We start from the raw sequence: 124,922 nt of genomic DNA on the forward strand, positions 1-124,922 counted from the left end.
GGAACCCCATTGTCAAGATGGAGACTGTTCCTGCCCGATAGTCTGCTTAGCATGTGACGAATTACGGGGGCTATTCAACACCATTTGTGGGTTTTCTGGCGCTTACAAGCTGCGAAGTGTTGCAGATGGGCAGGACATTCACACCTCAAACAGCAGCTATCGGGGTTCTATTCCTCCCTCAACTGCTGGAACCAGCATTCAAAATTCTCTCAAACAAAAAGTACAACATGAGAATCAACAACCTGTCTTTTTATGTCATATAGGTTAAAAAATACTTATGTTTATTCAGGCCTTTTTAATTCTACTAATGAATATCTGCTGAGATAATGAAACACAACTGTCGTGAATCAACTGATTGTGTCAGACACAGAAACTGAAGCTTTGCCGAGTTTTGAAACTGCACTGCTCCTGTGACCGAATTTAAACTCAGCTATCATGTTGCTAAGTGCATTGTACGTACACATCGTGCGTGGAATTACCTGAAAAGCTATATTATTCTTCAGTTTCAGGTGCCATCCGGCGTTTTCTTCAGGTGACGCCAAATAACACGTGACCTCTCCAAACATTCAGCATTAATTTTCCCTTCAACATTGCACCTGTTGGATTCTGTCTATCCGGCGATTGCAAAAATAAAGTAGTACATGTTGAATTTGAATTCCCTTGAATCATTCATGTCGTTTTCATAAACTCACCACGCGGATTTCCAACTTTTGAGGTCGTGCGTAAAAATGTTTGTGCGTGTTTGCGAGTCAGATGACGGCTTTCCAAACATGGTGGGCAGCAAACACCCGTCACCTGCTGAAAATTGGCCAGACTGGGGTTATTCTCTGGTTGTCTCACTGCAAGGTCATACAATTTGTCTCCATCTAGTGGTTTCACTGGAAATCAAATGAGAAGCTTCAATTAAACAGTTTTTTAGAGATCTGTTTTTCTATCTGCAAAAATAAAAGCTCTTAGTCCACCTGATGCAGTGTGTTGTCTATGAGAGTTTCTTTTTAAACAAGTACAGACAAAACCCCCTCACCCACCCTGCACAGAATTTAGATCCTAATTTAAATGACCTCTCACCAGACACGCTGATTTAAATACAAACTGTCAATCTATCTCTTCCTGTCAGCTGGATTGCCAGTTAATAGGTTTTTGCCTGGATTAGTGAGCTATCCCTGAGAAGAATAGAAACACAAATGAATAGGACGGTATCCAGAACAAGGCCGTCCACTCAGGCTGATTGTGTCTGGACAAATCCCCCCTCTCCAAGCTGCCCTGGAATGTTTCCCGATACCAAGATGGATGAATGAAGTCGAGCTTTACTTAGACGGAGAAAGTGAGAGGAAGTAATCATTGTGCTGTCACTGCTTGATCACCACGAGGGTGTCATACATACTATGACTTATTCCTCTCTATTTTACAAACACTTGGGTTTATTTTATTGATTATTTAACAAGAACTATGTACTGTTGTTGCAGAGCACACCTTAAAAGTTCATAAGTCCCTGATGTGCAGCTTCAGGCACCCCACATCAGAAGTTATCGAACTTAGGTCAGACACATCTACGATTTCAGCTCACTAGGCATTGAAAAGTGTCATTAAAAATCTACATCAACATCGGTTGCAACAATCCCAAACAATTCCTACAGGTATAGTTTATTTAGATAGTAGTTTCAATAGAAATTGCTCCCAGCAATGTCTGTGGATAATAGAACAGGCTTCTGGGAAGTTGCATTGCTCTGTATTTTTTTTCATTACCTTTCTGAAAGCTTTGAGCTACAAAAAGAAAAATACATTTACCTCCAATCTCTTCTCAAAGATGGACAAACACTTTGAGCACAAATTGCAATGTAGTTGCTTGATACCGCGCGAAGAATGCGAGGACTTTCTTATTTTGTGTCAACTTACCTTTTAACAAAGTTGACTCTCATAAAAAATTATACTAATACTACCACCACCATTCTGTGGCAAATGCAAACCTTAAAAGAACTGTTATATAGATACAACTGAGGGTTAGATGCAATGGAATAAAGAAACTTACAGTAAAAAAAACAGGGTACAGATGAAGTAAAAGCTAGTTTTGTAAAGTGGGTTTTCAGATGCCTACAAAAGTTGCATTTAATAAAAAGTTTTTATAAATTTGAAAATAGTACTGATAGTATTGGTTTTTCATCCTGAGGACCAGATATGGTGTCAGTAGCTCATGCACCAAAACATGTGTTGTCCCTGCAGATTTGTCTGTTTCCTGCAGAGGTCAGCAGATTCTAAATCATTACGGTTTATCAGTTTAATCTACTCAAAACAGGTTGTGATGCTGGTTTTCTGGGAAAGTGCCATTTGGATTTAGAAAAAGAAGTCAGACACTGAAGGTTGGAAACAGTCAAACTATACAGTTGAATAAAGGGCTATTTAATAATGGGGGTGTGAAAGGAGCATGTGTTCAGGCATGTGTCAACCCTAATGTCAAGGGAGAAAAACACACCCTAACTTCTTATTGTGACGAGACAGCAGTGCAATTATTTTTGTCAGACCAGATATACAGCTCAGATTAACTCTGACACACACATGCACGGAAATCGTCATCTGTAAAAGATCACATAGCAGTGACTACAAACTGAGACTATGAAAGATACCTGTAGCTTTTGTCCATTCTATGTGCAGGGCATAGCAAGAGGACACAGCTTGCAATACAGTTTAGTCATGCACACACATACAATTACACAATAAACACACCCAGGTGTACAAATGTGTGAACTCATAAACCAGAAGTGTTTTCACATGTGCCTGTGAGGAAAAGCAATGAGCAAAATAGTGTAGCAGTAACACATGTTTAAAGTTTAACTATTAGTCACTTCTATTGTATTGGTTTTGGCTGCAACACTGTTTAACCCCTGAAGCCCCAAAAGTGTTTTATGAACTCAAACACTTTCACCCACTCCTCCATCGGCACAGTGGTGATCAGATAATGAGTGAATTATGTTTTATTTTTGAGTGAACTTTCCCTTTAACTATGCAGGTATCACTTTCCATACATGCAATTTCAATTTCATACACGTGCAATACTGTTTATATTTCTGTTTACATTGCACATTTTTTAATTTTTACACTTCCTTGAGCTGAAATAGTATTTTTTTACTTCTTTATTTCTATAGTTTCCTCTTTGCTGCTGTAACAGTACCTCTCCCCACAGTGGAGCTAATGAGGGGTTGTTGTGTGTTACTGTTGCACCACAGCCCGGAGACTCTGCCGCCCTCTGCTGGGGGCGTGCACCCGGGAGGAGAGGGCGCAGGTCCGGTTGTTATGGTGAAGCATTCCCCCTGAGGGCTGGAGCACAGGACAGCTGCCGACTTCAGCGTCACAGCCGCGGAGCAGCACAGGAGCCCCCCCGCTGACCGGTCCCCCTCCTCAGGTAGGACGTCTCCCCTCTGTCTTTACACAGACACTTTCCTCTCTTCTCTCTTTACTTCCCTTCATTATCCGTCACTTTGAGGCGACTTCACGTTTAATTCACCCCCCGAGCGACGCGGTGAACGAAGCTAACCTGAGGCTAAGGTAACGCTAGCGTGACCTGATATCAATGGCAGCCGAACGCGCCGCAGCTCCACAGGTGTTCTTGTCATTTTCTCCCGGCTCGGACTCGCCGGGTGGAGGATAAACAGGCCGGTGGTAACTCTCCCCTGCTCCCCGGCGAGATGACTGGAGGCAGGCGGCTTAAATGAGCATGCTCGCGGGTACCTGTCAGACCAGCCCGCCCGTGGAGCCCCGTCTGTGGACCTCTAGGCGAGTTAGCTAATCTGGTAATCCTCCGTGTGTGGGGAGCAGCTCGTGGCGCTTCCTGTTGCTGCTGCTCAAACTTTTTTTAAAGAACATTTCAACTTTTACTGCTGCAAACTGTGAATGTGAATAGATGCAGGGGAAAGAGTGTAAACTGTAAAAACACCTGTTCACGACATTATATTCCAGGCTGCAGCTCAAAGTTCATTGTCAAGGCAATTGTGTGTGCTCCAATATATAAACCTAATATTTAGCTCGATCCTGAAAGGTTGATGCACAAATTTACATAAACACCAAAATATAGAGTAAACCATGATCCCATATTCTGCCGACTTCTAAAGTTTCCACCATCAACTTCTCTGTGACAAGCTCTCAGTGAAATTTAAGTTATTCACCAGCACACATGCAGCTATTATTACAATACATTGGACAGCTTCTTATGTTTGTAATAAACTTGTTTGTTTATTCAAAAAATAATGAGACATTTTTCATTGACATGGTGCTGTCAACACGGGTCTCAACACCTCCATACGTATAATCAAACCTACCCCTGTTTTTTTGCCATGTATGACCACATGCGTCAATAACACATGTTGCAAAACCCACTCATGACAATGTTCTCCTGTCCACCTCCAGTTGGTTTCTTCCACAGGGCTGAAGCCAGCAATCAAACAGTAAATCAGGCCTCTGTCGTCCACAAGCAATTCAAAAAGTCACCTTTAGACCTCTCTCTGCTCACCATGTTACACCAGTACTTAGATCAAAATTCTCACGCTTGCAGGTAGAACACTGCACCATCAAGTGCTGACAGATCTGACCTATTTAATGGACTCTTTATTTTAGTTTTATCAACCTGAACCAGTGTCTTGGTGGCTTTATGTTAAAGTAGCAGTTGAGTGGGTGAGTGATGTCTTGTGAATTGAGTTCAGAGATGTGGATGTGGTTAGACACGTGCTGCATGCCCCAGTTTTCTAGGGGGGCGTTTGTTAGTTCAGGGAAAGAACAATTATTGTAGATTTGGTCTGTTTTGGTGTCTGATAATATCCACAGAGGATATATAGTGAATATTCTTATTCCACCAACTATCTCACACCAACGCTGTCTACATTGTGGACTTATTTATGTATTTGTCATTTATACTTGTCAAGCCAGACTTGCTGGTTTCGCTCACCCATATTGACTCATGTGGTCAAAATACATCTTCAAAAGAATTTCCAAAGTATGTTCCTGTTTCACAATATAGACTAAGATTAGCTTGTAGGCTCCTTGATACTTGACATGACACTGACACACACAATCACACGCAAACACACTCAACAGGAAAGATTTTAACTGAGCACTTTACCAAGTTCTTTAGAAAGACAAAAACTTAAACCCATTGTGTCACTTTGGGTACTCAATCTGAACAAATTTCTCAATTGTCCCAATATAGTTTTTCATGATAGTTATTCAAAGGTTCCTTGTTGCATAGATTTGCTTTCTGTTATATTCCTTCCCCATGTGCCTACACCCCCACTTGTTCCTGTCTTTTCTAACCAAGGCACCATGACTGTATGTGTAAATGTGAGAGATTCTGCAGGTGGATGTCACATACACCATCTTCTCCTGCGAGCACCATTTAAAGATTATTTATCCCCGTCTTCTTTCTCGCCGCGTCCGAGCCTGCCTGTATGACATGGCCCTACATCCTGCTCGGGCGCATTTAGAGACGTTAAACTAGGCTGGTCTGTCTGTCTGTCTCCTCCCCATCCTTCCTCCTTCTCATATTCTCTTCTATCGCCTTCGCATTCCTTCCTCTACATTTCTTGTCCTCTCATTCCACATCCTGTCCTCCAGAAAAAGCTGCAAAATGAATATTTCTAGCCTCCATTACGCGCACACACACACACACACACACACACACACTCTGTTTTCTCATGGCCTCTTGCTCTCTCTACCCTGTGGCATTACTGAGATTTCTGAGTGATTACATGGAGCAGCTGAAACCTTTACACATGACAGGACTTAATGTGCCCACCCCCTCTCAACTAGATCCCCCTCCCTCTCTCTTATGTAGGAGACCTTCTTGTTCTGTCCTTCACTCAAGGCCTGTGTAAAATTTGTCAATTAAAAGTTAAATTCACATGACGTAAAACACGCCCATTGCATTACCCCTGAAGTACAGTTCGATGTCTTATTTTGTCCCACCAACAAATAATAAACCCATATCTGAACTCGTTCACCTCTGCTTCCCTCATTGGTTAAAGAGGGGCAGAAAAAAATGAGCATTCCAAATATTTGGCAGACAGTTTAGATGATCTGCCGTTGTTTCATATTGCAGGCGGGATCATTCTGGAATCATCGAGCTGTATTGACTCAGCATTGTTTGTGTCAGTGAACCAGCAGGTCCTGCAGGTCACATCACACGGTGCAATGGGCCAGTTCACGCACATTACAGCTGAGCACTGTCGTCCTATGATGGCGAACCAATTACTGCAGGCTGTGGGTTTTCTCGTGTCCTTCATTTTTACACTAAGGTACCACCTGCCCGATGTGTTTGTGAGTGTGTGTGTGTGTGTATGTGAGTCTATAAAATCATAGTAGTCCATTCATTCCAACTGTTGAATGAAAGTTAATGTTCTTGAGCAGCTGTAGACAGCCCTTCCTGTTAGGTCAGTAGGTGGAAAAAGTATATAAATGTCATATTGATGCAGGGACACTTTTCCAAACACAAAATAGTTTGTCTTATTTCTTGTCTTAATGTGCCGTGACCTCACCTCATCTGGTCTGGAGTGCCTGTTTCCAGTTTATCAACCAGCAAATTCCCCATTTGTGCACGGTTTTAATTTTCATGAGCAAAAGTTGAGAGTAATGAATTGTGATGTTAAGTGAATCCTCCACTGATGGCAACATGGAATAAACATCTAAGTTTACGTGATGTAGTAAACAAGCCAAGTGTTCCCTCTGAGCCTATGCATGCTTACTACACTAAAGATGTTTTAAGTTGATGTGAGCTGTAAATTCACTACTTCTAAGCAGAAGGCATTCTTGGTCAGTGTCTGCATCTGTACTCCCCGTAGAAGTTTTACCCAAACAGTTAGGATGACTTGATGCCTCAATATACCTCAAGTTATAAGTTCTGCAGCTACTTCTGGGAAACAATATGTCCAGGAAGGTACACTTCACATTTACTGAAAAGATGCAGATGCTCGACTGAGTTCTTTCAGTTGACTGAGGGATCTCTGATCGCTAATTCAAATTCAAGTTTAAGTGGGCAGCGCTGCAGTTTGCATATGATTATTAGGGTAAGCTGAAACTCAGTGAGCTGCCAGCCTGTCAGACCCTTACTTGACATACATGCCTGTTCATGTGTCAAGACTTTGTCTTATCCAAATCATGGCCTTTAATTACACTGTCCAGGAGGCAACTTTCAGATTGTCACAACACTCGAGGCTCTACACCAAATATACTAAACTCAAAGGCTACAAGTTAAGAGAGAATAAAATCAAAATCAAAAAAGAACGTTGGTAATATTGGTGTAGTCTAATGGAGACGATTCTGGGTTGCAGACCATCACATCAGAATCAGTTTGGAACTAAGAAGTGTGAGGTTAATGTAAAAGTAGTATAGGCATGTTTCAGGCATGTGAAGGACGAACTAACTTTACCCGCTACTATAGTGTCTAAAAGCAGTGCATTGTTCTCTCAGTGTGGCTTTTCATCCATATGTATGCAAAGACTGCTCTGTAGGACTGTGTGGCCCTGAATGCAAATAAGGGTTTCGGTTTGGGCCTGTGATCTCGATGGGACAACATGTGTCGTTCATGTTGACTTAGAACAATCAGACACGGGAGCCGACATCACCGTGTCTCAGCCTGTGCCTCACCTTCATTCCCCCGGTACCCTGCACTGATTGGCTTGGGCGGAGATTTCAGTTGTCTGGCTTGCCTAGACCGCTGATGAGTAAACAATATCCTGTGGTCTGTGTGTGTGTCAAGTAGGCTTGGAAATCCGAGTAACTCTTGATACAATACAATGACTAAATGTTGGACAGGATAAACACGATACCTAATCTGCGATACTTAGTGTGTTGCAAGACATGCATTTTATTTATAATTAGTTATTAAATCATATTAAAACAAGGTAAAACATCTTGATTCACAGCTGAGATGGACACACAGTAAGTTGTGTGCCTGTTTGCGGGGTCCTCCCGACCATCGAGCAGACTCTGGCTCTAAATGTTCAAGATGGCGGCATATTTTAGCTTGATTTCTGGATAGTGGGAGCAAGTGGAGACGTGTCTATCTTTAGTCTATGTGCAAGATAAATCATGTGTGATGCATCACAATATCTGCGTAACTTAAGGAAAGGAAAATCAGGAAGTAGGAAGTGTATATAACAACTCTGTGCTGTTTTTCTGGAGAGGACTAACACAGTTGCATTGACAGAGAAGATTGATGTTGCATAATGTTCTTCTTTTATGTGGCTTTCGATGCTGGTTCGTGATGAAGTTACATGTAAATAAAAGAACTCCCTGTTCTTGTTTGCAAAATTGCAAACATATCAAAGACCTTATGTGCAGAAACAAAGAACAGAGCAACTGACAGTTAAGCGGCTGTATTGTAAAATGCATGGCCCAGCTGGTCTTTGTGTTGCATATGTTTGGACCCCCTTTTCATCCCTGCATTTAGCAAGAACCCTAATCTGATCTCAACCTTAACACAGCCAAATACTTTCATTCAAGAATAAATTCTTCATTTATTTAATTTGTGAACCACACAGAACTAAAGTTTATTCCACTGATCTCTCAGATTGTGCCTCGAATTATCCCGCTAATACAATAGTTAAGTCCTGCACGGATTTTCCTAGTTCTGTCAATCTTTTGACCCTTTAAAGCCCCTTCAAATACCAAGAAACACATTCGTTAACTGTGGTTACCAACTCTGTCCGAGCCTTACTTGTACCCAGAGGGTTTCAGATAGAACAAGTGATCCTGTCAACACAGACTTTGGATGACATGAACTTGTTCTTGTAGGAGGACGACAGGTTAAAGAAAGCCTCCTCATGGATCACTGGTATGTTAGACATGAAGCTAACATTCATCTTCCATTGCGTCTCAATCCTTTGCCTGTTCCCGTTTGTTATTTTTGTATGAATGATCCGTGTGGTAGCTAGTCCTTGAGGGAGTGTTGGGTTATTACCTCAATCTAAGGAAATCCTCACATTGTCGCTTGTGACAAAGGGTGAGAGGTTAGGTATCCTAAAAATATCACAGTGACATAAAGGAACGAACTGAGCGTTGCGTGACTTCTCCAAGATTTTAGTGTGTCAAGTAAGAGGCCTCATGCTGTGTGTGCCTGGTAGGTCATGCTGTTTACATATAGCCTTCTTCTCTTGATATTTAGAACACAGTTCATCATTATTATTAATCCTTATCTACCCACCTACCAGAACTGTTATTCTACTGTTATGTCACATTTTTGAAAAATATTTGGTCTAAAAATGTACCTAATCTCTTTTGTATATACAGTGAGATTATTGTGATTGCCTCTTTTGGACTGCCCTTTTTTGAAATAAACAAAATAAAGTTGAAACTTTGCAATGATTCTTGGAAGAACTCATGAAATATTACGCCTAAAACATATTAAAAAACCTGTTACTTTACTTCTTGGAGATGAAAACTCAAGAGGAAGCCCATAACTGCTCCCTGGTTAGCATGATCCACTCTACATCCGTGAAGCATCTAATCAGCTGATTTATGCTGAGCTGTGAACCCATCGAGTTGCCGTGGCCCTGTGGCCCAGGACTACCGTCTTGTCAGTCACTCTCTCTATCTCACTGAGTGCCTCTAGTTGACCTTCCTCTCAGCGCTCACAGGCCCAGACCTAAATAATAAATGAGTTGCCTAGAAAGAGCCGAGTGTGTGTGTGTGAGCCACATAACTTGGCTGGGAAGTTAACGAAAGCTAATGAGAGTGATCTTTGTGACAAAGGTCGCTACCTGCTTTGAAACATGCCACATGGTCACAATTTAAGGGCTTTCTCCACAACATTGTCAATATCTGCTTTTCCTCGCGTTTGTACCAATTGCAGCTAGTGTGCGTCGTGCTGCAAGGTGTGTCAATCATTAATGAAAAGCCTCCTACCATCTCAAGTTTCCTTTGGGAGAGGAGTGGGAGAGGAGGGAGCTGGGGGAAGGAGCTCAAGGGTTAAAGATAAGATTAGGAGAGCACCGTGAGGAGCGCCTACATTATACTGTAACACAGCACTCGCATTTCCCCCTCCTGATGTTTCTTCTTCTTCTCTTTCACAGTCGCAGAAAGAAACAGTTTCATCGAGCAACGAGTCACTGAAGCAACCACACCCAACTTTCATATTTTGAAGGCCTTCCAAAAAGCCAGCGGCAAGTCTCCACTCGGCACCAGGAGATATTTAAATGCAGCTACCCACAATCCCCTGAAGTAACAACCTTGTTCGAATCTCATTATGTCCCTTTTCATTGTCTATACTTAAACTCGCAGCCCTGGATCTTCCTACCTTGTTGAGTTATCGTTTAAAGCGACCGTATTTTCACTATGGATTGTTATAGACCTGCTGCTCATCTGGACACAAGTGTTGGACGCAATTGGGACCACGATGAATGTGAAGCTAAATTGCATCATCCAACCTGGAGAGTAGTTTGACCCTTTGCCTTTCGAGCACCACTTGTCATCCTCTGTTTCTCTTGTCCCCAGTGGATCGTTGGCCAAGTTACCCACAGTTGACATGGATGGGAGGACTGACAGTTCGTCACAGACCACAGCTCGGATGCTTGTGTTTTGGACGCCTCTCTCTCACGTTTTTTCTTCAGCAATATAAAAATCATTTGGAGAAGATGGGAAAGAGACACTTGTAAAGTCATGGAGATATCTGTGACCTGATGATGCAAAATAAGTTGATTTGATCCTTCATTTGTCAGACTGGGCTTCCTTGTATTTCTTTTTTTAATGAAAGGATATTTTCACAGCATCCTTTTTTGCTGTCTCACAGACGAAGGCCTGTGTGGCCTGACAGTCGGGCCTCTTTAAGGGCCCCAAAGGAGGCATATGAGAAATTTTGGAACCTGAAAACTTTGATCTGATATCCTTGTGGATTAAGACAAACAAACAGGAGTAGGCACCGTGACCGTTTGTCGTGTTGTGGTGGCATGGCAACAGATCACGGCGAGCTGCTCGCTGAAATGGCCACGGTTGGGCGTCTGAGTGCCACCGAACGCCTGAAACACGCCCAGAAGCGGCGCACTCAGCAGCTGAAGACTTGGATGCAGATGGAGAAGGATTCAGTGCGAGGGTCGAGGGCCAAGGCAGATAAGAAGAAGGCACGCACCATCAAAGTGACGTTCCCCAACACCGTCACCCTTCTAGATGCAGCTGCACGCAATGACGTGGAGGAAGGTGGGTAGAAAAACTCAACCTGACAAGCATGAACATTTTATGGAAGTCAAGACAGGATAATGAGTGAATTCAGACTATTCCATATTTATCCAACCCAGGGCCCTCTCATCTGGATATCTCATTTTATTGTTTTATTGACTTGCCGATGTCCTTTTTCTGAGATATGAGCATGTATCACATGGTGACCTTGTGTTCTGTACAACCCACAATTAAAAGGAAGGGATTCATGTATTATTCACTTTTGACACGTCATACTTAAATTCTAAAAGGCCAGGAATTTCCTTTTCAGTGGTTTTATTCAGCCACTGGATTAAGGCTTATTACAGTGGAAAACCTTATAGTTATTCTCCACAGACAGACCACAAGCTCATTAACTTGGTGTCATCTGTTATAACTACTAGAGCAGACAGATATGTGCCAAGTGTTGCAACATTTATATGTAAAGGACTCTGCCCAGGTGGTCTGTCATAAATTTGTGTGATTGTGGTTGTGCTTCTTCTAGTGAGGGAGCTGCTCAACAGTGGCATCAGCCCAGATCTGGTCAACGAGGATGGACTGACAGCCCTTCATCAGGTACAAGCACACAGAGCGCACACACACACACACACACACACACACACACACACACACACACACACACACACACTCAAATTCCAGCTTTGGTAATGCCTCAGATACTGCCTAGAATGTGGGGTCGGCCATCGCCGAGCACACAAATCTATGTACTGATCCGATACTTTACATCTTTCAAGTATATTATTTTCCCTCGGATAAAACTGCAATTTTCTTTTCCCTGACATCTCTTCTTTGCCACTCTGAAAGAGCAATTGCACTTTACTGCCACTGGCAAGTACTGTTGCTGGAGCAGCGAAGAAGAAGTGGCTTCTGGGGAAAGAAATTCATTCATTTCATGGAAATTGTTTCAGTAGTTTTTGAACAATCCTGCTGGAGGATGTAATTCATGATATAAAAAGTATTCTCAAACTCATCTGTTAATAATCTCACTTCAGATCTAGAAGCAGATTTGGTTATTATAATCAAATGACTTCCTTCCTCCCTCCTACATCTTCAAAACAAACTCCTCTCTTAAACCACAAACTGAACATACACCACTTCAGTCATTTTTCCCTTTTAAGTCGCTTCATGCTCAGGTACCCACTCCCATGTGTTCATCGCCTTATACCAACATAGCCTTGCAATCTCCATTATGATGTTTCCTGCACATTTTTACACTTTGTGACTCCTTTTAACATGTCAGGTCACCTTTTGTGCAGCATGTGTGTTTATGTTGTATGCGGTCACTGCTTTGTGCTCAATAAATACTGTTTGCCATTATATTGTTAGAACCATAACTTTTTCTTCAGCCAGTTTACATTAACTCACTGATTCACTCCCTCCATTTTAGATTGAGGGCCAGAGGTTGCAAGAGCGACGGTTACAGTCACATTTAGAGGGAAACCAAAACATTCATGCATTTGGGACTTTGAAACACACAAACTAAAAATACACTGCAACCTTTGTTGCTTAGATCGCTACTTTCTCTATGTTTCTCTTTCTAAGTTGACACGTACACATGCACCTACAGACTCATGAAAGCACAGAGAAGTCTTTATGGAAGCAGTTGGCTCTACTCTTCCCTTGGAAAGCCTGGTGTTTACACAGCAAAGAGCTAGACCATGTATGCTAATGTTTTCACTGTATTAGCTGGTGTAAATAATGATGCATAGATTTCCATACTCATTGCGTTTCTTTGCTTACAGTACATGTTCTCCATGTTTTTCATTTCTTGTTTTGTCTTCTGTCTGTGCTGCCGTTTGCGTCTAGTGTAGATACATTTTCATCTGCCCTTTCTCCTCAGTGCTGCATTGATGACTTTGTGGAGATAGTGCAATGCCTGCTGGATGCTGGTGGCTGTGTGAATGCCTGCGACAGTGAGTTGTGGACACCGCTGCACGCTGCTGCCACCTGTGGACACACTGGTCTGGTGCAGCTCCTGATCCAGGCGTGAGTTCGGCCCTGAATGTCATAACTCTGTGTTAAAAGTAGCATGACAAAATTCATAAGCGGATACAACTGTGTTTCGACAAGCATTGTATACTCCTTCCCTTCATGGATGTTGTTTTCTAGACCCTTTCCTCCTAAGTGAGCCGACTGCTGGGCTGGTGCTAGAGCTGTTCAACTTTTAAACCTTTTAAAAAACACTTTGCTTTTCAATGGGCTAGAACCACATCATAATGACACTATATATGTTACAGACACACAGCGACACACACACTCTCACACACACACACACACCTTGTCAATGGATACACATAAAAACAGAACGGAGAAGTCAGACCCGGTTACAAGTGGTTGTGGTTAGTCTTGTTGGTAATGATCCCGCCCCCAGCCTCTCAAGTAGGCGGTTCCTACCATCAATGACTCAGTGCCACTCTGGAACCAGTTTTTCTTGCCAAGACCCAGTTCTTAAGCTGTCATAACACAAAGAACTGGTTTCAGATTAAGCATTAGCTCCAAACTGGCCCTGGAACTGCCTTGGTGGAAAGGCCCTTCTTGACCAGAGTATCTTGTTTACATAAACAATGCAAATGTGGCTGCAGCTTCAATTTCAGAACACTTTGCAAGTGAATGAATCATCATGAGTGGCTTTGTACACAAGGCCATGTCCCTGTGTGGTTATTAATACCAATCTTTTTGGATGTTTGTGTATGCATACTTCTAGTGGGGCTGACCTGCTGGCTGTCAATGCAGACGGCAACATGCCCTATGACCTCTGTGAGGACGAGGCCACCCTCGAGCTGCTGGAGACGGTTATGGCTGAACAGGGTCAGTAAGCTGATGGTGGGATTATGATTGTCAGAAGATGCATGTGAACATCTTTGCAGACTGTGCAAGAAAAGGTGTTATGTGAAACTGTAGGTAGAAATGTGCTACTATTTCCACCAAAAAAAAACAGGACATAAGCAGCAGCTTTCTTAAGAAAGTGTGAAACCCCTTTGAATACGCAGACGTAACAGACGATAACCCTGCAATCGACCACTACCAAACATATCCCCCAAAAAAGAGAAGTTTGAGTGGTTCTTTCTCCAGCATAGACAGTTTCCTGCACAATAAGGTGCTGATGTGCCAAAAGATTATGTATTTCGTTCCAAAACCTAAACCAAAGTTTGACTTAACAAGATGCTCTACATTTCTCATTTTTACACAGGCGACAGACTGATCCTTTGATATTCACCCTTTAAAATGACACAGCCTCAAATTATGACTTTACTCTCAATATATGATTTTTTTTACATTTAAATCACATAATTGATCCAAATTGAAACAAATATTTTCACTGTCTAAATGTTAGCTATTTGCTCACTTGTACTCTCTGTGTGTGTGCATAGGAATAACTCAGGACCGTATAGATGAATGCAGAGGAGCTAAGGAGGCGGCCATGCTAGCCGACATTCGGGCTCTGCTTCAGAGCAAAGCAGACTTAAACGCTCAGGACAATAATGGAGCTGGACTGGTGAGACACAGGAGCACGTGCAGATGAAGAAATTTAAGCTGCCTACACAGAGTGGTGCAAAGCAGATTTACCAGCTCAGGGATTTTAACTTTGTGTGGTTTCAGCATGTATTCACTGTTGTAGAGAAATGTTGAATAATGCTGATAATTACGCAATGACAGGCAACAGAACCGTTGTAATGCTCCGATAATACCAGATAACATTCAGTTACATTCAGCCAAGAAAACTCAACTCTGGATATTCAAATTAGAAGTTTGCAGATAACTTGTATTTTGTTTAGCTTTTTCATTTGGCTAGAGTTGGTCAACATACCATTTGAATATTGTGCATGTCTCCCAGCTTCATATAGCTTCTGCTAATGGCTACGCATCAGTGGCAGAGCTGTTGCTGGACAACAGGGCTGAGGTGGAGTTGAAGGACGCTGATGGCTGGACACCGCTACATGCTGCCTCCTGCTGGGGACAAGTAAGTGCTGCAGACAAAGCAAAACAAGACTACCACTTTTCCTAACTGACCTATTTATATTATACTGTCTTTATTTATTCCATAGATCCAGATGGTGGAACTGCTGGTAGCACATGGAGCTAATCTGAACAGCAAGTCTGTCCTGGAGGAGACGCCTATGGGTAAAACCAAATAGCCTCTTTGGTTCTCATAGCAAAATAATGCAGATGATATACAATTTTTTTATGTCACAGCTAATCTAGTTAATCGCTTTTGAAAAGGAACAAATCATTCCGAGCCATTTCTTTCAATATAGGTTTACATCAGCCTCTTTCCTATAAAACTTCAATGTATGATCCTAACTGCTTCTGTTTTTCCAGATGTGTGCGTGGATGAGGAGGTGAGAGCCAGACTAATGGACCTGAAGCACAAACATGATGCCATTATGAAGAGCCAAGACCGGCAGAAGGGCACACTGCAAAGACGGGCCTCCAGTACCGGCAGCAGAGGGTGAGAGTTCACTTTAAAGAGACCTCCAAAGAACTGCAGGGGCCCAAATGCCATAAGATAAAGTTTGAGAAATGTTGTGCTTTACTTTTCCCTTCTCTTTGTTTGTCTCCATAGTAAGGTGGTGCGTCGTGTCAGTGTGAACGAGCGTTCAAGTCTGTACCGACGAGAGCATCACAAAGAGGCCATGGTGTGGCAGGAGCGCGGTCGACAGCCTGATCCACAGGATGACGATGAGGACAGACAGACGAACAATGAGCTGCACCAACACGCCAACACCGTGAGGGAGCTCAGTCCTTTATAAGAAAATGCATCTACGTATTAGTGGATTTTTTCCATCACATTTTCAAATAGTTTAATCTGATTTAACAACGGTTTTGTTGAATGTTCTTGTGTTTCAGGCTGCTGGTTCTACAGCGACATCCCGATTAGAGGAACTGGAAGCTGCAGACATGAAAATAGTGTCCAGCCTTGGTAATGGAGGGACATCTGTTTCCCTGGCTGCCTCTGTGCCTGGAGAGCTGTGGAGCGGTGGAGGTCGCATGGAGCGCAGCGCCTCCTACCAACTCAGCCCTGTATCTGCATCTGGAGCGGGGTCCGGGCCTGTAGAGGGCGAGGGGGCAGACAATATGAATCGAGAGAAGTCGCACCAAACTCTGGCTGACCTCAAACGCCAGCGGGCAGCCGCCAAGCTCAATAAATACCCTGCACCTCAGCCACCACTGCCTCCTTCCTTAGAGGAGGAGCCTTCATTGGAAGCGGGCGAGGTTACAACCGCTGAGGCCGATCCCGAGCTCCAAGAGACGCCCAGTCCAGAGCAGCCGGCTTCCCCAAGCCAGGTGTATTTCACCCCAGCCAGTGGAGATCCTCCATTACTGAAACTTCGAGCCCCCGAGGAGGACCAGTCTAACAACAAGGAGCCCTGCTGTGGACTCATGTAGACTCACTCAGACATTAACGCACACTGCCTGCAGAAGAGCTCGGGCTGTCGCACAAAGTGGCAAAAACATTTCGAAACAACACGTTTGTAAATGAATCACTTAAGACTGAAAGTTAAGGCCACGTGCCAGTGAGGGCTCCGTTCATTTCAGATTACTCAAGTGCAATCCACAGAATGTGCTCTCTTTGCTTATATTTTTCAATCATTATGATTCATCTACACTTTATGCTCAAGATCCCTGATGCTCCCTCTTGATTATAGGCACCACATAGACTGTTTATAGAGATGGAGTCTGCGAGGTAGCAATCGTGGTGTGAAGCCGCGATTGCTACCAATACATCCAATACATGTGCTCGCTATCTTAACTGTCAATCAAGACATTTGACCAATCTATAACATCAAATAACAAATTAATACCAAACTTACTGAATTATGAGCACTTGGACATACATCAGTGTGATTATAACTACCTGAAAACATTTGGAGAAAACTTTTTTGACATTTACTAGTTTGATCCATGCCCCATCCAATTAAATGGAGGAGGCGGGGTTTATGAGCTATACTGCCGCCAGCCACTGGCAATCAAGTGGAGCTGTCATGTCGTCCATCTTCATTACACAGTCTGAGTGATCTGATGGACTCGCTTGGACGACAAAGGTTTCTTGTTGCAGTCACAAAGCAAAGCAAAGAATCACACAAGGAGACTCTATGTTTTTTATGAGAAAAACTATTCACACATATTTAATATTCTGTTAGATTGACCTCATCAGATATAAAATACTTTTGTTCTGTCCTTTCTGCTTTGGATATAAAAAACAGTCCGACATAACTGTTATTCATAAAAGCCTGTTAATCAGCAGAGCAAAGCAAAACTACTCTCAGTGAGAAACTGAAGAATAATTCCTCTACTTATTTACTATATATCTTTTGCCTTATTTTGATAATCAGATAATAATTATTTCCAGTGGCCCTTTTCTATTCTCGTGTTATAATTTTGTTTACATTTCACCTTGTTGAATTTCACTTATAAATGTTGCTATAACTAGATATACCTGCAGGTGGCAGTGGTTCTCATGGTTTGTGCTATATCTATGGTTCTGATGTTGTCAATTGTTGGCTCCATCTATTTCTCATGAACACGCGCATAGCAAAAACCCAGAGTTCACTGAGGTGGTTGATGACCAGCGTCATGTTAGACGTCTGATGTTCGGCTCAGTGAAGCAAGATAACTGAGATATCCTGGGTATGTTGAACGTGCTTTGTGGTACAGGCCTCGGATGTTCTTACCTGTAAAACTCTTACAACATCATAACATTAATACAACACGTGAATCCACACAGTCCAGGTCGAGATGACCCACCAAGGAAATGTCCCATCATTCCCTGCCAAAAATGAGAGTCACAAAGCTTCACATAATCAAAACAGGAAGTGTACAACATTTACCCACATGGTTGGGGGATTGTTTTCTCACTATGGTTTCATTAACTTCTCTTAAGCTCCATTTACGCAACTGTTCTCTTGCTTGATTATTTTCTGGGACTGAAAATGTTCTGAATACTTTTATCATCTTTCCAATGCACAAAAAAGCCCAAATTTCAATATGTGTTCTTGTGCAATTTATAAATGATATGCTCTCTCTTTATATTTCTATTTTTCTAGCCTCTGAATGGAATCACATTATTTATTCTATCTGATACTGAATGTTGCTCACAGTGTACAGTTATTGTACCATTTTATAAAAGATGAATATATAAAGATTTAGACTGAGGGCAAGATATTTTTGTGCTAACAGACGTATTGAAGAGATGGAAAATATGAGAATTTTTCGAAAGTTGATGTCTTAAATTTTGATAACACTGTAGGTTTGCAGTTCTTGCACAAAGTCGCACGTGTAAATTTGGTGATTGGTGAAATTAAGACAATCTGATGAACTGTCAGTGCAATTTCTGTATTGCATTTCAATTTTGTTTGTGATTTATAAAAACAAATGTTTTCACATGTGATTCTTGTAGAATTCTTTTTTTTCTAAACCCAAGCAGTATCATATCATGCATCTGAACATTATGTCTAGTTTTTGTTTAAAGGGAGGAAATCATGAGGAACATGTTCACAAAAGATACGTTTTTATAGATTGTGTCTCATAAATGTAGATTTACTGGATGATGGAAGAGTAGACTGTACATTTTATACACAGTCTTGGTGATCTGATGGATTCACTGTATTTAAGACATAAGGGTCAATCTAGGGACTTGTTGGACGCAACCTCCGCCCCATCAGATCACTGGAAAAGCAGTTGTTATTCCTACAAGATCCTGACAGGGACAGAAGAGTTCCAAGTTAATAAAGTGACAAATAATTTCCCCAGCTATGGAAAATAGATTAATGTGAAAATAACTACTTCAATTTATAATTATTCCCATCCAGGGTTTATGACCAATACCTCAGCTAGCCACCAGGGGATGACTAAGATGATTTGGCTTCACTTTTGGGGAAACTTTTTAAACACAGTCCATGGTTGAATACCAAGACAGGATAAGATAACGACATCATGGTGAGAGAAGACGTTTGCCTGAGTGGTTGAGAAATGTCTCCTCCCTGTGGTCCAAAGAGCTGTTGCACATGTTAACCCTCCAGTCCTTTTCCTGTTGTGTCACGCACTCACTCACTGTCAGCACATCTCAAGTGTCACAGTCCGACTTGATCTGTCTGCCAGGGCAGCACATGATCCACATACAAAACAGTTGAGTAAGTTCCAAATGTGTTACACTTGTGAAACTGCCTGTACACGTCTCTCTGGTTTTTATAACCCAAATGCAGGTTTTAAAAACATTTTAGTTTTCCGCATACGCACCCAAAAAAACATGCTCCGGCTTGCAGAGACAGAGATTAACACTGCACAGGACATTTTGTTTGTAACCTTTGCAACAGTTGTGCTGGGACTATGTTAAAAATGGAATCTGCTTATGTTCAGACATGTTTGTGAGTGGGCAGTGTGGCCTAGGGGGTAGAGTGCTCGTTATCCAACAAGAAGGTTGCCGGTTCAAACCCCACTCTGCATGCCGAAGTGTCTCTTTGGCAAGATACTGAAACCCTAAATGGCCCCTCATAAATGTTGAGTGTACTAATTATGACATGTGAGACTATTTTCCGACCAAATAAGACAGGTCCTGTTAATCTTCACTGTCTCATATCTTTCTCCTATGACTGGAGGGGGGTTTGTCTGTTAACTTTCCCCCATAAGGTTCAGGAGATTAGAATTTGCACATATTCATGTTTTTCTTATGTTGAATGTTTTCTCTGCCATTTTACTTTTTTACTTTCCAAACCTCTATTTTGAAATCAAATCTTTTACTTTGAAATTTGAAACTGGCATGTACAACTGGAGATGTGACAGCAGAAGAAGAGGATATTCTTATATTATATTATATGCTTCAAAATGGCTTATGCAGTATTGTATATTTAGAGCATTGAGTCTGGCATATGCATCACTTTATATGCTCTATATGTCATACGCCACATTGTAATGTCTTTAAGTTACATCAGCTGTACCGTATATGGATGATGGAGTCTGACATGTTCTTGGACAAGGTTAATCATGTGACAGCTTTGAGTTATTTGACCTTTGCTCTTTTCACTACACTGAGGTGAGCAAAATTTTAATATATTGACCTTACATATTTACCGGCAGTAGATTTAGGAACTAGGGGCCTGTTTTACAGTCATATTTAATATATGATGTTGATCTATACTTTCAAATTAGTCACAGGCTAAATTTAACAGGCTGTGTTCTGTGACGTTGCCATAACATGCCCATCGTGACACACTGAAGTCACTGGGGCATCACATGCTTGTAAGTTTGGGATATCGAATGTCTTCGCAACTGTCAAGAGGGAGGGGTTCTCTCAGTTTCTCACTCTGTCCTCCTCACACAGTTAATTGCCCAAAGAAAGTGCAAACAAATAAGCGGCTTAGTCTTCTCATATTTCCATTTTCATACTCGATAACTGACTTTTCTGGACTAACATCATTCCATTGGTGTGATATATTTCTTACACTGATACAAAGTCGTGTTTAGTGTAATACCATGTTTAATCAGAGGAGTGCGAATGAAGCTGAATTCACAAACATTGAGGATTAAAATGGCTTGCATGGAGTCCGAAATTTAAGGGCTGATTTAGGTATGAATTTACAATTAAATCAATAGGACACATTACAGAATTAAGTTTATATTATTACATGGTGTAACTATGAATAACATATTTTATTTAATGAATGAATAGTAAGCCATGATTTAAAAGTCTGAGAGGGACGTATTAGAAACAATACCTCAGAAAATGTTCTCATTATTTCTTCTCTGTACAAGGAAGCGTGATGAATTTGGCCTCAGATGCAGTGTTATGCAGGGACAGAAGTGACAAACTGGTTATCTCTATCTGCACCACAAACTGTCTCTCAGGCTTTTTTTTTCATAGTCTGTTTCCCCTAAAACAGAATTTGAAAGGGTTACTTGGCTCATGAGTGTGAACTACAGGTTTTGTCAATGTATAACTTTATTTTAGATTTCTCATGTTCATAGAAGGGAGCACGTGAACAGTGCAACATGCCCGAGCTGTGCAGAGGTCTGTTATAAGATTCACATCCTTATCTCACAGTGGTAATCACAGAGCAAAGTATCTCATTGATATTCTTTCATTTTTGTCCATCTTGACCACATCATTTAAATGTTGCTCATTTAAAATGTATCAGTAGTTAAAAACTCAGCAGAGTCATATAAAGTATATGATAGGATACTTCTTGCCAAAATTATAAATGATTAAAATTTAAAGAAAAAAATTCTCAATAGTAACATTTGCTTTTTTCATTGAAAGCATGTGGACATGTCACAGTTAAGACGTTTTATAAAGACATGACCTCTGGAGGATGTCCACAGAATTGTTTTTGATCATTTTTAATATCTGGTAAATTGGATGTGTGAGTTTTTTTTTGTTTGCTCAGATTATTCATCACCAACTGACACAAAGTTCTGCCCGGTGATCTGAGCCAGTTTAACACAGACTGTATTGTTGAACTCAGTGACAGCAGGTCCCACCCACTTTTCCAGCCTGTCGAGCAGTAACTTCTGGACGAATTATAAACCACTGATAAGGACAAGTCTTGGCTTGTGAGGCTTTGGAATTATACATTACACTTTGGTATTTTTAGCTATCTATTTATATGACACGACATTAACTCGACAATTTCATCCAAGGTGACTTACAACCAGGTGATAATATTAAAGCTTCAGCTAACAGACTAAGCATTAAGTTCTAAGTCTGGTCAATAAGACAAAGTGCAGGAAAGCATCACAGTAATTTTTAATTAGGCACCATAGACTTGATATCAGAAGAGATAAGAGCTTCTCATAGATAGAGAGGGACGCTCCTGCTGTGATAGCATTTTGATACAAAAATTAGTGACTTAAATTTGATTCAGGCCAATGACCAAATGTGCAGCCGAGATTTCCACAGGGACCACGGGTCCTCTTGGAGGAAGGACAGTTACAGTTGTATGTTGTCTGCATAGCAGTGTTACGAGAGGCCATTTGATAGACTCAAAGAAGAAGTGTTCCATAAAGAAGGAGCTCCAGAATTGAGTCTGCGGGGACCCCTGTGGGGAGGGGATGGGATAAGAATGATTGTCATCGTCATGACACAATGAAATAATGCCCAGTGAGATTGCATTCAAACCAAGAAAGCACTTTGCCCTAGATGCCCATATCAGAATGATTAGAGATTAATGCAATCAAAAGCTACTGAAAAGTTCAGCAAGATAAGAACTGAGGCCTGAGTGGCAGCTCTGCATCTGCCTGCAGGTCTTCAGTCACAGAGAAGAGAGCTGTATCAGTGTAATGGCTGCTCTTCAAGCCCAACTGATTTGGATCAAGGATGGAGTTCTGTGAAAGGAATTCTGAGACCGGTTTGAAAACATGCCATTTAAATTTGAAGAGACACCTGGATTCCTCAATAAATTACTTACCTTCTTTTGCAAAAGAGAAGCTTCCCAGCTAAACTTTTTCACTGAAATATACGGACATATTCCTGAATTTCTTTTGAGGGACTGTACGTGAAGTCCGAGTCAGTTGCCTCCGACATTTAAATGTATACATCATGTCCTGCCTCCAGCATTCTCTACCCATATGTATACTTACGTATTTGTTCTGTATGTCACTTTTCTATACTTACTCTTCTTTACATGTGCCAGTGACATTATGCCTAAATTATCTGTATTTATGTTTTCTTTTTAAAAACAATGATCAACCAAAACACCAAAACACCATCCCCTCAACTGAGTGTTCCGAACATTGTCCTGTTGTTGTGAGCATGTCTGACCCAAACAATCTCCTGCTGCGTTCTTCATGTGTGAAAGACAAACTCTGAACAACAGCCATGTTCATCAGCTATTTGCAGCGCGTTTCTGTATTTGCACATGTTTTCTTAATTTGCAGTGCGTTGAGCTCTCTCCTCCACCGTAGTTATCCCCAAAAGTTGCCTTTGAAGCTTCAAAGCAAAACGGTTTCTTGACCTTGCACTAAAGTTGTGTGTTCTCCTACAGCACCTGAAGGCGTCTCTTGGCACGCTGCTGTGGCCAGAGGCGAAGTTGAAGTTGAAGAGGAAAGAAAAAAGAAATGAGCTCCAACCAACCAGGAGCAGGAGCGAGCGAGGCGTGGCGTGGAGTGGGAATATGAACAGAGGGAGTCCACTGACACGGAGCTGAGGAGCTGCCGGAGGGGAAGTCAACACACGAGCGGAGCCGATTCCTGCTTCAACCACCGGCACCAGCTCAGAAATCCTCCCACAACCACCGCTGTCAATTCTCCGGCTGCGATTCAGATCCACTGCGGGAGACCGAGATGTCCCAGGAGGCAGCGAACGGGGTGTCGCCCCGGGGCCGGGTGCTCACTCTGGAGAACATGAACCCCAACGTGAAGCGGGTGGAGTACGCGGTCCGGGGGCCCATCGTCCAGAGAGCGGTGCAGATAGAGAAGGAGCTGAAAGAGGTAAACACAGGAGTTTAATAAGGCATTTCATATTTCATATCTATATTATTTTTCTTTAAAGCACTGAAACATATATATACATATTATAGGACATCATGTATAATAATGGAAATATGTAGAAAAAGTGTTTCAGTGGATTTGGCACTGAGCAGCACAACAAGTAAAGCTCCTCAGTGTTTGTGCTTTAAGTCTCACATCTGTGCTGGAGAGAAACTAAAGAAATGTACTCAATTACTTTACTTAAGTACCACTTTTCAGTACTTGTACCTCACTGAAGTAGTTCCCAACTGCAGCTCCACAACAGGATGAAATAATAGACTTTGAACTCCACTGGAGTATATTTAAAGTATTTGCAGTGCATGTTAGAGTACGTAATGTACAGTACAGTCTTATAGAGTTCATGATAGGGTAACACTTAATCCCAAGCATGACTTAATTTAATTAAAAAACTAACAGTAGGCCTTTTTTCTTTGAGGAGTTCTAAACCTGTCACAGTGAAAAAAGCAGATATGTGATTGCTAACATTTAAATTGGCTGAATCCCATTTATCTGCTGGGGTTTCAGGGTCCTGGTATTTGGCACCTGTCTTAAAGCTGGAAATAGAAATAAATATGTCAGAGATGAAAGAAGTATTAAGAGCAGTTGTTGTTGATTTTTTTGCTGACTGGCTGAGGGAGTGAAAGGGCCGTGGACAGAGGGTCCGCTTTTAAATGTCCTTGCATACCAGAGTCCCTCGTGTTCCTCAGCCTCGGCTCTCCCGTGCATTACAACTCATGTTACATTCTGCTGTGGTCATATTGATCCGCTGTTCCCTCCCGAGGAAGCACACGCAGCTTGAAGTGTAAGCCCCTTTTTAAAAAGCGGTGATGCAACTCTCGGCGGTTATGTTCTCTTTACAGGACACGTAACAGAGCCGTTGGAGGACGGGGCCTCTCTGAGCAAACTCCTCTCTATAGCCCCGAGGTGGCTCTGTACATTGAGGATGGTTATTGCATAAGAGGAGAGGATTCATTCTCTGCCCTGTTTTGTCTCTGTCCATTTGCCCACCTCCCTCCTCCTGCAGACACTTCCTTGGAAGAGCTTGGTGCAACTGTGAGGTCCCAGCAGCGTTCTGCAGGGCCTCTCTCTCTCTCTCTGGTAGTCCACAAGTTTTTCCCCTGTTCGAGAACGGGAATGCCAAAAACAAAATGTTATGATTGACTGGAATCTTTGCTGCTGTGCCATAAGGGTTTATTATTCATGAATTTTAAAGGTTTAAATGAGATTATCGAATCTAAAGTCCAGAAAAGTAAGAGCGAAAAATATTTGTTTCAGGAAACCTGCTTCGTGCATGATATTCTGATAGTGTGTGAGCTACTTTTAATTGTGATTTTTCTAGAGAAAACCCAAACACTGCTTGTGCTGAAAAGAAAAAAGAAAGTTTCCTCTTTAATTTTCACTGTCACCTGTTAAACATCAGCTGATGCAAATGTGTCCAGATAAAGGAAACTCCAGGAGGTCAGGAGGGTTCATACAGCCGCAGCTCAGTCTACTCCTCTGGAGGTGGCTTCCTGTCACATCTGCGACTAGAACACTTTTGGCTGATGGCTCAGCAGATTTTATGGAATTGTGTGTATGTGTGTGTGTGTGTATGTGTGTGTGTGCGTCGGTGCAGTGATGACACTTAAAATCCTCACCCAGACATTTGACAGTGATCTAATTCAGTCCTGAATCTCATTCAGTCTGCAAGTGTCTGTGACAATAAACGAGGCAACAATAGAGCCAGAGATCATAAAAAGAATCCACCTGAATTCTCTCTCCTCCCAGTTTCCTCTCAGTTGGAATCGTATCAGTGCTGTTGATTCAAATCACATGAGCCGAGCAGCAGTGGCTCCTTTTCCATTTGCGTCAGTCAGAGATTGAATAAGCACACTTCCAGTGATCTTACCCTGAACGCTCTCACTAGGATGATAGCTTTAAGGTTGCGTCACAAGACTGAGTGAAATGTGAATTCCTCACGGTTGTCAGGCTAGGCTTCATTCATCCCGCTGACCCCTCTTAGCTTTGCAAGGTTCACTGGTCCAGCCTGCATGATCGGTGCCTGGTGGTGCTGGAGAACTCGGTGCTGAACTGGGGGGAAGCAAGTGGCTTCTCCCCCCCCTCCCTCCCCCACAGAACAGCAGCGTCTTTGTTGCTGGAGAGCAGGCAGGGACAGGGACTAAAAAGGAAACGTGCGGCATCCAGTTACTAAGATTTCAAACACATTCACGTTTTACTTATCACTCTACCCAGAGGTCATTGCGGGTCTCACTCCCGCTGTCATGCAAGGACACAGAAATGAAAATATTGACAAGAGGAAAGTTCGGCCTGTGCCCCCGGAGGCCCGTTTCCTGGTAACTTTCTGTCGTAAAACATGCTGAATCATGACAAAGATAATGTAAACATGTTTTTAAAGAGAGCAGAACTGTCCTGTGCTCTGAGTACTTAGGTTATGTCAAGGTTATTGAGAAACAAGTACTTTACATACAGGCCAATTGTGCTTTGTTTATTTTTTGGCCTTGCCAATGTCTGCGGGGGAGAAATGAAAGACTTGTGATAACGGCTTAGCTATTAACATATGAATATCGTGATTAAATCAACTTAAAGTTATGATGAGAAAGTTACACAAGTTCAGGTGACTGCAGTTGGGTCTTAGTAAGAGCAGGTCTGTCTGCAGCTTTAAAGTGATGACAGGACATTCCTGCGCTTAAACTCAAACAGCCACGTGGAACTTTGTTTGAATGTGTGTTGAGAGGTTGAGAAGAAAAGAAATCTAGCTTAATTTTCAATCACATGGGTGAGGCCCTGGCACTGATCTGCTGATTTGCCTGTTGTGTGATTTGTGCAGCTTTCACAAGACTGGGAAAGGGATTATTAAACTGATATACCTGCTAAGGAAAGGTCAGAGTTGGACGTGTGTGGCTGAATCAGGCACAACACTTCTTCAGCTGACTGGTGATAAGGGCAGAGGGTGTCGATTTTGTTGTTGACCGGACGGTAGGGACATGATGTTGCTTCCTGCGTTAAGGTTTTGCTCAAGTGTTCCATCCGATCTTATGTATTTACAGGGCTTCAGCAGGGTCTTAAAGTCTTTTAAAAGTCTAAAATGCAATCATCTGAATTTTAGGCCCTTAAAAAGTCTTAAATATGTTAAGGTGTTACTTATGTAAGCAGAACAGTCCAGCAGGCACCAAACCAGAGCCTGCAGCATCCAATTTGGGACATGCTGATTCAATAGAGAGGAAGAGTGAGTGGATTGAAGCAGCAAAATGGTTTAGATTAGGAATAAAATGAAACAATCCAAGCTCATCATGCAATTTCTAACTAAGCCAGTGATTCTTGAGCATTACAACTCCAAACAGTGAGGGGTTTGTGTTTCTGTGAGCAGCAGCAGCAGTGTCGTCCAGCTCCTCCTGCACGGGGCCAAAATCAACTTCAGCCGGGGTCTGTGTGAAACAAAAGGCCGCTAATGAGAGAAGATGCTTGTGTGGGTGTTTCAGGGGCTCCCGGGGGTGGGGGACGTGTTTGTTGGCTGCAATATAAAAGGGTGGGATATGTGACTCATTTCATTTGCTCACCACAGAGGGAGGGCGTGGGACAGTATGTGTTCCTAGTGGTGATGACCTCTGAGAACCAATATCACTAAATCGGTCATTAATCCACTGTGGTGTCATTAACCTGCCGCTCTACATGTTGACTCATGTTGACTCATGTCTCACGTCTCACGTAACTGTTCTACGACTTTACACCACACATTGTCTTTCACCATATCCAAGTTCCAGCTTTTTCCACAGTCTCTCTGTTTGCACGTCTTTTTCAGGGAGTCAAGAAACCGTTCACAGAAGTCATCAAGGCAAACATAGGCGACGCCCACGCCATGGGTCAGAAACCAATCACATTCTTCCGACAGGTTAGTGCCCCTCAGCAAAGTTTGCCTCAGGTCAAGGTGCTTATGTATTAATTATATGTATGGAGCACATATTATAAGTGTATGCTGTTAAACTGGATTTGCAACCTGTGTGTGTGTAGCTGGGCTTGGCTCCAGCTCCCCCCCAACCCTCACTGGATAAGCAGTATAGAGATTGGATGGATTTATTTATATGTGTGTGTGCGTGTGGTTGTTTGTGTGTATCATATAAAACTGATTTAAGGATTAGATACGTAGTGATGTAATTTTTTCTTTTTGGTCTCCACCTCAGGTCTTGGCGTTGTGTTCTTACCCCGAACTCCTGGAAGACGACAAGTTTCCGTCAGACGCCAAGAAGAGAGCGCGGCGTATTCTCGAGGCCTGCGGCGGCCACAGTATAGGTCAGTCAACTCCCCCCCCACATTCTACCAACCGCATTGGCCAAACCTCTCCTTACAGCAACGCACGTCTCCCTCCATTTGTTAATTCATTAATCATTCATTCAGACCCTCCGAGCCATTTCACTGTTTAAACAGGACATGGACCGATCAATGTCGAGTGTTCTGTTTGAATCGGAGTTCACCGTCCTGTGTTCTAGGGGCGTACAGTGCCAGCCAGGGGATTGAGTGCATCCGTCAGGATGTGGCCCGCTTCATCGAGAGGAGAGACGGTGGAATCCCCTCCAACCCTGACCACATCTACCTCTCCACCGGGGCCAGTGATGCCATCGTGGTACGAGTGACACTTCTCATCGTCTCACTGACGTACTTTGGTCTCAAAACTGTTTTTCACCAGTCAGTGTGTTGCGTTAATCCACTTGGATGACGTATTTTGGTACAAGGCCAACGGGTCATTCCACCTGTAGACCTTTGTCCCTATCAGACCATCATTCTCTGGTTTTACGCAATCTAATCAGGCTACTACTGAATGACCTACAGACCTAAGATACACCCAGCTACTGCACTGCCAGATACCTGCTGTGTGGGGTTGTTGGTGTCACAGTGTGTTTAAATATCCAGTAGGTGTGTTTGTTTCACTCCACACACGCCGGATTGGTTATGCCCATGAACATCCTGCCAATCTATATTTCTTCAAAATAAAGGTTTCTGCTCTCTTTCTTTTCCTCTGATTCTAGACCATGCTGAAGTTGCTGGTGTGTGGTGAGGGTCGGGACCGTACGGGGGTGATGATCTCCATCCCTCAGTACCCTCTGTACTCGGCCGCCCTCGCCGACCTGGCTGCCGTGCAGATCAATTACTACCTGGATGAGGAAAAGTGTTGGGGTTTGGACGTTGCAGAACTCAGGAGGTCACTGACCGAAGCCAGAAAGCACTGCAACCCCCGGGTCCTGTGCATCATCAACCCTGGAAACCCCACCGGTATGTGTGGCACTCACCACGTGCAATGGAACAGTGGCTGGAGGTTTTAAATCCGATATTGAAAAGTGGGCCTTTTCTAATGCCTCATGTCAAATGGCAGCAAGTGTCATTTCCAGTTTCAGACACATCCAGCTTGTGAATGTGGTGTGGTCGGACTCATTGTTGGCTAATTGCTATGAGCTGGCAGCAGGGAGATTGCTAAAAAAAAAACTGATCTCACGTCAGTGCTGAGCTATGTCACTTTAATTATGAGGGTACATTATGAAGATAGAAATCTGCACACTGTACTTGTTATACACAGCAATGTGCAGCAGGTAGGATGAGATAATTTCTTGAATATCAAATCACGTGATCATGTTTTGTGATTTGTTTTTGTTGTCGCTGTGTCTGTGCACGTCTCTTCTCATACTCCTTACACTTGTGTCCTTGTGCGGTTTGACAGGTCAGGTCCAGAGCAGGCAGTGCATCGAAGACGTGATCCGATTCGCTAAAGAGGAGCATCTCTTCCTCATGGCTGATGAAGTAATTCACACAAGTCATTTCCTCTTTTTTTGTCCCACTCCCTGTTTCTTCTTGTCTTTAAATAACGAATTAACGATAAATCACATGGGTTTCTCTAGAGCGTGCTGCGTTCAGGCTCCACCTGATGATCCTGAACCCCAGTGTTTTGTTTGTTTAATGTATATGAAGGACGAAAAATGCAAACAATCACATACACAATTGATTTGGTTACTTATTTATGTATTTCTATATTTATTTATTCATGTATTTGTTGTTCATATAGAAATTCAGTAGAAATAAATGTAAAAATACATAAATATCCTTTACATCATACATTTTTGTCTTTCATTTATTTATACATATTTCTCTTCCTACATATACATAAATTGTTAAGTGCAATTTTTTTTTTAATCAACATTTGTTGATATTCTGCACGTATATTCTGATGAATTATTTTTGGATCGTATGTTCATCTACATTTGTTTTTCTGATTTCAGGTCTACCAGGATAATGTGTATGCAGAGGGCTGTAAATTTCACTCTTTCAAGAAGGTGCTGTTTGAGATGGGACCAGAATACTCGAGCACAGTGGAGATGGCCTCTTTCCACTCCACCTCCAAATGCTACATGGGAGAGTAAGTAACGAGGGGCACGCACGTACGCACGCACACACACACACACACACACACACACTTGGCGACTGTGGCTCAGGGGTAAGTGCAGGTCGTCTACTGATCTGATGGTCAATGTTTTTTTATCTCTGGCTCCTCCAGTCTGCATACCAAAGTGTCTTCTGGCAAACCGCTGAACTCCTAGTTGCCCATGATGTGTGAATGGATGTATGAATGATAAACTGTTGGCTGACAGATAAATGATGACTGTATTCCCCTGCGGAAATAAAAAAATGTTTTGTTTATAACACATCGACACCCGCTTCAGACTTAATAATCAAGAGCTCTCGAATCTCTTCGTCTTTCTAAGTCAAAATCGTTGTGGGCATCTTCTCCCTTTATCGCACCTCTTTTTCATCCTGAGATATTGGTATTCTTCTTGGTTTTTCCATTTCTGTGTTTCTTATAAATGTCACCAACGCGCCTGCTCACTCGCTGTGAAGTTCCAGAAAATTTCTGACTGATGTTTGCGTTCTTACATTCAGCCCCCTCCATAAAACTTCAGGAAAATGTGCAGACGGCTGAATGTGACTCACTAGTTGCAGGCTCCATCAGAGTATACTTAGTGTCTGACTATCTCCCTGTCCACTGGTGTTTGTCAGGTGTGGATTCCGTGGAGGTTACATGGAGGTGATCAACATGGACCCGGAGGTGAAGGCCCAACTCATCAAACTGGTGTCGGTGCGTCTGTGTCCCCCCATCCCCGGACAGGCTCTGCTGGACCTGGTGGTCAACCCCCCGCAGCCCGACGAGCCGTCCTACACCCTGTTTATGAAGGTGTGGAAATAAACTCGAATAAAAGGGATAGTTTACCAAAAAATTCAAATTCACTCACTATCTACTGACCACTATGCCGATGGAGAGGTGGGTGAAGTGTTTGACTCCAAAAAACACTTTTGGAGTTTCAGGGGTAAACAAAGTTTCAGCCAAATCCTATACAATGGAAGTAAATGGCAGAGAAAAACATTAAATGCCTCCATACTGCTCCTGTGGTGTCATCCAAGTGTACGAAATTCACTCGCTGATCTCATCTCACGAGAACTCGCCATAGCTTCAGTGGTGAGTAGATGAGTGAATATTTATTTTTTGGACGAACTATCCCTTTAAACACACACCCTGGAAACACCCTTAGTGCATGCAAACACAGACTGTCCTTGCACTATGCAAATATCTGTAAATGCCAGGATGTAACAAAGCCTGTTTTGAATGTGTTAAAGTCCTCATGTGGCTCTGAGTCAGTTGTGAATAATCAGCTGTTATGACCTGTGCTTCATTGTTTCTGATCAACTTTGAGCTCTGTCAAGAGGAACAGAAGCATTATACATTATTGTGTCCATTAGGCCCATGGTCAGGCAAGAGCATTGTGCAGTTTAAAGGAACCCATTAGGCCTGCAGTCATTTGTGTGTTTACTGGTACTATAAGTGTGTAGTTGCGAGATTTATTGCTCTGTGTATAGTGCACAACTGCATTCTTCAGCACGTGAACATCATTAATGGATGTTAAGCATTTTCAAAAAAGTTATTCTCTGTATCTAGAGATCAAAATGACCTTTTGTGATATAATGGTGTGACATGAGGTATTGGTTCATGCCCTATACTTCGCCCCCTATAGAAATCAACACATCCAGGACCTTCTCTCATGACTGACCTGCCGGAGGATTTGATTACAGCCTGTAGGAACCAGAGCCTCGCCAAAATATTTATCAGCACGTCGGTCAAATGTTCAAACCCAGTGCAGCAATAACAGTAAACCTCGCCCAGAGTCATCTTACATTGGTATTTGCTGCTCCCGTCCACCTTCAGAGGGTGTGACGTTACACTGCAACAAAGACAAGCAGAGGCCGCTGCACAGCTCAGTGTTCTACTGTCCTCTCCTGGGTCTCAATTTAAAGACTGGTTTCACATCCAAACCCTAAATAACAAGGTCCTAACATTTTATAAACTCTTTTAAATGCAGTGAAAGATAAACCAGTGTGTTTTAATAAGCTTCAGTTCTCCCACAGTTTGGTTCAGGTGGTCACAATACAACAATACAATCCCACATCACTGTCTGAAAGGATCCAGAACCCTCAGGCGCTCTCCTGACGGTTTGACCTTTTATTTCTCCTGCAGGAGCGGACTGCGGTGCTGGCGGCGTTGGCAGAGAAGGCCCGGCTCACAGAACAGATCTTCAACACAGTACCTGGCTTCACGTGTAATCCGGTCCAGGGGGCCATGTACACCTTCCCCCGCCTCAACTTATCTCAGAAGGCCATCGACAAGGCCAAGGTCGGCCCCGCATACACACTGTGTCAGACTGATTTCATCATCTGTGTAGACAATCCTTAATATATGTGTTTGTGTGTGTCTGTAGGAAGAAGGCCAGATCCCTGACATGTTCTACTGTATGAAGCTGCTGGAGGAGGAGGGGATCTGTCTGGTGCCCGGTAGCGGTTTTGGGCAAAGAGACGGAACCTTTCACTTCAGGTGAGTAAAGAGACTTGGGGAGTTCAAACCCATAGACTGTTTATAAAGATGGACGACGCGACTGATCCCTAAAAGTGAAGCCAAAATCATTGTGATCGCCCTCTGGTGGCTGGCTGCAGTACAAAAGACAGAGTACACGTCAATTTTTTTTTTTCTGAAAGTTGTTTTTGGTCCTTTTTGAATGTATGTCCAAGTGCTTATTTTCTAATAAATTGGTATTAATTGGTTATTTAATGCTATTAAAATGAGGTAAAGCGCCATGATTGACAGCTGATTGGTCTAGCATGTGTATCGGCAGTACTTCGAAACTGTATCTAATGTCAGATGGCGGCAATATTTGCGCTCATCTCTCGACAGTGGAAGTGGAGACGCGTCATCCATCTTTATAAACATTAAGTGATAGGAATGTCTTGTTGTATCCTCGAATTGCACCTTTAACCCGATTCCCCTCTTTTGATTACATCCTCCTCTGCAGGATGACCATACTGCCGCCCACCGACAAGTTGAAATTTGTGCTGGAGAAGATCCGCGACTTCCACCTGCGGTTCACTCAGGAGTTCTCATAACGATCCTCCAACCCGGTGCTGCATCTCCAGAACTAAGTCACATCAGTCCCAGTATCTTCAAGTGCCTTCGAGCCCATTTCACATCAGTGAAGAACCTTGAACATTTCTTTGCGAGAGCTAACGAAAATATGTGCCCTTATGTACATAAAGCATATAAAGATTATAAGTGCACAATGAACTTACCCGGCCAATTTTGTAAAGTTCACAAGTTGTTTTTAGATCGATAATATATTTTAGGTGTCACCTGTGACAAGTGCATCTCTCTCCTGCCAAGACCTTTTGTTTGTGTAAAGGCTCATTTATTCTCAACGTTAAACAAAGACAGAGCCCTCCGTCAACACTCTGCATTGATTTCATCTGAACTTGTGCACATCCTCTGGAAGCTCCCAGGTACAGAATAGTATCACTGGAAATCCCGGAGGGCAGTGTAGCTCGTGGTTCAAGTGAGACAACTCCAGGAAACAGGCAGAAATTTGAACTAAGAATTTCCCGTCACATGTGGGAGTATATTGAATCGCCTCACTGACCACAGCAGTTAAAAACGATACTTTTGCCTGTTTCTCATGAGGTACATTAATCACTATCTCCTCAACCTTCACCATGTTTGTTTGTCAGAAACCCAACTGTGTGCTGCCCTCTAGTGGATATATTGCTTAACAACTGTGCCAACATGAGGGACACATGGAACTAGAGTCAGTGATGACATAGTTTGTAAAGATGCGTCTGTTTTCATGCGTAGAGGCAGAACAAATGAGCCTTTAGGTGATTACTTGATTGACCTTGCTGTCTGTGAATGAGAGTGAGTGAGAATGAGTCCTGCCAGTGAAATCCTTAAACGTCTCAGAATGTAGCCGTTTCTTTTACTAATTGTACTAAAATGACATTAAAACACTTGAATTAAAAAATAAATTCATGCTGGATCTTACATTTGAAATGTATCTGACAAAGCTTTTCTGTCGTATCATTTCATTCACAGTAACAAAAAGAGTCTCACTTTGTGTTGGCACGAAGAGCCGCCATCATTTCAGTTTTATTTAAAAAGACTTAAATCTTCAACAGTGCTTACATGCTTTTAGAAACAGAAGCTGAATCTCTTGGAATGAACAGAAACTAAAATGATGATTGAATGTGATTATCATCACAGCAACTCAGTAACACCGTTTAACCTCTCAGAGGCCCCTCCCCTCCGGGTCCTCCCCTCAGGGGACTCCAAGTCTCTGCCCGAGCACAGTAAGAGTTCTTAAGCTACTGGTCAGGAGCAGGCGTCTCAAAGTTCATCTCTCTGCTGTGATAGCTTTGTGGCGTGCTTTTCCACAAACTTACTCAGAGCCTCCACTGTTCTGTCTCCACCTTCCAGTTTGACGGGGCTCTGCTTGTTGTTGCTTGGGGCAAAGTAAATCGTGGGGAAGCCCTCCGTTTTGTAGTTCTCGTTTGGCACGTCGTTGGCGGAGGCGTCCATCTTGGCGATCACCAGGTCCTTCTCCCCTTTGTACTTTTTGCCCAGAGCCAAATAATCAGGCTCCAGTTTCTTGCAGTGGCCGCACCAGGGGGCATAGAACTCAATCAGGACGTCTTTCTGAGTATCCATGACAATCTCGTCAAAGGTTTTTCCCACCACGACCTTCACAGGTCCTTTGTTGTTCTTTGGCACCGGCTGGGACTTGATGATGGGTTTGAGCTTTCCTGTGAAAAAAGAGAGGTAGCAAATGTTAAAAATCAAAAACAGATACTTGGACGCTGAAAGATATTTTTTTTTTTTTGTGATCATTTTATCAAAATGTCAATTTAAAATGTTAAAATATGTTTTTATAAAAAATCTGCCTCTTACATTACACTTACATGATATATACATAAATACATTATATCAGAAGTGCGTAGAAAAAAAGCAACCACTCGACACTCACCTTTCTTAAATGCGATAACAAAGTCGTTCAGCACCTCAGAGTCAAACTCCTCGGGCTCCATGGCAAATTTCTTTCCTCCGTCGGCCAGAATTCCCACGTTCACTTCCTCTCCGCTGTCACTCAGCCCGAGGTTCTTCAGCTCGTCTGCGTAGTCTTCCTCATCAGCGATGGCAAACGTGTACTCTGGGAAGTCTTTGGCCACGTCAAGCACCTTGGACCTCCAGAACTGTGTAGCTGAAAATAAAGAGATTTATTAAAAGATTGTTAAATTGTCCAAAGCTGTTAAAATATGCTGGATTAACATTTAAATCATTTGACAAATGAGACCAAACCAAGACAGCACTTTAACAAACTCACCTTTCCTGTAGTCGAAGCTGAAGTCGATTCCGTAGTAAACAACCACCAGGGGTCGTTTGGTGTAACGTTTAGCATCGTTGCTTGGTTTCCTGTGGCCCACCAGAGGAATCGCATGCTTTTCGAAGAACTCCTGCACCTCTGACACGGATGTGGATTCCTATGAAATGAAAAAGATGCAGTTCATAAGTTTCAGAACAAGAGATATGGATAAAGCAGTATCAACATTCAAAACCGAAAAGACAGAATCGAGGGTTTTATACTGAGATAGAGATTCGTACCTCTACTGCGAGTGTGTGTGACGCTGGCTCATACTTGGAGCGGAACTTTTCAGGCTGAGTGATGACGACCTGACCCGGTGACGCTTTGAGCAGTTTGGCCACTTCGGAGCTGAAGGTGTGACGGAAGGTGAAGTCTTCCCTGAGAGCGTTACCTGCCAGACGGACGAGAGACAGTGAGAATAACATCCGCTGATCAAAGAAAGAGAGTATGGAACTTCTAACAGGAAAATAAAAGGAACTGAAGGCGATAGAACCCATCACAAATTTGATTTCACATGTATGCTATGTCTGCGATATTTTGTAAAATGGTCCATATCAGTAATACCTGTAAAACTACAGGTCAGGTCCTCTCAAAGTATTGACATCTTGTTGGCCTTTATTACAGAACATACAGTAACCATGAACAAATGCTGGATAACTTACAAGCCTCGATGTAGATCTCATAGGCTGCGTCCTCGTCGCTGGAGAACACGCCAACGATGACTCCGTCGTCACCATCCTTGATGAGCTCCTGCACCTGCTTTCCTGCCTGGACCTGTTTGGAGGGAGATCCTGCCTGCTCACCCATGTATTCAACAATGCCTGAAGGGAAAGTGAAAGAGGTGGAGCTCAGCTGATGGAGGAACAGAAGTGAAATATGCACACAGATCGACATGCAGGCAAACTTGAGCAACGCCTCCCCATTAATTATCTAGACTGGGTGGCCCACCGTTGTCCAGTTTGTTACATCACCATCTCATAATGACCAACATATCTTTTCAAATTTCTCATAACAAAAAGATCTCTAACTTTTCATTGTAGAGCTGGCGATTAGCGCCACAATGAAATTCCGCTGCTTTTATGTCAGTGGGATCATCCCCTCCCAAAAAAAAAATCCAGCAGAGAAACACCTACCATGATTCTCTCTGGGTCCGTTGTAGTCGAACACTTTGCCCTTCCTGAAGATCTTGAGGCTGGGAAACCCCGTCACTCCGAAGCGTTTGGCGACCTCGCTCTCGACGGTGGCGTCCACCTTGGCCAGAGGAATGGGAGGAGAGCGCTGGCTCAGCTCCTTGGCCGCCTTCTCGTACTCTGGAGCCAAACGCTTACAGTGTCCACACCTGGAGGTCATTGATAAGAAGTACAAAATTAATCTTAAGTGCTCAACCCTCACTTCCATGGAAGAGCAAGGCCCTTCTGAAGGAATCTGAGGTGTCAGTCTGACTGACCATGGCGCGTAGAACTCCACCAGGATGATGTCTGCGTTGTTCACCGTCTCATCAAAGTTGTCATTGGTCAGCACCAGCGTCGCCTCAGGTGGAGGCTTCCATCCTGGCTGAGCTACCTCCGTCACCCGATCCACAATTGCTGCAGCAAACAGAGTCAACATATTAGTGCTATTGATTTTTCAAAAGCGGCAGAGTTTGTGTCTAAAGGTTGTGAGGACGCTTCACAACAGGAAACAAACTGCTCCTACCTTTCTGCGTCCTGTCTCCGTCGTAGTCCACCGGCTCTCCATTTTTCAGGATCTTGATGGTGGGATAGCCCGACACCTCGAACCGGGTCGCCAACCCGCTGGCTATCGTCGCGTCCACCTTGGCCACATGTATCGGGGGGTCGTTCTCCTTGAGAGTCTGAGCGATTTGTTCATACTCTGGGGCAAACGATTTGCAATGGCCGCACCTAAACGGTTAAAGGGGAACACAGAAATACGGAGGATGTGAAAAAAAGCAGCAGAATTTGCATAGGGAATGGTTTCAGTTTCTTCTGCTCCTCCGCTATGCACCATTCATTTTTGACTTCTCTATATCTTACCACTTTGACAGCAACCAAAAATAATTGCATTGAATAAAGTGTAACATGAATAAAGCAAACATCTTTAGATGGGGAACTTCAAAACGTACCATGGCGCATAGAACTCAACTAAAACCGTGTCTTTCCCTTCTATGAACGTGTCGTAGTTGTTGTCGTTGAGAATCAGCACCCCGTTCTCTTCCTTCACCTCCGTTTCATCTTCATCCTCATCTTCCTCATCATCACTGTCCTCTTCATCGGCCTCCTCCTTCTCCTCTGTAGCATCTTACAGACAATAAGAGAGATACAGGTTGATTTCAGGAGCAGTAAATCTTGGACATATGGCTGCGACCATCATGCTGCTTGTTTAACACGGCAAGGCAATTTACTGATTGTTTTCTCCCCCACATATACATTTCTCATATTCTTTAATACAGCAAATTTTACCACAAATATGTTGCAAATCAAATTCACACACTTTCTTATCTGTATATTCAAATCAGAAACATAAAAGTTAACGGCTTGAATCTGCAGCCACGAGCCACAAATGCTGCTTGTTCACTCACAGAGCTCCACACATGAACTTTAGCACCAAATATCTCAGTCAATATGGGGCACAATTAAATGTTGGATGAAATAACAGCTGGTCTTGCCAAGCACCAGTAACCTCCAAGAACTGGTTTCATATCTGAAAGCACCCCCCGCCCCCCCAGGGTCTGCAGGTACACAAATCACTTTTGTTCCACATTTCCCTGAGATTTTAGATTCGAGAGTGAGAACAAAAAGATACATTTGCATTTGTGACAGTTGTGCAGTTGTTGACTTGTGTTTGATCTCAATGCATGAACTGACTGACTGATATCCAGATGTGCACATTGTGTCCAGGACATCACAGTCCTTGTTACAGGTGTGTGAATGTGTGTTGCCCCATGTTTTCTGCAGCAAGTGAAGCAAAAAAAAGCAGGAGTTTCTCATCTGTGATCACAACATAGGATGTGTGCAGCCGCAGTGAAGATCTTGAGATGATCTTTTGTGTTTGTGTTTGAAGGAAAACGTGTTTACAAGTTGGAAAACTCTGACTACAAACAAAACTACAAATCCCATAGTGCTCCGTTGTTTTCTAGCCAGCTCCATAGACACGTCTGTTATATCACAGAAGGTGAATTCATAAGCTGATCTGCAGGGGTCAGGTCAGGATGGTGTGTTCATGAGTGCGTGTGTGTGGCAGCTCTGTTGACATTAGCCCATCCTGTGCGCTAACTAGCATGCTAACAGAGCTAGCGGAGCGTGTCCAGGAACTGGTTAAAATATCAGCCGCACAATTCTTTACTGTAATAACTCACATGTACAGACGTGGTTGTGTGAGGCTCGGTTTTACCTTCTTCACATCTGCTGACGGTCACAAGAAGAGCGACGCCGAGGAGCAGCAGCAGCAGCAGAGCGACCTTCCTCATGGTCCTCAGATGATGATGATGAGGAGGATGAACCGCGTTAACAAAGCAGGAGCTAATTAAACTTAGCCTGTTAGCCTGTTAGCTCGTTGTTGAATGTCATCAAAGTGTTAGACCCACAGTCTGGATCAATACTCTCTGTGTGTCAGTGTGTGTCAGTGTGTGTGTGTGACATACAAACTAATCACGTCTGAAGTCACACACTCCACCTCCCCTGTCTGCAACTTGTCTGACTTGCCACGCTGTGATTGGCTCGCCCCGCCGGCCCTCCTCCAATCACAAGTCGCCACTCAACTCCTCGGTCACATACGTTGGAGGATGTTATTGGATAGTTTTCATTTTTTATTCGGGGATGATGTATCTGATCAATATTTGAACTTTATCATTACTTTACCTAGTTATTTATTTATTTATCTGGGTATGAGGTTTAAATGGTTGTGGCTGTGCTCCACACTTACTTTTATTTTTTAAGTCACCCTATTACAGCGATGTGTTTACTTGTTTATGTATTTCTTGACATAAACTATTTTTTACTTGCTTTTATGATTTTGTCTTGTAAGCTTGAACACAAAATATGTTCATTTATTGATCACAAAGGCTTGTATTTGATTTATATACCATAATGATGAATTGTTCATTAATCAGTCACAAAGTAATTAACTGCTCATAAAGCATCAGGGTTTATTTCCGTTACAATGCAGACTTTTAAAACTTTTAATAATTTGAATTACTTGCAGTATCTGAGCCTGAAGAGCCTGCTACATCTTCCTACCCTCCTGTTTTTCTGAACTTCCAGGCTCCTCGTGCACCAGAACCTCCACCACCACCTCTGTGTGGGTCACCCGAGTTTTAGTCTGTGTTTGCTTCTCCAGATCATCTTCTGTCCATATCCTGATGAGTGATGTCGAATCTGGGCGGGACAAGCAGTTTTGTCCCGTTGAGTAAGTCTGTAGCTTTCTCTCATTTAGATTTTCTTTGTGACTTTCTCCAGTTTTCTGCAGATTATCAAATGGTAAAACAACATCCGAGGACTGATCATTTCTCCGTTGGCCTCCTCGCTGCAGCATCTCAAGCTCGGACCTGGTAATGCAGTGTCAGAAAAAAACGTACCATTACTACATTTGTAATTTATGATATTTAAATATTGTGTTAACAACAATTGTAAATACCTGATTGTTTCTTGTGCCACAAGTCTTCTCACAAAGTCCTGTAAAAGAAACACAAAGATGTATGTGTGGGTGTAGGCACAGCATGTGACTGTGGTGCGTGTTTGACATATGAGGCTGACTCACCTGTGTGTCCGTGTTGGAGGGTTCCTGTACAGGTGAGGTGACGGCACTCTGCTCCACTGCGTCCTGATGGACTTTCAGAGGAAACGTGTGATGCAGACCGTTGGAGAGAGTGTTGAGTCGGAACAGCAGCTCGTCCACCAGGCTCTCAAACTCTTCAAGGTAGTAAGTCTGACAAACAAAAGAGTTCAGAGAGTCCATCAAATACCCTCCACACACTTTGGTTCTTGTTTGTCTATTTACTGATATTACATCAATATAGTTTGTCTGTAGCCAGGAAAATCAAACATTAAATGAACTGTATAAAAAGATGGACGACATGCCAGATCCCCATATGTGAAACCAAAGGGCCTAGATCGGCTGGCTCCAGTATACTGTAAGTCATAAATCCTGGCTCCTCCATGTTAGTGGATGGGACATGGATCAAACTAAAAAGTCAAAGATCAGGTTGGATATGGAGGTGGGAGGATGTGGTGATATGTATTCACACAGCCAAAGAGTGAACCTCATGAAATTGTGATTTAAAGGCCTAAGCAGCTTCTTCCTCACTCTGCTCTCCACGTGGTCATCGATCCATTTGAGTTCACGCTGCCCAGTGACCTCAGAAATCCTCCGTCTGATGTAACGCGCTAATTCTGCCCCGGTGAAGACGTCCCACCTGCTCTGAGATCTTTTGGCAACTCTGACCACAGCGCACACCAAACTGAGAACCTGCAACAAAAACTCAAAACAGTGATCTCGACTCTGACAGATTTTATTCCACTGATGCCCGGGCAGCCATTTTTCTTTCTATACATCCTTGATTTTGCATATATACATGTTTTACATATTTACCCCTGCTGTCCACACCACAGTGGAAGACAGATAGAGAGCTCCACTGTACAGGAAGTCTCGTCCAGAGAGAACACGATGGAGGCTCCTGCTGGGTTTGAGAGCCCAGAAGTGACAGAGCAGAGTCTGAAGGGAGCGAGGAAGGGAGCTGAAAGCCCAGGAGCTTTGTGCAAACAGAAGATTCCCAGCACAGGACAGCGCCACCAACAGGATCAGACCTGAAAACTAGGACCATATGAGGGTGAGTCTGTGTAAAGAGTTTAGCATAAGGATCTAACCAAATCCACAATTTAGGAGGAGGGGGAAAATATTGAAATAAGCATTGCAGGGACATTGAGTGTCTGTATTATATATATCTATATATCGTTCGGCCAATATAAGTCCTACACTGATACATCAGTATCTTTTTTTATGTTTGCTGATATGTGCAAATATGTTTTTTATGTAATAAATGTAGAAAATGTATGAATTTATGTTAACATTATATTAAAAAATATATATATTCTTGATTACAGTTTTATAAATTTAGTTGTATTTGTCTTATCATTTTATTGGTTAAACTGTAAATATGTGTATAATGTTCGATATATTAGAACCGGATATTTTTGACTCCCCAATATTGGCATCGGCCTTGGCCCCCAAATATCCATATTGGTCAGGTTCTATTATTTACATTTCCTTATCTTTAAGTCGTTACTATTCTTATATTTGATTATATTTATTTAGCTTGTTCACTTATTAATATGTTTAAACTTTTATACATTGTGCTGTTTCTCTTTGTGTTTACCGTTGGCCAGAGGAGGGTAGAGAGGGAGCGAGTGAGCAGTGCAGCAGAGGAAGCCAAGGTCCTGCTCACGCTCAGCACAGTCACACACTTCAAGGTGAGAAGGAAAAGTGTAACGCCACGCAGAGCATGAACCTCCTGCGGAGACAGAGACACATTTGTCGTAACTGGAAAGCCTCGCTCTCCTCTTTAATTACCTACATTGTGACCTCTCACTCACACTACAGGACCTGACAGTTGGATTCTCCCTGTGCATTTATTAAGGGCGTGTTTAGCAAAAACAACAAACCTTAGACAAATTGAAAAATGTTTTCTCAATAAACTACTAAGAATGATTGTAAATAAAATGGCCCTTTCATTTTTCATGGGTGTTATAATAAATTAAAACAGGACAAGGAATGAAATGCTTTTGAAGGTTCTTATCTATCTCTTTCCCTGCTTTCTGTTTTTTGCCTCTTTTTTACTTGTTCCCATGAAGCCAGGACGCTGACATCCACATGTCCTCTGTGTCCCTGCAGCAGCTCCACAGCCTCCAGGATGATGACGGAGTGATGGATGTAATAAACATAATACACGAGGGTCACTGTCAGGAGAGTGAGCTGAAAAAGAGAGAGGGAGGTATATTTCTTTATTTCACACTCATATTAAAACCTCTGCTGTGTGCTTTGACCTTCAGATACTTTTATTTCTGTGTGGTTTACTTAAGAGGTGTGTTGGTTTAACAGCTACAGGTTAGTTTACCCTTGCAGCTCGGTCACAGTGAACTTGTTTGCACGGTGCGGGGCCGAGTGTGTGTGTGCATGGGTTCCAGCTGTATAAGCCTGATCATATCTTGGAATTATTATCGTTGTTTTTGCCTGTAAAATGTAATTTAAATAACACTTACAATACAACAATGACAGTTATGGTTCCAATGGAAATTATGGTTATGAATTATGCATCTGATATGAAAGAGTCTTTGTAAGCTACAGTCTCACTGTGGTCAGCAGTCAATGTTTGACCTGGGATGTCCACCAGGGGGCCTGGTTCTTTAAATAGAGGATGAACATGATCAGTCACGATTTGTCAGGATTTTTGTTCCGTATAAATATCCCAGTTATTAAAACAATTTCAAATGCTTTTACAGTCGTCAAACAATTTTTCTTCATATAGAAGATGGCCAGACCATGTGCACATATTAAAAGTTATTTCATCAAGTGGACAGTATCTAGAATGTGGCATCAAATTTCCTAATTGAATATATAAGTGCTGTATTTCTTATATACTTCTAGCCAGTTGCGAGGTCTCCTCCAGTATCCCATCAGCCCTTGCTGCTTCACTGTGCTAACTTGAAGACAGAGTTGCAGTAGAGACAGAAGGAGGAAGATGAGCTGGAGGGGAGGAAGAGGAAACATGAAAAAACCTTTAGGCTTGTGACAGAAACGTGTCATATTTTAGAATCCTTCTTTGTTTATAATTTATAATTTCTATTATAAAGATATATAATAAATTGAAATGGAGTATTTTACCTGGCACACCATAACAACATAGTCCCACACAGCAGGAGTGTGGTACACCCTGACAGACTGCACTTTAGAAGAGGGCACCAGGACTCGGGTGGAGCTCTGCTCAGTGAGCAGGGTCACACTGGTGAACAAGTTGGGTGCAGGGCTGTACAAGGTGAACTGGACCTTCAGGGCCACCGTCCTTCTACCCAACCAGCCGCCTGAGTGCAGGAGATTCAGTTTGGATGTGGCGTCCGACCTGATGATGATGATGACACTGAATATCACTGGGTCGAAATATACCTGCTCCTATGAAAAAATATTTCAGAGATCTCCTCCACCATGTGGGTGTCTGTGTAACTCTCACTTTGTGTGGCCTAAGCCAATTGTAGTACTCGGCCCAGAGTAGCAGCCCAGGCCACCGCATGTCTGCTGGGCCGTTGCCGTGGGAACCATGACAATGGAGTGAGGGTAAGTGGATGCTCCGCTCCTTGAGAAGAATGAGTGAAGACGTCCTGGTATAAAAGTCAACCTGGGAACCTGAATAGTCACACACAGAACACACACTCTGAATAAAATGCAGAAAATATCATTGTTTGATAACTTCAATAAAGTTACAGTAAAGTAATATATTCTACGTTTGAAAAAAACACATTCATCATCATTCACAGCCTAAAAACTGCTGCTGCTCTTTTGTAAACTGGATTTTGATGTTAAAACTAAATACTCAGTATGTGGATACACTCTACATTGAAAGCACATGAAATCCACCGGTAGACTCATTTGTATATTTGTGAAAGAGTGCCCCCTACAGGAAGGGGTGGTGAAAGATATTTAGTAAATGGCATTTAGTTTATTATTAGCTTGAAATCAGTGAAATACAAGTCAAGTCCAGACTGATCTGGATGCTTTTTCTTAAACTGCTGTTATAAAACATATAATATAACATAATTTATTTATTGTGGAATGAACATTATCACCATCACTTTCACTGTGTACATTTTTTAAATCATTATGTCATCACTATATTTTTCATGAGGTCACATCCCTCTTTTTATTATGTACCTGCTCCTGGAACGAGCTCGATGCCTCTGACTTCCACAGGATTGGCTCTCCCATCAGGATGTGTGACTGCTGAATGACACCACACCATCAGGTTGGGATTTATATTGATAAAGTATAGAATATGATCTTTTACCGTTTTTAATAAGTAAGAATAGATTTGCACACATGGTCGAGCTAAATAACAATTCCTGACAGATTGAGAGCAGAACTGTTTCACCAGCTCACACGCAAACGATTGTCTTAAGATGTTTGAGTCATTTTTTACCTGAGTTTTTGTTGATGCATTCTTGTACAGCAGATTGAGCAGGCTGGTCTCTGTCCACCTCCACCAGTCCTCATGTGTTCTTATGGACATAAAGTCATTATCAGCATTCCTGTTGAAAGAGAAAAAACGATTGGAGTGTTTGAGATGTTTTAGAGACAAAGAGAGTGCATGTGTGTTTCTGTGTGTGTGTTTGTGTGTGTTACCGTATAAACTGTTTTCTGACAGCTTTATTGAGATGATAATGGTGACTGAATGAGCTGCCATATGTTACACACAGCATCAGGGCGATCATGGAGACACAGATGAACAAATCCCTGGAAGACAAAGGAAAAAATGAATAATTCTTCTTGTAGATAGGTGGCCAACCACACACACACACACACACACACACACACACACACACACACATACACACACACCTGAGAGTGTCATTGATGAGAGTCTCTCTTCTTCTCCTCCCACGACTTCTCCTCAGCTCTGCCGGAGCCGGCGGCCGCACAAGACGCAGGTAGCGAGCTCGCTGACGAGCAGCAAGCAGCTGTCAATAAATCAGACAAAGTTGACTGGATGTTTCAGTGGAAAATAACAAAACAGAAGTAAATAAGTAAATAGATTGTGGTTGTTACCTTGTTGAGGGATGAGCTTGTGTCCTGAGGGAAAGCAGGAGGCCTGAACTGCTCCTCTGATCGGTTAGCACCACTGTGGCTGCACAGTTGAATCTCAAACTCTTTAATTGTGGAGAAAGAATGAAAGTCGGTTCTGTTTCTGTACCGACAGGAGACGATCACTGCTACAGTGAGTATCTGGAAAAGAAGAAGAAGTATATATCTCCATTACAAAGACCATTCATTTTAAAGTAGGGTTATGGATATGTATTTATTTATTTAAAATGCATGTAGCCAGAACAGTTTATTCATTTACCGCGGCCGGCTGGATGAAGAAGATGCAAGAAACCAGGGAGAAAAATAGGGAGTGGATCCAAAGCAAAACTTTGCTGCTGCTGAATCTGACAAATCACACACAGACCCAGTTAATCAATAATCCATTTCTCATATATTTCAGCAATAATCCATTTAACGGCATCAAACGGCTACTACCTCATTCCCAGCACTGCAGAGAGCCCCAGGCAGGAGAGGGACAGCAGCAGACAGAGGGTCCAGGCCAATGATTGACACCAACGGGACGCTCGTCCAACTTTTCTCCTGTTCAGTTTGTTCATTACATGGAAACGGTTTCTTTGAGGATCTCCTTTCGGCTTCTTGTCTTGATCTTCCTCTCTCATACATACAGACAAAACATCTTTCTGGATCCCACAAAACTTGTTGCTTTCACTTGAAAGATTAATTTCTTTTCCCAGAGTTCCTCTATCATCCTTTTCCCCTTTTATAATGAATGACAATTTCCGAATCGCTAGTCCCACGCTGCTCTCAACTGCCGGATCATCGTCCTTTCTTACCATCACATCTGGTTGGTTTTCAGGTTCTTTATTTTCCAGCATCGCAGTGGACAGTGGTTGCAAGTTTGTTCCCTGCAGCACAGAAAAAGAAAGTTGAGGAACGGGGATGAAAAATGCCCAAAGACACAGAAAAAGAAAGAACAAAAGATGGATGGTCAGTGACCTGGTATTTCTTCCTCCAGGTTTCTTGCATCCACCGCTGCACACGGCTCCAGGAGGGATGGAACCCACTGTGATTTAGTGGAAGGGCATCTGTGAAGAGACAGAACAACAATGAAATATGGGCGACGAAAAAAAAGAAAAACAAATCTCATCAAACTTGGAATAATACATAAAGGTTGGTGTCAGTAACTCTTATTGATAATGCCTTTTATTGACGTTTTGGTTTTTTTCATGAGTTTATAATGAACAAAGAGAGGAATTAATATCAAGATTAATAGACGAAAAGCTAAATATTACATTATAAATTTGGTAAGAAAAGACATCGAGTAATATACATCATCTTCTAATGACCTGCTTAAGAGAAACGGGACTATAGAAAATAATTAAATTCTAGTTTGGTTTTGTCTGAGACCAATCGACTACACACTCCAGTCCAGAAGGTGGCGGTAATGAGCCTATGAGCTGATTTGCTAACCGCCAAAGAAGTAGAATACACAGAAACAGGAAGTTGATTATGCCACAGGTGACTGTCTCTTAACCGGTGGAAGACTTGTTGTAAAGATTTGTTGTAAAGACTTGATGTAAAGTTTGATGGATTATTGAGCACCGAGCTGTAGTGGGAACCAGGTAATGTTTGTTATATCACCCTGTTATTCTAATTTACCTATAAACAGGTGTTTGAATGTATCACTATTGTTACAGCCATGCTAATGCTAGCAAACAAAGTGAATGTAATAAGTATTCATAAATAAACAAATAATTAACTAAACAATGCGTTTCTAGGTTTTTATATGTATTATATATGTGTGGTTGAATGATTTTTATGCTCATGTTTATGTTTGTTAGAGCTTATTGACTGTTGACCTGCAGCTCTAATGGTGTTTTGGAAGAAAAGTTGAGAAAAAAGGAAATTCATGTTCATATAACTTGTAGAAAGAGGATCAATTCTGTGCATAAGTCCACACCTCACCTTCAGAGTCAGCATTCTCAGTCTTTCTGCCTTTTGCATGTTGGGCTCCCGACCTTGTCAGCTTGACCTCATGCAGTCGAAACAGAAAAGATATCATTGTTGTTCCAGGCAACACTGCCACCACACTCAACAGTCCTGTTGTCACAGAGACAGCGGATACATCAAGAATACCCAACTCCATCGGTAGCTGTGGACAAGGGATGAGAAATGAAGGCTGTAGAGGAGATGATCATACAAGAAATTCAGAACTTTGACTTTGAATGAGAAAAATACCTGATCGTCCATTTGAGATATGATGAGTGTGTTGACACATGCGTACCCCAACAGCAGCAGCAGACACACACTGAGTCTTTGAGTGTGGGTGAACAAGCTAGGGCAGGGGCAGCGGTACACAGACATCCAGATGTGGAAGTCGGCCAAGAAGTCGGATAATTTAAAGCACAACATCTGCAAGCAGACAGGTGGAGACCCAGGGTCATGTGTGAGTACATAAAAGTGTGAGTGTTCAGATGTGCATGAGCGTTCTACCTTAGCAAAGCCTATTCCGTGGGTGCAAACACACAGTGTTCTCTCCACCTGGCCATCCCCTTTGTTCACGGCCAACCAGCACTGACCCACAAAGAGCCACACGCGTCCCTTAACATGTCCACTGGTCACCTGGGTTAAAAGTAGACAAACAGGCCATCCTGATGGTTCGAACACAGAACACATCCGTAAACACAGAGCATGTGGTCCTTACCTCAGATACCTCCATATGTTTGAGGTACCAGTTCGGGGAAGGTCCAGAGCCGTCATGCCAGATGTGAACCCTCCGCACGGAGCCCAAGCTGTCTGCTGCACTGTGGTGTCACAGACAAAGATCACACTATGTAGCATTAAGTAGTAAAATGACTATCATTGGTTTTATATGTAAACCTTAAGAAATTCTGTTCTTTTTGTATCTTTTCAAAAATCTAATTGGGAGATTTTTGAGGATTTTACCTCAGTATAAATGTGTCCTGAGAGTTTCTCCTGAACAGAGTGCATCCTGGGACTTGTAATTCTCTTGTGTGTGAGATCCCATCTTCACCGTACAGCTTCATGTACACCTGATGAACGTACAGACACAAATAAGTACTGGACTCTACCCACCAACCCACCCACCAACATTTACTTTTTACTTTTGTGCAGTAAAATACAATATGTGTTTAGCTTTTGTTGAAGATGAATGAAAAACAAATGACGGCGTCACCTTGGCGCTCATATTGGCTGCAGAGCAGACACCAGTGTGGACGGTTACAGCATAAAGATGTGGGTCCAATGGAGAGTTGTCAGAAAGATAATGGACTCTTCCATTCTTCTCTGAGACGTTGTCAGCTCTCTTACAAGCCACCAGCCCGGGGATGTACAGGCACACACACAGCACCATGACGACCAGCACAGTCAGATCTCGGGACACACTGAAGAGATGGAGAGAAAGAGAGGATGCACAGGAGGATGACAAGTTTAGATAATACCCAACATTTGTATTCTCTCTGTTTCTTTAAATATGTCTTTCAGGCCTGAGGAGGATGAGGTCACCTTAGGAAAGGGTCCAGATCAGCTGTGTCATGTCTGGTGTGGATCTGCTGCTGCACCACAGTCAGAGGCCTCAACTGGTGACAACTGAATGAAGAACAGCAAATACCAGCAAAAATATATGTTGGTTATCATCAGTGTCAGTGTTTGTTTATCTCTGTGAAGGTCTCATGTGCATGTCCTACCTGCAGTTGACAGCAGCTGTTGTGTCTTCTTGCCGTGTCCTGCAGCCCAGATGTGTCCAGGCCCCCTGGTGGACATCCCAGGTCAAACATTGACTGCTGACCACAGTGAGACTGTAGCTGATCTCTTCACTCAGCTGCTTGTGTCTGCGCTCTTTCCCAAAATGAGCATTCAGCAGAGCCAGGTGACCGACCCCTGCAGCTGGAGGTGGGAGATTTGAGTGTTACACAAATACTCATCAACTCTCAGATGTGTTTATTTTTGATCCCCTCACTACTAGTCATTAATATTTTATTATCATCTCCTCAAGCCTAGTTTAACTTCTCAACTGCATGCAAACAATGAGGATTTAATTGAATGTGTTTGAATGGATGATTCATTTCATATAAACCTAATGGAATGATCAGTCACTTAAGAGATGTAAACAACAGGATGTAGAAGAAAGCTTTTACCGTTGAGGTAGGACGAGGGCAGAGTGATACGTATGTTGTTGCTCTCCCAGTGATGAGTCCTGTGCAGGTGGTGCATGCTGGGAGTCGGCCTCTCGAACATCCTGTCACAACAGAGCATCTTGGTTTGTCTCGCATTCTTACCTTTCACTCAAGAACTACGCTATTACGTTGCTGTTACTACGAGCGTATACCAGTAAAACAATAATCCAAGTCTACCTGAAGAGCAGCATGATGGGAAACACTCTGTCGGGCGGCGGCGTGAACGCCACGCTCAGCTGGATGACCTGCTGCAGATGTTCCCTGGTGATGTTGAAGCTGTGGTAGTTGACCTGGCTACGGAGGAGGACGTACTCACGCACGGAGCTCTTCTGCAGTAAAGATGTGATCACGAGTTGGTGAATTTAGGCTCAACAATCACTTCATACATTATTTCCTTTAATAACTAATATGTTATCACGTTACTGGTCACCAACTTTCATCTGTTCAACCGGTCCAAACTATTTCACTCACGTTTCCTGGTGGATGCTGCAGCTTGACGTGGATTGGCTGATTGAGGGAACGGACAGGGATCTTTCTCCTCCCGCTGCACTTGTACAGACTCAAGTCAACCACTGGTCCAGTGAGCTGCAAATCACCAGAGGGAATAAGAGACTGACGTCCAATTTACTGCAAGTCCCCATCCACTGAAAAACTATAATGTCCCCAATGTGTCTTTTATATGAGTAAACATATTTTGGTTGAAATAACCAGTCAACATCATGGCTGAGTATTTCCACCCTAACACTGCAGTAACCAAATGCCAAACAGCCAGAGTTTGTGATGTCACAAACCAATCAGAAACCAATCCTGTCAATTTGTGGATTTTGTTGATTGCACTGATTATAAATCCTTGGATAAAAGCGTCATCTAAATGAAATGTAATGTAAGAAAGAAGCTGTAATAAACGGCTGAGGAACTTAAATGTCTGTATATCAGTGGCCTTTCACCTGAGTGGGACTGTGGGCGCAGGTGTAAGGGTTGAGGGTGAGCGTGGTCAACACGCTGAGCACGCATGGCTGCCGCTGCGTCCCCTCTGCTGCTCCACTGCCATGCACAAACAAAAGCTGGATCAGGGGGGGAGGCAGGTAGAAGGTGGTTGAGCCGCTGCTGATGACCGTGGAGGTTTGGTTTTGGTTTGCAGCGTATAAAGAGATGAGGCCTGTGCTGACTCTGTGCTGCTGGACCTTGTGCAAGAAAATGTACTTCTGCAAATTAAAGAGAAAGGACAAGAGTTGGGAGAGGTAGAAAAAAGAGAAGGAACAAAACTGGTTTATTAGTCACTCACCAGCATCAGGTCTGAGGCAGTCTGCAGAATATCATCAACAAGCCGTGTCCTTTGCTCTGCTGAAATTGAACCTCCCTGTTTGATGGGAACACTGGAGGATGCTGGTATGCAGCTCCTGGGAGACGCAATGGTAATTACCGAGTCTGACTCCAGCACCTGTGTGATATTGCCCATGTTGGGTGTTTCCGGTGTGTTGCTATGATCTGTGACAGCAGCCTGCAGGACGTACGACAGCAGGACGAGCAGAGAGTCGAGGGTCTCGTGGTCCAGATGATAACGGAGTGAAGCGCTGGATTCCAAAAACAGGTCTGAGATGGTCTGAATGTGAAGTGTCACGTGTCTGACACTTGCTAAAGATACCTAAACAGAACAAAACAAGTAAACAATGCATCATCTTTCTTTATTTTAGTGACTGTTTGTCCTGATAAAAGATGATCCACAAACCTGATTTGAAACTTGTAAAAGGTCTTTTAAAATGCAGATGCTGTCGATCATTGACTCCTGTGGATTTAATCACATGTTGTTAAATATGTGTGGTTTAAAGACACAAACAGAGAAGGAGATTAAGAGGTTATTTGTTCAAAGTCCAGTGTAAGTCTGTGTGTGTGTGTGTGTGTGTGTGTGTACCTGTTCCGCTGTACCGCTCTCGAGCTCAAACACTGTGCAAATGAGCACGTTGCGGATGAGTCTCTGTGCATGTGTGTTGATCTCGGCGTCCAGACTGAGTCTGTTCAGGACGGTGGAGAGAACACTGACGTAGTTACGAACCTCATGACTGTTCCCCAGCTGCAGCAGAGCCGACAGGTTCCTCAGACCTGCCGCTGACCTGGAGAGACAGAGTTACTGATACACAACAATGTTCTGCACACAAACAAAACAAATTCTAAAGTTCTAAAATTCTTTGAATCCTCATGTGATGTGAGGACCTGGTGTTTTTTTATTCTCACAGCTCGAGGTCAGGGTCCTGATGGGAGGATGTGTCTCTGAGGAAGCTTGGCTGGACTCGGACGCTGACGGGACAAGGTTTAGTGGACGTCCCATATGTGCTGCTTCGGATTTCAGTATAAATAGTTACTACGGAAACAACAACAAAATATTTTACTTAGTTGGTAGGAAATCTTAAAAAATGTCCAAAAAAAGTGTGTGTTTTATACCTTTATAGTCATCACTGGCGTCACCTGCAGGAAGGCTGAAGTAGTATTGGAAATCTCTCCCCTGGTACAGCACCCTACGGGGTCTGCCTCCCACACTGAAGCTGTACTCATACAGTAGATCCTTCACACACACACACACACACGGTTGATATGCAGGGCACAATTTAAGAAAACAAAGCCGGGTAGAAAAATGTTTATATAAATCTTTAATTGTCATTATTATTAAAATGACGAATAAAGTCCAGAAAAAGTGGGACTGAATTGAGATGTAACCATGAATTATTGAATGAAGCCAAATTTCCAAGAAAAGGTTTTCCCATTTTTTTCAGTTATAAATATCACAAGATAGAGTTAGAAACTGTAGCTATGTTTTTTTTTCAAGAAACTAAAACACTCATTCAGGAGAATCTTTAAGTGTGATGAATTAGAGATTGTTTAGTTTGTGTGTGTGTGCGTGTTTGAGTGCGAGCGTGTGTGTTTTAGTGTGTGTGTGTGTGTGTGACAGCAGGCACCTCTTTCCCTGACGTGCAGAAGATGCTGAAGTGTGTGTGTAGCTCCGTCCCTCTGACCGGCTGCACCTGGCACTTCACGTCCTCCGGAGCAGGCTTGGTTTTCAAGAACAGCTGAGTCCGGCCGACAACACTGTTCCGACATTCTGAGCAACACAGGCAACAGGCAGATGGGATTATCACCAGATTTTCACTTTCATCCTTTTAAATATCAATGGGAAAATAAATCAAGGCGGACTGCATGTTGGTGAGAGTTTCACCTCTCGCCCAGTTCATACCTGGCATGAACACGTGTCCTGGGCTTTAAGAGCAGATGTGAACGCACCAAGACGCATTTAGATCTGATCACTCGAACCACATGTGGAGGTGGTCTGGGCCGCATATGGTCACATTCTTTTAGAAACTACACTGAAGGACCACCTACTCAAATAAGATCCTCTGTCTAAGAGAAGAAAGACTTGTATGTTTTCTTTTGCATTTGTTAGTTTGTTAGATAAACTAAACTGATATCAGAGACATCTTGTGGGGAGGTGGAGCCTGACCCAAGGAAGAACTGTTTCAATTTAGGATCGGATCCGGCTCATCCTGATTGATTATGACAGATTAAAGATTTATATTGGACTTTACAGAATCTGACTTTCAAGTTCATGTTTAATGCTCGAGTTCCGTGTGTTCGGTCTGTCATGGTTCTTTGTTAAAAACACTTTGGTGGAACTTACTGGCTGTGACCTCCAACATGTATCTGCTCCCCGGCCTCAGACTGAAGGGTCTGACCCTGAGCGTCGAGGAGGAAATTCCTACAGAGAAAGATTATTTAAGATACAGAGTGACACAGAGAATGAATGTGTGTGGGCAAGTTTCTTAAATAAGACACCTGTGTAAGTGTAGGACTTGAAAACGTCTCCGTCCACTGGGTCTCGGGGCAAATCAAGTAAAGTTGGCTCCTGGATCAGGACAGAGGGTCTGGAAACCACCAGATTACTGCCCTCAGATTCATGCTCTGCGGGACTGAATGTTTCACCATCCAAACCTGGGAACACACACGAGTAAGTACACAACATCTCACACTGGTAGTAACTCCAAAGGTCAAACAAAGATGTGTATGGCACCTGTGGGTCTTCCTGCAGAGCTCCCAGGATCTCCTTCCTCTGCATGTGGGGAGTGGACGTCGTAATCTGACTCTGTAACAGACTCAGCTTTAAGGCATGCTCACAGACCATGTATATGAAAATTTGAATATTATTTATAAAGCACCATTCTGAATGTACTGTACAACTAGAAGCGATACAGTTTTCTTTTAAACAAGAATTTATTTGTTTTTCTCTTTTAATGTACCGCTATATGTGTTTCCCTTGCTTCGTCAAAGGCTTTTGTTTTGTAATCACATCTGTGAAGAATACATCAAATTTTAATTTTTAAATTGCATGTAAAAATTTAAAATCCAATTGAAATTTTTTTTATGAAAGAATAGTGTAATGTGAAAGTGCTTTGAATAGTCCTTGCTTTGCCTCATTCGGCTCTAATGTTTCAGTCTTACTTCATTTCTTTCTCACCTTGATCTCCCATGTCTCCCGCCTCCAGGACAGGAAAAGAAAACTCCCACTCAGCAGAGGCGTCGGTGTCAACTGGGAATTCACTGATAATGTCCCTTTGGCCAAACTGCTCTGAATATAGGTCTCTGCTGCTGTCAAGGGTGAGTGGCGGGTAGTCAGTGGAGGGGTGATGCTCGCCAGAGGGAAACTCTCCTGGGGAATGATAGGAGGGCTCCTCTCCTGGAGATAAAGTGAGGAAGATGTTAAATAATTCATAAACGATCCATTTTTACAGTTACTTTAACTTTGCATTCTATTATTTTTATTTATGTTAACATTGATGTCCAGGGCTCAAAGCTTTGCAATGTTTTAACACATCTTGGAATATTTCAAAGTAAGTTTCATTTCTAAGTAGGCATCAGGATGAAATGAAATATATTCCAAACAACCTGAACCGGCTGTTCCTGTGCTGACAGGAGTGACGTGCTGGGAATCTGAAGAAAAGAAGAAGTCAGGTTTAGTGAAGGAGTGATACATCTGATCTGAAGACTCAAATCAGACTCAAATCAGACTCTGGGGCTCCACTTTTCTATCCCACAAACTTCAGTGTATTTAATAACACACCAGCTTTGTTTAACCCACCGTCAGTCAGGCCGAGATATTGCCTTCTCACTCCAATTCTCCGCGTCCTGAGATCAGGTCGGGCGTCGTGTGATGTGTCAGACGGACTCAGGGTGGACGTCTCAGCAGTCTGATCCTCGGTGATTTTGGAGGGAGCACCGAGATCCATTGTGGAACAAAATGGCACTGGAATAAAACAGTTTAGAATAGAATAAAGATAAAGTCTATTTTTTGTTAATAAAACACTGGAAATGTAAATAGTTTTAAGGATGCTCTTCTTCCACCTTCTATGACAGGTCTGGAGGAGGCGTCGACCAGGAACAGACTCCAGGTGTATGTGATGTGAGCGAGGGAAACATCACAGGCTTCACACCCGGTGTCGACAGAGAACCACTGATCCCAGTTCACCTGGTCGCCCTGGCAACGAGGGCAGGAAACGGACAACTTCCTGGTTTGGAAACATTGACATAACTCATAATAAATCATCTGGTGACCTCAGAAGCTCAGTGAAAGAGATTTTTTTCAAATTTTTTGAAGGACTGATATTAACGAGTATGTGTAATTTGGTGCAGATCCAAATAAAAAGATCTTGTAAATTTAAACATGGTGTCATAAGGATACCGTTGGCCCTCGGCGGTGGTACAGGCTCTTCTGAGTGTCCAGGTAGTTCATAATAAGTTGGATTTTATTCCAATTAACTCATTCTTGTTTGTCTCTCCTGATCCAAATAGTTCAGAACAATTGAATCATCAACTTTACCAAGTAATAACAGTAATTATGATGAGAATAACAAACATTTATATGTTTTATTTTTATCTTTGCCAAATAAATGTTGCTGCCGTATCCAATCAGAGCACAGATTCTAGATTTAACTATGAATGGCACAGGTTTTCCAGTTCAATCAGTCACATCCATAAATACACTTGGGTCACAGTGAGTATTTATAACTCACCCAATCAGATTTGGTTTGACTGTGAGGAAGGTCTCTGTAGAAGCTGAGCGCTCCCCGCTGCGTACGGTGAGCGTGAACTGGAACTGGTCAAAGTCACGTTTTAAGAAACCATGAGGAACAGTGAGCACGGGCGAGGAGGCAGCAATGTGTTGGTTGAAACAGGAGGTGCTGATGGAGCTGAGTGGTTTGCATGTCCAGCTGTAGCTACAAGAGAATAAGAAGATGTTAGAAAACTTCCAAATGAGCACAGATCAAATATTTTTCTGTTTCTGTCGCAGTTTCTACCTGAGCAGGTTCATGGGGAAGTCGGGGTCGTAAGATCTCTGCCCGTCCAGGGTTAGTAGGGTGGTGTTCCCGCTGTTAATGAAGACGTTGGTGCCACCCTGGATAAAAACCACAGGAGGACTCGGCATCACCTGAACCCTCACACTGTAGTTACTATACACAACACTACCGATGACCTGGACCTGCAGAGAAATTAAGGATTTGGAGTCAATTCAAGTAAAAGTACAATTAATGCATATCCAAATTTCATTTCTACTCAAAGTACAGATCTCTGTCAGGATTTTTTCCCTCTAAACAGGCTTTAAATTTAATTTCAGGCCATCAGCTACACAAAGACAATCACAAACCACAATATCTTCACATTAATAACAAAATACTCCTCCTCCTCCATGCATGACAGTGCTCAGCTACTCACCCTGGCTGTGGCGCTGTAGGTGTCGTACTGCAGGAGGTGGCTCTGCAGTGTGAGACTCTGTCTGTGTGTGTCTGTGTGTGGCAGACGGATACTCCGGCCTGCAGAGTCCAACAGAGTCCAGGTGTACTGAAGGCCTCCTGATGTGTCACAGTCAATTTCAGTCTCGTAGGTCACCCCCAGACGGATAACCTCAAACCTACGCACCTAGAAATAGAGGAGGCTTTTATGTTTAAGCTACATTGCCTTTGCATGTTTCTGAGGCTACACCCCTGCTGGTGATGTACCTGTAGTTTGGGAGGACCCATGTTTTTGACTGATGGAGGCTGACACAGTCGCTCCACAACAAAGATGTGACTGCTCAGAGAGGCGGAGCTGACCAGGTTAGAGGCGGTCACCTCGACTCTGAACTCCCCTGTTCTGCAAAGAGAAGCACATCCAGTGAATGTTCACAGGCTCAAACACACAATGCAGTGATGGGCTGTATTTATTTCTAGCCTTCACAGTATAGTTTTGCCATTCACACATTCATACACATTCATACTATACATATCTATCAAATGTCAGGGGCAATTTTGGGGGTTCAGTATCTTGCCCAAGGACACTTCTGCACGTGGAATTGAAGAGCTTAGAAACAAATTGGTCACTATTGGCCATTGAAGATTTACTTCTGTGGCCAAATCTGTGCTCTTTAAAAAAAAAAAAAGTGAATTATTTAGGTTCATTAAAAGAGAGGGAATTCAAGATTGGGCGGCGTGGTGGTACATTGGTTATTGCCACTGTGCCTCACAGCAGGAAGCTTCTGGATTCTAACCAGGGTTTATCCCTGTGGTGTTTGCATGTTTTTCACTAGGTACTGTGGCTTCCTCCCACAATCCAAACACGTTGGGTTAATTGGAGACTAAATTGCCTGTAGGTGTGAATTTGACTGTGGAGGGTTGCTTGTTTCTGTTTGGCCATTATATGAATGCTGTTGGCAATTCTCAAAAATATTATGATAATTTATAGAGAGATGGATTTAAGGAATTGAACAATTTTACATATGAATATTGAAATTGATAGATGTTTCTGATTTACATGAGAATGAAAGTGGTCCATGTAATCATCAAAATCAAGTGAAACTCTGTGGCTCACCTGTGGAACACGTGCTGCTCCGTGCTCTGTCCCAGCCTGGATGAGCCGTCCCCGAAGCTCCAGTGGAAGGTGAGGTCGGTGCCCACGTTGACCCGGCAGCTCAGTGTTACCATCTGATTCTGCAGCACCGAGGCCTGGTGGACGAGCCTGTTGAGCTTCACCGCTCTCTGGACCACCAGAGGGAGCAGGTCAGAGGTGACGGATGCCTGACCAGCAGACATCTCCACAAATACATCAAACCTACAATAAAGAGAGGTTTGACTTGTGAGTAGTTTTATTCATGTCTGTGCACAAGCTCTTAACCTGATAGGTAAGACACATTTAAAAGCATAACTGATACATACAATATACATATAATAATCTTAATTGAATCTCAGTATTACAATTAAAAAAGGAAACACTCAAATATCTTCTCTGTGACTCGTACCTGCCGGGTTTGTTGTATCTTTTGGTGACGGTTCTCGAGGTAGTTCTGACTGACATGGAGTCTCCAAAGTGCCACATGAACTCCACAGGCTCTGGTGCATCAGCCACAGCCACGAAGGTTACATCTGTGTTCGTGGGATAAGCCGGCTTTTCTGCATAGATCCGCACTGCTAGAACAAAACAGATATCACACATGTTCAAAATGTTATTTATATATATATATATATATATATATATATATATATATATATATATATATATATCGATTTTAATATATAGAGAATTTTAAAATACCGCTGTAAGTGATGACTCATGAAACCACATTTAAATTCAATAGATTCAGATTTTTATTTGAATCAGCACCAAATTGCACAAACTCATTAATAGCAGTCCCCTAGACATGCCATTTTTCTTTATCAAAAATCCATGAATTATTTTCTAAGAAATCAAGGAAAATATTGAAAAATAGCGGATCTCGTAATTAAAAAATATATATTTTAAATATTTACGAGATATAAAAGCCAAACTTCTTATTTAAAATGCCTGATAATTCCTATTTATTTGATTTTTTATTATTTTTTGCAGTGCTCAGTTAAAAACACTTACCATTGTCTCCGAGGCTGGGAATTTGACTGTTGGGTTGTTCCCAGTCTGGATCAACTGTAACTTGTGGTGACGACTTCCTGTTTTCCTCAACACACACTCTGACGCTCTTGTTTCGAGAAGACACTTGATTCTCGGCTCTGAGCTCAAACGGAAATGTCCCGGCTCGGTCGAAAAGCAGAACCTCTGCCGCCTCCTCTCCTGTGGCGTAGCTGCTGTTTCTGTACAGTAAGGTTCCGTTGACCAGCAGAGACACAGTCACGTTTGATCCTGCTGCGACGCTAAATAAAACCGCCTGTTTCTGATTTGTTCTGATCACATGTGGAACGCTCAACTCCAGCTCTCCAACGGGATCCTGAACCAGGATGTGTGTTTGGAATGAGGCCCGGCTGACTGGGTTCAAAGCCTCAACTGTGACATCATAACGCCCGGCTAATGCAAGAGACACGTTTATGAGCCATTTCTCTGTTGTCCTGTTCATTACAACTTTATTATCCAAACTAAAAGTCCAAATTACTCTCGACCCCATGCGGCCACCTTGGCTGACGACCTCCAGGCTGAACTGTACGTGCGTTTGAGCGGCTGACGTCCAGCTCCCAGAAGGCCTCAGGGCACAGATCTGCTCATACACCTTGAAGGCCTGAGGCGAAGCAGTGGAGCGCAGCACTGACGAAGGATGACGAGCGGAGAAGACAGACGCCGTGAGGTGATACTGTCCTGCTGTGGGGGGGAGGCGGCAGAGGAGATGGAGGTGCAGACGGCAGCTGGACTGATCGGGGGCGTGGAGGAGGTGGAGAGGGATGGAGTGATGGGGGTTGGAGGGGGAGGGGGAGGGGGAGCCATCATGACAATAAAAATCACCGTGGTGTTGATGGAGATCTGGCTCATGAATGCCGTTGCCATGGTTACAGTCTCGATCAGTGCTGTTTCTCCAGTCGGTGATTTTGCTTGTGTGACTCTGGGTTTCATCCTTATCCATGTTGCTGCGGCTGTTATTGTCAATTTTCGTATTGTTATTGTCGTCGCTCTCGTGGCTGCGCTCGTACTCGGCAGTGAGCGTGAGGTTGAGGACGAGCAGGTGCTTCATGGTCGTGAACAGCTCCACATCCAGAGAGACGCTCGCTCCAGCTCTCAGAGGATTCCTCCAAACATTCACTTTAAGGTCAGAAACAGCAGGAGTCACAACCGCCTGCAGGAGGACACGTCCACGTAATGTTACCAGAAAACAATGAGCACAAAAACACACACAGGAATGGGAAAACTGAAAAAAAGATCAAACTTATTCCACTTGATATTTTTGCTATTGTGGATAAATCCCACGAACAAAGCTAAAACTAACATTTAATTGATTGAGTGCCTCCTCCAATTGGATTCTAAAATAACTAAAAGATCAGAGTAAATGATAAATATATTTGTAAATATAATCGCACTGTTGGTTCAAAGTGGTTATTTTTCCGATAAATACGAATTTGTCATTTGATGCTTTAAAAATGGGGTGAAACATTGTGATTGACAGCTGCGACTGACTCGCAATAGGTTGAGCTTGTGTATCGATGGGACCTCGATACCACAGCTCCTTCCCCCACTACTGCAAAGACACTGGCTCCAAATGTGCAAGATGGCAGCATTCGTATCCGGTATATTTGTATCTTTATTTCTGGAAAGTGGCAGGAAGTGGAGAAACTTCGTCCATCTTTATTTATAGTCTACACAATTAAAACACTATTTTAAACCACTAACAATAAGCTACATTCTTGCACTTGGTCACATGTCCCTAAATTAAGAAATCAAATGAAGATGGACACTGTAGTATATTTTGATCCAGTCCAGTAACTCTGTCCTGCTGCAGTAAATTCTTGGCAATGCATTAAAATGTGTATTAATACACATCTGAAAATAGTCCCCCTCAAAAAAGCCCTATTTAGTCCTGTTTGAGTACCATTTGCTAAGAACTGCAGCAGCTATTTTAACTAAATTGTAGTAATTATATTTTTTGTGACCTGCTTTAAATAATTTACATCTTTTAAAGGAACCAATAAGAAACCAGAAAGTATCGAGGGAAAAAAAACATTGTTGGTTGTGTTCTTTTCATGGGATTTATTGACAATGGGATAAATTGTATGGTATTTCCAGCCTTATCAATAATAATCAATGATCAATAATTCCATGTCAGGATAATATGCTTTGTGAATGAAAAACAGTAAAACTTACAACATGTATTGTCTGCTGAGTCCATCCAGAGATACTGGAAACGTTCACTGTCACTGTGTGAACTCCCTCGGTTTCAAAGATCCAGGTCTGCAGTTAATTACAACAAATATTTCCACTTTTCATATAAAAAAAAAAAACCTGAACATTATTTAATGCAACAACAAAAAAAGTTTAACCCAGCAACATTTGTTGCTGCGTCACAGTTTTGTTATGTCTCTTATTCAGGGAGGAAGAGGCGGAGCTAATAACTAACTAATGTTCGATGACCCTTGACCTCTGTAGTGTAGTGTGGTGACATAACTTAACTTGAATAAAACCAGAGTACAAGTTTCATTAGAAACCTTCTGCTTATGAATCTTTATTCCGTTGTAGGACCACAGCTGCTTCCAGTTTAATAAAAAACTCTCAGTTTCAACTGTTTTGTTTGAAAGCTGCAACTTATTAATAATAAAAAAAAACATTCTCACAAATTCTGCTGTTAAATATTAAATCTACATGTTAATAACCATCATTATATCTTAAATGGACGTAGATTCATTGATATGGGAAAAGTCTTTGAGAAGCAGATAATGAAAGTGGGATAAAAACACATTCGATCTTCAAATATTCATGTTCAAATAATATGTTATTTCTTGTGGATGACATTAAAATGATTAATTCACTAGTTGAACATTGCTGTCATTTAAAGCCACCATTACCAAATTTGCTTCTTGTATGTCTGATAATGGAGTTGGTTCATTTTAGACTGTTAAAAATCAATCATGCATTTATTACTTATGTATTAAATGATCCGTTCTTTCAAACATATCATCATATAGTAATATTTTTAATCCTACATACCATTGTTATGTTCTGACAATCAGAGTTTGTCATCTTTACACATCTTCTCTCTTCCTCTCCGTCTTTGTGACTAAAGCACCAGCAGAACCCTGCAGCCGGACCCTCACCCGAGTGTGCCTGCAGTGTGACAGGGTCGCCCACATAGGCTGCCTGTGTGGTCACACCGTGCGAGGTGGGCTGTTGAGGGTGAACGCAGGAGGGGACGCCCAGGGGCCCGTGGAGAAGAGAGATCTGTGCAGAGGGCTGTAAGACAGAGAGCTGCAGGGTGGAGGAGAGCGCGGACAGAGGGTTGGAGACTCTGACATCTGTAGAAAATGAAAAAGGTTTTAACACAGAATAATTTATTTTCTTAATGCATTAATTATTTACCATTGATTCAAGTTTTCTCTTACTGATTTCATGTTTTCCTGGAGTTTCTAAAATCCAGTGCTTTGACACAGAAAAGGAGCCATCGTCCAATACGCTGACATGATGTGAACTTTGACCTTTAGCCGTCGTTTCCAGGAACTCTACAGAGACAAAAAAGAGGTCCGGTCCTGCCAGACTAGGAATCCCTGAAAATCACAGAAAAGTAAGTCAGTGTAAAAAGAAAAACCAAACAGTGACATAAACTGTTCCTTTTGTTTTTTTTATTGTTGACATTTATCAAATAGAGATTTAGATTAGATATATTAATTCACAAGGACGCTCTGAATGAAAGAGTTTTTTTTAAGTTGATTATTTTATTAACAGATCTCAAACAGTTATCTTGAATTACATCATTACTTATTATAATTAAATAGTAAGTAAATGTATTGTAATAGAAACACACGAATGAATACACAACTTAATGTAGCTTGCTTTTAGTTTATATTCAAATATGAAAATGTTTTCGTGAAGTGGCTTTGGCTGTTATTGAAACTGCAAAAAAAATTTGAAAGGACTGAAATAAAAAAATAAAAACATTGACTACACAAATGTTTTCCTCTAAAAATGTTGTCTGAAGGTGAAGTCTGTATAGTGTGTATAATTATTTTGAATGATAATTAATAACTTATAATATAATATTGTGTAAAAGAGCAAATATATATATAGTCTATACACACCATATCATAAATAAAACTGTAAGGAAAATTTGAAATTTAATTTTAGCTAAGGACAAACATATGAATTCATTCTCACTTATAAGTAAAGAAGACAAAACACAAATGCCTTTGCCAAGTGTGAGTATCAGAAGTAAACTCAAACTTAAAGCATTGTATCTGTTGTCAGACACAGTATCAGCTGACCTGTGGGTTGGTCGGGACATCCAGCCAAGTTTCCAGAAACCTCCACAACAAAAGTTCCCCCAGCCTGAACTCTGTCTGCCGGAGACGACACATTAACTCTGTGAAGAAACGGTCCCTCAGTCCTGTAGAGAGCCACAGTCGCCCGTCCTCCTCCAACAGGCAAAGTCAGAGCACTAGGAGAAAAGAAATATCCAGAACAAGCTGCAGTGACTGTGCACAGTGGATGACAATTGTGAATTGATCATTAAAACTATAATTTTTAAATGTTTAACTAAGACTGTATGTGGAAAGAGTAACACAGAGTTTTTGATCTTCAGTGACAGAAGTCGTGGTTTGATACTAAAAGTAAAAACGTCCTCAGTGTGTCTCACCTCTGTCTTTGTCTCTGTGACTCTTCACTGGACGACGTGTTAAAACACTCACTGAAGACCAAACCATGTTTCAGGTGGTTGCCACAGTAACAGCTCTCAAAGGTCAATGCTGCCACCTGGTACCTTCAAGCACAAATAATGGAGGTTAATATAAAGCACATCCAACACACACACATATACAAAACTGTGAGTTATTGTTGACATGGCCTATATGTTTTAAAAGATGGTTTACACTAAATTGGGTGTAGTCATGGCAGCAATAGATTATTACATCTCATTATAAATAATAAAAATATACTTATTTCTAACATCATGTTTCAATTGAACAAAAGCCAGGAATTGAGACCAATTATCATGATTTTAAGGCTTTTTTGTTATTTATATCCCAAATTATACCATATGTATATATTTATAGTTATGTATACTTTTTTACTTTTTGTATATCTGTTAATCTTCTGAATTTCCTCATAGAGAAACATAAATGCAGGAAAAGATGCATGAGCTTTTCGTCATTTGAAAAAACTACCCAGGTGTCCTAAATTCTCTGGTGCAGCCTATTCATAATGAAAAAGTATAAATACAGCTGCACAAAGTATAAATACAGCTGCACATATAGCTAGCACATCAGTGTTTGTGGATTTTTATCATATATTTTTCTTTTTTTCATACATAATATTTTAGTTATCTGTCTGTTTATTCTACATGGACCTACAGATCAGCAATAAAACCCTGTCTGTGTTTGAAAGGAGATCGATGTCATACAAGTTTCACCTGAAATAAAATGATCCCAGCAAGAGTTAATTAAAAAATAAAATAATACTTGGATTTCCAATGTAATTTTAAATAAAAGGATAAACCCAACTGTCTTAATATTACATGCATGTGCCTCAGCGGCTGTTTAATCCAAACTCACCCCTCATCCAGACACCGCACGGAGCAGAGCACCGGGTCAAGGTCACGGGCTCCCTTGGGGGGATCCAGCCGGAGAAGAGAGGAGTCGCTGGGGTGGACGCACCCGAGGAACCACGGTGAGTTCTCGTTACCTGTCGGATGAACAGCCGCGGATGAGGGGTTGAAAAAAGGACGCAGTGATGCGAGCACGAAAACAAAAGAACCGAGCATGTCTGTGCGTAAAGTTTCCAAAAGGCCGCAGTTAGAAAAAGGGGCTCAGGAGAAGAGCGTGCATTAGATCGGGACGTGTGCAGGTTTGAGACTGAGAGGAGAGGACGAAACCAACAGGTGTAGTGACAAAACAACTGTGTCCATACAAGTTGCGTGTGGTGGGAACACAGAAAGTGACTGTATGTAAAACAAGCACAACACATGGGTGCGACGATGGAGGAAGCTGTGTTCACTGACCGTGGATCAAACAGGAAATTACTCATCTGTGGATATAGCGCTTTAACTTCTACAGATAAGTTACATGGCACAACTATTTAAATCCTAATAAGGACGTGTGTGTGTGTCCTGTTTTCAACAATATTGCATCTTATGCTGCTGAGGGAGAACTATGGCGGCTTTTTTAAATAAATCCCCCTATGCACCTTAAATATGATTTAATCGTTTAACATGTATAATATCAAATATACATATAATAAATGACGTAAGTTATGACAGTTATGTGCAAATCACACTTGGGGTCTCCTCACAAAGTGGGCAGAGTTGAATTGTGAATTTTGCGCAGCTTTTACCTGAAATAAAGCCGTTTCCGGGGCAACTCAATCAGGTGGTGCGGTGTGATCTGCGGAGTCTTTGGCCATAAACACAACTTATATAAATATGTCGCTCACTAATGAGGCCAAGGAAACCCTGCGGAAAATATGAATATGTGGTCTCAGTCTTATTTTTATCTGACAGCATGTCATGTTTGGTTGTCGTGTTGTTTCACACTGAGCCCTGGTGACATTTTTAATGTTGGTGTTCAAACGATATCCCCGGAAGGAGGAACACGTTCACGAGTGCGAGGTCAAAGCCATAAAGGAAATCACACAACCGATTCGGTTCCCTTATTGACCTTCAGCCCAGATTTGACCACTTCAGGGCCACACACTGATTTTTAATCTTTCGTCAACTTTAAATTAACGAAACATTAACATGGGAAGTTTAAAAATTCACGTTTTATTCTGGAACCAAGATCTACTTGAGGGATCAGATTTACGGATCATCTTCCAACGGAACTGAATGAGCCATGATGCCATGTCCAATATGAAAAAATATGAATCTAATTGACCCTTTACTGTTTGTTTATAAAGCACTGAATGGTTCAGGGCCAAAATACATTTCTGATCTTCTACTATGTCACGAACCATCCAGACCCCTCGGGTCGTCAGGGACGGATCTAAGAGTCACAACTAAACATGGAGAAGCAGCGTTCAGTGTTTATACTGCACATATGTGGAACAAGCTCCCAGAGAACTGCAGGTCTGCTGCAACTTCAAAACCAATGCTGAATACTTCCCTGTTTGCCACTGCCTTTTATTAAATCTAAAAAATATTAACTTTTCCTTTTTTTATTGTTTTGTTTTTTTATTCACAGTGCAACTTTTTGATATCTTTCAAATGCTTCTTTAGTGTTTTACAATTCCTCATGATGCCTTTTATATTTTATGTAAAGCTCTTGAAATGTGCTATAGAAATAACTTTGCCTTATCTCAGATATGGCTTTATATTTTACTGACCAGTAAAGGACACGTCATCCAGTGAGGTGGTTTGCTTTAAGAGATCAGTTAACATGGGTGGATGTCGACATGTGATGTTATTAGTTCAAGGAAAATCCATAAGAACGTCGTTTCAATCTGGAAATTATGTTATCGATCGGTATTTTTCAACTTGTTTAAATAAAGGTTAGATTGTGAGCCTGACACTATAAATCATCCGAGGACTCTGATTGTGGCTGAGGACGTCTGTGTTAAGAGGCGGAAAATGCGTAAAACACGGTCTTTCGTTGTAGGTACATGTTCCCCTTTTATTGAAGATATATATATATATATAAGCGTCCTCGTTGTGCTTCTGTAACTCCACCGGTCCACCTTAAAAACCTTTTACGGCTTCCTAGACATCCCCTTTAAGAGATTATCCAACAGCTCCTTGTCGCCAGCAGGAGGCGCAGTCAGACCGCGTCCTCGCCTCGTGGTGCATGCAGCAGAGAGGGGCACAGCGGGGGGAACACGCACACAGTTTTTTCTCTGTCCATCTTTTATAGGGAACACGCGCGTATTTGGATGATTTCGTTCCGTCTCCTAGTCCAGGACTCGAGGTCTTCACATGATATCAAATGACATCAGCCACACACACACACACGCACACTTACAAACAAATACATGTAGGCTTTCCATAAACTCGAATTTTATTTTCCATCTTATTCCCTATATTATTAATCTGCGTGTATAAAAACAAAACACTGATGGGAAGATAAACCTTTGTTTGGAAACAGTGGCTCCACATATCTTAAACTCGATTGTTTTTATGTTATTTCGTTTCCACCGAAAAATATTTGATTTGCTGCAGGACCTCCCGGAGCCCCACTCGAGGACCCCTGGAGGTCCCGGGATCCCACGTTGAGAGGCATGTTCCTTCCCAAATCCCCCCCTGACCATCATCCGTGTGGAGCGCTGAGGTCGTGACGCTGCGTAAAAGCCACCTCGGGCCTTATTTGTATCTCCAATTACCCGGTTTATTCGTTTGTGTGCGAGCTGTGTTTTTACGCTGTGCGTAATTAACGAACGAGCGATGCCGCGAAATGTCAGGAGAAATAAGATCCGCGTCGTGGAGCTGCGTTACCGGGTTGTGATAAAACAGGCGGAGCGTTATGTAAGTGCAGCGCAGTGTGAGCCGGTCTACCGAGGACACATGGGTCCGCTGGAGAGGAGGAAGAGCAGCTGACTCCCGGTGGACTGAAGTCTGATCTGAGGACAGATATTAATCTGTAATGGGTTGAACACGAGAGTCCACACAGAGGAGGGAGAGGTGGTTCCAGAATTTAGTTTTTACTCGCGTAATTTTAACGAGTTTATCAGCTGACATACAATTCCACTCAGTTGTATTTGTACAGCGCCAAATCGCAACATGTAGTATCTCAAGTTGCTTTACATGGTGAGGTCGACACTTAAAAGTATTATAGAGAAACAGTTCCCAGAACGAGAGAACATGTGCGGACTATGGAGAGAAACAACTCAGTTGTGACACTAAAACTTGTTCAGGGAAATTCTAGAAAATCCTTCACCGACCACTGATGTGTCATATTGATGTATTTTATTTTCTAGAAGGAGATATAGCCAATCTCTAGAAGAACAGTGAAATGATGTTGTATCCATAATGTTAACTGCCATGTTGATCCACTCGGTTATCTTCCTCTTTTGTTTCTGTCGTTGAGACATTTTATTTAAAATAAATGTCCTGCTTCTCCCAGTAGAAGATCTAATTTTATATTTCTTTCACTTTCTCTTTTCTAAACCAATGAATCCGAGTTTCCTGGAGTGATTCCTGGTCTTTCAGGACTTTCAGGACTTTCTCCTAACTGGATTTCATATTTTAGTACAGGCCCACATTCTTCTTCAAACTCATTAGGTCTGATGTTTTCAGACCACGTCTTTCGTCAAACATTAACAAATAACTGTGTGTGTGGCAGCTTACTCAGCATCCCTTTCTTTTTCTTTCCAGGGAGATTTGTTGAGGCAGTGTTTTTTTTATTCCTTTAGTGTTCCGTAAAGTGTTTCTGCAGAGCCAGAAAAATGCCACTCCTGAGCATGAGATCAAAAAGTCACACTGTGAATGAATTTGATCCCAAATAAACAATTTGTAAATCATGTCAGATTCTTAAAGATTCAGAGGAGTCAGTCTGTGAAGTCTCTTGTGTCCTTTATATTCATCGAGCAACTTCGAGTGGAACTTTTTCAGATATCAGCAAAAGTGTGGCCACAAGCCTTTCTGGTCTTATATCAGCATTTTAATATTTGGAGCAGGATTGAAGAAAATAAAAAATAAAATCTGGCTTGCATAGAAGTCAGGCCACGAGAAAGCAATGCTGCAGCATGTTGAGAAAACAGGAGTAAAACAGCAGATTAGATGGAAACGGAAAATGTTCCCATGAGAGGAAAATAAACTAATCAGCATAAAAAAAAACACTGATGTCAAACGAACAAAAACAGAATTAGCTTAACTTGATCAAAGAAAAGAAACTGATGAGTGATGTGGGTTGTTTCAGTTCGTTTTCATTTCTTGTTTTTAGCTTGTTTTACTCATTTCATTCACACCCACATTTTCCACTCTACTACTATATGTGCATTTTATTTCAAGCAGCAGTTCATTGTGTCAATGCAGTAGTTTGGGTTTATTCTGTGAGATATAACCTTTATATCTAACCTGAAAAAGACTCAAACCACACATTTGCTACATAATACATTTTTATGTATTATCTCAACATTAATTATGAATATATAATCCTGTTGAGTACCCACTGCTACGATTATTATTCTTAACCTGTTAATTATTAGTCCTGCTAGTCTAAATTAACATTCATTATCCTATTGTGATTATTATATTATATATCTTTATGTGTAACCTCTTCTCCCCCCGCCCCCCAGCCCCCTCCTCTAAACCCAACTACTGCAGGCAGACTGTCTCTACCTGTTAAAAAGGGAGATTCTCTCGCCCGTGGTGGGGCCTCTGTAAATAAAATCAGAAGGAAAAACAGTCTGGACCTGCCCTGAGATAAATTCAGTTAATTAACAAGTCAAGCTCCTTGGACCTGTGCCTGTAATGACCCTCCCTCAAAAAAAAAGACTGAACAATTTGTCTTTGTCAGAAGGGGGACTCTCGTTTGTGGCACAAAACCATTGCCTCTGATGTGCTGTTTGCTCCGAGCTCCTATTTACAAGCTGCTCCTGCACCAATCCACGAAGGAGGCCTAGAAAATCTGCAGGGTCAAAAGTAGTCAGAGAGGGACAGAGCTTTTATTTTGGTCTATTGACACATGGGTTTAGTCAAAGCATTAATTGTGCCTCCTAAAACCATAGTCTTAGTGCCTGCTTTATGTCACCACTGTGCTTAAACATATATATAGGCGAGAGATTTAAACATCCTTATTTTGTTTTTACAGCTCTCTGCCACTGTTTTTCGGCCCGAGGGTGCAGGAGCTCGACGGGCTCCGATTACTCTCCAAACACTCTTCAATCAGGACCAATTATTAAAGAGGATCCACTGTAACAGGCTGATCTTATCAGGGCTGGGTCAGCAACAGCAGGCGGCCACAACAGATAAAAAAGAAATGAAAATAAACATTGCAGAAAATTTGTTTTAGCAAGAACAAAACGTAAAGTCCTAAAAAACTCTGAATAAAAGAATGAAATCTAAATAAATACCAACATTCTATTATAAAAGTATATACTGGTGATATTTCGAAAATAAACTACAAAGAGTATGATTAAATGAAGCCAACAAAACAGCAAGAACTCCTCACTGAAACAATATGACTTAGTAGGAAATATACTTACTAATGGAAGGAATCAACCTTGTAAAGTCACATTTTAATTCCACAGGTAAAAAGTTATGCTCTTTACTGATAAACACCAGACTTAAATGAACTTTTAATGAAACGTCTCCGGATGTGAATACACCTCCTCCTAAATAAGGACCTGGTTACAATGAGTATTCAATCCCCAGCTTTTCCCCCTTTGTCCCACATCCTGAATACCCAGTCTGAAGAAGTGGGTGAAAAACGTTGGCTGCAACCTTATCTGGCAAAGGCCTAGACAGCAGCGTACGTGTCCTATTATATTTCTCACCCTCCCAATTTAAGAAAGTTCACTTGAAGAGCAGAAGAAAAGAAGCTCATCCACTCAAATCTGCCTCTGACACATTATGTCTCTTACCCAGAGGGGCTCTTCTTCATCCGTCTGACATTTGACATGAAGGTTTCTCTGGGTGAGAATATCTGTCGACTTAGGCGAGGGCCAGTGGCACTGACACACTAATTAATAATCAACAAGCTGTGGCCTGAATACATGTCGGTCAGTGGTAGAATCTCAGCTAATTATCTGTCATTGGAAGAATCTACAGTGCCTTGCATAAGTATTCACCCCCCTTGGACTTTTTCCCATTATGTACTGTTACTAACTGGAATTCAAATAGACTTAAATAAACTTTTTCCCGTTTGATCAACAAAACATGCATAGTACTTTGGAGGTGCAAAATAAATTTTATTGTGACAAAACAATAATGAGAACAAAAAAGTTGACATCTGTTGGGTGCATAAGTATTCACCCCCCTGTGTCAATACTTGGTAGAACCCCCTTTCGCTGCAATTACAGCTGCAAGTCTTTTGGGGTATGTCTCTACCAGCTTTGCACATCTAGAGATGGAAAGGTTTGTCCATTCTTCTTGGCAAAAAAGATGAAGATCAGTCAGATTGGATGGAGACCGTCTGTGAACCGCAATCTTCAAGTCTTGCCATAGATTCTCTATTGGATTGAGGTCTGGGCTTTGACTGGGCCATTTTAAGACATTAACATTCTTTAATCCAAACCATTCCTTTGTAGCTCTGGCTGTATGTTTAGGGTCATTGTCCTGCTGGAAGATGAACCTCCGCCCCAGTCTCAAGTCTTTTGCAGACTGCATCAGATTTTCTTCAAGGATTTCCCTGTATTTGGCTCCATCCATCTTTCCCTCTATTCTGACCAGTTTCCCTGTACCTGCTGAAGAGAAGCATCCCCACAGCATGATGCTACCACCACCATGTTTCACTGTTGAGATGGTGTGCTCAGGGTGATGGGCAGTGTTGGGTTTTCGCCACACATAGCGTTTTGCATTGAGGCCAAAAAGTTCAATTTTGGTCTCATCTGACCAGAGCACCTTCTTCCACATGTTTGCTGTGTCTCCCACATGGCTTCTGGCAAACTCCAAACGGGATTTTTTATGGATCCCTTTCAACAATGGCTTTCTTCTTGCCACTCTTCCATAAAGGCCAGATTTGTGGAGTGGACGACTAATAGTTGTCCTGTGGACAGATTCTCCCACCTCAGCTGTGGATCTCTGCAACTCCTCCAGAGTAACCATGGGCCTCCTGGTTGCTTCTCTGATTCATTTTCTCCTTGTCCGACTCTTCAGTTTGGGTGGACGGCCTCCTCTTGGTAGGTTTGCGGTTGTGCCATATTCTTTCCATTTTCTTATGATGGATTTTATGGTGCTCAGAGAGATGTTCAAAGCTCTGGATATTTTTTTATAACCTAACCCTGCTTCATATTTCTCCACAACTTTATCCCTGACCTGTTTGGTGAGCTCCTTGGTCTTCATGATGCTGTTTGTTCAGTAATGATCTCCAACAAACTCTGAGTCCGTCACAGAACAGGTGTATTTATACTGAGATTAAATTGCAGACAGGTGGACCCTATTTACTAATTATGTGACTTGCAAATGTGACTTGTGAATGCAATTGGTCGCACCAGATCTTTGTTAGGGGTTTCACAGTAAAGGGGGTGAATACATATGCACTCAACACTTTTCAGATTTTTATTTTTAAATAATTGTGAAATCCATGTAATATTTCCCCCCACTTCCAAATGATGCACTATTTTGTGTTGGTCCATTACATAAACTCACGATGAAATAAATTTTAATCTGTGGTTATACCATGACAAAATGTAGAAAAGTCCAAAGGGGGTGAATACTTATGCAAGGCACTGTATGTTTGTTAAGCAAGTCCCATATTGTTTTGATGTGTCAGCGGGTTTTCGTGTGTGTGTGTGTATGTGTGTGTGCATGCATGTGTGTGTTGGTGGCTTTTATCCCCCCCACCAGTCCAGCCTGGGCTCCTTGTTCTAAGTCCCTGGTATGAGGGGTCAAAGGTCACCGCTGCTTGTGGCCTGTTCAAATCCCCCTATAGTGTGTAATGTTCTCGACTGACCTGTCATTTAATAAAGGGAACCAGTGTCCAGATATTAGTTTTCAGGCCGTGGGACATTTTAATCAGTTGATCTGCAGCTTGAAACTGTCATTTCCTTTATTTCAATAAGCCAAGATCTATTATTATAAAGGACTGCATACATTTATAGATGTTAACATCAAATATATCCCAAAAAACTGACGTGACACCTTGTTTTGTTGTGGTTATTATAGTTTTATTTCATTATAAAAACTTTGCTTTTCCTCTTTACAGATGTGCACATGTGGAGATTGGCTGATTTACATTTTTCTTATCGGAAACAATTTGTATATTGTATAATATAATAATAATAACAATAATTTCTCAAACAGATGTTTGGACATGTCAACAGGATTTGACGATTTCTTCAAATGTACAACAGGAATGTCCAACTTTATTCAATATCTTCAGTTGAGCTTCACTACAAACTGAAGACGAAATATTTAACTGGGTCTGAAGTTTATGATTATTTTAGGACCATTAAGCTGATAACAGATTGAGTTAGGTTGCGTGTTTCAAACAACATTTCTATTTAGAACTGAAACCTACACCCAATGACAAAAATCAATGAGTTGGTTTTTTGTAATAGTATTTAAAATAAATTCTGGGTTTAAGCTCTGGACCATCACAAACTAAATTAGGAAACAAATGAAAAAATATAATGAGATAAATCACTTCCACAAAACTCAAACCTAGACACTTTTTGAATTTTTGTATGATTTGTAAATATTTTTTTTTTGTGTATCTTCCTGAAGTTTCTGTTTTTTGAAGTTTCACAAAAATACATTCATTTCACTTTTTAACTATGAGGTTTAGTATATTTCTTTAATTTACATAAATGGTTTTCAGAATCAATTCTTATAGTTTAAGAGCAGTGTCTGAACCATATAAAACTAATTATAGGATTAAAAGAATAATTTAGACAAATAATTTCCACACCTTCTGAATCTTCTTGCAATGTGTAAATATTTGTCTTTGGTGTCCATCAATATATGTGAACTTTCATGAATAATTCATAAACAAACCTCCACATGAGAAGCCACATGTGTTAGACCGACAGAAAAACAACTTTTTCTCATGCTTAGAATAAAATCTCTTAAAATATGTTGGAATGTTGTTAAATGTTGGAATGCTGTTAAATGTTGGTGTGTTTGTCTCGCACCGATCTGCTGAACGCTACGGGCTCCCCGCGCCACTCGGGGGCCAGTCCGCACTCCACTGAACGGGAGGGAATCTTGTTGATAACTGATTGAATTGTATGGTAAAAGTTGCTGCAGCCCGCATGCTCCATTCAGCATGATGCTACATCTGGCTCTGTGCTGTCCCAAGAAAAGCCTTTACAAATGGAGTTGAGCTCCATGACGGAGCAGAAGCCCCTCTGGTGCTGGTTTTCCCCTTCCTCCTCCTCCTCCTCCTCCTCCTGCGTCCGTCCTCACCCCCCGTGCACGTCCCCATGGCGAGGGAAATCCACCACAATTCCGTTTCTTTTTTTTCTTAAATGCGTTTTCATCGCTTCAGGGCCACTTATCAAGCAGAGAGGATTCACATTTAATTTACACGCGCAGGCGAGAAGACGCACGAGATCAGGGCCACGTGAGCACAAGTGCACTCGCTAATTTGTTGATCAGTGATCCATTAGACGTTATAGATTATTATCAGTGTTGTATTTGGAAGACAACGACTTTATTTAACCTACTACTAATGGTACTAATAATAATAATTACATATGACAACAGACTTTTTTCTACATAATTAGTCGCAGGGGTCTTTGGTGTTGATAGGATCCCAAACAAACAGACGTAGTACTTATAACTATATTTACTATACTTATAACGTATTACTCAATATCAACACTAGTCTTTATTTCCTAAGCCTAAAGCTCCCATGTTTTATTTACTTATAATTTAATTTATTAATTTATTTGGTTTATCTTTTTACTTTGCAGCACACCATTTGGCGTTTGAATGGATTCTTTAAAAAATATTTAATAGGTGCATTATTGTCCCATGTCCTCTCTCCTACACCAGGCAGCCGTCCCTCCCTCTGGCCCCGGGTCTGAGCAGGAGGATCCGGGTAAAGCCCCAGCAGAGGCAGCGTTGTTTTCCCGCACCACGTTCTCCGCATGCACGTTAAACCAGCACAACAGAAGCTGCAGTGAAAGAACAGGTTTAACTGTGAACGTGTACATATGAAAACGTCGGGGCCTGATTATAAAGCCCTTTGCTTTAATTCGTACTTTTGTATCACTGCTGTTTTGTTATGGCTGCATGATCGTATGAATATAACTATGTTATGAGTCCATGACCTTTGCACTACTTTTTTTCTTCTATTCACTTCTGGGACTTTTAGGCTTTTTGATTGATTGCAAGTCTCCACACACGTAAACAAGTATAGTCTACAAATGGAGGAGTTTTTTGGGTGTTGAATAATTTTTTTGTACAATTTGGATTAGAAAATTAGGATTATAGATACAAATGTGGTCAGTCTCCATACATTAAATTATGGCCCCTCACGTGGGCTAATTCAAACTCCACTGAAGTTTATTGTCTGCAGCTTTACAAATGTTGAAAAGTGTGAATTGCTTGGAGCTCATAACACATGTAGGTAAAACAAATATTAAAGCAAAGAAAGAGAAATGGTTTGAGTTTACTGCTCCTCTAATCCTCTCGGTTTCTCATGTGGCTCGAATAAATACATGCACGTTTTAAAAAGGGGAAAAGCACATGAACCAGGCAGAGGAGTCAAACCCTGCGAGGATCCACAGAGAGCTTTTCTCGATGGAGGACGTTTCTTCTGCACTTTAAACTGTGGAGTCAGAACGTGTAAGTGATAGTGATAGTGAAGATGTAATTTCCCCAACTTTAACAAGAAGTTACAGCCTCTGTAGCGTTTATATGGTGCATTCACAACACACCCATGAGAATGAAGCATGCGTAGATTCGGAGTTTTGTGTAGAAAGCTCGGCTATAAGCGTAAAGGCTGCGCCACTACGATTTCATGCAACCTGGATGTTGACGCTGCTTAGTTTGTAATGCAATGTACATTTAGAGTCTATGCTTCTAAATGTGCATGTGCCTGAGTTTAATCTCAGTCGTCGGTTATTCTGATTAAAGAATACAATGCTAATTAGGGGCAATTATTGTTGCCATTATTTACATTTTAGGTGAGCCATAAAATATATATTTTTTCATATTTGGTTTCGCAGTAGGTGACGTTCCTGCTTTCCTCGTTGGGGCTGGACAAGTGTATGTCTGCATGCAATGTGACTGTTTCTGCAGCAGAGCCGTTTTATCATGCAGAGACTTCTCAGGGACTCTTCTGCTCCATGAGACCTGCAGAAACCCAGGTCATACACACACACACACACACACACACACACACACACACACACACACTTCACGACATGAAAATCCTGTGGCATTAACAGCCACCCTAACCTTTTTTCAAACTTTCCAAATGGCTCCATAATGCAAGGAGATTTTTGGTATATTAATGCATAACAACGTTATGAGCTGGCGGAGTACGTGACCTTGTGTGAGGTGGCGAGTGCATGCAGGCAAGCTGAGAGATTAGACATAAACTCGGCTCCTGACAGCTTTTATCGGCCTCCGTGTATTTGATTGTCTCAAAGATCAATGCAAAGTGCTGACCCTGGCGCGCCATGCATGTGTCAGCAATACCCACAACTTGGTGTTTTCAAAACATGCATGCAGAGACCAATTTATGCAATATAGACTGAGCTCTTTAGAATTTACTTTTAAATGAATTTACTAAATTGTGTGAGGGCGTGTTTTCTTCTCTTTCCCCTCACGTATTCTTTCCATTGTTATTCTATAGAAGCTACAGTCTACTGGTTCCCAATCCGCACTGGAATTTAACCCTGAAACGCCAGCAGCATTATAATGGCTCGTCCCTGCTTCCAGTATGGCCCCTTCAGGCTCCAGCTCCATGCAACAGCGGCGGCGGCGGCGGCAGCAGCAGCCGTCGAGCTGGGGCCAGACAGCCTGCTATGCAGCCCCGGCTCCCCTTATCATTCCCGGGGCTTGAGCCTACACCACGTAGACTATACACGGCAGTCTAATTTATCAGGAACACATCACGTCCAACGTGGCAGCATGAGCGAAGGGCAAGTCTAGTCAGAGCTTCTTTGCAGAAGTTCTAAAGGTTTTTCCGCAGCACACAATATCCTGACTTGTGGAATAGCCCGGGGCAGGTTGTGCACTCATACAACACGTGGCTTTGAGCTGTTATTTTATCTGTTTGTATTTTACAATCTGGATTTAACTTTTATTTCTCTTTTTACAGTTGTTATTTTATCTCTTATTATAGCCCCGTTATAGAGGGGGGTTATAAAAGTTGGCCACCTCTTTACGCAAAGCATTTCCTGCTTTTTGCATTCACGCTATAAAAACTCTCTTTAGTGCAGCGGTCCTGTAGGGGTGTTGTTTAGCTCCGGCTTATGGAAGGTGTTCCTCTCTGCTTGCATAAACCTTGAGTGCAGCTTCCATGCACGCACCGCCTCATGCGCAGTGGTTTGGGAATGGCTGCATGCGTAAATGTCTGCGGTTTGCCTCTTGTTATTATTGCAAGCTCCGACGGGCCACCACGTCTTCCGTCTCCCTCTCTCTCGCTCTCTCTCTCTCACACACACACACACACACACACACACACACACACGCACACGCATGCACACGTACACACACACACGCCCACACACACACACACACACACACACACACACACACACACACACACACACACACACACACACACACGGGAAGGGAATCCCTCTCTACACTGTTGGAGTTAAACCATGAACATATTACATGTGCTCATCTTTTAACTAGGCCTATATTTAACACAATTGTTGGTTTAAACTTCCCACAGTGTAGATAAGCATGTGAGGTCCATTTCCTTTCAAATCAGAAACCTCAGAAAAACCCTAACTGTGTCCAATTGAATATATACGTCTGATTGTTCATTAATACGTCCATAAATTAATGTGGTGCAGAGGAGTCTAAATTAAAAGGTGGGGGAGATTTTATGTCAAACTCTGTAGATATCAACGATGAAAAGCAGATGTGTACCCAAATTAAAAGATTATAAAGAAATTAGGAAAATATTTTATTTCTTTAATTTCATAAACCTCTCCTACGTAACGCAAAATTTTGGAAAATGTACCCATAATTAAACCTATTTATATCCCCATGCACACACGCACGCACACACACACACACACACACACACACACACACACACACACGGACATAATTATAACAAATACTAATCCTCCTAAAAAAAAGAAAGAGAAAGAAGTCATGACATTTACACTCAGTCGCTTTTAATGAATGCTTCAGAATAAAAAAGAAAGGGAAAGTGCTTCAGAAATCCACCGTTCAAGTTTCCATTTCGGGTGCCGCTGTACGATATATATAGATATATATATTCACAACCCCCCAAAAAATCCAATATACAAGAAACCTCAGAAAACTTCACAAAAATAAATATTCAGTCTCATATAAACAACCAGTGACTTCAAATTCCATGTCAAAAAAGCTGACCTCAAGTATTGTATATAAAAAAGAAAAAAAAGGAAAAAGTGGATGAGTGAGAGAAGAGGAAGAGGAGGAGAAACAGTGCGTGCAGCCTCTATCTGCAGCACGATGCATTTGTTGACATTGATAGCGTCACTGTCGGGGCGCTATTTGTCATAATGGTGGAAAAAAAGGGGTCCTCCCAACAGGCCATTACCACCATCCCCGTCCGTCAGCCGTGCATTGTGAGCGCTGCGTGAGAATAGGCTGGTGCGTCATTGGGGTGGTGAGGGTGGAGTGTGTGTGTGTGTGTCACAGAGAGGGGGGGGGGGGGGGGGGGGGGTAACCCGCACAGCTTTACGCACGGCTATTTCTCTTCCTCCTATGCCGTGCAGCCTGTGCTTTTGACATGCGGATTAAAGGTTGAAAGCTTCGGTCTTGCAACACAGCGACCCCCTCCCCTTCACCCATACCACCACCGCCATCCTCCTCCTCCTCGACCCTGTGCAACCCCCTCCGTTTTACTGCTGTAGCCTGCACAAACACACACACACACACCACCAGCTTGTGTCATATAGCTCCAGAAATATCCTCTTTACAGGCTGAGAATATCTTGAGTTCAAGTCTGAGTTGTTGGCCCTAGCCTCAAAGTAAAGGAAAAAATAAGGCCCACAGTGAGCTGGTGGCTTCATGACTGAACAAACGTCTTGTGCCAACGCTGATTGAGTGAAACTTGCTATTTGGACATCTTTCCACCTTCCCCCCAAACTCTCTCTGACTCTCTCTCTCGCTGTCTTTTTTTTACATTTTACAATCACCCTTTAAATGGTTCCTACAATCCTCTGAATGAATGTGCCCCCTTTCTGCTGCATGTGCTTGCGAGGAGGCTGACATCATTCTCGGGGCTTTGGGTTTGTTGTGATCTGGCTCGCCATAAGCTGGGCCTCCTCTCCTTTTGTGGCTGACAGAAGCCTGCCAATTAAGCAGAGTCTGGCCATTAAAAGCATCCAGGCATGTAGGCATAGTCCATATACCTACATGTAGGTGCAGCTTGAGCCTTTAAAAAGTGTGTGCAACTAAAAATGTGGGGGCTAGACGGGGTAGTACATTCACTGAGTCTACATTGATGTGGTAATTTGAGATTATGAGAGGAAAGCGTATTGGCTCTTAAATTTAAAAAAAGCTAATTGTATTTTGGGTGTCTCAGCCAATAATGGAGGAATAAATGACGTCTTTATTCCTCAGATAAAGATAATTTAATTCTACTTAAAACAAAATAATGAACAACACTGGAATCAGCATATAGGAAACCAGAAAACCTAAAGAATCCTCCAAAGCGCAAGGAACTGAATGCACCTCATTGGTCTTTTTGTCTACATCCAACAGTCTTATCATTTTTATTTTCTTGTTTTTCTTTCTGCCAACATCTCCCCAACACAATGTTCCATACTGTAGTCATACACCACTAAAGCTAAATAAAGACCCCCCAATGGTAGCAAAGTGCATCACTTGTGCTTGGTCGCATTGTTTCTGAGTAGCCAGTGTAGCTATAGAATGTGTTTCACGCGTTTTTGGTGCTGGTTCATTTATTTTTCACCTCTGATTCACATCCCACATGGCAACCCTATCTTGGACATCGCCATTGTGTGTGCACGTTATTTTCCTGATTTATTTTCGTGCACCTGAACGCGCAAAGAGACGCAAACCTATGGCACAGCAATAACGTGCACACGCCACCGGTGTCCAAAGGGACTTGACGGGGACACGAACCGAGTGTGTGGCGCTGTGAAGGTCTGAGCCTTATTCCTTCATGTGATTGTCTGAGTACATAAGGCCAGTGTGTTGTGTCTGGGCCCTGCGTCTGTGCGCCGTCACACACGTTAGGACAACCAGGAAATACTGCGCAGAAAAGAAAAAAAAAGACTGAAAACCAGATCACAAGCACTCTGGAAAAACCCACAACCACCAGGAATAGTTCCCTGTCGAATCTAATAAAGGCTTAACTGTGAGAAGGTATAGATTGACACTGATAAAACCCATTTTCATAAGAATCCTCTGAAGCTGAACACTTGGAAACCAGTGTGGCCAAGCCGGACAGCGTGACACTCATGAAAGAAAAACACATCTTTTAATGGCACAGAATTGGAACCCTGACTTTTTCTTTCTTTGTTTTTTAGATTTAAATCAAACTCAGCACCATCTTAAACAAAAATTAGCCTCATTCCAAAGAATGCTGGGATTTCCCCCCTCTTTTTTCAGACAAAGCACAAACCACTGAAACCCTGGCATCATACAATCCAACAAGTCGAAAGGCGAAGAAGAAACAGTCGAGTTTAGAGAACAATAATTATAATAAAAAAATCAAGTAAACACAACAACGAGAACCTAACATATTGCTTAGGGTTTGTAGCTTATTGAGAAAAATAAAACACAACTTTTTTAAGCGTAAATCCACGAGCGGTGTCTCACAGTCCCGTGTGCGTGAGGCTCCGAGAGGGGGGCAGATCGTGTAGGTTTTCCTCCATCAAATCTCAAAACAAAGCAGGAATGTATATCCATTCACAGGAGGGGAAAAAAAGAAGAAGGGATGAGGGGGAGGCGGAAAAAATACAGACCGACAAAAGTTTGGAGCAGTTCTGCTGCGCTCACGTTAAGACTCTGGCTACGATTGTGTTGGAGATGGACACCGTGGTGGGGGCTTTTGTTGTTTTGCTTGTTTTTTTTTTTAAACCCTCAGTATTTCCTCGTTCTCTGAGTGTGTGGGGGAGGGAGAATGTGGACGCCTGGCTGCCACCTCCACACGGGGTGGGACGGAGGGGGAGGCCCGGGGCCCCTCAGCGAGTTCAGGGAGTAAGCGGGGCACAAATCCCCGTCGTTGCCAACAACCAGCGACGGCGGGGAGGGGAAATTCGCCATCAGGCTGAAAGGCAATTTTGCGGCCGGTGCTGCAGTACTGGCGCTGCTGCTGCGTTTGCGTCTGCTCGGTAAATCCTCCGTGGCCGCCTCCTGACGAGAGGAGGAAGAGGAGCATGTAGACGAAGTAGAAGACGAAGAAGAAGAAGAAGAGGACGAGGAGGAGGAGGAAAAAGAAGAGGACAGGGCAGCCTTGTTGACCCTGGGCACGTTTTGTTTTGTTTGCAACCTGGAAACTCGGGCTTTCTTGTTCCCCAGCACCGCAGCCTTCAGGGTTCTGTGCCTTGGCTCCCCCTCCTCGGTGGACGATGCGTCCTTGGTGCGGCTGCATTCCTGAGGGCCACATGGGGACCTGGGGTCTACACCAGGGCTCTTATCTGTGGCTTTAATCCCGCTATTGAAAAAGTCCCCTTGCTTGATTGTGGCACCGCTGATATGCAGGCCATAGCTGCTCTCCGCTTTATTGTCTCCTTTACATTTGACTACAGAGGCCCGGCTCTGGTATTCATATTCATCACAGCTTTCCTCCACTTTAACTTTCACATTGTGGAGGTTGAAGGGAGGTGTCCTGGCCAGCCTGCCGCGGTCCGAGTGGGGGGCGGCGGTCACAGGGGCCTCCTCCGTCTCGGCCTTTATTTTCCTCAGTGGGGTTGGCAGTTTTAAGGTGGTGACTTTCGCCTCCCTTTTATCGGCACATTTGGGAAACATGTCCTGGTCCCACTGTGCGCTGAGTCCCGGGGGGCATTTGATGGGATACCCGGGTGTCCTGCGTGTGGGGTGAAAGGCCTTGCTCCGGGTGAGTCCCGGTGAATAGGAGGGCAGCTCCACATCAGGATCAGCATCACAAGCCTTTTCCCTTTTGAAGCTCTCGCCCACAGCTGAGTAAAATTTTGGTGGCTGTATGGGTCCCAGGTCCTTTCTGTATTCACTGCAGATAAATTCACATTTTTGCCTTTTCTCCTGTCTGCTGTCTCCCGTGTGCGAGGGGGCAACATGACCCAGTGTCCTGTGCTGCTTCTCGTTGTTGTAGTGAAACGTGGGCTGGAGGACCAAAGGTGCTTTACTATTAGTGACGCTTTTGGACAGAGACCCGACCCGGGCGCGTCTGAACCGGATGCTCTGCACCGAGACCCGGCTCGAAACCGAGCTGGAGTCGGACTGAGAGGAGCTCTCCTCGTCATCTGAGCTGACCTCTGAACTCTCCGACTGGCTGTCATCCTCGTCCTCTTCCTCTTCCTCCTCAGAGCTCCCGGAGTTGCTGGTAGTTGAGAAGCCCGACCCAAAATCCGAGTCGGGGTATGCCCGGTCCGAGTAGGTGCTGGACTCGGTGTCGCTGCTGTAACTCTCCGTGAAAGACTGCTCCTGGTGCTGGTGTTGCTGGTGCTGGTGATGGTGCTGGGGTCTCGGGTGGAGATAGAAATCCTGGCCGAGGTGGAAAGCACCGAAAGAGGTCCCGTGGCTATCGGTTGGTTTGGGTTGCACGAGCAGCACCGGCGGTACGTGCTGGTGCGCGTGCCTGCTCCTGCTCCACGATTGCCTCGCGCTGTCCTTGCCGCCGCCCCCCTCGCGCCTCCTCTTCCTCTTGTGAAGTAGGTCGCCGGCGGAGCGCGAGAGCCTGGACTGAGCAGCTATGGCGGACTGGAGCACCACGGGCTGCCGGCTCACCGCGCTCCGGTAAACCGCGTGCCTTTGGCTCAAAGTAACACAGTTCCCTGTTATTTTAGATGTTTCATAGTTTTTAAAGTGTTTGTGACCGGATTTAGTCGCCGCTCGGAAATCCCGGCCGTGGGTTTTGTGGTAAAATTGAGGTAGTTTGGAGTCGGTGAGGCAGGGAGCCAGCTCTCTCCGCCTGGCCGCCTTGCTGTGGAGCGCGAGAGTCTCCGGGACGCCGTGCAAACTGAACCAAACTTTCTCCCTCCACAGCTCGGCGGCGTCGGCGCTGAGCAGCCCCGGGGACGCGTCCACCTCCCCGGGGGGAAGCGGCGCTTTTGCTTTCCTTTTGTTGGACTTCAACACCCGCTCCGTCTTGCAGGAGAAGTACAGAGCCTCCACGTCCTCCCGCGATATCAGCGTGCACTTCGCGGCGTGGAAAGCTATTGAGTTTATTGCCTTGAGCTTGCGCAGCTCCTCCAGGTCGCAGTGGTGCTTCTTCACCTTCAGGTGGTCCATGCGCTTGTGCACCGTGGTCCGAGGGATGTTCTTCAGCAGGTCGGTGAAGACCTGGGACAAAGCAAACATTTGCTTGCCTTGGATGAGCAGGTATCCCAGTCTCACTCCTTGCATTTCCTCAAAACCACACTCCAGGTCTCCCATGTTTCATACAACAGCTCCAATGTATTTAATCCATGTGCAGTCACTCTCAGTATAGTGTGGACCTACGCGTAAATGGCATGGGGGTCTTGAGCTCAGGACCTCCTGCTCATACCTTTAATCCATCCACTCTGCTGCTGCTGCTGCGTCATGAAAATGTAAACTTTGACATGCGGAGTTAAAAGGAGCTGCCGGTGTCTCATAGGTCGAACGAGCCGACAGCATCCACTCGTCGCCTCTTGCCCCGCACCGGCATGGTGGAGGAATGCCGATCCACGGATGGGTCCACCAAGCCGGGGGGCTGCTCCTCTGCTACCTGCCTCTGCAGCCGGCTCCACTCCCCTCTGGTCGGCAGCAGGACGGAGGGGTAGGTGTACACCACTGCCTCAGCCAGAGGGATAAAATAGGGAGAGAGGAGAGTGAGAGAGAGATGAGGGAGGGAGGGAGCTGTGAGGGTGGAGGGGAGGGAGAAGGAGAGAGAGAGAGAGAGAGAGAGAGAGGGAATAACAGCTAAAATGCAGCTGCTATACTGGCTGCTGGTTGAGCCACAAATAAAATGACACAGAGGGGAGGTGCGCCAGTCTAGAGACACCTTCATCAATTAATGCCCCCGAAGTAGACGCCCATTGGACGATGCTGACAGGTGATGCAATAAAAATGGATACCCCCACCACTCCTACGCGCACACACACACACACACACACTACTACAATAGTTCACAATTGTGCCCCCCCCCCTCTCCGCTGTTTAAGTCAATTATACAAATATTGCAAGTTCATATATCAAAAGCTAAATAAAGACCTGATAATAAAATAAAATCCCCCCTCCCACAGTTATTTGCGTGTAAAGTAAAGCCTAGCCTGCTAAATGTCGTGATTATAGACCGAAGTGTGTTTTCGCTGTTATTCCCCTTCGGTCCACATAAACATGCGTGCAGGTCTTGCATGGTCCTGTATGCAGTGGGTTGCATGTGCTGGTGAATGCACGCTCCACGTATTTCAGACGGCCCCGTGAGTGTGTGAGTCTGTGTGTGTGTGAGCGAAGTCAGCACCGTTTAAAACAAAGATATTTGCCGTTTTACACTCGGGGAGCTGCTTTTCCACGTCCACGCTGCTGTTGTTCCTCTGACCAAGACTCAACTCTTCTGCTTTAGTTTTCTCCATATGAATTCTTCCTCGTTGGTTGCCTATACACTGGCCTACTTATACAGACTATGTAGGTCTAATTGTCTGGCTACACCATAATGAATTAATCGGCATTCGCAATTTTTTTCTCCCCCACCTTTTCCCTTTACATAATTTATCTTGTGTGTGTCTGAAATAATTTGAGACATGCTGTTTAATTCAGGGTGTTGCCCAGCTAATATGTATTTACGCATAAAATTGTTATATTTGGAATTGTACGTGTATATAGAGCGAAATATATTAAGTTAATGTAAATTTAGTGGAGTCATTCTAAAGCGTTAAATCCCCGTTAACCCCCCACCCCCCCTGGTAAAACCATGAGAACAGTGATTGGACCAAACTAAATGTGCAGAGTCAGGGTTGCTTTTCCCACATGATTTCGAGACAATGTGAGCACACATCCAATCAGGAGTTGTCGCTTAAAAATACATTTATAACTCGAAATCTTGGAGCGATAATTAGAAAAGAAAACACACAGTATATTATATAAGTATGAAATTGATATCGTAATGATACTATGAATTGGGGTGTTGATACTATTACCATGTTTCAACATGGAGGAGCAGGAGCCTGCATTGGTTATTGTGGGATTACTGAACATGTTACTGTGCATGTGGCCGAATTTATTTTCAGAGATCTTTTTGTGTATTTATGTGTGTGTCCTGTTCACGTGTACACATTTAAATGATGTGCAAGGTACGCACACTAACACAAACACACGCATAGGGATTCACACACACATACACACTCACAAACACAAGCATGATTTCCACGGGAAATGAAAGTATGAACATGCAAACACGCATATACACAAAAAGACAAGCAATTAGATCGCATGGGCACACCTAATTGACACACGCAAACACATACACACTCACGCAAACACAAGCAAGATTTCTACGGAACATGCACGTGCACAAGCATGGAACATAAGTACACAAAGAAAGACACGCGCAATCTGCACGCACGCGCACATCTTATCGACACAAGCACGAACACGAAAAATAATTTGAATTCACGCAAACATTTTATTGGCACGCGAACGCACACACATGAGTATTTGAAGGCACGCGCCCACCTTACTGACACACACATGCACGCACACATTTAAATACATAATTGAATGCACACGCAAATCATATCGAAATACGCATGCACACACGCACGTATAAGGTAAAAACACGCGGGATTTGACCCCCCCCCCCCCCCCCCACACACACACACAGCATATTGACAGACACGCACACACACACGTGCAAAAAAAGGCTACACGGACACGTAGAGGAACCACAGGCTGAGGGCACCACCCACATCGCTGTCTAAATAATATGACTGTGTCCTATATAACATAGAATAATTGTTTGAATTAGCAGTAGGACTACGGAAGGCTGTTTTGACTGGTTATTGTGTTTCGCCCCTGAGCCACATTTTCTCAGCGTCATGTTCCGTCTTTATTCTTCATATAAAACCCGTGAATCCCCTGTGACCAGAGACTGGGCCGAGACAAAGACATGGACGGGCTCATCTACACAAGACGATTTACACATGTCATTTCTTATTTGTTTAGCTCAGTGTAGCATAAACGTTGGCCAAGCGTTTGTTGCAGCTCCTTGCTAGAGAAATATCCTAAAAATACAAATCCCTAAAATACTCATATGAATGTGGACTAAACCCCCCCCCCCCCCCCGTTTTTTACGGTAAACACTTTTATAGATATTAAATTAGAATGTATTGCCTTTAGAAAATTAGAATGTATTGCCCTTAGATATCTCTTTATGATGTCATGGAGATATCTAAGGACTGACTTTGTATGAGCTTACTTTATATTCGATAAGCCATGAAAGCCTGTTTTACACCGTGCAAGTTGCTTGAGGACGTTCAGAGTTCCACTCAGAGTTTTGTGTGTGTTAATATCAGTGTATGCAAGTCTTATCCACTGTCCAATCACTTTATTTATCTCCAGTATACCTCAGTTATCTGTCCTCCTCCACCGTTTGGCACACAACCTGCTCTGTTTGCAGCAGGACTCGCCTCTCACGCACTGCTCCCAGCACCCACCAGCGCAGAGCACGTGGGGATTCACGGCAGCTCACTGAAGGTCCACATCCCCCGGGGGAGTATAACTCCCGTACAGTCACCGTGCACTGCAGGAACACACAGTCGATGCTCTGCTTCATCACCGGATCCTGGCCACTACACGTCTCACACCGCTTCATGAATTTGGGTTTACAATACGTAACCAACTCATTGTTTCCTCTGACAAAATCCAGTATGGCTGCATCCAAGGAAGAAAATACAAAGCAATCTAAACTTATTTTAGCTCATTCTCTACTTATCTAAATTCTGCATTCATCCAAACTGATCAGTCATCTTATGCACTTCGTAAATTACGCAAAGTTGTGAAAATTGTTCAGACCTTGTGGACCAAGGCGTACCGCCAGGCAGCTGTCACTGGGATAGATTTAACTATAGCTTAATAATTATATTAATGAATCCTATAACTTTCTTCAGGATTTTGTAAAACATGTCTCTCCAAAGTAGCCTTTCCCTGATCTATCTGTTTTAGTTTCTCCCACTCTGGTTCTTACACTCAAATGCCCCACGCTGACTGTCATCATTGCTTTTTTATATTCATGCTATCACCGCATCTAACGGTTTGTAACAATGACCAAATCATGTTATAATTTATGAATAAAAATAATCGTGTGTATTTACATATATTTGATTATTCCCAATTAAGATCGGGCCCTCTTTGTTATGCAGATTTGGGGATACGCCAGATGCTACAGGGCACTTATTCCCAATTCCCTCCACCGGTCTCTCCCTCTCTGTCCTGCGCCTGGATGATGGCCGGATCCGGAGGGGAGGAGACGAAGCGGAGCGGCCGGGAGAGAGAGCTCAAGCTCGGTGGAGGTTTCCTTCCACAGCCCGCTGAGTGCTGGTGATGCAGGTGAAAAAGCCTCGGACAAGCAGAGGTTCGTTTTGTAGCCTCATACAAGTGGTGGATATTCCAGTCCGCTTGATTTGTTGCCTCACCGAAGTTACAGTGCAGGGTGGAAATTCACTGTAATCTGAGGGATATGTTCATGGACACGAGTTAAGCCTGCGTCAGAGCCATTATAATTTAGGTTCAAGATAACAAGATAAGAAGTAATACAATAATCCCTATAGCCCACATAGTTTCAAAGAAGTAAAACAAATAGTACATTTAGTAAAAAGGAGTCAATTGTGTATATATATATTGCACACACACACTACTTAAAGTTATACTACAATAAAGTTATATTCATTCATTAAGATAGACAGGGGCTTGGAAGGGATGGAAGTCGGTTTACGGTAAGGAGAAGCACGCACGAACAAACACGGACACCCACACGCACGCACGCACGCACACACACACACACACACACACACACACACACACACACACACACACACACACACACACACACACACACACACACACACACACACACACACACTCTGAATCAATTGATGGAGGAATAAATACAACATTTTAACTTATACCTATAATTATTTGAAATCTGCATCTCAAGTAGTGCAAGCAGGCACACACATACACACGCAAACCACCAGTTTCTGTGCAGTGTAACCAACATTTTAACTTTAAAATGTTAATAAAATTAAATGAAGAGTAAAACAGATCAGATCTAAATGGACAAAGTTAATTCCGATAAATCAAACAACAGACACACTTTACGCAGTAGCAACGTGGAAACCAGTTACTTTCCGGTTTATTTAACTTGTTCATCTGGTGAATTTCATACATTTTTATGAGCTCACTGGCCGTAAAAGAAGAAAAAAAAATCTTTCGGTTCAGACGACGAACTCTTCCAGTTCTCTAACACACTTCAAACCCAACGTGGTCCATTTCTGCTCGTGCAGCCCCGCGGCTCGTTTGCTCAGTGAGTTTTATGGAGACACTTGGTCAAGGAGGCGCAGGCTCTCTCTTGTAAGAGCATTTAGACTTTTTATGACACAAACCCACTGGCCCATGCCAAAACAATGAATTCCTCTCTCTCTCCACCCCCCAGCAGCCCGGCAGAATGTGATTTTACATGCAATCCGAGCCTGAAGTGTGTGTGGACAGTGGTGGGGGGAGGGGCTCTCTTCACCTTTCACCCCGCCGTGTTGGAACTGTTTGTATTTTTTGTGCTTCTTCTCCTGAATGTGGTTTAACTAAATGATCACGATGGCTTGGAAGCATTGGGTTGTTCAGGTCATTTTCACCGAATGCATTTTTCATGTTTCACACTTTTCCCACATCAGGAGTCTATGACTCAAGATTCAAAGATCTCATTACACTCAGGTACAATTGGATTGCAAGGGGCTTCTCTCATACAATCTTCATCTTGATACAAGACACTTCACTCTAACAATTTTCTCCTAACATATATAGAAGCATAAGCATGAAAAGCAACAGTACATAACTAAATATAGAAGATAAAATACTGAAAATAAGCAAGTATTAAACTGAATTAGAATCACCCTTACACAAATACAAGATTGCTGATCTATTAGTCTCATCTTGGTCTTGGTCTGTCACAACCTTCACAGTGCTTCAAAATACAGTATGATAACTGTCAAAAGCCCTGACAAACACGTGCAGAATATATAGAGATAAAATATATAATTTAATATATCTAAAGCTTGGCCTTGTAGCTATAGGGCAGGACAATATGGGTCAAAAAATGTATAAAGGTAAAAGTGTTCATATCAGTGGTTATCCATAATTATAAGAATAAATGTCAGTTAATATTTTTTGTGAAGCAACTTGTAAAGTTTGTAATTAATATTTATTTTAAGTTTAAAGGCTGATGTTTGCTCCTGAGTGTAGTTTAAAACTCATGAGCAGAAAATGAGACACACTTGATAAACAGCAAAACCTTTGATAAAACTGAGGTAGACCACTAATGTGTTACACCACCGGACTGCGATTACACAATCCATTGGGAAATATATTATTATATATCAAACCTTTGTTATTGCTATTGATGGAAAATTCTATTGCGATACTTATTAATATTGTTTTATTGCTCAGTCCTATACAGCCAATAAACTGCCTGAATAATTATCACTCATGTAAGTGTAATGAAGCATTTAGGTTAGAGCAAGTGAATAATGGTAACCTTAAACTTACTCTATAGTTGTATTTGTGCACCAGGAAGACAATGTGACTCGTGATAACACACAACTGACACAAACATTTAGACGTTTGAATCCAATAGACACTTGAAGAGGGGAAAAACTTGTGCAATTGTATCTGTGAAACACTGTTGTCTTTGTTTCAATAGCAAATGAAAGCTTAAAGAAAAATAGTCTGAATATGCTCCGTCAGACTGTGTGAAAATTGATTGAGCACATCACACGACACATATTTTCCTGAACTTAACACATGTATATGCATAGCAGACATACTGTGGGAGAGTGTTTATTTTATACATACAAATAAAATATTCGGTACCAATTAATAAAGGGGAAAAAGCATATGGCATTTTGAAAATGTATATAAAAAAGGCTTCAAAATGAAAAGTCCTTTACTTACCTGTCAGCAGTTATTTGTTGAAGTGTAGTCTGTGAAAACAATCCCCTCAGACTGCTTTAGTTTTATGTTGAGTTCTCCATGTAGGCACATGCACGCGCCCACACACACAAACACACACATGTTTAAGGAGAAAATTTGGTGTTTGCTGTGCACATTCTTTATGCTACAGCCCTTTTTCTTAGAAATGTCAGAAAACTTGGCTCATGCAGAGATGGAGTTTGTTAGACAATCTAAAGAACAACATAAGGTAAATATCCATCTTGCATGTAAGATTGTGGGTCTGAGCGTTGTCTTTCCTCATCCTGCACAGAGACCACACAACTGCCCCAGCCAATACAAACATGCCCAAGACTCAAGTGTTAGGGTCCTCTGACCTTTTACATTAAAAGTGCTGTGAGGACAAATTTTCAACAATTAAATGAAAACCAAAGACACAAGCACAGAGGAGACCAGTCCACTGAAAAGCAAATTAAACTCTTGTTTTCCACACTTTCTAGAGTTCTTTAAAATGTGTGTACACTGGTAAATCAGTGAAATGAGAATGGCCACAATGTAATGTGTATTTCAAGGACGTTTTTTTAAATATTTTTGTTTATTTCTGCTGCCTAGCCCAAGTCAAAACATTCTATCGTACATCACTGAAGATGATATCAGTCACTGAACCAGGCACGCTACTGTGTCGAACCCAGAGAATTTTTTTTTTAAAACCCCCAGAGGCGCCTCTGTCATACACCCAGCCCTGCAGGTTATTTGCATGGTGCAAAAATAATGTTCATGTGTCCAGCAGTTATCAATACAGATCATTATGTGGCTGAGACAAGGCCGCTTATTTTCCAAACAGATCCAGGCCAAAGGTAGAACCGCCGCTCCACTGGCTTTAAGAGAACCAAATCCAAGCACTACCAGATGGACATGTATGAACAACAGAGCTCTGACAGGCATAGACCACTGTATGGCTATAACATAACTTGAATTATATAAAAGCTATGAGTGCTGTATGTACTCCGAGGTCAGCACTAGCAATTGGGAGCAGACAGTGTCGCTGCAATTTTGCGTCTCAGAGAAAGCTCCTCTCCCACAACCTGAGGAACATTATACATGATTCGTGCAGACTTTGACTTAATCAAGTGCAAGTTGTGAAAATCATTTGCCATTTTCAGTGTTTCAGTAGCTATACGGGCCCCTCCACAACCGCTGCTCCCTCCTTCGCCTCCCTTTGTTCTCTCCAGCTCTAATAGGTTTTCCCCTGCCACACACAATTCACTTTTTTTCCCTCCCCAGCTCCCCTTCCCTACGCCCCCTTTTAGTGCAGTGCCCAGTGTCGACTGGAGCATTTGAGCAATTTGAAATTAAAGCAAACAATGGGCAGGCACTCCCAGGGACCTCTCGCTCACCATATTACACGGAGGACGCTCGTGTGCTCTTGCGCATTATTGGCAAGTCATTACGTTTCTCTGGAAACCAAGAGCGGGAGCTCGCTCAGAGGAATCGGTGATGCAAGCAGCAGCTGAGTGCTTGGAATTGTGTGTGTGTGTGTTCAGGAACATCCTTGGCAACAGCATGGGGATGCTGTCAAAACAAAACTGTATATTGACAGCTCTGATTAAGGCTCCTCAAGGCCAATTAAATACATATTTTTGAAAATAAATGTAGTCATTGTACAATGCAAAATTGTGTTGGTGGCTCCACACTCATTAGGCCTTTTACCTTTTATAGTCTTCTGCCATTTTGAATCATAATGAAATGCCAATGTTCCAGCCCAAGCTGTTTGAAGTTTATTTGTCAGTAAAAAAGCAAACAATAAGTCTAACAAACAAATTATATAGCTGTCATTGACTTTAAAGCTGTAAAACTGTAAATAAAGAGAAGTTGCTTTTGTATTTGTCTGCTTTAACACATCATTAATGTCATGGTTTTATCATCTTGTCATAGTCATGTTGTTGCTTTGAATGAGTTTGATGCATCAAAAGACCTACAACTGTGACTTCTAAAGATGGACGACTGGATGTATACCAACATGATGACATATGAAAAACATCCTGTGTAACAAGAGAATAATATTAAGCCTGGGGCATTATTACGAACATACGCAGTCTAGTGTGACATTGCAACAAAGGGCCTTTTAAATGTAGGAAGATTTCAAATAAAAAGGGAACAAAAACCCAACTGTTCAGAAGTGATAAGAACAACTTGTTTTATTGATTAGAAAGGCAAACCTACAATGATGTCTCCCAGGCCTCTGTGTCTTCTTCTTCCTTTACTTCAGGTTATTATGCTGCAACGCATGTTGCATTTTATGTTTTTTTAACTTTGTAATGCATTAGCCCGCACTAATGAGTGGCTTGGTTTATTTTCTTTCATGTATGAAATTAATTTGGTTGTTTGGTCTATTTGAACTATATGAACCCCCCAAATATTTACTGAAAACTATTTTATTCTCATGACTTATTCTTCTGCCATTTAGTTCCTTGATTAATGATTTACTTGTTAATCTGTGAAATCCGTCCAGTGTCAAAAGGGATAACATAAAAGTGAACAATGCTGGTCCAAATTTCAAAGATGAAAAATTGACCTACTCACATGATATTTAATCCAATATTCAAATGAAAACAATATAAAGTGAAAAAGACCAGATATTCCTACTTGAGAAGCTATCCGTGCCAAACGCTTCCTGTTACACTGTCTAAGTTTTGTTAACATTGTAAATATTTCAGTGTCTTAGGGTTCCTTGTGTTTGTATTGTATTCTTTACTTTATTTTACTTTAAACAAGTGTGTATCACTATTCCCTCTTTTTTGGTGTAACACAGTTGATTACGGAATTTTCGAATAATTAAAGGTTTAATAGACTAATGATTTCTGATTACCTATTTGTTTCGAATGAGTTTAATAAGATGTAACATCACATCTACAAGCCTGACTTGTAAGGCTTCTCAAGCGGATGGTTTCACAATTGTTTATATCATACATTAGTTCTTATTCCATTTATCTTGTATTCACATCTCCCTCAAGTATTGCATGCTACTTATTATTGCTTTACTGTTGTTTATTTTGACTATTATACATGATGATATCTGGAAAACATCCTTCACTAATTTTGCTGTAGGCCTTAATAAAACAATGACACAAGATGCAAACACTTAAATGAGCCCAGCTAAGTTTATACAGTCCACACATGAAGGATCCCTGCTGTAAACAAGTGTTAAACACAGTCTCTTATCATTTGAAGCAGAACTCTGTGTGCCTCTCAGTACCTCTGCCTCCTCAGCTCCATGTTGCCAGACTGAAGTGAGCTCTCTCTCTCTCTCTCTGCAGCAAACTTTCAAACCACCTCCGCCATGTGAATCCAACACGGAAGCCCCAACGAGCCAATCACGTCGCGGCTGTATTCCTGTCAGGGGGCACGCACGCACGCACCACCGGCCCTGCGTGGCTACGCACTTCCGGTCCTCTCCGAGGTTCCCCCCTCTCTGCTCCGCATCGTCGCGCCGCGAACTGGATGTTTTGGTAAAAAAATACGGTATCGAAAAGGGACGTGAACACGTTTTACACATGACGCCCGGAGCGAGCGGGGCCTAAAGCGGCGCGGCGGCGGGAAGAGGCGCGCGTGCGGCGACGGTTTCCGCTCAACTCGACATCTCGTATTCCTCCGCATGTCCGCTTTCTTCGTAGATGGTCTCCACCGAGCGTGTGTCTGGCGGAGGACGACGAGTCCTCGACGAATAACATGAAGGAGATGATTGGGGGTTGCTGCGTGTGCTCCGATGAGCGGGGCTGGGCTGAAAATCCGCTGGTATACTGCGACGGACACGGCTGCAACGTAGCCGTGCACCAAGGTAAGCTGCACCGCCGTTAGCTCCTGCCGCTAGCTACTAGCCGTTAGCCAGCGGGAGCAGTTGGCGTTGTCTCGTCGCAAGGTTATGGAAGTGATCCGTGTGTGGAACCTCCGCCTCCTGCCAGGCTGGGGTCAGGGCTTCACCCGGGCGGCGAGGCTGTCCACTGATTCGGGCTGGAAGACAATTCTCCATGGACGACGTTGGCCAGCTGGTTTCTCAGCGTAAAGTCTGGCTACGAGTCCCCGTAATAGTGTTGATATGTGTGATACAAGGAAGCAGAACTACTCCTGTCTGAAGGTGTAAACATTAGATTTTTGCATAAATAGTCCCACATACAGACACAAGCACAACCTCCAACCGAGGGAAATGTATTCAAACTTTGCTGTTCAGGTTGCAAGTCAAATATTTGGAGCACGTCAAGCAGCAAAACATTGACTTCCAACAGCTGCACATTAGCTTGTAGTGATTGTGAGCCAGCGCTTACCCAAGATGACTCGGGGTGATGACGTCCAATGTTTACAAATGTAACAGCTGGCCTTGTGACCGTTTGGCAAACACAGTGGGAGAATGGAAACTATTCGAAATATCAGCAGCTCTGTAGCCATACACCAGCCTGTCAGAGTGTCTGCTCTTGCAGCACGTTTTTGTTTGTTAGTGTTTGGACTGCTAAAACAAGGGCATGTCTCTAAAAGCCTAATTGTTGCAAACATGGTTGCACTAAGATCTTATCACATGTTAAATCTCTGCTCATCTTTGCTGGTTTGAAAGTGTCTGAAGCGAACCCCAGGCGGTAATGTGAGCTTCTGTGTTATTATTAAGTACACAGTTGTGCCAAGTCACATCATATTTATTTTAATGTTAAGGTTGCATCATATGGTCGAAGCCTTAGCTTGTCGAGCTTCATGATTGGTAAACACTGTCAGTTCGCGTACCCTTTTGAGACTGATGACAGAACTAGACAAGGACTACCGTAGTGGATTTGTATCTACTTCTTGTTCCTAAGGATTGAAAGCTACAGTAAGGTATTGGATGTCTTGGCTACCAGACCACAGATAAAATCTCACATCAGAACATTTACCCTCTGCTACACATCTAGTCACTGATCAAATGTGTCCTGGTTATATTTCTTTGGTCTAATAACCATGCAGTACATTGTATTATTAATTTCATGTGCAGTGTTTTGCAAAAGCACCGAATGATGTAAGATCGAAAATATGTACGAGCCACTTGTTCCTCCATTAAATTATTGGTTGCAGACATGCTTCATTATATTAGTTGTAAAAAAGCAGGAATTTGATTCAGACAAGCAACAGCACCCTGTTATTGTGTTAACTTGTCCTGATCTGCCCCATCAGCACATATATGACATCATCTGCTTGAATGAAACTAATTGGCCAGAAACAGTTGAGTAGCAACATCTGTAATTAATGAATCAGAAAACCTTCGGAGGATTTTTGGATCAGGATATCTGTCAGAACACTGACATCTTTTAAATCCTAAAACAGAGCTTGTTATTAATTTATATCTAAAGAAAACGGACGTATTAAACCTGGTTGACAATGAATGCTGCCAGGAGTTCTGTACTGAGAGGGGGAAAGTGTCCAGATTTCAAACTGAAGAACTATATGCATACTAATGTACAGCATTGGAATAGATAGGTAACCGTGCAAGGAGTTGTAGTATTCACTTATGTCTGTTCAGTATCCTCAATTACAATATGCCGCCATCATCACATTATGTTGAGAAAGTAAATACTTTTTGAATTGTCTTGAGTGTCACTTTCCTTTCACATTGCACCGTGAGAGAACAGTATCTACCAGCAACTGTGTAAAAGAGCTTTTATTGTCGATGTAGTATTTAAAGTTTAGTATTTTCTCCACATAATTGTGGACATGATTAAGCCTGGTTAGGATATATTTTATGTGACTGAGTTAAAGACTGGGTGTGTCGACATATACCCAGTGATTATGACTCTGTGCTACAGAGGTTGCAATACATTTACAGCTTTACAAGCATGACCTTTAGCACATCTTTACACTTTTTCCAAGAAATTAGTAGCATGTCTCATGTTTGTTGCAGCCCTCCTCTGAATCTCTGAATCTTAAAAGCTTCAAATATCTATATAGCGTTCACATACTCTATGTGCCTTAGCATGGCAATGAATAAAACTCACGTGTATTAAAGTGATTGGTTGAGCCAGCCATTATTTGTGAATTAGGTATGCAGCATGTGGAGAATATCCTAACTAATGCTTGATTGTTTTGTCTGCATGTCTGGTCACTAGTTTCTCCATTTGAACTCGTTAACCTTTGGGTATTTTCTCAAAAATCTGGATTAAGGCTTTGTTTTTCATTGGATTATTAGCTCTGGTCGGATCAGAGATAATCTCACAATGTGTAGAGGTAGGCGATTTAGAGTAGATGCAGCACAGGCAACTTCACCTTGATGGGTGAGTCTCATAAGAGTCAACGAAAGCAGCTTATAACTTCAGGTGAAGACTGTGATTTGCATCTTGGAAAATATATTTTTAACTAATGCAGTGGGTAGTGATGGTGATTTTCACATTCACACATCATTGACCTAAATTTTAACTCAATCGATACATATTCTACTCATTTAGATTCACATTTTTATTTTGGGTTATTACTTGAAAAGTTCTACATACTACATTCTACATACAGAAAACGTATAACTTTCCTCATATTGTCCCCGTTTTTCCTGTAAGAGGGGTTCCTTTTATCGCAGTCTTAAGGGTTTTTAACTTTCCAGAACGTTTTTATACACAAACGAAACAAATTAACACACTAGAGTCTACAACTGAAAAGCACAACAGGTATCCTTATGAGTCCCCTTTGAAATCCAGCTGTTTCTGCACCAGACAACCTCTCCTTGACCTTTCTCATAGAAATATGTGGGGGAGGTAAAACGATTTACGATTGGGTTAACCAGTTTGTAGAGCATATGTTTATCATTGATGCCTATATCTGTTGGTATTAACAATGCATTACCATGTATTCTGCCATTGTCCCGGGGGATTCAAATATTTCGTAGCACAGGCAAAGCATGTCAGCTGTCAGCAGAGAGATGTATAAAAAACAACAGCAGTGTTTTCAACAGTCTGTCACATCAAAGCTCTGCTCCAACCACAAATCTGCCTCATATCACATGTAAAAAAAAAAGAAGAGGATCTGTACAGATGTTTTTCGGCTTTGGTTTGTAGCTGCATTTGTCAACATGTGTTCATTATCACTGTGTAATGGCATTTTGTGGTACAGGGTGCAGTTTCTGTTGTGGATGTGATTTCCCTCTTTAATGCTCATCTTCGTCTCTCCTCAGCTTGCTATGGCATTGTACAGGTACCCACTGGTCCTTGGTTCTGTAGAAAGTGTGAATCTCAAGAGAGAGCTGCCCGTGTGGTGAGTCACAGTCTTTCTATCTATTCATCATTTATGATTGAACCTGAATAACAGATCTCCGTAGGGAAAAATGGTGGACCTCATGATCTTGAATGTTACAAATATTTACAAATACACCGTGAAAACAGTAAATGGTTGGGTCCTGTATGATCAGTGGATCTTTTTAAAGAGCTTAAAATAAACAAGCATTACTTTTTTACTTACTGGTTATAAGTTGTTCATCATTGTGACTGTTGAAGTCTGGGACGCTGCCAGTTACAGGACACAAAACTACTACAAAAAAAAAAAGAAATCAGAGAGGGAATTGTATTGCACTAAAATGACATCACTACATTTTTTGGCCCAACTCCTGCTCAAAGTCATATACAGAGTTGGATAGTTTTGAAAATACTGAGGAGTCTATGGTTTTTTCCCCTTTAGGATGCAACAAAAGCAGAAAGCTGAAACTTCCTCATGTAGTGTAGAGAAAAAAGCGTCCATGTAAAACTCCCACTCTCACAACTGAGAGGAAGTTTGTCAGCGTGTGCACCTTATACTGAACAATAGCACATCCTTGTCTGAAATGAATATTATTCAAAAAAGGGATAATCCAGCAAAGCATAAAAACAAGGGGTGTGATTGTCCATCACAAGGTTTTTCTGTAGACATCACCCAACCCTACAGTTTAATAAAAGCTGTAGTGTCAAAGGTGACTGGAGAAATAAAAAAACCTTGAGGTCTGTGCAGACCTACCTCCTGCTGCCTCTTTTTGTAGTGCATCCTCCTGCCCCCACAGGATCTCTGTGGTTTCTTACATGTATTGTAACATTAAACTGTCTGCATCATAACACATCATAAAAATACTACTGCAGTGGCAGGAATGCAACCTTGATAAATCTATAAGTGATATCAAGGAGTGTGAAATGAGTTGCAGCTTGAATTGAATGCAGGGGAATGTTGGGCCTTGTCGAAGGTATGCACTCTACTAGGGCTGCTCCATTAATCGAAATTTAATCGTGATTACGATTATGGGGTCAAACGATCTCCAAACTACTATAATCGAGTTGAAACGATTATTTGGCATTTTTTCGAAAGAGACGCGCATGCGCAATTCAGTCTTTCCCCCAAAGCATTCAGCGGGCAGCTGACTGGCACTCACTCTCAAGCAGCAGTAAAGTGAAGGAGGCGAGTTGTGTGTGTGGTGATCGGCGGTGAAAAAACAGTGCGAGTGGAAAAGCAGGGAGGGCAGCAGCAGACCATGTAGCGGCCGCGCTGCTCAACGCTATTCTCAAGCGCGCTCCCGCCTGGCTGTTCAGACCGGTCAGACCGGACCCGCATTTCTCTGTGCCGGTCAGCCGGTCAGAGAGTGTTAGGGTTGCCATCATTAAGGGTTTGAATAACCGGGCACCGATATCCTTGTTTCACGGAGGGATAAGACACGCAGCCGTCATCGGTGTTTACCGGAACCGGAAGTGATTAAAAAAAATAAAGCATAGACTTCAGAATAAGGGCACATATTAATATTGATTTTGATATTGTCCAAAAATAATCGTGATTATGATTTTTTCCATAATCAAGCAGCCCTACACTCTACTGACTTCCATTCTACTTTGATTAATAAGTTAAATAAACAGCAGTAGTGTTTGATATAACGTTGGGTTTTTCAAAACATGCCGATTGCCAAAGGCTGTCTAAACCTCTGCATCCAACTGTATGTAACATTTTATATGGCTACAAGGAATGATCTGCCTACACACTGTCATAGAGCTTTATATGTGCACACAGGGCAGAAATGTGCATGTGAAGGAATGTCCGAAGTATAGAAATCTCTACATAGAAGGGCCATGCTTTATTCTGCTTGAAGAATTGTGTGCACAGACTTGTTCGTTAAGCATTCCAGGCTGGTAATTACATTAATGTATCTGTGTGTTCACAAAGAATCACATTATGTTCAAACAAAGCTGGCAACTATAACCAGAGGTCGCATTCGACTTTGTCATTTTGTCAATCATTTTGATGGACAGTGTTGCAAAAATACCATCTTCTATGGGTACCTTAGATATTCATTTGTATTTACATCTAATTATATTGAGTTGTGGCAATAATCAAAGACTTTTTTCCCCCGCATTGATAGTGAAGGCACTAAAACACAGCTGCCAATGTGAATATGCAAAGTTGCACGACACAATTTTACATAAGTACAAGTAACATACGAACAAACAACTTACAACAAATGATCAAACCCTCCTTCTGGTCTGCATGGATCTAAACTAGGTCCTTGCTTGAGTATTTTTAAATGCATCAAGGGAGGTTGCTGCAGAACAATTGTCGTTTGGTTTTTGTTCAGAAGGCCTCGTTACTTAATATTACAGAAGGTTGCCCTCAGTGGTTGTCCTTCATATTTTGCTGTCATTGTTAAGAAATATTAAGTCAGTTAGGAATATATTCTGTTAACGTTGCTGCTTCACTATAACTAGTAAAACTAGTGATGTTGATATTGATAAGTTCCTTTAATTTAAGTGAAATATGCATTTAATAATGTGCTTCAGTATTATTTTAATGAAAGATTAGAGAAAATAATGACCAATGATCCTTAGTTTTAAATTTGCAATTTAGAAAATAAAGTATCTATTGCTTTGCCTGAATTCAATGGTGCGAACCAAATTACACTGTGGAGTACATAAATATCATTGGTTCATTGGCCAAGGATTTTTTTTTTTTTTACACTTGAAGTGTTTTAACGGTTTTAAGAGTCAAATAATTAAATGAAAATCCATGATCATTATAGCCCCAAAGTGCTGGAGCGGGGCCCATTTTAATAAGAAAAGATTTACACAAATTCACAGTAAAGGAAGCAATTGTTGAAAAGAAGCCACAAAATATATTTCAAACCATTTAGGTTTTATAGTTTGTAGTGGAAGTTTGTGTGGTAAAATATTGGTTTGAGAAATGACACAATGAACACAAAAGACTTTCTGTCTCAGAGAGCACACACACCATCCATCCTCTCACCGAGGTGAGGAACCTCAATAAGCAAACAAACATTCATGGCTATTTACCTGCCAACGCTCGCAATATCAATGCGTTGGCCGGAAAAGGTGCAGCGTCAGCATCTACACTGCCACATAAATAATAATAAGAAATTACTTCATTCACCTGGGTGTCATGTTCCCATCAAGGCTGATCGGAGCCGGTTAACGATTAAAACGTATCTACTGCAGAGTCAGTTGACCTGGGAGACAAAAGCCACATTAGTTGTTTTATATGTTTTTGACCTTTCGAAAAAGGAGTTTCAGAATCAAACACTACTACACTGCTTCAGAAGATTCAAGCCTGAGTATGCGTGGAGCCCTGATATACATACACACTTGAAAAAAGAAACAGCCTTAGGTGGCAGATAGGCACAGATTTGCCTTTTGCCAAAGTAAAGACGTCTTGTGCTTATCTCATATTTGTCATACTTCAGTGATTACCTCACCTTAAGTAGATACGGTTGACCTGTTGTTTCTAACCTGACTTTTCTTCTTTACCCGCAGAGATGTGAGCTGTGTCCCCACAAAGATGGAGCACTAAAGAGGACAGACAACGGAGGTAGAACCCCTCAAGCTGCGTACACACACACAGGCACATCTGTGGTTCGCTTCTTGTGTATTTTGTCATCAATTGCGTGTCCCTGGCAAGTTTAAGGGGTGTGAGCGTGCTGGGAGAGTTATGTTGCTGTTTGTTGTGTGCGCTGCCTCTGTACCGTCCTTGCCAGTCCGTGTTTTATGAGAGTGTGTGAGTGTGTGTGTGTATGTTTATGAGGGGGCGGGCCAGGATGGGTATAGTGCATGGCCTGTGAGGAGTCTCCTCTCTGGGTTCATCGGGAGGTCAGCTCGAGGGAGACTGTAAATATTCTGTGTGTGTGTGTGTGTGTCGGTCAGAGAGAGAGGCACAGCTGTGGGATTGTGTCCAGGCCTGCAGGGAGGCATCAGGACAACACTAACACACACCGTTTTACTACTTTCTCTTTTATTTTACCCTTCCCATGACCCCTCTCTCCCTCTCTCTCTCCCTCCTTTTTCCTCCCATCTTTCTCTCACCATCTTTTTCCCCTACCGTCCGTGTCACCGCTCTTGTCAGTTCCTCGCCACTTGTTGATCTGTGTGCGAGTTGCTGTTATTTCAGGTGGGATAGTAATAAAGCGGAGCAAAGGGATTAGTCTGAAATGGGTTTTTCATCCAGTACCTTAACCGTAAAGGGCAGAGAGGGAAAAAAAGAGGAAGAAATTAAGATTACAGCTGCTCATCTTGATCTTTTACAGTCTCTATAATACACATTGGTGCTTTCCTTTATAGAAGGAGTTTAAACCTGATAACTTACAAAGTAAAATGTATGATTAAGTATTTGGCAGCAATATGTCAATTTAAAATTAAAATCTGACACTGTCTGGTTGAACTGTTAGTTTCCCTGGATTTATGGTTCATTACCTGCAACAGTTAAAAAAACCACAGTAACCCCAAGTTATTCGGTGAGATGGTTTTAACATGGTTTACCAAAGAAGCTCATAAAACCATTATCAAGAGCAAACATCTCATTGCCTCTTTTTTTTTTCTTTCCCAATCAATCATTTCAAATAAGTTATCGGCTGAATTCGAGCTCTACGACTCAACACATTTGGTTGGGATAACTTAACGGAAAGAAAGATGTTCGTAAGGGGAAGTTCTGCTGCATTTTCCGGGGGGGAAAGTGTGAATGCTCACTTTGAGGAGGAAGGCTGTGCCACTTTTATAGTCCTGTTTTATAGGCCTCTTCCAGATTCTTGGAGGGACTTCAAAACAACAACATGCCCCTCGTTTCACACTCGTTCCCTCCCCCTCCGTCCCGCCCTCTGCCCTTCTCCCCCTGTCCTGCTCACCCGGTCAAAGGCAGGTCAGGGGTTCAACTGTAAGTTTAAGCCTGTTTTTGTTGCCGCTATGGGGGAAAAAACAGACACCTCCAGCATGGCGGGAGACTCCCTCTTCCATTTGACCTCCCGTTCACCTCCTCCAGCTCCTCCTCAACCCTGTCGTCAATTCTTCTTGCCACTCCGCCGTGCCCTGCTGTCATTCTCCCGCCCCCAGTTTGTCTTCGCTGACAGGCAGCTGTGCGTGTGTCAGGGCTCAATAAATGGCTACTTAGATAGATTAACTACCAATTTACAAATTAAGGCATTTGACGTTCAAAGTTGAATTTTATGAGTTACGGCTTTAAAGAATGTGCAGAAAAATGCATTTTTTTTACTCGCATGCATCTGATACATTTCTGTAAGTTATGTATGGACAAGTCATCTTCATGTTATGTCCCTCGTATTTCCATCACCGAGTTTTACTGTATAGCTCACTGTTAAAACCTGCAACCTACAAATCAAATGTCACTTTTCGAGATGTATTCAGCACATGAGCGGATCCTTTATGAGTTCTTATATAAACTGTGACCCGTCTACACAAACATCGTTTGGCTTCCGTGATATATATGTTGGCTATAATTTGTTTGTGTATTTGCAAAGGCTTATGGTTGTTCTTGTCTTTGCAGGCTGGGCCCATGTAGTTTGTGCCCTTTACATACCTGAGGTTGAGTTTGCGAATGTGTCAACTATGGAGCCTATAGTTCTCCAGTCTGTGCCACATGAGCGCTACAACAAGGTAACATCTACCTATGCTTTTTGACATTGTACAATGCAATTAGGAGGAAATAAGACTGTCTTTGAAAGTAAGTATGCTCTCTAACTGCTTGTGTTTTGCTTGCATGTCTGTGCACAGACATGTTATATCTGTGAGGACCAGGGCAGAGAGAGTAAAGCAGCCACTGGAGCCTGTATGACCTGCAACAAACATGGCTGCAGACAGGCCTTCCATGTCACATGGTGAGACCTGTTCCAATTACATTAACCTCCCTAATAAAAAAAGGGGATCGTGTCTTCAATACTGACTTCAGTTTCATGTAGTGACTTGTAGATTTGATTTGTTACCAGGTAATAAACCTTTGAGATACCATTACATATAAAGTGTTCCAGGGTGTTCCATGTGTTCCATCTGCTGAAAAATGATACTTGCTACAGTTTTGCACATAAATGAGAAAACGTTTTTTTCTCTTTTCTATTTGGCAATCATCTACATCACTCTGCCACAGTGCCCAGTTTGCAGGGCTGTTATGTGAGGAACAAGGATCTGATGCAGACAACGTCAAGTACTGTGGATACTGCAAATACCACCACAGCAAATTGGTAAGTGTCTGAATTCTCTCAATCTAATGCATTTTCATTTCAATAGTCTAAACTACCCTTTCACAAATCACCAGACAGAGTTCCATTCTTCATAGAAGGAAAAGGTTTAGCCTTATGCTGTCTTTTAAAAGGTTTGAACGTGATAGTGATAACTTAAACTAACTTAAGACATATGCATACCCTGAGTCTAATAATTCCAAGAACTGAGTATTGATCTCAGGTTTATGTTGTTTAAATTAAAGTCTTGGTGATTGTATGCACATATGCTTGAGAGTTTTTGAAGGTTGCACATGAAGAACTCTGTGTTTTTGTTACACTAACAAAAAGCAGTGATGATTCTGTATATGTCACACACACGCACACACAAAATACTGTTCGTCTTGTTTACAACTTGGATATTCTCTGCTGCTACTGACCGACCCTGCCATCCTTACTTCTCATCTTTTTCCGATGTCTCCTTCAGCCGCTCTCATCCCTGTCCTCCTCAACACTGCTCTTCACTTTCTTTCAGCCCTCTCCATCTTATTCTCAACCATTCTTTCGTTGTCATTTTATCCTTCTTTCTTGGATGTCTCCCTCCTAGAGCCATCTTTCGGTTTCTACAAAGCTGCAGTCTTTTCTTTTTTCCTCTTTCCTCCTCTATGTCTCAGAGTCTGTTGACATTTCTTTACCTCATATGTATTCTGACGATGTAACCAACATACTTATATCTAAAAAGTGTATATCCAGCTGTGGTCAAGCAGAATTCACTTAGATAAGACAAATGAAATGACTGCATATACAGAGGTTATGTATTTTCAACAGACACATTAGCTGAAACGACATCCTGTGGTTTCAGATTTTCTTCCAACTTTCCAATAGTTAACATCTTTCTTAATGTACATATAAGTACACCGTGCATCAGTTGGGGGAGGGAAACAAATGTGAAAAACAAGAACTTGACGTAACTATTTGCTAGGGATTCACCGATTTATCGGCCGAACATCGGTAGCGGCCGATATTCGCCTCGTTTACTGATATCGGCTTATCGGTAATAAACTTGACTTTCACCGATATCATTGGCCGATGTTCATATTTGTTGTAAAACCGCTGGGCACGTGCCGCGGCTGGGGGAGCAGTCGCTCCGTCGCCCTCCTCTCCGCGGCCAGAGGCTCAGTGTGCGGCACCGGGAGGTCCTCATCCGGTGGCACCTAACGGCGTCGCTGGTGCGGGAGCTTTCTTTCTCTTGGACCGCGGGGCGGTGTCCATCGCCGGCGTGGAAGGCGGGCCGTTGGAGGGGACCGGGTACGCTGGGTTAGGGTTAGGGTTACCTCAGCTACGGCGACCGCTGGGGGAACCCTCTGTTCGCGCGGGGGGGGCACCCTGCGGTGCGCCTCGGCTGGCGCCTAGCAGCTGACTTAGAACTTGTGCGGACCAGGGGAATCCGACTGTTTAATTAAAACAAGCATCGCGACGGGCCACGTGGGTGTTGACGCGATGTGATTTTTGCCCGACACTAAAAACAGGTAAAACTGAGGAGGGCTTGTTAAGTTATCTTGACTCACGCAGTGTAACTTGGCATAAAAAGTATGAGCGTAGCGTCTGTTTAAGTACTTTATTCTCATGTGCACCGGCTCTATTCATCCGTCTCATGCACAGGTAACAAGGGAACTGACAACATACGTCATACACACAGAAGCCGTAACACCTCTAATAAACGGGCAATACTGCTACCGTAAAAGAATGAGAAGAGCGTTCTCTATAATGCTACTTTAACAGGGCTGTTTTAGACAGGGTAAAAAGGTGCTGTTTTAAATAATCCTTGTGGTATTTTGACCAAAATATGTTACAGACATTTCATTAAGATCCCAAGGAACCATTTCAACTTGCAGAAAAATGGTCATTATATGTCTCTGTTAAATAAAGTTTAGTTAAATCAAAGATTGTTTCATAAATCTGATTCAATTTGTGTCATTAAAAGATAAGAGTGATGAAGGGCTGAACATTTTTTAAATAGTGCTTTTTAAATAATGATTTAATTATTTTTCTGGCACAAGAGGGTGAATGAATAACAACAAAAAGAAAATAAACAAATATCGGTATCGGCTATCGGCCAGATTGTTATTTTAAATATCGGTATCGGCCAAGAATTTCCATATCGGTGCATCCCTACTATTTGCATTCTAGAACATCGGTAGGACGGAAACAACAGGACATAATTTACAGTGTCAACACACACACATGCACACAAACAGACAGATGACATTTTGCGATGTTAACACACAGATGGAAAGACTCATGCTGTTGTATTGATCGTGTATGAATGGCTTGGAGGCTGGGGCATAATGTCATTAAGCTGGGATTGTATGGATGACAGGAATGTACGAGGGGGAATCAATGACGAAGAATGGAATGTTATTAGCAGAGTGGGTTTCATAAAATACCAATTGATGGATGTTTACGGCATGTTAGCAACATATGGTATTCGACTGGACTCAGTCAGTAGCCAAATCTAATTTCAAACTTAGATTATCCTTGTTCAGTGTTGTCTACAGTGTAATTCCCATTTGACTCAGATTCATCAAGACGATGCAGAATATTTTCCCCCTTTTTCTCAGCAGTGTAAATGCATATAGCTTTGCTGTACAATGTTTTGTCAGTAGCTGTTCTAAGGCAAATTTTCAAGCGTGTCATTTAAAGTGGAATTATGTTCTGTAATTTTACACAGAATTTTTCAATGTTATTTTGTAGCAACTCTAAACCATCATGTCTTTACTGTGTGTTAACTTAAAACACAGGTTTATATTTAAAGAGGTTAAGAGATCAGATGGTGGAATGAGGCTGTATCCTATAGTGCATGTGGTTGGGTCATGATGAGATGCTAAAGGAAACACAACTTCTGATGACAGATTTGTACTTTTGAATTGAGGCTGGTCATACCCCATCCCTGATCTCTTGCCCTGTCCACACGAATGCGGATATTTTGCAAAATGAACAATTTCCTCTGCGTGTAGGCCTCTCTTCCACAGGCAAACTCTCTGTGAAGTCACTGAAACAGATATTTTTACAAACTGCAGATGTTTTTACACGTGTGTACATGTAAAATGGAGCGTTGGAGAAACAATGACATCACAGCTAGTGCTTGCCCACTGTTGCTTTGTATATATCAACACTTTGGGCCGCTTATGGACGGGAAAATATCTGTTTAAAAAAAATATCCGCACTACTGTAGACAAGGTTGAGGAAATATGGCTGTAATTTGGGTACGTGTTTTTTTATCACAATCTAATATTAAGTAGGAACTAGCTGGCCTCTGTGGAGATCAATAGCCATGACCCCTCATGTCCCACAATGCCTCTTCAAATCTGAGTTTTTTCAAAGGACTTTTATGATTACTATAATACACTAAGCATGACTCCTGCAATGATGATTGGTTGCAAAATGAGTGACCAAAAAGCTTAATAATATATTCACCATTTTTGGAATCAGTGCTCATGATAATGTTATTTGACTGTTTTTGTATTTTGAGTTAATTTAAGTTCAGTCATCCCTTTTCAGTTTAAGTTTTATTTTTCTTATATATATACTTTTTTTTGGGGTCTATTTTTAGCCTCTTTTCTGTGGACCTTATCCAGTAACTTGGAGTTCCTCTTTACCTTTTAGCGAAGGAGCAGGGGCCGGGGTAGTATGTCTCAATGCTTAAGTGACTCTTCCTCTCAGTGTATGGATAGACCCCCAGAGAAGGACAAGAAGGTAAGAGAGCCATCAGATCTTTCCCTCTCTCTGACCCAAGATTGTGACTCCACCAGAAATAATACGCTGTTGCAGCGTTGATCAATTATCATTCTCAGTGGCTTTTATAATGGTTGCACAATCAGCTTTGAATATATTCACGAAGCCTTATTTAAGGTCATTTGAGTCAACAAGACAAATGATAAATGAGATTTGTAACTTTTTACTATTTATGCTCACAACAAAATTGACTGGTATTTTTTTTAAGGTTTCTTTGAATTAATCTTATAATATTACATCTTGACAATGAAACAAAATTTCAATCTTGTGCCTTGAACATCATTGATTTAATAAAAATAATTTTTAAATGGATGCATGGCATTGACAGGAAATGCATGCAATGTATCTTAATTAAATTAAATTTAAAGGTAACATCTTTGCCACGGATGGTCTGAATTGGAGCGCACAGTCTTGAGAGATGGGAGTATAAAAAGTGACTGCTGAAATTGTATTTCATAAACCCGCCATCAGTTGCATTTATTCTTGTGTGACTGCAGCCACCAGCGATTGCAGCCCCTAATGAATGCTGCATCAGTGTGACTTAATCAGTCACGCGTGCTAGTAGAACATGTAATCACAGTCTGCGTAAAATCAGAATTTACAGGAGGTGTCATGTCACCTTTTGTTTTTGCCCACAGTTGAATTAAATTAAGCTGATATATAAAGATACCATTTATGGTATGTTATGATGCTGAATGGTATCTTCTATCATTCTATGTACTAGATTAAAACAAATTCCTCTGTTCACATTCATTACTTTTCTCCGACAAATTGTACTTTCACATGCATGTAAATACTTTTACTGTTACTCAGAATATTACATGATTAATAAGGGTCTTGCAAAGGCATATTCTTTTATGATATCAGAATTTAGCATTTTCCGATTAAGACCTGATATGCAGATATTATTCAGAGCTTTCTTTAGACAGATATGCGGCTTTCAGAATATGTGTTACAATTGGGAATTTTATGGCAGTTTGTAACACACAACCTCTTACCTGTACAGTCTGGTCTTTGTATTGTATGTCGACCATCTACATAAAAGTTTGCCAGGCGGAGTATATATAGATGGCCCTAATGGAACTAAAACACATTTTTATTTAAACATAATTGAAAACTTTGATATCAACAGGCTTGTGGAAGTGGGTAAACATTTAAACTAAGTCTTGGTGGATGAAGGTATGACGTGATCCTATTTTAATTCAAAGAAGTGGCTCCATGCATGGCTGCATGTTAACGAAAATATATTAGTTGTAATATTCAATTTCATTAGCCTTGAAAGCAGTGTAGTAGGAATTTTGTCTTTGATGGAATTGTTTGTGTGGGTGTATTGAAAATAATACATTTAGATCACATTCAATACAACAGAAATTCCATCAAATAATTTTATAAAGCGAAATTTCAATCAAGGCTGGTCACACTTCTGATCGGCCATCTACTCAATTGTTTCAACATGTTTATTATGTTCTATGTAATGCAGCTGCAGTCACTGAGTGCTTAGGAAAAAAGAGTTAAAGAATTTATTGATTTATATCGCCAGTGAATATTAGAAAAGCCTGATCAAGCATATCGCCTGATTTGGGTAGTAGAAGAGTTGCATTAAAAATAATAAAATATATATGCTGTAAATTTAGATTTGACAGAGCGTTGAGTTTTTAATCTAATGGAAGAATAAATAAATGGATGCATTTTTGAGAAAGAGAGATGCTTTTGTCCATGTACTGTCAGTCCCACTGCCCTCCCTCTCTTTTGTTCATTCTGCCTGCCTCTCTCACTTACAGACACACACATGCACACTCTCTATCCACATTGCGCACTTACAGACACACACATGCATTTGTCTTGTGGTTTAGAGGCTCAGATGTATACCCACCTAATGTTAGACCCTGCAGTCAAACTACAGCAGGGGCTAAAAGATCCCCCACACTGGCCGCCTAGAAACAGCCTGCAGGAAACATACACAAACACACACACAATAGCTGGTCAGAAATCCTGCAGGAAACTGCACTTGGGAATTCCTGCCAGGTCAGGGCGGTTTATTTCCCCCCTTACTTCCTGTTCCTTCGTTTCTCTCCGTCTTCCCTCACCTTTCCTCATCCCCCAACCCTCCAGTATCAGCACCCTCTCTCGTCTTCCTCCCGAGGCCATTGTATTGAAATGTGAAGCGTTTAAAATGCATTATATTAAGTTAAAAAGCTATGCTGTGCCTCTACTTAATTGATTTATAGCGCATTTAAGTTCAATTAATTTAGCAGTAATGCAACAGTTTTTTTTTTATCTGGAATGTTTGATAGAGAAATCAAGCAAAGTAAACACAGTAAAACATATCTCAAATTAAATAACCAGAATTTCAGGCTTTAAAGTCTAATAATTTTTAAATATTGTGTTCCAGGTCTTAAATACATTTAGGTTGGTCGTAATCATTCTAACGTTTATTTAATGCTACTTCCGTCATGCTATAAAATTATTTATCTGTTTTGACAGCATGCTTAGCTTGTAATGGCTCTCTTTACTTTTAAAAGAGTCAGAACACGCTGTTATAAAATTACAAACAAGACCTTTGTTTTCTTTTGTAATTTTTTTTGTTTAGAATAAAGTTGTGTATTTTTCTTTTGTTAATGTAAATGCGAGAGATTTTATTAAAGATTGTAATATATTCCCTCATATGTGTTGTACTTGACACTTCTTAAAGGGTCTTTAAAGGTCTTAGTTTTAAATTGCAGAAACCCTACAGTCATCTATGTGCATTAGTTAATATTTTCTGTCGTTTAACAAGCGAAATTATCATGCAATAGTTTAGTAAAGTGGTCGATTGATTTATAAAGAAAATACCAGCTTCCTACCAGATTTAGGACATCACGTATTTCAAGAGCTGTGGATAGGCCAGAGAGAATAGTGTTTCTCTCCTGATGACTGAGTTCCCCAGTTCAGAGCCCCACGATAAGATATCGACAAAGACAGAGAGGATTTCAGCACACATTGTTTGGGGGTTTGTTGATAAATAGACGGAGCCCTCAACCTCGGCTACCTCTCATATTTACCCCACACAGTCTCAAAGACCATTCATGACATGTCAAATGATCATGCTGCTAATGGTCAGTGACAGAGAAAAAGAGGGGAGAGGACACGCTGAAAGGCCCTGCGTCTCTGCCTGTATAATCAATTGACCTGATTGATAAGAGTGTGTCAGGGTTACATTGTGTGTGTGTTTTGTTTCCCACGCCCAATGCTGTGGATCCTTCTCTGTGTGCGTGCGTGTGAGCTATCCAACCCTCTCAACTCCTCTCTCCATCAACACCTTCCACTGGAATGTTAATGAAAAACAACAAGGGAATCCCAAATAATTGTGTGTGTGTGTGTGTGTGTGTGTGTGTGTGTGTGTGTGTGTGTGTGTGTGTGTGTGTGTGTGTGTGTGTGTGTGTGTGTGTGTGTGTGTGTGTGTGTGTGTGTGTGTGTGTGTGTGTGTGTGTGTGTGTGTGTGTGTGTGTGTGTGTGGTATCACTTTTTATTGTTGCAGCAGATGCTGTTAAGGTGAATTTTCTCTTAGTACAATCACACGCTGTGTTTTTTTCTTTGTTTGACTGCTCTCTGTTGCCAGTTAGGAATGTAGTGGTTATTGTAACCAACCAACAAACATAAAATTTGAAATAACTTTGACCATTGCGTAACTAACCTTTACGATGTTTCAGTATCTTAAATTATAGCATTCTTAATCAATTACCTTTGGTTTGTCAACAATTAATCTGACATAAACATTTTTAAGACAACCCTCTGGGTTTAGGAAAGTTGTTGATTGTTTTTAGACTAAACTATTAATTAATTGAAAAAAAACAGAATGGCACTCAGTAGAGCACAAACCTGCCACAAAGCACAACAATCCTATATCTGGTTCTCTCATAGTAAAAATATAAAAGTAAAGGGAAGTGGACTCACAAACACGACGGAAAACAATCAACTCAGTGAAGGTATTTAGTGATCGGGGTTAACAAAAAGCTACTAGTCACTAGAAGGTCAATATTTCAATCTCATGCTGTGCAGACCAAATGTGAGTTTGGAATATTTCCATTTGAGGGATTGCTAAGTAAAATAGCACCTGTGATACTGACAGTGTAAAATCAGAACATTTGAGAACTTTAGGAACAAACTTAAATAACTCTAAAATAACCAATATTTTTTTAGAAGTAATGAAAAGTATATTAACTACTTGCAGCCTGTTTCAGAGCCCCAATCAAAGCCCTGCAAATTACACCTGCGACTGATTCTGCAACGTTTTACCCGTAACCCCCCAGAGCGTTGGCATCAGCGGAAGCCGGCCAGAAGAGAAGTTACAGCGAGGCTGCTATCTCCAGATTTGTCTGCTGATGTCTGTTAACTGCCACACATGGAGGAAGTCTCGCTAAACCGTCACCAGCCGCCACGCAATCATAGACCCTCAGGGGAGACAGAGCGGGGGGATGGGCACTGGTGTTTCAGACTTGCCACATCATTAAGCATCACAAGCGCGTTGAATCCCCCGTCGTCTCTCAGGATAGCTGCGTATTTTCAACGCTCCTCATCGAGTGTGTGTCTGTGTGTCTATGGATGTGCATCTGCATGCATGTAAGTGCCCATGTACGAGTGTGTATGAGCGTATGTGCACCTGTGATGCTTATACGCACATACAGAGAGAGGTGTCAGGGTGCGAGATGTTCATGTGAGGTGTAAATGCGCTGGCACCCAGTCGCCACCTCAGGGGTGCGGTGGATGGTAACACTTGTCTGTGTGTGTATGTGCGTGTGTGTCTGTGCGTTAGCGAGGTTGTAAATTGCACAATGATGGTCCAAGAAAGAGGATATGATTGCATGAAACAATGAGACCTTGTGCGCTTCACCACGAGGCACTTAGACACACTCCGCTTTAAACTGCAGCTGAATTCCTCCTGTCTCCCTTTTTGTCTCTCCTCTATCACTCTCTTTGTGTTAGTGGATCTCCAAGCTTTCATCTCAGACCGAGCCTTTGAAATGCAATGCTCCCTCCTTCTCTTGACCAAAAACAAACACACACACTCACATACTACCTCTCTCCATTATCAGTGCTTATGTAAATTTGGTCTTATTTGGCTCCACATTGAGTTTTCCTAATGTTCCTAATATGGACATGGTTATATGTATTTTTCTCTTTATTTCACTCCTCCCTGTATCATGTTTTCTGCAGCGTCCGCCAACATTTTCTCCTATTTTTTCATATTCTCCACGTCCAGAAACACAAGGAGCGAGATAGGCACAAACCAAAACACAAGAAGGCCCCCATGGACATGTCTCCATCCCTCGTCCTTCCAAATATCATGGTCCCAGACAAGGTGAGCGCATGCTTCTACTCTTCAGTCCTTTTGCTTTGGTGATTTGTAGCTGGCCTAGTTAAATGTTACAGCAGGAGTGGCTGGTTGACTTTTGTTTCTCCTTTACCTTGAATTACCTTTGTCGCTCTTCTTCTGTGTCCCTCACACATCCCATCCTCCCGTTGGCCTTGCTCATATTTTTGGCCCTCACTTTTTTCACATGGCATTGGTTTGATCATTTTCAATCCCTGTTTTGCTCATGGTACCTGTCCTCCCTTTCCTCTCAACCATAAAATGTTTCCTTCATCACTCATTCTCTTCTCTCCTTCCTCCTTCAGACCTTCAACAGCAGCAGCTCAGGGGTAGGCGTCCCCTCCCTGTCAGCCGCGCAGAAGCGGCTCGATGACAGCACTGCTCGTTTCACCAACGCCAACTTTCAGGAAGTGTCTGCCGTGCTCTCCAGCGGCAGCTCCAAAGATGGCCTGGCTGCAGAGACTGGGAAAACGGCGGCTGAGGTGAAGAGTAAGAAGAACAGTGGTGGGAGTCACACGGTGGGACAGAGGGGCGGCCGCAAGTCTCTCACCTCCTCAGGGAAACCCCTTCCCTCCGCCGTGGTCACCATGGCAACTTCCTCCACATCTGCCTCTGCTTCCACTGGGCCTTTCCACCAAGGTGAATTGATGGCGGCAAATGGTGTCGTATGTTAATATCCCACTATGGGGAATTAACCCTGCAGTTAGAAAAATGGAAACACAATGACAAATCATCTGGTATTAACCCATTGCTCACGCACTCAAAAACGCAACTGCAGCACAATTTAAATTACAGCGGTGTTATTTAAACCCAAATACGAGTGTGATGCATGTGTTTTTGTGTGTGCGCCCACACATCCTCTGTCATTGGCTGCTTTTTGGCGAGACACCAGACTTTCAAGTGTGTGGCCGTGATAACAGTGTTTCGTCTCAACTGGCCTCTGGCTCCTGTAATGTCTCTGTTCCCAGACAGGGCCCCAGCATCTCCACACACACAGACAGGCACACACATGCACACACACAGACAGGCACACACACACACACGCACACACACGCACACGCACAAAGAACATGTGGGGAGGTCAGAACCCGAAAGAAGTCATTGCTCACACCAAGCTTTTTTTGTTTGGTACAATCAGAACCTTGAAGCCCTAGTCAGGGTTTTGTGTGTCTGAGTGTCCATCCATATGTCTGTTTTCAAGGCAGCTCTGCTTCATGGGAGGACTGCATGTTGAGGGAGGTCTGACTGTAGAGCAGATACAGAACAGAGAGCAGATAAAATGCTGATTTGTTATGTTTATCTTTTCCTGCTGCTCCCATGATGATGGAAAGGAGAGTAGTATGGAAACTTTTCCCTGCTATAATGACGGTTTCCTTTGTGTTGTTCTTCTCCTTCTTATTTTGTTATCATGTTCATTCTTTTATCTTCACTTCTATGTCTATGTCTGTCTATTCTTCTCTCCGTCTGTCATTGTCTCCTATTTTCCACCTGTTTTCCTTCCTTCCTTCCTTCCAGGCCTCCTGTTGACTAGTGCCAGCAAGACCCCTTCTGCCCCTTCCTCCTCAGACTTCCTGAGTTTCTCTGACTCATCCTTGCGTTCCGGGGGTGGAACTACCTTCTCCTCGCCACCATCGTTCAGCAGCTGCCTTGTGAAGCCGAGCTCGGAAAGTGGAACTTCAGAGGGAACTACGCCACTTTTTGGTTCTCTTGTGTCAGCTACTACAGCTTCTGCAGGTGACAGAGGTTATCATTTATAGCTTTACACTGATGTATCTTTTATTCAGTAATCTTTGTTTTTGATCCATCGTATTTATTCTAGTTTTATTTCTAATCACTGAATATATATATTCGTGGTTGAAAACTGCAATTTATAGACAGCTTCCATTAAGAACTATGGGTGTGAAGTTTTAAGGGGAATGTTTCTCCTGTCACGGTTTACAGAAGTTTGTCACTTTTCGATATAGTCAATGTAGAAGCCAAAGTTTTTGTTCAGCTTTGACCTTATTGGGGACCAAGTATACTAGCTAATCCTTGCTGAATTAATTCGCAGTTCAATATAGTGTTTTATTTAAAATATTCATCTACTTTTCAGATGGTGCTGAACTAAAACAATTAATCCATAACATGCAGGAAATTACAGTAGAAAAATACTGCAGACACTATGATTAACAATTCCGCTCTGCTCTCTTATCATTGCAGTGGGTGGGAAGCTGTATGAGAATTCCCACAGCCACACTGCAAGCGAGACGACAAGCCTCAGTGGGTCCACTGGATATAAACGGCCCGTGCCCTCTGGTCCGGGGCCAGGCATCGGCGGAGCAGTGACGGGAGGAGGGGAAGATGGGGTGAAGAAGAAAAAGAAGGGCAACTGGCGAAACAGATTTGGACCTTGCTTCACTACGGATGTGAAGCCCTCAGAGCCAGCTCCCTCCCTGACTCTCCCTACCTCCTCCACAGTCAACACCTCCACCTCCTCCCCCTCGCCCTCTTCATCCTCGGCGCTCTCAGGCCGGCCGGGTTTAGTCTCCAGCAGTGGATTAGGAGTGGGAGTCGGAGGAGGAGGTGCAGGAGAGAGGGGGCTGGGGGTCATGGGTGTCAGCGGTGGGATTCAAAAGTCCCCGTCACTCCTCAGGAATGGGAGTCTGCAAAGCAGCAGCGGCTCCACAAGCACTGGGCCAGGTGAGGAAGACACATAAACGTAACACGCACAAAACACACAGTGCTTCACAAATATGATCTGAGAGGTCAGGACTAATAGTTGTAACAAAGACAAAAACTCTCAGGTACCCTCGTCTGTCCATGTCACTTTAATTTTTAATATCATCACAGTTTTATTGATGCAAAGCAAAAAGCCAGCCATGAGGAAAAAGTTAATGAATTGAAGATTAATTTAGACCTGTTAGACAGACAATGTGTCCCATTTTGCTCACCAAAGTGTCATCAGTGAGAGGCAAAGGAAAGTGGCTTATGAGTGGCACTGTTGTGGCAGTTTTTTTTCATCACATTCAGATTCTGACTTGTTTTTGAATATTTTTTGTGCCGTTTACTTGCAAATGCTGTTGAATTAAACAAAGACGTTTGTGGATCGCTCTGTGTATGGAAGCATGAGCATTACCAATCACAAAAGGCAAAGATTTGACACACCTTTGTAATTGGCTCCTTGTGTGCATGTGTCTGTATGTCAGAGTGCAGGCTATGTGTTATTTTCTCACACACGTGTAAGTGGTCTGTATGTGTTTTTTTTCCCTCTTCTCATCGTGTTCAGTTGCTTGGCAACTGTCTTTATGCTTTGGAGTTCCCCTCTGCTGATGGAAATGGCTCAGCACAGCCCACGCATCCAGCAGCTCCCCTTTCTTCCAGAATTACCACGCTTTTGTTTCTTTCTCCTGCCTCTCGGCTCTTCTCTCTTACCTGCATTCTGCTCATTCCTCGAATTCTCACCTCACCTGTTGATGCTTCGAAGGTGTCTGTGTCTGTCTGTGTGTGCGTGCATGCGTATGCGCGCATAGAGACAAGAGCATGCATGAACAATATTTGTAAAGTGGGATTCACATTTCTTGTTATCACACTTTTTTCCCCCTCACACTGATAAACAACAGTTTAATGACCATTAACGGTCCAAAATAAAGTATTTTGTGTCTGTGACTCAAAAAATAGAATACTAATTCAACAAATAGTTTTACAAATTGTTATCTATGTAGCAGAATAAAATAGCAGAGAATCTGATAATTCACACATCAGTAAAACAGACCAACAGGCTGACACAGTGTTTTCCATTTTTTTCCCTGCAGTTTCATCAAATAACATTACATATCGCTGGCACTTTTATCCAAAGTGACTTCCAAAACTATGAGGGCCAATTCAGGGTTCTTGCCCAAGAACACTCCAGCATGCAGATGGGAAATCTTTTGTGCCACTGCTCATTGCCCTGCTGGTCTTGCACTCTCAAAACACATTGACCTACCTGTCACATTCTGACTGGCCTAATGCAACATTGGGAGAAATCCTGCCACTTCAGTGGCCCAGTGGACCCTCGAAACGTCCATAAAGTTTTTACCTTCCTTGACAGGCATGTATTCTGCTCTAGCTGTACAGTTCCCAAAACAGGCCGGCAGTCACTCTCTCAGTGCGCATGAGAGCAAACCATGCGTATGTTCAAAGGATCACAAGACTTTCTGGACAAACCGTAACTACTTTCTATAGATGGGACTTACCAGTGCTCCCCGAAAGTCTGCGACTTCTGTTCAGTGAGCGGCAGAGGAGAAGCAGCAGTTTGTGACACAGGCAGAGGCAGTGCACTCTGTGACAGACAAAGGCGGCTTTCAGATACAAACTGCAGCCCTGAATTTGTCTATACATTACTCAGTGGAGCAATGCAAATGTCTGAATCAGTTTAACCAGAAATTAAACAGACTGCCAGCTCTCAAGTACAAAGCCTGTGCAATGTCTGCTTGAGCTAATTTAAAACCAGCTTACACTACACATAATGCAAATATATAATGTAATGACGTCAGATATATTGTTAATTAGCGTATTGCAGTAGAGTTTCCAACGTCATCCTCAATTTCATACATTTACCACAGGCCTTCCATTTACTTAGTTCCAGCCTGTTTTTGTTGGAATAACATTCTTGCTCACCTTTGTGTCTCTTTCTGTTACTCAGCCTGTCTTCGATTTTGGATTAATCCAAGTTCCAAAGATGAATGTATTTTTCATTCGTGCTATTTACAAACAAACAAATTATTAACTTATTATGTTCCATTTGTCTTTGACCTTCAAAATCTAAATATTGGACAAAACCTCTCAGCACCACATTGATTGAACTGGAGCATCCACAGGATACAATGAATCTATAGCCAGTATGTTTTTTTCCCTCAGTAATTTAGTTCTGAAAGTCAGAAAAATGATGCGGTTGCTAAGTAACAATACACTGACTCTGATCAAAACATTTACTGTTTGCTATGGTATGGATGTCCGAGTCGAGGAGGCATATTTTTAGAATATACATAAGCATACATTTAAGTGTTTTTGCATCTGTGTTCAAGTTCATATATTTTATTTTGTACTGAGATTGAATCATATTAATTTATCAATACCCACAGTTTAAAATAATATAATTGTGTATCAAAAGAAATATGCTTTCAAAAATATCTATTTTTCTCTTTACGGCTACGAGTTACTTATGGAATATTACATGGTAATATAGTAATATGAAGATCATTTGGGTGTTTAATTTAAAACGATTGCACTATTGTAAAATCTCTACATTTATTGCCGCTTTCAACCATGAATATTGATATTCGATGTTTAAATGCGTGTTAGGTAGATATACTATGATATATTATGTAGCCGCAAGCATGAGTATGTGAGTCAGACCTGTGGGCAGCTGCTGTTTCCTTTCTGAATATAATTTTTTTTTTTTACCACAGTGTTTTTTTTTTTTTCATAGTAATTTCACCACCGTTTTGAGTTTTTGGTGCTGCTGCTTTTCCCTACAGCAGTGGTGGCATTTTCTGACCACAGCTGCTGAAAGAAGATAGGGAAGATGTGTGTGTGTGAGTAAGAGAGAGAGAGAGAGAGAGAGAGAGAGGGGGAATCGTGTGTTCTCCTTCCTACTGTAAATATTTAGCTGAGGGTTAATGCAGGGCAGTAATGGGGAGGATCTGGCCCCCCCACCATCCTGTCTGCTGACTCCAGCGTGCTGATGGATAGAGAGTTAACATGATAGATATGTGGGTGGTGGGGCAGGGGGTTAGATTTTGGCTAGGTTAATGTTTGACTGCACGGGGGTCACTGATGGGACGGACAAGCTGCCAGAGCATAGTGTGTTTGGTGTGTGGGGGAGGAAAGATGTTCGATGGACTCTCTCTCTCTCTGTGTGTGTGTGTGTGTGTGTGTGTGTGTGTGTGTGTGTGTGTGTGTGTGTGTGTGTGTGTGTGTGTGTGTGTGTGTGTGTGTGTGTGTGTGTGTGTGTGTGTGTGTGTGTGTGTGTGTGTGTGTGTGTGTGTGTGTGTGTGTGTGTGTGTGTGTTTTTTGAGGTATAGTTTCTTCTTTTACTCATGAAATTATAATGATCAGCAGTTAGTTCCGTTGTCTGAGGGAAAGTTGTGAAAACCAGGGAAATAATCAGTGATCAGGATTTTATTTTGAAAAGCATTTAAAACTGAATTGCTAAAATATGAAACCTGCATCTGGAACCTTCCCCTCATCTTCTAAATTGTTGAGTTCATAGATTAAAGTAGATTTTTTTGTTAAAAAGAAGAAAAAAATTATGAGAATTCTGAAAACTAATATTGTTGAAAATGTATTCTACAATTTTTCAATATTACTTGCTATTTTTGCAATTCAATTTCCGTTTATATAAAGGGTAAGCACTGTGGCTTAGTGCTCAAAATAATCGTGGTGAATTTTAAGAGGGGAAAAAAAACTGTGAATGCAACAGTAAGATTATTAAGAGATTAAAGCTCTGAGATAACATACACACACACACACACACACACACACACACACACATTCATTATGCACCTACAACAAGCAGGCAATTTAAAAGTGACAGTTCTTTCATGTACCTTTCAGAATATGTCTTCTCTCCACTTAATACACAAAGCTGTGGTGATAAAAGCAATATTTTCAATTGAGTAACAGATGTTAAGATGCCTCAATGTTTTCAGTTCTACCTCCTCATTATTGCTGAGATTCAAACCTTATCAGTGTATTGCAAACCCATGTAGTTTTTGGGACACACACACTAGATTCACTGCCTTCACTGTAGCGCTGCTCCTTCCACACTCCGCGTGATTTTTAAATACATTTCTGTTTATCATTGGTTGTAAAAAAAATTAAAAGAATAACCGAAGTCTTTCTGCAGCAACGATGGAGCTCAGTGTTTTCATTCACATTCCATTATAACCACGATTGCATGACTGTCCACAAAAAAGTTATAGGACCCCTGAAAACAGAAGAATGTACCAAGTTTATAGTCAAAACACAGATTGAGCTTTTAACATGGTGTGATGGCGTCCACTCGGTTCTTTATTGTATTTAACTTTTCCGAATTAGACAGCGCAGATTTGCTATTGAGATAATAGCAGCTTGAACTAATCAAGGTGGATTTTTTTTAAGCTCACACTCGTACTGAGCAGAAAGGGAAAAGGAACAGGGAGGTGGGTCAATGCTGGCAGTTGTGCAATAGGGGCTTCACGTTATTGATCGCACAGGCAGGTTGCGGGTTTCTGTGTGTGTTTGTGTTTGTATTCGTTCTTTGTCTTTTAAGATCCTAGTGGAAGTTTTAAATCCCTTTTTTAAATTAATGATTAAATAATAACCAGATTATCTAAAAAAGCAGTCTTATTGTTAACATGACTGTTTTCGTTTTACTTTATTTCCGAAAATGTCTTGAAAAAAATGGCGTCCTATCACTTCAAACCTGAAAATCAATTGATTCGGAGCTCAAAGATTTTCACATAACAGTGAAAACATTTCAAGTAAATTAGTGATAAAAGTATAATACATACGTTTACATATTTTAGGCGGTAAGCCTTTATTTTAATTTGACAGCATCAAGCCTGAAAGTAGGAGAGAGAGAAGCTGTGCAGAAAAGGGCCAAGTCAGAACCGAACCCGTGACTGCTGCCGAAGGATTCCATGTATAACCAAAAAAAACTGTTGCTCCAACTTTTATGTGCATATGTGAATAAAAACATTCATATTTACTTTGGTTTTTCAGGAAATAAAGGAGATCAGATATTTAAAATTCAAGCTCTCCTTATAAAACATTAAAATACTGTTTTCTAGGATATTTTAATTGACCTTTGAATTAGTTTATCATAATGTGAATGTAAAGTAAATTTAACCAGTAATTTAATCTTATTTTTACCACTGTTTTTGCACTGTCATGTCAGCAGTGGCATGGGCTGATAAACTGTTGGTTTTGCCTCTAATCCAGCTGCTAAAAATCTCGCAGGAACACATGCCCTCCGAGCCTCGGCAGCGCTGCTTTGGGTATCAATTTTTCTGGTGCATATTACAAATCGTTATAAATAGTATGTCGGTCCATGCAGTGTACATCTCCCTCTCTCTCTCTCTCTCTCCCTCCTCTATTTCTCTCTCTCTTTCTCTCTCTCTCTCTCTCTCTCTCTCTCTCTCTCTCTCTCTCTCTCTGTGTTGCGCTCCGTCTCTCTCCCTCCACCCCTCCCCTCCTGGCACAAAGATCTCTTGTTCCCCCAGTGAATGTGCACTGCCCTGAGCCATTCAGGCTTTTGTGGGGCTGAGGGGCCCGTTCCCCCCCCCCACCCCCCGCCTCCTCCTCTGCTGGGGTCAAAGGGGGGCAGGGGCAGGGCTTATCCCTGGTTAGTGGGCGAACACAGGGGTGTGTGAGGGGAGGGAGGGTGAGACGGAGAGAGAGACAGTGTGTCAGACAGAGCACAGAGATAAGAGCCGGGAGCGTGTGTGTGGAAATAGAGCAGCCTGTTTGCATAGGTGGTTTGAAATCTTGTACTGCATAACATTATATTCATAAATTTTAACCGGATGGATAAAATTACGTGAATTGTCTGAATTTGTTCAAAGAGCACTAATAATGGTAACTGACTGTGCAGATTGATTCTCCTCCTCTTTTCTGTCCCAGTTTGTAAAAAGCTTCATATGAATGAAGTTTGACTGCAGATGTTTTCAGTTTGAATCAGTGGCTCAGTGTGTACGAGTCTCTGTTCATTTAAGCTTTACAATAATTGCTGAGATTATAACCAGGATTTGACGTATTTGTAAATTAATCATTACATGTCTATATGTATTGTGTTTGTTTATATTTCAAATAATTGTTTAAAATCTCTCACTTTACTGTCAAAAATGTTTCTATTACTGGGGTTATGCAAATTGTCAAAAGCTAGGTTCTTAATATCCAATTTAAATATTTCAGCTGCGGTTATATGAGGGATTCATTTTATAGAAATCAGTAACAAATGTTGTTCTGTATTTTACAAACATGACATGTACTCAATATCAAAAAACCTCAGAGATTATTTAGATATTTTTTAACTTGTCATAGTTAGAAAAGCACAGAAGATGCTAATAATATTATCAATGAATCAGTTCTTTTGGAAAGTCCTCGCAGGCTGTGATTATTGCATATATAGATATATTTACACCTGTGCTTTTCATTCTGTAATAATTTACCTATAAATCTAACGTATTTGAATGTTATCTCTGGTTTCTGTGCAGGTGTTTTCTCTGGTGCTGATGGGTCATCGACGGGGACAGGGGCGGTCACCGTGGGCGTGTCCAGCTCAGAGTTGTCCCAGCAACAGCAGCCCACGCCCTCTCTTCCCCCTCCCTCTCCATTCACTGCCACCGCTCCGCTAACCAGCACAGCCTCCCCACACGTGAGTTCAAACAGGACCTGAGTTAAAAACTGTCAAAAACCTCCTCATGCTCATTAAACACACACTCTACCTCCGCTTACCTCTACGTTTCTCACAAACACGCACTCCCTTCACTTTGCACCCACTACCTCCACCAGCTCTCGCATTTTTTAGCTGAAGTGTGGGAACAGAAATAAACCAAAGTACACTAATTAAAAGGCTTTCACAGCGTATCTCAGTGCGTTTACTAATCCATTGCATATTAATTATGTGTGAAATGTGTGTGTCCTGATCTTGTGTAGATTGTTTTTCCCTGAGCTTTTATATTGCTGATTGTTGGGTCTTAGTATTTTTTTTTTTACGAAGATATGTAAATTTATTATATACGTTTCATTGAAATGTGTGAGACTCCAACTTAATTCAATAACTGCTGTACCTTAGTGATCTGGGTCTGTATTATACAGGTAAATTAGGCATTTTTAATGCTCGAAATATACTACAATGCTGGGAGATATAATCAAAAAAAATATATATTTACCATCATTTTTTTGTAACAGCAAAAACCATATAGGTAGAATGCTGTAAGACACACACACTATCGTGATTTCCATCAGTACTATTTATGTAGAGATATGTGAAATAAACAAATCATGACCTTCACGTTTAAGGAAAGTCCAATTTATCTCAGATTTATTTGAAATGTTTGAGTTTGTTTCATAGATTAAATTTAACCATATGTTCTTACCACATCAGGCATATTTAAAAGTCAGACGTGGAAGCCAAAGTTCTGTAGGTTTATCCACATCCAAATTAATTATGGTGAATTTTGGACCAAAGACTGGAATTTTATATGCACTTCTTCAAAGTGGAGTGTTCCACAGGTTTGAAAACGTTCGCATTCAAAAGTGAGGACGTTAACTGTAACTTGATCAGTCACCCTCCATCCCTCCCTCCCTCCCCTCCTATAATCACTGTCTCTTAAAGGAACAAAAAAAAAAAATCTCCTCTTGAATCACTGACCCCAATGTCTATCCTTTCAAAACCTCCCCAAAGACCACGCAATGTCCACCGAACTCCCATTTTTCTTCCGTGTCCACTTACCACCCCTCTTTCTTTCTCTCGCACACACTTTTTCTCACCCTCGACCTTCCTCCTCTCTGTCCCCGTCCATTTCTCCTTTTTTTCCTCTCCCTCCGTTGTCCTGTGAAGTAATGACATCTGACAAGCACCACAGTAGGGATGGAGGGATGGAGGGATAGATGGAGGGTAGGAGGGGTTGGGGGCTAGTGTTTGTGTGTGTGTGTGTGTGTGTGTGTGTGTGTGTGTAGGTTAGGGGGGGCTTGCACTCATGCCTTGAATTCACTGGCCTGGCCTTCATCTTCCCTGTTCCCCTGTATTCAGCCTGTATTATAGAAGACAGGAGGCCCAGGGAAGCACAGGATATCACGCCTGTTTGTAGCATGTATAGAGGAGCTTGTGCTGTAGATGTAGCGATTGAGAGAGGGAGGGAGAAAGAGAGAGAGAAATTTAAAGACGGAAAATAAACAGCAGAGCGCACGAGTGAAAGCTACTCAAGAAGCCAAAGGTTTTTTTTCTCAATTTTGTCGCACCAGATTGTAAAAAACAAAAGAAGTGGAAAAAAAAAGTGTGTTAGTTTGTACAGTGTGAATCACGCCTCTCAGCATCTGGGACACACACACTCTGGATAAAGTCTGCAGAAATTATGCAACAATACAGGGATGCCAACAACAAGCTTCCCTCAGTGTGGGTTTTTGTATGTGTGTGTGTGTGTGTGAGTGACGGAGACCATTTGCTATTTTCAGTCCACTAGCAGACTACTGTTGTTGGCTATCAGCCCAGGACAGAGAAAGGGAGTCCGAGAGAGACTTTGAATGAAAAATGAATGTAAATGAAAAATGAATGTTGATGGGAAAGGGGGCTGGATTATGGCACCGATGGGAGGAGGAAGGAGGAAGGAGGAAGGAGGAGGGGTGTCTAGGGAGAAATCTGAAATGATTTCAATTGGAACAAGGGAACAGGTTCCCTCTCTGAATTTAACATTTAACACAGATGAGGATATCCAGGTTGTTTTGCAGATTTTATGATTTTAGATGCTGTTTGCACATACACACACCCTTCATATGATGATCAGGACAGGACATGCGTTTTTGTGTAATTACACAAGTGGTTTTTCTGCATTTCATCAAAAACATTGTTTCATAGATTGGAACTCTCCTCAAATTGTAGGAACCAGAATATTAGTTATCCATTTTTTATTCTTTATCTTTAACAATTTTTTTAATCTTTTTATGTATTTCAGCTTTAGCAAAAAAAAGATAACATAGAAGAGCAAAGTCAAGTGACATAAATCAGTTTTCTGTGCTGTCAACATGCTTTGCTTCTAGTTTTACTCTGCAGCTACCACAACAGTCAGCCATTTTGTTCACCTGCTTCCTCTGATGACGCTCAGCCCTTGCTCTCCTCCCTCACAACCCCACCCTTCCTTCGTTCCACAGCCCTTATGTGGGAAATGCCTTAATTGGATTAAACTATATGCATCAGAAACACTTTGTCAGCGTGTCAGCGTATAGTCAGGATGCCGGGGCGGGCTGAGCCTCTGTGTGCGCAAGCGTGTGTGTGTAAAGGAATCATGAACTTCAGAATCATAATTTACAATGATTTTTTGGGGGGACTTAATTTTTTGCACATATTTTTTTTTACATAAAATGTTTTTTCCTTAATCAAATAAGAATGACTGTCATGAAGTAATTGTTAGATGCTCTGTGACAAAGGGTAATCAATGTTAAAGACCAGAGAATTTACATATTTTCAGACCAGATAGACCCGATTGATTCTCAGCTTTGGATTCAGGCTCAATAAATGTTTAATAACATGAGTCAGACTTCTTAAATATCAATATAAATAACATGAACTCTTGCCGCCTGCTTGTTTATTACCAAGCAAAGAAACACCAGAGATTCTGCAGCGTGATTTTAAAGATCAGGTTACCGTGAAATGCAGTTCAATAGTTACATTGACTAAATGTCAATATATATTTCCTAAGCAATTGACCTAATATAATGGAAATAATTTGGTAATTAATCATTTAAAGATTTACTCTTCTGGTGTCAACCATTAAAGTTTTAGAATGAACCTTTGTTTGCGGTTTGTGTAATATTTGTTTATTTGACAGGGACAATGCTCTTTAATCAGCAAAATGACTTAAGTTTATATAGTATGTGTGTTGCGAAGTTGGTTTCCGGATGTTTTTTGTGTCATGTTATATTTTAGACCCATGTCTTTATGTTTAAACTAATATTTAAATTTAGATCAAGAAAGTAGCTTTCTGATAAATTCATTAGGAGAATCATAATATTCCTAAATAATGAACAAGTGATTTTTTTATTCAGTAATTTTTTTGAAGCATTTTGTCATTCGACTTGTTGCTTGAAATTGATTTCGTAAAATTATTAACTCCCCATTGGAGAATAATAACAAACAACCTTATGAAAAGCTCCCTGT

General features: G+C 42.0%; 6 protein-coding genes and 2 long non-coding RNA genes across 9 annotated transcripts; 5 read left to right on the top strand and 3 right to left on the bottom strand.

Moving 5' to 3' along the window:
- The first annotated feature begins 3,258 nt into the window (after positions 1 to 3,258).
- Positions 3,259 to 18,578, top strand: ppp1r16a (protein phosphatase 1, regulatory subunit 16A). Its single transcript, XM_053412782.1, has 11 exons — positions 3,259 to 3,397; positions 10,053 to 11,172; positions 11,675 to 11,745; positions 13,031 to 13,176; positions 13,895 to 13,998; positions 14,562 to 14,686; positions 15,026 to 15,151; positions 15,237 to 15,312; positions 15,511 to 15,640; positions 15,755 to 15,917; positions 16,039 to 18,578. The coding sequence occupies exons 2-11, from the start codon at positions 10,926 to 10,928 to the stop codon at positions 16,576 to 16,578; spliced, it is 1,728 nt and encodes a 575-aa protein (XP_053268757.1). The 5' UTR covers positions 3,259 to 3,397; positions 10,053 to 10,925; the 3' UTR covers positions 16,579 to 18,578.
- Positions 18,579 to 23,252: 4,674 nt separating this feature from the next.
- si:ch211-217a12.1 (alanine aminotransferase 2-like) lies at positions 23,253 to 34,058 on the top strand. 2 transcript variants are annotated; one of them, XM_053412077.1, is made up of 11 exons: positions 23,253 to 23,613; positions 27,452 to 27,541; positions 27,831 to 27,939; positions 28,137 to 28,270; positions 28,674 to 28,917; positions 29,360 to 29,439; positions 29,916 to 30,052; positions 30,691 to 30,865; positions 32,201 to 32,356; positions 32,442 to 32,554; positions 33,030 to 34,058. In XM_053412077.1, the coding sequence occupies exons 1-11, from the start codon at positions 23,467 to 23,469 to the stop codon at positions 33,118 to 33,120; spliced, it is 1,476 nt and encodes a 491-aa protein (XP_053268052.1). In that variant the 5' UTR covers positions 23,253 to 23,466; the 3' UTR covers positions 33,121 to 34,058. The 2 variants fall into 2 exon arrangements, with proteins under 2 accessions (XP_053268052.1, XP_053268053.1); XM_053412078.1 differs by lacking the exon at positions 23,253 to 23,613 and adding an exon at positions 25,906 to 27,350.
- A 56-nt stretch (positions 34,059 to 34,114) lies between these two features.
- pdia4 (protein disulfide isomerase family A, member 4) lies at positions 34,115 to 39,112 on the bottom strand. The gene is made up of 10 exons (XM_053412076.1): positions 38,811 to 39,112; positions 37,543 to 37,717; positions 37,116 to 37,321; positions 36,868 to 37,006; positions 36,554 to 36,759; positions 36,083 to 36,241; positions 35,660 to 35,811; positions 35,382 to 35,538; positions 35,025 to 35,258; positions 34,115 to 34,803 (listed from the first exon to the last, which is right to left on the bottom strand). The coding sequence occupies exons 1-10, from the start codon at positions 38,884 to 38,886 to the stop codon at positions 34,388 to 34,390; spliced, it is 1,920 nt and encodes a 639-aa protein (XP_053268051.1). The 5' UTR covers positions 38,887 to 39,112; the 3' UTR covers positions 34,115 to 34,387.
- Positions 39,113 to 39,562: 450 nt separating this feature from the next.
- LOC128426186 (polycystic kidney disease 1 like 1) lies at positions 39,563 to 59,420 on the bottom strand. The gene is made up of 51 exons (XM_053413055.1): positions 58,871 to 59,420; positions 58,337 to 58,765; positions 57,732 to 57,900; positions 57,305 to 57,544; positions 56,458 to 56,590; positions 56,174 to 56,377; positions 55,759 to 55,940; positions 55,474 to 55,677; positions 54,806 to 54,969; positions 54,543 to 54,707; positions 53,922 to 54,140; positions 53,478 to 53,549; positions 53,243 to 53,398; positions 53,088 to 53,165; positions 52,372 to 52,514; positions 51,860 to 51,980; positions 51,653 to 51,779; positions 51,333 to 51,531; positions 51,150 to 51,206; positions 50,706 to 51,065; positions 50,391 to 50,625; positions 49,892 to 50,022; positions 49,598 to 49,749; positions 49,382 to 49,482; positions 48,932 to 49,130; positions 48,750 to 48,833; positions 48,421 to 48,628; positions 48,171 to 48,277; positions 47,929 to 48,028; positions 47,718 to 47,846; positions 47,463 to 47,636; positions 47,190 to 47,376; positions 46,221 to 46,309; positions 45,858 to 46,129; positions 45,699 to 45,803; positions 45,523 to 45,607; positions 45,228 to 45,404; positions 45,021 to 45,139; positions 44,805 to 44,915; positions 44,602 to 44,710; positions 44,337 to 44,405; positions 43,639 to 43,811; positions 43,296 to 43,530; positions 43,053 to 43,157; positions 42,252 to 42,386; positions 41,791 to 41,925; positions 41,007 to 41,228; positions 40,722 to 40,883; positions 40,176 to 40,343; positions 40,053 to 40,090; positions 39,563 to 39,963 (listed from the first exon to the last, which is right to left on the bottom strand). The coding sequence occupies exons 1-51, from the start codon at positions 59,418 to 59,420 to the stop codon at positions 39,642 to 39,644; spliced, it is 8,610 nt and encodes a 2,869-aa protein (XP_053269030.1). The 3' UTR covers positions 39,563 to 39,641.
- A 2,216-nt stretch (positions 59,421 to 61,636) lies between these two features.
- LOC128425476 (uncharacterized) lies at positions 61,637 to 62,851 on the top strand. The gene is made up of 3 exons (XR_008333148.1): positions 61,637 to 61,707; positions 61,825 to 61,955; positions 62,636 to 62,851. It is a non-coding gene; the product is annotated as an uncharacterized LOC128425476 (long non-coding RNA).
- A 14,954-nt stretch (positions 62,852 to 77,805) lies between these two features.
- On the bottom strand, positions 77,806 to 82,720 carry skida1 (SKI/DACH domain containing 1). Its single transcript, XM_053412270.1, has one exon. It carries the CDS (start codon positions 82,698 to 82,700, stop codon positions 80,208 to 80,210), a length of 2,493 nt encoding a protein of 830 aa, XP_053268245.1. The 5' UTR covers positions 82,701 to 82,720; the 3' UTR covers positions 77,806 to 80,207.
- A 186-nt stretch (positions 82,721 to 82,906) lies between these two features.
- LOC128425587 (uncharacterized) lies at positions 82,907 to 92,302 on the top strand. Its single transcript, XR_008333160.1, has 2 exons — positions 82,907 to 83,064; positions 86,645 to 92,302. It is a non-coding gene; the product is annotated as an uncharacterized LOC128425587 (long non-coding RNA).
- Positions 92,303 to 92,621: 319 nt separating this feature from the next.
- On the top strand, positions 92,622 to 121,425 carry mllt10 (MLLT10 histone lysine methyltransferase DOT1L cofactor; the record flags this gene model as incomplete). The annotated part of the gene is given in 13 exon segments (XM_053413056.1): positions 92,622 to 92,696; positions 93,012 to 93,282; positions 96,619 to 96,698; positions 100,214 to 100,268; positions 102,231 to 102,340; positions 102,458 to 102,561; positions 102,828 to 102,921; positions 106,564 to 106,653; positions 111,932 to 112,030; positions 112,348 to 112,681; positions 113,558 to 113,776; positions 114,242 to 114,721; positions 121,261 to 121,425. Coding segments are annotated over 13 exon segments (2,176 nt in total), but the record flags the coding sequence as incomplete, so codon positions are not given.
- Between the last annotated feature and the right edge of the window lie 3,497 nt (positions 121,426 to 124,922).

This window comes from Pleuronectes platessa, chromosome 20, assembly GCF_947347685.1.
Source record: "Pleuronectes platessa chromosome 20, fPlePla1.1, whole genome shotgun sequence".
Classification (NCBI taxonomy): Eukaryota; Metazoa; Chordata; class Actinopteri; order Pleuronectiformes; family Pleuronectidae; genus Pleuronectes; species Pleuronectes platessa.

Coding starts and splice junctions, on each gene's coding strand:
- ppp1r16a (XM_053412782.1), top strand. CDS start 10,926: ATGGCAACAGATCACGGCGAGCTGCTCGCTGAAATGGCCACGGTTGGG. Junction 11,173..11,674: donor ACGCAATGACGTGGAGGAAG/GTGGGTAGAAAA, acceptor TGCTTCTTCTAG/TGAGGGAGCTGCTCAACAGT. Junction 13,999..14,561: donor GACGGTTATGGCTGAACAGG/GTCAGTAAGCTG, acceptor GTGTGTGCATAG/GAATAACTCAGGACCGTATA.
- si:ch211-217a12.1 (XM_053412077.1), top strand. CDS start 23,467: ATGTCCCAGGAGGCAGCGAACGGGGTGTCGCCCCGGGGCCGGGTGCTC. Junction 27,940..28,136: donor CTGCGGCGGCCACAGTATAG/GTCAGTCAACTC, acceptor CCTGTGTTCTAG/GGGCGTACAGTGCCAGCCAG. Junction 30,053..30,690: donor TCCAAATGCTACATGGGAGA/GTAAGTAACGAG, acceptor GGTGTTTGTCAG/GTGTGGATTCCGTGGAGGTT.
- pdia4 (XM_053412076.1), bottom strand. CDS start 38,886: ATGAGGAAGGTCGCTCTGCTGCTGCTGCTGCTCCTCGGCGTCGCTCTT. Junction 37,322..37,542: donor GTTGAGTTCTATGCGCCATG/GTACGTTTTGAA, acceptor TTAACCGTTTAG/GTGCGGCCATTGCAAATCGT. Junction 36,760..36,867: donor GTGGAGTTCTACGCGCCATG/GTCAGTCAGACT, acceptor AATGACCTCCAG/GTGTGGACACTGTAAGCGTT.
- LOC128426186 (XM_053413055.1), bottom strand. CDS start 59,420: ATGAAGCACCTGCTCGTCCTCAACCTCACGCTCACTGCCGAGTACGAG. Junction 58,766..58,870: donor CCTGGAGGTCGTCAGCCAAG/GTGGCCGCATGG, acceptor CTCTTGCATTAG/CCGGGCGTTATGATGTCACA. Junction 45,140..45,227: donor CAAGCTCATCCCTCAACAAG/GTAACAACCACA, acceptor ATTTATTGACAG/CTGCTTGCTGCTCGTCAGCG.
- skida1 (XM_053412270.1), bottom strand. CDS start 82,700: ATGGGAGACCTGGAGTGTGGTTTTGAGGAAATGCAAGGAGTGAGACTG.